Here is a 117,911-nt window from a genome sequence, read left to right as displayed (position 1 = left end):
CACAAAACCAATAATCCCTTCTCCCACATAGCAAATGTTTTACTTTGCACTCAGATTTAAGCATTCCAAAGTGAACAGACATTTCCCATCTGCTTTATCGTAACCCTTGATTCTTCTGTTGCTTATACGACCCAGAATTGCACTGTACTTTTCCACTCTTGTGTTATACAAGTGTCCATGCCTACTTCAGTGCAGGTTGTTTTTGGCACTGCTTTTTCCCCAAGCATTTCATTTCAGCATTTCTTCACTTGGGTGGGTGTGTTTTTAATCAGAATATCAGCAGTTGTAGAGCTCTTGTATTATCATAGATAAGTCTCACTGGATCACACTTCCTTTGAGAAGGTGAAGATGAAATACGTGGAGTCACTGTCCAAGATATATGTGTGATACATATGCCTGATGGGACAGTAGCTAAATGCTGACCAATGTCTGCATGGTTCGGCACAGTTTTAATTCCACATCTCAATTTAAGATTGCCACTCTGTTCACTACACCACATGGGCAGATTTAACATAGAAACCTAGGAAGTACTAAAAAAAAATACATAGTTGAGCGTTAGGTGTGCAGATGTACAAAGCAGCCAAGAACCATGCCTGTAAAAGTAGCCCTATACACCGGCTCACATTTGATGGGTCTTTTTTTTAAAAAAAAATGCTCTATTGCACTTCTGACTTGAATGGCAAATCTGTTCCTCCTGTTGTTTCATAGGAAATGCAGGTAATACATATGCTATTGCTTGACACCAGCAGAAAAATATTTTATGGCAGCCCAATTAATCAGCAAGACTTTCTTGCTGGTTTTATATTTTATGTTTCTCGTATTAGGTTTCAGTTTTTGTTAACTTGCAAACTGCCTAGACAACTTTGGTTCTTGGATGGTAGATAGATATTGAAAATAAATAACATTAAAACCTTAAAATTATTATGGAAGTGTAAAGCTACAAAAGCCAAGCTGCATACATGCACGTACACATCAAGAATCCTGGGCACCATAGTTTATTCCCTACAGAACTACACTTTCCAGCACCTTTAAACTACAGTTCCCAGGCTTCACGTGGGGGTGGAGGAGAATGTGCTTTGAATATATGGTGCGTAATCAGCCTAGGTAGCTATAGACATGGATTCAAAAGTGCATTGTATGGGTTTGTATACTGTGTCCCTCCAGTTTCCACCAATTTGACTCCTTTCAGTTGCCCAAGCCACATCCATGCTGTTTCAAAGGAGTGTTTTTTCAGGAGCAGAGCGAGGGTGAAGAAAGCACCATTGCCTGAGAGGAGTTATGCTCATGCCATAAGTAGGAACATAGTGCTTTGGGAAGACTCCTGCTGGACCCAAATGCACAGACAGTGGCTCTACTTTGACAAAAATATAATCTTTCTTGGATGAACTTTCTAGGAAAAGGTCCAGCTACTTTGAGAAAGGAATGCAACAACTGTTGAAATAGTGGCGTGACAACTGGAAAGATCTGGTGCCGATCAAAATATCAGTTGCTCAGAATTTCATCTTTGATGAGGCTGTTAATTGGTCGTGTGTTACCAAGATTTAGCAAGACAGGCATCTTGGCTGCAACCTCTGAGATGGTTCTAGCAAAGTAACCAGTTTAGCAACAGGTGTCAGGAAAGAGTTGGGAATTGTGTCTAACAATGCCTTGCCCTGAATGAAGTGTCCAGTGACTGGTTTGTATGTTACTAGATCATGCAAATAGACCGCACAATTGCTTCTAGTAAATTCAATCTCCTGCCTCGTTTTTAAAGTGAGTTTCTCAGCTAGGAGCAATCAAAATTAAAACACTAACAGCATCTTAACTCATAATCTTAAAAGCTGTAAAATAGCGTCTGACACCATTCAAAGGGCATTTTGGCTCCAATACATCCGTCTGGACATCCTTGGATTTCAACCAAAATGCTTCTGCAAAACCAGCCAGCTTTTCGTTTTATTAATTCAGCTGGATTTGGAGATGCCAGATCTGTGACCTTTTGCATCCATGTACTGTCTTATGGATATGATCCTGGATCACTGGGATGACAGCACTGCTGCTCAGCCAAAAAATATAAAGCTACTTGGAAGTACAAACAAACACTATAAACACATTTTATCTTGACACTTACCTGAAACAGCTGTTTGTTTTGTATAAGTTATTAAGGCACAATTAAATGCAACGGGTTCTATGTATATGAATTTTTGTGTGCATTACAGTAGCCTTTTTTAACTAACAAAAATAATTCCTATATGGCCATTGAAGGCAGAAGTTTAAGCCAATGGCCCTGATATTTACCGTATTTTTTGCTCTATAAGACTCACTTTTTCCCTCCTAAAAAGTAAGCAGAAATGTGTGTGTGTCTTATGGAGCGAATGCAGGCTGCGCAGCTATCCCAGAAGCCAGAACAGCAAGAGGGATTGCTGCTTTCACTGCGCAGCGATCACTCTTGCTGTTCTGGCTTTTGAGATTCAGAATATTTTTTTTATTGTTTTCCTCCTCCAAAAACTAGGTGCATCTTGTGGTCTGGTGCATCTTATAGAGCAAAAAATACAGTACATGAGGGAGTAAATGTAGCTACTGAAAAAGGTGTTATTTAGCCTGCTCCAGCAAGTTTGTCTTATATTCTTAAGGTTGAGCATTTGCCAGGACCTCAGGTTCAGCAGAGGGCCAGCCATCTTCCATTCTATCATTCCTACTTTGCAGAGTATCCAAAAGGATCACATGCAGATTAATAACATTTTTGTTCTGAATCTTTCAGGTTCAAGGAACTCACTAAGAGTGCCATGGCTAAGGGCCTCCAAAATCCTGGAGCCAGTATTTGAAGGCCAAACAGGGCTTTCTTTACATGCCACTGACAAGGAGTGGGGGAATTTGAGACTTTCTGAGAGCCATATCCCAATGGTCACTCATCTGCTTTGCATGTCTTGAGGTCAGTCCCCAGCATCTATGAAGTGTAGGTGGGTTCCCACGAGGCAAGACACAGTGATAACAGCAAGAACCTTTATTGAACTACATAACTGGGAAACAGAGGCAAAGCAACTCCTTATATACATTTCTGAAAGCCTGAGCCACTCCCACTCCCAACATGATTGGCTGTCTACACCAGTGTTTCCCAAACGTTTTTGGGCAACGGCACACCTGTTTACCGGGAAAAAATATCTCGCGGCACACCACCATTAAAGCCCCGCCCCGTGACGTCAGCGCGCAGCGTCACGCCGGGAGGGACGCACAAAAGTGAAAGTTTTTTCCCTTCCCCTTGCCGGGGTGGGAGGAGGCAGCAGAGCGAGGGATTGAGGGACGGCGGCAGCTGAGGCGGCGGCGGCTGTTGTGGTGGTGGCGGCGATAGCGGGCGGAGGAGGAGCCGTCGCCGGGAGTTGCTGCTGCTGCTGCTGTTGCTGCTGCTGCCCGGACATGCCGGCCTCCTCCTCCTCCGCTGTCTCACGCTCCTCCCTTTTGCGCGCGCTGCCCCGCCGCTCGGCACCAGCACCGCGGAGCCGCCCCCGGCTCGACGCGGATCCTCGCCGCCGCCGCCTCTCGCCGCCCGACTCGCCCGCCTCCCTCCCACGGCACACCAGCCGGTGTCTCACGGCACACTAGTGTGCCGCGGAACACCGGTTGGGAAACACTGGTCTACACTTCTAAACTGCGAATCACGACTCAAGAGTTCAAGGGCCAATGGCAGAGGCCCAAATCCTGAAATGTTCTGTGATTGGACAACATGTATCAAATCAGAACACAGGAGCTCAGAATCCTTAGTCCAGACTCAAGCTCATGCAAACACAGACCACTGAATACATAACAATCTACAGCTGGAAAAACTGTCTGAAATCATGGAAAGGCACAGCCAGTCAGTGTAGACTGAGCTAGATAAACAAAGTTAAACTCAGAAGCCAGCTTCTTAGGTTCCAGTTTGGTTGGTGCTCCCACTTTTCTGCTTACCTCGCAACCTGAACTCAGACAACTAGTCCCTTGTCTTTCGCCTTTTATCAATGCTGGGCAATCTGGTTCATGAGAGATAGCTCAGTTGGTAGAGCATGAGACTCTTAATCTTAGGGTTGTGGGTTTGATCCCCATGCTGGGCAAAAGCTTCCTGCATAAATGACCCTTGTGGTCCTTTCCAAGTCTACAATTCTATGATTCTATGGTGTATTTCCTGGCTTTTTCTTCCCCACCCTCCTTTTTTCCTTAACTGTTTCTGAGCATCAGAAATATAGGCTCTCAAAGGTTATTGCAAAGGGAACTTTCCTACTGTCTGCAACTGCAGCAAAAACGTTTTCTTTGTTCACTTCCCAATGTGTGCACCATCCTGCCATAAAAAGCAGTGCCCTTACAAACAGCTGGAGTTCTCAAGAAATAAGAGACCTACAAATATGTTTTCTTCAGTATTTGTGCTACTGACATTCTGATCCTGCCCCCTTGAAGTGAGATTTATTGCAGCCAGTTCGGAAAAAAACTAAACAATTAATATTGGTAAGGTGTTCTCCATCTGCCTCTTTATTTGTCCTAAGAGACAGCAAGCGGTTTATGATTGGAATCAGATTGGCAGAGGGAGTGACATATTTATGATATTTACTGGAGAAACAAGCTGAAGAGATTACATCAATTGGGGTAGGATTCCAAGAGAGTTAATTATTTCAATAACTTGAATGTCTAGAATCCTGGAGATTCGACATTGTTTTTCTTTGAAGAGTTTCATTTGTTTTGGTGAAATGGAACCATGTCAAATTCAGATTGCCCACGCTATGCTTTAAATGTCTGAGCAATGTTTGGATGGCCCAGTGATTATTCTTCTGTTTAATTTAAGATTGCTATTTTCAATTTTTTTTAAAAATCATTCAATAAGAAAAAGACCAAAGATTCAGGTGTTTGCTTAGAACTATGAGAATCAATTTATTCTTGGTGCTGAGATATGATTGATATAAACATTTTTATATATTTTACTTTACTTTTATGTTTACAGAATCAATGTTATACCAACTTATTCCTACTACAATATTATTCACATTTTCTAATTTCTAGACTACATTTGTAGTGGTTGTAAGCTAGCAACAGTAATGATAATAATTTAAATATTTATATGTCAGCCATCTGACTGCTTCCAACAAAAGTATTCCAACAAAAGTCCACCTTACTCAAAATAAGTTTACACATCTCCATCCACTGCAATAAGCTTTGATTACAATTGCAGCTGGCCACACAATGTAAGAGAAAAAGTGATACCATTTATTGTATCGACCTTTATTGGAATGGAACATGTTGTATTTTGGCAGAATTTAGTTTCAGATAAAATGAAAAGCAGATATATATTGGCTTTTCTGATATATAGTTGGCTTTTTCTGTCACTTAAGATAAAAACTAGGCAGCTGGTTTCTCCCCCACAAGCGACCCTCAGGATGATTCATCACTCTTCTTTCCCGATGCTCTTCTGCAACATATATCCGAAGATATATGCACACAATACAATAGCAGAGTCCAAGGAGAAGCTAGGCATTTGAGGTGTGGAATCTAAGCTACTTTACTATATACAAGTGTTACAGAACAAAGGAACAGACCACACCTGGAGTACTGTGTCCAGTTCTGGGCACCACAATTCAAGAAGGACACTGACAAACTGGAACGTGTCCAGAGGAGGGCAACCAAAATGGTCAAAGGCCTGGAAACGATGCCTTATGAGGAACGGCTAAGAGAGCTGGGCATGTTTAGCCTGGAGAAGAGGAGGTTAAGGGGTGATATGATAGCCATGTTCAAATATATAAAAGGATGTCACATAGAGGAGGGAGAAAGGTTGTTTTCTGCTGCTCCAGAGAAGCGGACACGGAGCAATGGATCCAAACTACAAGAAAGAAGATTCCACCTAAACATTAGGAAGAACTTCCTGACAGTAAGAGCTGTTCGACAGTGGAATTTGCTGCCAAGGAGTGTGGTGGAGTCTCCTTCTTTGGAGGTCTTTAAGCAGAGGCTTGACAACCATATGTCAGGAGTGCTCTGATGGTGTTTCCTGCTTGGCAGGGGGTTGGACTCGATGGCCCTTGTGGTCTCTTCCAACTCTATGATTCTATGATTCTATGATTCTATGATTCTATGAACATGGCTCCTCTCTCCTTCTCCTTCTCCTTTTTCGAGAGAGACCAGACTAAAATCAATAGGACAACATAACGGAACAGTGTAACTGAACTTCCATTCTCATGACTCCAACAGTATGGAATGTCAACACAGACATGTGATGAAAACAATCACACATCCTGCAACGAAGGAATGGAATCCCAACAATATCTAGGAGCAGCCTGGTGTTAAATCTCCAACCTCATCTCAGCCCAAGATACCCCAGTGTAACTTGTTCTTTCATCTAGGGCTCAGTTGAAGCTGGCTGAGCTGAGATTGGTGTAAAGTCTCCAAAAAAGGATGGGGCAGTGGCGGGACCACACTGGATCATAAACCCATTCAGTTTGGTTACTTGACCTAGAAGTAAGCATAGAACATCATTTTAAACACTTATTATCCCTTTGCCAAGCTTAGACAGAGCAGCAGTGCTGCAGAACAGGATTTGGATCTGGTGTAATTTACTCTGTCTTAACTTCAGCTTTATGCCGGTTTCATGTGCATATGAGTGCTCCCTAAACCATTTAGTGAGAGATCTTTCACACATGCAGATTGTCTGAATATCCCCAAACCCAATGATCCATTATTTGTGGAAACCAACTTTTCACTCCCTGATGGTATGCTCCTGAGGGTTGAGGACCCTTGGAAATGATGTGGGGTTTGGTGAAGGGGACTACTAGGGGGTGTTTATGGAAATGGTCCCCTCCTTAGGTAAACAGAGCAGCAACTTATCATCCAAGCCGTTTTAGATTTGTCATCTGAATTAACGACGCACGAAAAGCAAACACTGATTTGTGGAAACAACGTTCAGTGTCTCTTGGGAAAAGGTCCTAAGACTTAGGGCTGATGAAGATATCAGGTGAACTGAAAAGCTTGCATGCTATTTGGCAATATTTTGATTTGCCTAATAAAGGTACCAAGCCCAATTCAAGGTGTTGGTACTGGTGTACAAAGCCCTACATGCCTTCCAATGTGTATTCCAAGGTGAGAAGGGGATGCCCAGCTCTTCATCCCATCAACAGGCAACTCAAGATGGGGCCTTCTCGGTGGTGGCCCAATTGTGGCACACACACACACCCCCCACCGGGAAGTGCAGTTGTCACTTCAGTACATTTCTGTTTCCCCAGGCATTTCAGATATATATTTACTCTGGGATCTAGGACTGCCCTGGTTGAGCCCGTTATCCTATGCCATTGTGTTGAGTTTTGTAACATTGCTTCAATTACTGTATATAAACGGTTGCATGTTCAAGATGTTGTGCGCCACATTGGGCTTCTTTGGCCAGAAAGATGCTATACAAATATAAAAATAACAATATTGCCTTATAATATGTGGATTTTGGCTTTTTTAATGGGCCAGCACAGCAATGTTTACTTCTTTCTGTTCACAACCAAAACTACTGTTTTCAAAGGTCCTGCTCCTTTTCAGTTGCATAATCGAGAAAATTAGAATTATGAGTCTCTGAGGAGGAGTCCAAAGGGGTAATCCGGCGCCACAGAAAGAGAGGGGAGACTACGACCTCCGCTTTCCGGACCACCAGTCGCCAGAGCGGGAGCATCCAGCGCTCGCCCACCGCCTTCCCTTCCCCACCGCCCGGCAGCGCGGCCGGGCTGGACTCTCCCGCCGTCTCCTCCCCTTCCCCGCTCAGCGCCCTCTCCGGGATGGGACGGGGAGGCGACTGCACCGCCGGCTTCCCCCTTCCGTCCTCCTTGGCTGCCGAGCCGGAGCCGCGCTGCCAGGAGGCCCCCTCTCCTCCTCCTCCTCCGGACGCGCGCCGCCTGCTGCCTCCTTGCCCGCTTGTCTGCTGCTCTCCGGGCTTTCGGGGCTGGAGCCGCCGCCGCGCCTGGGAAGGGAGTCAGGTAAGAGGCGTCGCTCGCCTTTACTTTTGGCGCCGAACCTCAGGCGTCAATGGCGGGGTGTGTGGGGTGTGGAACTGCTTTAGGAGAATGCAATAGAATAAGCATTAGTAGGGGAGCAAGGCTTTCACAGAATCCTAATACTTATCTGTGTCTGAAAGCAACGGGACCATGGGGAGGGGAGCGGGAAGTATTTTAAGGGAGCGCCCACTTATTTATGTATTTATTTTATTTATAGATCACTTTTCTCTCAAGGTGGTGCGCATGGTTCTCTTCCTGCCTTTTTCATCCTCACAACAGCCTTGTGAGGAAGGTTGGGCTTAAGAGATGGTAAGGGCTGAGTGGGGATTCGAACCCTCCTCTCCCAGGTCCTTGTCCAACACTCTAACCACATGGTAGACCTTTGAAGGAAGTTTTTTAATATTTAATGCTGTATTCTTTTTAACACTTGATTGGGAGCCACCCAGAGTGGCTGGGGAAGGGATGGGTGGGGTATAAATAATAAATTATGGGTGGGGTATAAATTTATTATTATTATTATTATTATTATTATTATTATTTCAGCAAATTGCATTTTTCCTTTTCTAACCCCCCACCCCACCCCACCTGCTCTCTTTTAAATGCAACTATATACATCGTGCCCCCCCTTTTCTCAACAACAGGCAGTCAACCTTTTCCCACAATATCTAGTGGCTAAATAATGGCTTAATTAGTGCAAGGGCTCCATTGGCATGAATGGAGGAAGGACAAATGAAAGTGACCCAGAGCAAAGAAAGCTAAATTTCTTGTATGTATTGTATATGATTTGCCATTTCCAAAGTCACTGCTGGACCTCTTAATGTGGAAATGTTGCATTGGGAACTAGGTATCCACGCAGCTATTTCAAATCTTTAAACACGAGCAGTACAAAACAAAAATCAAAGAAGATGTGCATACATATGTCTTCTGGTAGAATACATGCTCTGTGTACATTTTCACATGGAAGCACTTTGAAAAATTTATCTATATGAGTTTCAGTGCTGATGACTTGTGGTCAATACAACACTGGAATCTCAGTCCCATAAGTTCTGAATCTTAAGAAATCAAATCTGTTCCACCACATAAAACACATAACCTAACTCTGCCAACTCCATGGTACTATTAATCTTAAGTATTTTGTGGAAAATATGACAGATTCAATTCAAAGAGATCAAATGAGCTGTCCCCAAAGAATCAATTTGATGAAAAGATACTTTGTCTGTAGAGCAGTTGAACATAACTTGCCAACTAGGAGACCAATGTCATTACAAAAATCTTCCTCAGTAAATCTTGCTTCCCCACATCCAGTGGAAATTATGCAAAGCTGACCAAACCATGGGATTACTATTTCAAATATCAATATATGCTTCTTCATAGTTGCCTTTATTAAACTAGAAAATGTTAGCTGGAGAGATCCCAGTGGCTCCGTATGCAATTTAAAATAATAGAGCATAACTTTTAGCTTTCTCAGTATGGATTGACTACTGACAAGAAATGTTGCAGCAGTGAATGAGAACTTTTCCAGGTATTTTAAGGAAGAAAAAGAGATCCCATCACTTGATTGCTGTAGGGGAGCCAAACATCTTTCTTCAAATAAATGTTGCTATTATTCTTAATGTTACTACAGTAAAAATAAATAAATAAGTTCCACAAAGCATCATCCTAAGACGGCGGCATTACATTACTGCTTGCTTATTTACATACATTACAAATATCAAACCACTGTGATCCAAAACCATTCCTCTTTTTTTGATGACTGAGCCAATTTTATGTTATTTGTCAATGTTTCAATCACAATTGTATCCCAACCCTTTTTGCACCAATATTCCAAATGTTTCTCTAAGGAATTGAAATTCCCGTTACAGCAGCATAACTGTACAGTGGTACCTCGCAAGACGAATGCCTCGCAAGACAAAAAACTCGCTAGACGAAAGGTTTTTCCGTTTTCGATTTGCCTCGCAAGACGAATTTCCCTATGGGCTTGTTTCGCAAGACAAAAACGTCTCGCGACTTTGTTTTCTTTGTCTAAAAACAAAGACATGTTTTGTTTATAAAGTTAATTTATTTTCCCTTCAATTTTTGAACTGCTCTTTACAGTATGTGTGACTTTAAAGAGCAGTTAATAAACTGTTGTTGTACCAAATTTGGCTTTGTTTGGACTTTTTTTGACCATAGGAACGCATTAATTGATTTTCAATGCATTCCTATGGGATTTCGTGATTCGCAAGACGAAAAATTCGCTAGACGACAAAACTTGCGGAACGAATTAATTTCGTCTTGCGGGGCACCACTGTAAGTGCTTTGTGGGCTACGTCTGCATGTGTTCTCATGAGCACCTATTGGACAGTATCCAAAAGATCCCAAGTAAACAGTAACACAACTCCCTTTTTTCTTATTTTGTTCCTTGACACTGGAGCATAGTATGAAGACATGTGATGCAGCAAAATTACTGCAGCTAAGCAGGTCTGGGCCTAGTTATTGCCTAGACTGGAGTCTTCTCAGAAACCCTAGGTATGCCACCTTGAGTTCCATATTAAATAAAGCTAGGATATAAATATAATAAGCAAATAAGGAAGAGATCCAAACCCCCAACTGTTGCACTGAAGGTGGGTGGGTCTTGGATGGGTTGGAGATCTTCCTTGGCCCAGTCCAAAACAGCTTCATTGGCCTCCCTCTTACATGGAGATCCCCATTTCGCCTGGCAAAAGTGCAGGTGGTCGGAAACACAGCCAGTGGGATTCCCACTGGCAGCAGCCCACAGAAAGACTCAAAACAGTAACAGGGAGGGGTGAGCCAGTCCGGGATCCACTGGCTCCAGAGCTGGCCCACTGCCATCACTTGATGGCTTTCGACCTGATTCACTGCCAGCTCCAGGCTGCTGTATCAGAGAACAGGGCTTTGCCTGCCCCTTCATCTTCCACCCAAGCTGGAATTAGGATTGTTCTATGTCCTTAGAGACTGACACTGTGTATACACCATACAACTGAAGCACATTTGAAGCATGTTACTTCCGTTAAAGGGTATTGGGAACTGCAGTTTACCCCTACATCTCCCAGTGCCCTCGACAAACTACAGTTCCCAGGATTCTTTGGGAGGAGTTGAGTATGCTTTAAATCCACAGCAGTGATCAGAGGAGAAATGAGTGCTGATAGAAGAAACGCCATGGTGCATCCTTAACAGTGAAACGGATGCCTTCATCTGGCCCAACTGCAATAGAAGATGTTTCTCCTGTTTGATCTCTTCAGCCACAGCTGGCGCTGAAATTCTCCAATGGTTTGACTTTAGCCCCAATAGCGCGCTCTTCCATTGCCACACGCTTCCATTGTTGAGAAAGGCAGATGCCAATAATGACAATGACAGAGTTTTCTTGCATCCATTTGTCTTTTAATGGAACACAGTAATGAAGTAATAATTTTTTTCCTCAGTAGAATGTGCCCAAGGTTTTTAAGTACTGTTGAGCTTTAGCTGATTTAATGCTATTTTAATTTGGATACTTTATGTGTATTTTTAAATGGGTGTTGCCTGGTTTAATTGGGTGTCGTCTATTTGGACTGTACCCTCTGTGGAGCAAATGATACTGTGTCCACGTGTAAGAGAGCCCAGATGGCATCTTCTTTGAAAAAGAAAGGGGTGCTTTGAAGGAGGGAAGGAGCAGAGGGGAAGGGAGTGCTTAACCCAAACTAAATCTGAGTAAATAAATAAGCGCTACGGGTGGCGCTGTGGGTTAAACCACAGAGCCTAGGACTTGCCGATCATAAGGTCGGCAGTTCAAATCTGGCTCCCTCAGCCAATAAAGTGAGATGAGCGCCGCAACCCCAGAGTCGATCACGACTGGACCTAATGGTCAGGGGTCCCTTTACCTTTACTGTATCCTAACCCACTGGGCTGCATAATATTGTGAGTGTTTGTAAATATGTGGCCTTTTCTTTGTTTTACATTTGCATTTATATGTTGAAAAACTTAACATCTTGCCTTTCTCCAATGCTAAAGCCCTAGGAATGTTTACTCAGAACTAAACCCCATTGAATTCGATGGATTACTCATTTATTTATTATTAAATTGTTAACCCACCTTTCCTCTATGAGCTCAAGATGGCAGACACAGTTTCCCCCCCTTTCCCATTTTATCCCCGCTGCAAGTAAGTGTTGCGCAGAATTGCAGCCTTCAACTGCCCATATCACAGTGCAAAAAGAAGTGAAAATATATGCACGAAATTCATAATCTCAAATCACAGCAAGTAAGCGAGTTAGTGTGGCACAGAAACACCTGTTGTGGTGTGAAGTGTTAGGCTTCACCATAGGAGATCCAGGTGCAAAATCTTTGCTCTATGTATGCTTCCTGTTGCAGTATGCGAATCAACCTGTTCTGTGTAACCTGCCACACACATGATTGTTTTGAGGAGTGGACATCCTTGGAAGAAGGGCAGAATACAAATGAATTAAATCACTGGAAGATGTTTTACAGCACCTTCTAAAGTCTTTTATAAATGTTGTTAGTCTTTTTATATAAGATTGTTAATGATGGTGTTGTCTATGTTTTTAGCTTTTTCTATTTTATCTATATAGGGGGACGTGGGTGGCGCTGTGGTCTAAACCACTGAGCCTAGGACTTGCCGATCAGAAGGACGGCAGTTCGAATCCCCGCAACGGGGTGAGCTCCCGTTACTTGGTCCCAGCTCCTGCCAACCTAGCAGTTTGAAAGCACATCAAGTGCAAGTAGATAAATAGGTACCGCTCCGGCGGGAAGGTAAACGGCATTTCCGTGCGCTGCTCTGGTTTGCCAGAAGCGGCTTAGTCATGCTGGCCACATGACCCGGAAGCTGTCTGTGGACAAACACCGGCTCCCTTGGCCCATAGATCAAGATGAGCATGCAACCCCCGAGTCATCCGCAACTGGACCTAGCGGTCAGGGGTACCTTTACCTTTACCTTTTTATTTTATCTGCATAAGCTGCCTTGAGTCCTGGATTGGGGAAAGGGTGGGATATAAGTAAATATAATAATAATAATAGTAGTAATAACAATAATAATAATAGTAATAAATTGTTGCGTGTACATTCAGAAAGAAGCAGCATTAAAAGAAAGGTGCATGACATATTTCTGGCAGTGATTGCCTGACAATAAAACTTAATCTCATTTCCTCTTGTCACAGTGAAGTGCCCTGATTATCCATCTTGCTCCATTCTTTGTTCTTTCTGAAAAATGAAGAAAATGATCGCATGCTTCCTTTTGCTGGTTGGACTTTTCCCTGCCTTGGCCAGAGAGAAACGCTTTCCAGGGACACTTTTAAGTCAAAGAAATGATGTTTCTTTACTTGGTGAGTTGTAAGTTGGCAATATCAAACAATACCTGCATACAGTTTAGGACTTCCTAACGCTTGTAGATTGTAAGCCATGGGGACTGCGCTGCTCTGCTCTTTCGGAGGGGATGATTATTGTGGAAGCCACAACACTAGAAATAGGATAGGGAAGCGGAGAAGTAGAACAGTTTGGGAAGATGCATATACCATTATGATGAGTGGTCTTTTTAAACAGGCAACACTACTTCTGGATGGACCAAAGAACCTGGTGAAGTGGCAGAGAGAGGCTTGCATAACCTTTTCCTTGCCTGCTGTTTCCTTTATCAGATTACAAAACAGCCATGATTTTATGGGGGGGGGGGAGAGAGATAGTTGCTTTGGAGTGATTTGGAGCAAGAAACAGTAAGCAAGAAAATAGTCAAGCACTCCCTTCTCTTCACTGCCTCTCTAGTGCCTGTTCCTTACTGGAAGTAGCTTTTACTGCTTAAAAAGGCATGGTGGGTTGATGATTACATTCATAAATGTCTAGTTTGACACTTAAAATGGCACGTACATGTTGAGGAAATTGTTGGTATTAATAGCATCAATTATATGAATTATACCCTATTGCTTGAAGTGCCTGGAATAAACTAGTACAGTAAAACTATTTTGCTAGAAGCTCAACTAGATGACCTAATGCACATTTTATATTTCCATTACTTATGAATGTGTCATAAACACTGGATTCCAAATAAGAGGTTAGGGATCAAAATCACAAAAATTAAAGTTCTATGTTCACAGTTGTTGTTTTAATCCTTGCTGCTTAGTATTGTTATCTTTGTTAGAATTGCGTCAGAAAGTTCCATGAGGGGGCATACTCTATCCTGTCCTTTCCTTTTTGGACTACATTAATTGTAAATCAGAGCCAGAATTGTGGGCATGGTTGAACAAAGCCAGAACTTTTCATTTCCATGTGATGTTTGCAAAGACTCCAAAATTTGCCTTGGCTAGAGTACTGCATTTGACCCAATTTCTTCTTATTTCTGATTAGTTAATTATGGAACATATACACAGCTTTAGTTACTAACACTTGCCCTCTGACTATTAGTACAGTGGTGCCCCGCAAGACGAATGCCTCGCAAGACGGAAAACCCGCAAGACGAAAGGGTTTTCTGTTTTGGAGGTATTTCGCAAAACGAATTTCCTATGGGCTTGCTTCGCAAGACGAAAATGTCTTGCGAGTTCCTGCGGGTTTTTTTCCTCCCCCCCCCCTTTTCCCCAAGCCACTAAGCCGCTTATAAGCTGATCCTAAGCCGCTAAGCTGCTTAACAGCTGATCCGCTAAGCCGCTTATCAGCTGATCCACTAAGCCGCTAAACCGCTTATCAGCTGATCCGCTAAGCCCGCTAATAGCGCTAATCCGCTAAGTCACTAATGGGCTTGCTTCGCAAGACGAAAAAACCGCAAGATGAAGAGACTCGCGGAATGGATTCTTTTCGTCTTGCGAGGCACCACTGTATTCCAAAGCTGCAACACTACTTCTAAAACTGGTGCCAAAACAATGTCCTGGGAAGGAGGAACCTACACCTGGCATTCAAGTAAGAGCCCTGTGACAACTGACAGGGCCCATGGAGAAGACTGTGTTGGCTTTTGGGCTCCATTCCTTCATGTACTTGAGTCTGAAAAGTTACACTGAAAATAGAACACTTAATTTTTTTACTTGAAATGATAAGCATCTTTCGAGTGTGATTCCCCCCCCCCCCCGACTTTTTTCAACTACATTTGAATCAACATAGAGCATTCCAGCTTACGGCATAATTGGAAGAGAAGCAATGAACTGGATCCAACTCCTCAGATTGAGGTCCAGACTTCCTAGTTTGGTCTCCAGTGGTGACCAAACTTAAGTTCAGCCCTTCCAACTCTATTTTAATTTCTTTCTTTCTGACTTCATTCCTGCAAATATCCCTCGCGTGTTATCCATGTACAATTATTATACCATAATTATTGGTGTTTTATTCTACGCTAGAAAAAAGAGAAATAACTGCATACAGGAGTGAGGTAATAATGTGGAAAACTAATAAATACGCCAGCATTTCTGCATCTCATTAGAATTGGAATGCCATGTTTGCTCATTTTGGAGGATGTTGAGCAACCTCTGGTTCTGAAAGCGTTAGCAACCTTTCTATGACTCTCTGAAGGAACCTTGACTGTAGCCCCCAAATGAATAAAACATAGTTACCGTACTTCATAGACCACAAATAACATTGTTGTTCTGTGCCCACAAATGTTTCTGGTTGCTGACAAAAGACCAAATGAACCAGAGGGAAATATGACCATTTCCCTCAATAAATTGCAGAAACATGTTTTCAGTATTTATCCTTGAACCATTTGCTTAAGTACGCAACAATGGACAACAGTACAAAAAACCCAAAAAAAACTTATCTTGACTTTGTATTTCCCCAAGATGGAATGTTGCTTCAGTTGACTATAGAATATGCAGACTCAGGATAGGAGCCCATAATGTTAGTTGCTTACCACTAGCTAAATTTGGTTGTTGCCTACATCTTTTATGCTAATTCTCAATTCTTCTTTTGGTATTATTAGTACAGTCAAACCTCGCATCATGAACGCCTCTGTTTTGGAACGTTTCGGCTCCCGAACGCTGAAAACCCGGAAGTTAATGCTCCGGTTTTTGAATGTTTTTTGGAAGCTGAACGTCCGATGCAGCTTCCGCTTGGGTGCAGGAAGCTCCTGCAACCAATCAGAAGCCACGCTTCGGTTGTTGAACATTTCGGAAGCCAATTGGGCTTCTGGAATGGATTACATTCGACTACCGAGGTTTGACTGTAGCATGTTTATACTCCACCTTTCCTCCAAAGAGGTGAGACTGGTATATATGTTACTTGCCCCTCCCATTTCAGCCTTACAACAGCCCTGTGAGGTAGGCAAGACTGAAAGATGGTGACTGTAGCAAGGTCATTCACTAAGCTTCATGGCCAAGTGGGGATTTGCACCTTGCTCTCCCAGGTCTTAGTCCAGCACTCTAACCAGAACACTAAAAATATTGGTAGACTGAGTATCTTTGGGTTGTAAATTAAATTTCATTTGCTTCCTAGTTCTCAATTCAAATTATAAGCACTCTGCCTGACCCATCATACTCACTTTGGGGAATTGTTTGTTTTATATATCTGCTTTCCCCTCTCCTTTTTCAGAAAATTTTTGCAATAACAAACGGCTGGACCTTGTGTTCATCATCGACAGTTCTCGCAGTGTTCGCCCTTATGACTTTGAGAAAGTGAAAGAATTCATCTTAACCATCTTGCAGTTTTTGGACATTGGCCCGGATGCCACTAGAGTGGGACTCATTCAATATGCCAGCACGGTCAAACAGGAATTTTCCCTGAAGACCTTTAGGAGGAAACAGGATGTGGAGAGAGCAGTGAAAAGAATGTTGTACCTGGCTACAGGTACCATGACGGGATTAGCCATTCAGTATGCGGTGAACATCGCATTTTCAGAATCTGAAGGGGCTCGGCCACTCCGACAGAATGTGCCTAGAGTGATCATGATAGTGACAGATGGGAGGCCTCAGGATCCTGTCGCAGATGTTGCCGCAAAAGCCAGGAATTCGGGAATTCTGATTTTTGCTATTGGCGTGGGAAAAGTAGATATGAATACCCTCAAGTCCATTGGGAGTGAACCTTATGAAGACCATGTGTTTTTGGTTGCAAATTTTAGCCAGATTGAAACGCTGACTTCTGTGTTCCAGACTAAACTTTGTGGTAAGGCTCTTAAACATAGATTTTGAAGGTTTTGTTGAAAATTCTTTTAAAGGTGCCTCTCTCCCTCCCTCTTGTTTTTAAAAGAAACAGGTGCATGCAAGAACCATGGGCTCCTTATCATGAAAGACAAATTGCAGTGTGTTTGATGAATAGACAGGTTTTTGAGAAGCACCACAAATAATTATTTAAGGCTGTGTTGAGATGCAACAAAAAACAAAAACAAAACAGTTTTCCATTATGTGCATGAGCCACAGTGAACCTTGGACTCACACACTTTCCCTTTCTTTCTTTCTTTGCATGCGAAGGGAGGAAATGTAAAACTTCTGATTGCAGTCGGTAATGAACTGCATCTTCCTGTTTTCTCTGAATAGGGTAAGCTGCCATAGGTCATTCACCTGTACATGCCAGAATCAAACAATAGTTTAATATCCTGGTTTGTTAATTAACTATGGTTTGTACAAAGAGTTTCCCATGTTCAGACAGAATGGAAAACTGTGGATGGTTACAAACCATTTTGAGCAGGAAAGACTATTTTGGTGCTCATTTCATTCCTTTAATATGGATGTTCTCTTTGTCCGTTGAAAGAAAAACCTCTTATCTAGGTTTTTACACCTCTTACCTAGTCATTTTTTATATTAAGTCTTTAGCAGAAGTAGTTTTGTTTAATTACCTTTCTATTTTTCAGTCCAACACATGTGCAGTGTGACTGAACATGGCTGTGATCATTTCTGCATCAACACTCCTGGATCTTATGTATGTAAATGCAAACAAGGGTATATTCTGAACTCAGACCAGAGGACTTGCAATAGTGAGTTTTCTATTGTATCTCTCTTATATCTTACCAACTCATAAATACAGTCTTTGGTGTAAAATTGCAAAGCTGTTGTGGTCTCAAGTGCCTGAAAACATTTGACATTACTTCCTTGGAAAATCAATGTATCCACTCCTGATAACTTTTTTTTATAAGGTAAAATGGTGGAATGGTTTTTTTGGTGTGTGTATAAACATATTCTAAGAAAGCTACATGTTAAGTTTTTCTAGTACAACATAGTGCAGTTTCTGATGTAAATGTAAGGCTGTACTTTCCTTTGCTGCATATCATTGGCTGCTTCTGGTGGGAACTGGACAATTCTCAGCATAACAGCACCCAGGATATTATGCACTATGCATAATGGGGAAACATCTTTGAGGGGGGAATTGCTAACATTTTCAGCAACAGATCCATGTTTTTTTGTGGTTCTGCCCACAGGAACACCAACATTGCTATATAGTTGGTAGTATCTGTACCTTTTGCCTATGTCTTTCCCCTTTCAATTCTCCCATCATTTTAATAGTAGGAAAACTTTTTAAAAACACTTTGTATTTCCATTTTGTCTCACATTTTCTTTTTCCTCTGTGCCAAGTTTTCTTCACTTTCCTTGCCAAGATCTAGTCTCAGATCTTGTCATGGTTATTGCTTGCTATAGTGTAGAATACATTTAAAATATATAATATTTTATCTAAGATCAGGAGTCTTAGACTAGGACTTCTCTCCTGCTTATGTCACCCTGTAACATGTTGAAAAAATAATTAGCTGCAGTAATCTTGTCCAGAAGATCAACGTGACATTGTGGCACCAGATGCTTTATAGACTTCTTCACAGTGTTTATGGTGAAGATTTCCCTCAGAGGCAAATCATTATGTTTTTCCTCCACTTGTGTCTCAAAATAAACATTATATAGCAGCACATGTCTTTTTTGAATTCTAAGTGGCCTGCCTTCCTATGATAACTTAAATTTAAAAAATTCCTTCCAGTAGCGCCTTAAAGACCAACTAAGTTAGTTCTTGGTATGAGCTTTCGTGTGCATGCACACTTCTTCAGATACACATGTGTGTATCTGAAGAAGTGTGCATGCACACGAAAGCTCATACCAAGAACTAACTTAGTTGGTCTTTAAGGTGCTACTGGAAGGAATTTTTTTATTTTGACTATGGCAGACCAACACGGCTACCTATCTGTAACTGGATATATGATAACTTAGTTCACGTTATGTACAGCAAAGTGATAAAAATTACAAATAGCATGGGCGTAATTAAATAGAAGGTGCCCCTACACCACCAGTTTATGAAATACAGCTTATTGCCTTCTCTTATAAAGTACTGATTTAGGACAAACAAAATAAAAAAATTCCTTCCAGTAGCACCTTAGAGACCAACTAAGTTTGTTATTGGTATGAGCTTTTGTGTGCACACACACTTCAGATATCTTCACACTTCTTCAAATATTTTCTTCAGATGTATCTGAAGAAGTGTGCGTGCACACAAAAGCTCATACCAATAACAAACTTAGCTGGTCTCTAAGGTGCTACTGGAAGGAATTATTTTATTTTGTTTTGACTACGGCAGACCAACACGGCTACCTACCTGTAACTGATCTAGGACAGTAGTGCAGAAAATTGGCTGCAAGGAACATTATGCTGAGTGGTGCCCAATGGGTGACCATGAAAATCGCCAGAAATTGGTGCAGTAGGAATGCGCATTAATTCACCAATAGAATCGCTGTTCGTGACACAGCACATAAGTGTCTTGACTGCAATCAAGTGCAGAGAGAAAGAGAGCCATGGAGGGAGCAAGAGTGATGATGGTCCATTTATATACCTTCCTAAAGGTTTTCCTCGCTTTTTAAAAAATGGCATAGTTATATTGTGGCCTAAGCTAAGTATAGATTCCCGAAGATATTTTTTCCCTGGTAACTATGGCCAAGGAAGCATGTGTGGCAGCTGTGGATATATGCGTTGCTGATGGCCCTGTCACACCTACTGTAGAATATTAAGAAAGGAAGATGCTAGAACAGTTTTGTTGGCAAGGGTTAGATTCAAGCTGATGCAGCCCTAGTGTGATTTATATATTGCCTTAATTATTTGTTTTACATATTAATATGCCACCTTTCAGAATGACAGTTTGCATCAAATAAAAGCAATTTTAAAAAACCCACTACTACAGTGTGATCCAAAAATTTGGGTGGATTCATCTAACCAGCCCCATCAGCAGAAGCTTTCTGGCCAGGGTTTTCCTCCTCTTTCTCCCACTGCACCGCATAAAATTGGCTCTGAACCACCCCAGAACAGTGTGCAGGAGGAAGAAAGGAGTATCATTCTGTTTGGCAAGCTGGAATAATTACATAGATTGAATGTTGGGAAGAGTGTGATGTTGATTTCCACTCATTGTATTTTTTTATTTTTTTTTATTTGCATGTGTTGTAGAATGTCCAGAAGCATATAAGGCCAAAAGCACATTCCTCACATGGTCCCTAATCTCTGCAGATATAAATAAGCCTTGTTTACATTTTCAGACAATACATGGTCAACATTAACCAGATGTATTTCACTAAATGCTAGCATCGGCTTTCAGTTAACTCCCACACTAAATTTAACACCCTCAAAATCACTTACCCTTTCTAATCTCTCAAAGTCAAGGGCTATAATTCACATCTCATTAAAGTAAATTGCAAGGCTCTTATCAGTAGTTCAGGTTTGTGAATTTCACTCGCTGGCTGCAGTTCCACAACCAGTTTATACATATATGTGACCCATTAATTTAATCAGCATTGACTTATGTGTACAGGAAATGCGTACAGCCCCTGTGTTAGATGGCTTCCCTACACCCAATATCCAGATGTTGAGTGTGGTTGCCTGTAGCAGGAAAAGCCCGAAGTGTACATGCATTAGAGACTGAATCAAAGGTACTTGATTGATATCACAAGTCTGGAATTCCCCACACAGAGCAGCCTGCAACAACTTATCCCTTCCTATTTTTAAAGAGGATTTGAAAGGGGGGGAGGATTTTGGAAGGCTTCTTAAAATCAATTAAAACCATTCTGCTTGCTAAACAGAATTGGTTCATCAAACAGATGAGAGTTCCTTTTATTTTTAGTGTCAAGATCAGGAGCAGTCAGTGGGGTCACTGCCATGGAAACCAGCCTCTTGGCATTGGTTTTTTTTGCTGCTTTCAAGGACAGCGGCTGAAAAAGGATGGCAGTGAAGTTGGACTGGCTCAGGCACACCAGGGAAGGCATCAGATTGGCTCTGCTGGTGTGTTTGTGTCCTGGTAAGCAGCAGTGATGCAGCCCCAACAGCCCCATTGGGGTTTTTTTCTGCAACAGACTAACATGGCTATCCTTAGTTATACTACCATTCTTTTGTTTGTGTTGTTGGTTTCTAAATAGTTGCAACATTTAAATAATGTTTTGTTTATTCTCACATTTGGGCAATTAAGATTTCCTTTTTGAGAGGAAACAAAATGTGTCAGGCATAGAGGGAACTTTGAAGAGACTAGATATAGCGTATCCAGTTCGTGCAGAAAACAAACCTATAGTAAGTCTTGGCTGGAAAAAAGTAAGCATGCCATTCTCTGGGAAAGCATGTGTGTATTTGTCACAATGAGCACAGATTGTATAAGTAAACAGTTGCTTCTTTTACCAAATATTTACGGTAATCTGTATTTTCAGAATTATGTCTAGGTTTTTAAAGTATCAGTATCACATATCAGTTTTGACACTTTGTTTTAGAATGTTTTATTTTTTTATGAAGTTGTTTATATATCATGGGCTTGTGTTAAACGTGACTTGCTTATTTTAATCTCTTTCTCACATTTATCTTTAAATACGTACAAATCTCCCTGGTCATAAATTCTGGAGGTAGGAAAAACAATCTGAATAAGCAAGGGTGACTTTAAATCACTTAAGTAATACTGATTGTGGATATTTAGTTTCTAGGCAATTAGTGACCTGATACTGGTTTTTAAAAAGCAATACTGCAAAGTATTTTCTTTTTTAATTGCTTGAACCCTATTTCTTGAGGGAGATCTTTCTAGCTTAAAAGATATTTCAGAATTTTAAACTAAAAGCATATTTATACTGCTACCAAATCTGCCGGTTGGCTATATATTGGCTTTGGGATGGGAGCCCTCTGCATTGCAGAAGATACTGAGACATGTTTTAAGGCACCAGTTCAACTCACAGAGAGCATAGTTCATGTAGGAGATTACCAGCCAAACCTAACAAATGCATATTCTTGCTAGTTAGCATGAGAAGGGCCTAAGTCCACAGAGCTATCTGTCCACAGAGTATCTGCTGATAGGCAGATACTCAGACCATACAATTGGTAGAGAGGGCTGTGTGTGACCTCATTTCCCCTCCTTTCCTAGAGAGGAAGGAGAGTATAGTACTTCCTGTTCCTCTCTATGTTCCTTTGACTAGTGTTGGGTGCAGATATGCCTCTGCTTGCTGCAGCTTTTAGGCACATGGCTGAAGCTGGTTATGTTGTAAATATACTAAGTATTTTGCCTGCATAGTTTTTACTGCTGCCACTTCTGTGAACCAGTGCAATATTATAAGTAAATTATATATATATATTTACTTACCTTACAAGCTGTTGCCTGATTCTTTGTTAAGTGGGGTAAGAAGGGGGAAGCCAACTTACAGTACTTTGTTAGCTGGATTTGCTCAAAGGAGGCTTTGCAGCCTAATTCCTATGTTTCTGATTTTGCTGCCGAGGTTGGGCTTTTGAAACTCTGTTCAACCCACACATGTGGGAGCCTAGAGAAATGAATTGCAATTAGTATATCTTCTCTTACCTATTAAAACCCATCCCACAGGTCACACTTTGTTGACCCCCGTTTCACTCTGCACAGAGAGAGGTAGCTGTGTTAGTCTTCTGCAACAAAAGCAACAGCAGAGTCTTGCAACACAGCATTTATTATGGCATAGACTGGTGGTAGCCATTGTGGAGCCCTCCATATGTTGTGGACTAATTATCAGGAAATCTGCATAGGTTTGCAGTTCAGTGCTATTCAATCTCATTTCAAGTAAATCTTCCAGAAGTTCTCCCATTTCTGTCCATGTGGTAATGGAAGGTTCTGATACAATTTTAGCCAAAGTGCTTGGTTTTAAACCAGTTGATGATCTGATTGTAACATTTGCTGTTCCTGCAGATTAGTTCTGCATCCAACAGATAATTTTGGGTAAGGTAACAAAGCATATCTATATGTTCACAAACATCTCCAATATTACTGTCCTCTCTGCATGCAGATACTATATGATATGAAAGATTGCAGGACCTGAGACAGAAAGAAAAGGTAGAACTGATGATGGCACAGGCTGCAATCCCAGTTCTTTCTAAGATTGTGGTGTAATTTTTATATTTTGCAGCCCAGGACCTATGCGAAGTCGAAAAGCATGATTGCGAACAGATATGCGTGAATACACCTGGATCCTATGTTTGCCAGTGTTATGATGGTTATGAACTTGAGGAAGATGGAAAGAAATGCTTCAGTATGTATCTGCTTCCTATTGTTCTTACACTTAAAAAAAGAAAGCAAGGAAAAAGAGGCTGCTTTTATTGCGATAACTGTCTTGGATATCTCTTAGCCCTCCAAGGCCTGGAGAAGCATACCCAGCTGCCCCCTCACCTGCTTGGGCCTGCCACAGGGTCCCATTGGTCACTCTCATTCCCATGAAAAAGGTTACTTATGACAGCAGGCAGATCAACCTCATAGAATCATAGAATCATAGAGTTAGAAGAGACCACAAGGGCCATCGAGTCCAACCCCCTGCCAAGCAGGAAACACCATCAGAGCACTCCTGACATATGGTTGTCAAGCCTCTGCTTAAAGACCTCCAAAGGAGGAGACTCCACCACACTCCTTGGCAGCAAATTCCACTGTCGAACAGCTCTTACTGTCAGGAAGTTCTTCCTAATGTTTAGGTGGAATCTTCTTTCTTGTAGTTTGGATCCATTGCTCCGTGTACGCTTGTCTGGAGCAGGCAGAAAACAACCTTTCTCCCTCCTCTATGTGACATCCTTTTATATATTTGAACATGGCTATCATATCACCCCTTAACCTCCTCTTCTCCAGGCTAAACATGCCCAGCTCCCTTAGCCGTTCCTCATAAGGCATCGTTTCCAGGCCTTTGACCATTTTGGTTGCCCTCCTCTGGACACGTTCCAGTTTGTCAGTGTCCTTCTTGAACTGTGGTACCTCTTTAGTTTCTAATCTCCTATATTCAGTTTGGAGTATCAGGGATGACAGGGTGGCTGAGACCCATAAGCTGTCAGCTCACACGTTCCATTGCTTGTGGGGAATGGAAGGTTCTGCTGGCTGCGAAGCCGTAAGATAAAATCTTACAGAACTAATGTGGGAATAGGATGAAGGGAAGGAAGAATTCATGTGGTGCCACTGTAGAAATTTCTCTAAGCAGGAGAATTGCAGCAATGGGCAGGAAAATTATCAGACACAGCAACAAACTAATAAGTTTAAGGGCACAAACTCTTTGTGATAGCTATGTGAGTTGTTCCTAATGTTATGATTAATCTGCTGTTTCCCACACTGTGGACTTCCCTTTTCTGGAGCTGGAAGGGAACACCTCCACATTTCATTAAAGAGTGTTCCTTGATGCTAAACAACTATCTTTCTCAGGCTCCAGTTTTTAAAAGCTTGCTAAAAAAATATGTGAAAGCATACTGATTCCATCATATGTTCAAGTTTTCTTAGGCCCATAAACACAGTCACACCCCAATACTTTGTAAGCAAAACAGCTTCCCACAGCTGTACATTCTCTCTAGCAAACTTCACTCTGAAACCCATAAAACTTATTGCTTTTCAAATAACAGCTGTTTTATGTTACTACTTTGCATGAGGAATGGGTTGTTCTTTGTTCTAATGAATACTTTACTTTCTGATTGCTGAATACTTAAACTTATTATATATAAATCGGATGCATTTCCATTTACATGCACTATGTTCTCTTTTTGTTTATTTAAGTATTTTCATTTGTTTGAATACCCCCTGTCCTATGTCCTACTGAGATCCCTAAAAATCAAAGCCATCTTCTTTTGTATAGTCTTTGTTAATTTCTCCAGGGGCACATAGACACACTAGCTCAGGGGTCTGCAACCTTTAAGACAAAAAGAGCCACTTGGACCGAAGAAAAAAAAACTGGGAGCCGCAAAACCATTGCGACATTTAAAACAGTGGGGAGTGTCGGGGCACACAATGCGCCTCCTCCCCTCGCTAGTATCCGCCCCGGAGCCGCGGCAAAGGTGTAAAAGAGCCACATGCGGCTCCTGAGCCGCGGGTTGCTGACCCCTGCACTAGCTCTTCTGTAACTGTGCAACTCCTTTCCCCTAGAGAGTTCTCATAGCCCAAATATCTAGCTTAAGTGCCATGATACTTCTCTTTTTCTTTAAGCTAGGGCTGAGCTATAGGCAGCTCTCAGGTCAGCCAGAAGCTGAAACAGACTAAAGAGACTGATAGGAAGACTTTTACAGCCTTTTCTACCCAGAAGTGCCCAATGGCCAACTTGGGGGGAGGGGAGGGACTAATCCAGAGCCTGAGAACATTTCACTAGAAGGAACTTGTTCCAAATGGCAGCTACACAGAGAATGGAACCCAGTTCTAGCCCTGGCAGCTTCTGGCACTTCAGGGACACAAGGGTTTAAAAAACATTTCCATGCAATTTCAACCATAGTATAAGTTTCTCTGCTCAGACTTAATTATATTCCAGGCTCATTGGATAATTTAGCAGGATCTTATTAGTGGCTTATGGAATGATGAGTCCTCTTCTCACTCTCAAAACATGTCTATTCTCATATTCATGTTATGTATTTTCCCTTCCTCTTGACCTAATTCTACAGAGGTGTGGCTTCTCTACATTTAGCTTGGAGGAACTCCATAATACAGTATGTGCAGCTTATAGGCAGCTTAGTCTGAAGTCCTATGTACCTTCCAAATGAGTAAATCTAAATGAGCACAGTGGGACTTACCTCCAGTTGTGTGCTGAAAAATCATAATTATTTTTTTTTTAATGAATGCCCTTACCCTAGCCATATTTACTTAGATTTAATTATCATTGATTTCAGCGGACCTTTATCCATCTAACAGTGCTTAAGGTTGTGGTCCCTTTGTACACTCCATTTTAGTTTCTTCTACACCTTGAACTTTTAAGATACAATTTGCAGTGGCTCACGGGAATACTGTTCCCTTACATTTCCAGTGGTCAGGCATGAGTGTTTTTGCTTAAGTAGCTAAAACTTTACCACCTGAGCACAAGGGAGAGGTGTCAGCAGGTTCAAGTTTTGCAGAAGACAAAAGTGCTTTCTTTCTCAAGAGTGGATTATATGGGCCAAATGAAATACTACTACTTTTCTCAAGAGTAGATGATATGTGCCAGATACTATTAGTTTCAAAAACCTAGAATAGTCATGTTGTCTGAACATCTCAACTTTACCCCAAGAATAAAGAGTAAATTACAGTTGAATCAGAGCCCAGCCATTCTGAATTCTGTGTGATGCTTAATAATTGAATCTATGGGACAGAAAAAAACTAAACAGTTTAAACATCTAGAACCGATGTTTTGACAGAACTGAAGTAATACTGCAACACAGCACACATGTGTATGTGAAAACACACAAAAGATGTTGCATATGTGGTGTTTTGAGTGTGTACATTATCCCTCACCAGATAAAATTGTGTTCCCTTCACTGTTAATATTAGAGATGACTGACCCTCATCAGGATACTACAATTTCTTTCTTGCAACTCTTTGTTGGAATCCATTGCAATGTATATATGATTGGGACCAGACCATAGAAGGCAATATGTTCAGTACCCTCCACACCCTTCTGGCTTTCAAACAATGTGAAATATTTAACAAAAGTAGTAATCAGAAGCAGATAAACATATTTTCAGGGGAAAGGAACAACAACAAAAAACAGATGGGAGAATTGTAGTCAGTTTTTTTCCACGCCAATGGCCAATATCCCTAGCAACAACAACAATCTATGCATATATTCTCTTTCCTTCAATACAGCAGACTAGCTGAAGTGACTTTAAGATATACGTCTGTCAACTACCTTGCTGGGAATTAGCTATAAAGCAAATTCACATGTAAAGTATAAGAAGAACCAAACTACCATTTATTTATTTATTTTAAAAGGTCTAATGGAAAGTTTTGCCTACTTTACACTGGTAGAAGTTGGTCTAATAAAATATCATCTTAAATGCTCTTCTTTGCTAGATATTCCTATAAATGCTATTCAGATAAATGTTATGAATAAATAGTTGGTCTATAGGCTGTCCTATAAGTTCAGTATGTTTACAATTCTTATTGCCCCATTTCAAAGTGGATATTGTAGAGCTGTAAGAGATTTATTATGTTTTTGTATATGCTGGAAGCTGCCCAGAGTGGCTGGGGCAACCTAATCAGATGGGCAGGGTACAAATAATAATAATAATAATAATAATAATAATAATAATAATAATAATATGATGATGATGATGATGATGATGATGTGTGTAGTAATTGGGACTTTTTAGTTTAGAAAAAGGGCAAGCAAGAGGGGACATGATAGAGATTTATAACATCATGCATGGTGTTGAGAAAGTGGATAGAAAGAAACTGTTCTCAGGAAGCTGAGTGCTGGTTGTAGCCAATGCTAGTCCTGCTCAGAGCAGACCCACTGAAATTAATGGACACAACTAATATCCATGAATTTCAATGGGTCTACTCTGAGTAAGGGATCCAACCCTATTACTCATCTATTTGACAAAGGCGCTAGTCGCTGACTACTTTTGTAGTTTCAAAATAACTTTGTAATATATGTTTTCCCATTGATTGGGACTTCATTAGTATAAATAAGTAAATTATATCCTGAAATGTACTGTGGTTAGAGTAGATTGCTGTTACTATAATTTTGTCTCACGAGGCTGCTGAAAAATTGCGCTTGAGATTTTTAAGGGAAAGCTGATTATTGCTTTAATTTTCAAGAAATGTTCCATATGACTGTCTTCAGCCTGGAACAAGGAAGGTGTTTGCCAGGAAAGTGGTTACACATCCTACATGATGGAAAGTCTAAATTGTTTGGACTCTGCCCAATTTCTTTAAGTCAGCAAAGCAGAAACTCCCATAATGTGAAAGAATATTATCAGCTGCTTTTTGTTCTGTTTTCCCAAGGTTGCCTAAATTATGGCAGAGTTACAGTTGTGGGATTTGGGGAGAATGCATTAATCCAAACAAATGGACATTAATTTTTTTTTTTAAGTAATATGATTTTGGAACGTAAAAAAGAAATATAACAGGATCTAGCAGCTAGTTCATAATGGCTTAGTTGGCACTGTTGGGAATGCCGTACTTGGTAAAATTTATATGAAACATGACATTATTTCAAGGGCAAAAGATGGAAACTTTGTTCTTTTTATTAGTCCAAATGATCTAAGAAACCACTTTGTGATTTGATTATGTTTATCCTTTGTTTAGAATAATTCTTTAAAAACTGACACAAGCTCCACAGAGATAAATACAGTTCAGCTTCATCTATCCAAAATCTGCAGAGCATTCCAAACAATTTAGGATGTTCTGAAAGAGGGTTTGATTAACAGGTTTACATTTAGGCAAATGAGAAGGGCACAAATATATTCTAATAAGCAGAAATTTTGGGTAGTGGGAGTTTGCACAATGACAGATATGCAGTGTTTAATATTTTCAGGGTATAGCTTACACCATTTCACAACCACTTTCGCAAATTAGTTTAGTTTTGGCATCTTGCCTAGTGCTTTGTAGATAAATATTACGTCCTGTTTATATTTAGTGAATGTAAATTACCAAAATGACTACAACAATGCTTCTTGCTGTCAAAGAGCAATACAAGCCCAGTATGGTGTAATGGCTAGAGGGCTGGCTGGGAAGGCCCAAGTTCAAATAGCTGTGAAGCTCAATGGGAGGCCCTGAGGCTAAGTTGCCTAATTTATAAGGTTGTTGTAAGGGGGGATACGGGATGGAGAATAGCATGCATGCATCTTTCAGCTTCTTGGAGGAAGAATGGGATAATAATGTAAGTAAACAAGTCATGGTGAACTATGAGGCCAGGGTTTACATCATAAGCTTAGTAACACAGAGGGACAAAACTAGTTTGCAGAACATTAAGTGGCTTCATTGGACAGTTGCCAGATCCACAAATTGCTCATTCCTTTAAATGCTTTTTTAAGGGAGAGAGAAGGAAGCTGCTGTGTTCAACCATGCCCGCTTATGGCCTCCACCATTTGCCATGGTGGTGCTCAAATAAGGTCCTCTTGATGGGGAGAACAGGTGAGGGAGATCAGGGTTGAAACAAGGAGTGAAGCGTAGAGGCTACACCCTTTCTCAGAGGGTTTAAATGTTCAGTTTCTGTTAATTGATTCTCATGGGAACTTACAGATTCTGGCTTCACACAATTAACTCAAGGCAGTGTCAATTTACTCTTGGAAGAAAGCCAAGAAGAAGAAGAAGAAGAAGAAGAAGAGTTTGGATTTGATATCCCGCCTTTCACTCCCTTTAAGGAGTCTCAAAGCGGCTAACATTCTCCTTTCCCTTCCTCCCCCACAACAAACACTCTGTGAGGTGAGTGGGGCTGAGAGACTTCAGAGAAGTGTGACTGGCCCAAGGTCACCCAGCAGCTGCATGTGGAGGAGCGGAGACGCGAACCCGGTTCCCCAGATTACGAGTCTATCGCTCTTAACCACTACACCACACTGGCTCCCTGCTTGACCTAGAAACTACTTGCTCTGATTGGTTAACGACCAGCACTCAACTCTGTTATCTAGGAATGCTAGCACAGTTTGGGGTTGGGTGTGTTAGGAGTAGGAGTAGAAGTGCTGTGTATGGTTATGAGAGAGAGAGAGAAAGAAAGGATTTATTTTGCTTTGTTTTGTATGCAGAAACTCTGCTGGTTTTATTTTTCCTTTTAATAAATCCTGTAAATAGTTATTCTGAGTCTAGCTGACTAGTCATTTCCACCTCAACTAGCTTCTTCGCTGTGCAGGAAAACTCTGCTACGTTTGGGCTAAAGCCATTAGAGCTATGCCTGACACTTCAAAGTTCCATGATTAAAGGGGTGACATCATACTTCTTTACCATTTATCCACATAATTAGCTGCCCCCGGTGGGAATTGGAAAATTCACAATGAATTGATATCACAATACAGGAGAGAAGAAGAGTCAGTATGGTACAGTGTATAGTATAGACTAGAACATGGGAAACCTGGGTTGAAATCCCTGCTCAGCTATGAAACTCAGTGGGGGACCCTGGGCCAGTCACAGTCTCTCACGCCTTTTGCTCCTTGGAGGAAAGGGAGTACAGTGGTACCTCGGGTTACAGACGCTTCTGGTTACAGTTGCTTCAGGTCACAAACTCCGCTGACCCAGAAATAGTACCTCGGGTTAAGAACTTTGCTTCAGGTTGAGAACAGATATCATGCAGCGGCGGTGGCAGCGGGAGGCCCCATTAGCTAAAGTGGTGCTTCAGGTTAAGAACAGTTTCAGGTTAAGAACAGACCTCCAGAATGAATTAAGTTCTTAACCTGAGTTGCCGCTGTATATCAATGAAACAAACAAATTGACCCAAGGATGCCATTTTTGGTAGACACTTCGTGTTGGGTGCAACACGGAGCATCTACCAGAAATGGCATCCCTGGGTCAATTTGTTTGTTTCATTGATAACCTGCCAATGTGGAATTCTTTCTTCAATGTTGTGTGGCAAGAGCAGGGCTTTTTTTCAGCCTGAACTCACTGGAACTCAGTTCTAGCACCTCTCAGGTGGGCTTCATTGTCATTCTAAAAGAACGAGCGAGGTGTTCATGGTGAGTTCCAGCACCTTTTTCTTCTTCTTCTGGAAAAATAGCACTGGAAGAGGGAGACTAGTTCTAACCAAATCACTGCTTCCCAAAGGATCCAGTCCCTGAATATTGTTCCGTACTCGCCACATTTTAAGTAACACCCTAGGTTTCTTCCAAACTGTAAATTTTTCTAGGTGATGACAAAGGAAAACTTTCGTGTTTAACCTCGAGCAGTCAGAGTCAAGTTTATTTTGGCTGCACTGTGATAGTCAAGAAAGAGAACGGATTGTTGTTGAGCGTTGGTGCTCAGATGTCTATTAGAACAGCTAGCACAGAGTTTGGTATGTGTCAGACTGAGTACAGCACCATTTCTACACCCACGTGCTTTGTCTCACCTGAGGGTCCATGAAGGCAACTTTAATTTCAAGGATTGTGAACGTTACTTCCATTCCTCCAGACTCTGCAGTCCAGATGTATGGCGTGCTTAAACCAAATAGGGAATCTCAGATCAGGGGGCCAAATGCAACCTTCCAGGTCTCCCCATCTGGCCCACAGAACTCTCTGCAGGCCATCTACCCTCTCCCTAAACCATACCCCTCACTGGCTCTGCTAATCCGCCTGAATGTCTTTGCCTGGCTGCAATTTGTCCTTGGACTCTGATAATGCCTTTGGCTTGTCTGCTTCTGTTCATCAGACAGTGGCTTTTTCCACCTGCCTTGTCCCAACCTTAGGAGCCTTCCTCAGACCATGTATTTGAGAACTGCAGAAGCAGCTGGGAAGAGAGAAGAGGAGCTTGGGGATATTTTTTTAAAAAACAACAACACAATTTTATAAGTTGTGTGTCCTTGTTTCTCAATTTGATCCTTTTACATGGTTTTGTGGTATTTAATGCATTATGACTTGCTGTTATTTTTACTGATTATAGTTTAGTAAAAAAAATTGTATTGTAATTGATAAGTGTGAACCGTATAATTATATTATAATAATAATAATAATAATAATAATAATAATAATAATAATAATAATAATTTTATTATTTATACCCCACCCATCTGGCTGAGTTCCCCAGCCACCCTGGGCGGCTTCCAATCGAATGTTAAAAACAACACAGCATTAAATATTAAAAACTTCCCTAAACAGGGCTGCCTTCAGATGTCTTTTAAAGATACGATAGCTACTTATTTCTTTCACATCTGAAGGGAGGGCGTTCCACATGGTGGGCGCCACTACCGAGAAGGCCCTCTGCCTGGTTCCCTGTAACTTCGCTTCTCGCTGTGAGGGAACTGCCAGAAGGCCCTCGGCGCTGGACCTCAGTGTCCGGGTAGAACGATGGGGGTGGAGACGCTCCTTCAGGTATACAGGACCGAGGCCATTTAGGGCTTTAAAGGTCAGCACCAACACTTTGAATTGTGCTCGGAAACGTACTGGGAGCCAATGCAGATCTCTCAGGACCAGTATTATGTGGTCCCAGCGGCCACTCCCAGTCACTCCCAGTCCCGGCAGCCACTCCCAGTCACTAGCTGCTGTATTCTGGATTAATTGCAGTTTCCGGGTCACCTTCAAAGGTAGCCCCACGTAGAACGTATTGCAGTAGTCCAAGCGGGAGAAAACTACCGGTAATTTAATTTTACTGTTTACTATTATGTTGAATATTGCTTTATTTGATATAAGTTGCTTATTTTAAAGTTATTGTGACTTTTTCTGGTATTGGATCAGATTGTTATGAGGTGTGTGATCTTTGCTGTCTGTTTTGTTGTTTCTTCAGCTTGTAAACCACCTTGTGTATAGTAATATAGAAAGGCGGTATACAAATTAAAAGTGAAATGAAAAAATGAAAAGGGATGGAGGGTAGGGAGGGTGTGTGTGTGTGTGTGTGTGTGTGTGTGTGTGTGTGTGTAGAAAGTAGCCTACTGTAGAAAGGTGAAATTCACATTTGTTGTTTCCACACACCCACTTTGCCTCTGACCCTGCCCTCCACAGACATGTGGCCCCCTGAAGGTTACCCAGATTGGAATGTGGCCCTCAGGCTAAACATGTTCCTTAAAAAGGTAAAGGACCCCTCATCTCACTTTACTACTGAGGGGGCTGACGTTTGTCCGCAGACAGTTTTTCCGGGTCATGTGGCCAGCATGACTAAGCCACTTATGGCGAATCAGAGCAGTGCACAGAAACGCCATTTACCTTCCCGATGGAGCGGTACCTATTTATCTACTTGCACTTTGACGTGCTTTCGAACTGCTAGGTTGGCAAGAGCTGGGACTGAACAACGGGAGCTCACCCCGGCATGGGGATTCGAACCGCCGACCTTCCAATCGGCAAGCCCTAGGCTCAGTGGTTTAGACTACAGCGCCAACTGTGTCCCTCCAACATGTTCCTTACCCGTGGTTTAAGTTATCACTAGCCCCTTACCAACCCACAGCTGACTTACACAGGAAAAGTGCCCACTGTGTAGTTCACACAGTTGGCTTCCAACATCTTCAGGGGATGATGGAATTCTTCCCTTTCCCCAGGACACCTCACTTCCCTTTCCCATGAACACAAGGTATGGAAGATCATGCAAGAAAGAAGATTCCACCTAAACATTAGGAAGAACTTCCTGACAGTAAGAGCTGTTCGACAGTGGAATTTGCTGCCAAGGAGTGTGGTGGAGTCTCCTTCTTTGGAGGTCTTTAAGCAGAGGCTTGACAACCATATGTCAGGAGTGCTCTGATGGTGTTTCCTGCTTGGCAGGGGGTTGGACTCGATGGCCCTTGTGGTCTCTTCCAACTCTATGATTCTATGATTCTATGCCTCAGAATGACGTTCATGTCAGCTGCTCCAACAGGATTATAGCAACAATGTGATGGGAAGGTCAGTTTAAACATGTGCTGTGCTCTTCGTGTCACTGCAGTCCAAATTGAATCTAGATGGAAAACCACATACACATTGTCCACTTCTCTGACCAGCACCTGACAAAGGGCCTTAGTTGATAAGTTGCTGTCATGTTGGCATCCGTCTGTCTTGAGAAACAGTGGAGTGAGCCCCCAGGGATGAAGTCAAGCTGCTGTGTTAGCAACACCAAAGTGACTTCCTCAGGGAGCAAGCCTGGGCAGAGTGTATGGAGGTCCTGGGCTGCCCAGATGACAACACACACACCCCCTTTGGCCTTGCTGATGTGGTCCAAAGCAAAGCAGAGTTATATCTTTGTTAGCAGCTTAGCTTAGTTGCTGACAGGAAGTGTACAAGGCACCATCCAGTCATATTAGGAACTCCACTCCAGATTTGTGTAGGGTTTTCTTCTCCAGAAGATATCCCGCAAGGCTATGGAGGTTTAGGATCAGTGTTTTCCATCTCCTAGATGGGCTACCTGCCCGCCACCAACGTTGCAAATGTTAATTTGTCAAGTTCTGTGAGCTTGTGGTTCTTGTTTGTTTTTCAGTTGTAAATTACTGTGCTTTGAATAACCAAGGCTGTCAACATGAATGCATTAATACTGAAGACTCCTACTACTGTCAATGCCGCAAAGGGTTCATTCTCAATCCGGATAAAAAAACCTGCAGGCGTAAGTTTTCCACATCTATGCTCAGTTCTTTCAGATAGTAGCACACAGGTGCATACAGTCTGTTGTAAGGGGAAGTGCCACAGTTCCACCATCTGTTTTGCATGCAGGAGGTCCTGGCTACAGTCCATGGCATCTCCAATGAAAAGGATCTCAGGTTGCAGATATTCTAGAAGGGCCATTCCTGGTAGGTGAACTGGCCTAGATGAAGTTCTGCCGTAATGTACAATTAACAACACACTTTAGTACATGTGCCTATATGATACAGGTGGCAGAAAGCATGGTTTCATGTTGGGGGAAATAGGGGGAAGAGAGTGTTGCCCAACTCAGCCTCCTCCTTTGCCACTGCTCCTGGCAGTCAAAAGGAAGCAGGGTGGAAGGAAGGGAGAAGAGTCTTGTGCTGGGTCCAAGGAAGGAAGCCAGGCTGACCAGCTGGACGGCCGGTGGAGTAGCAGCAGCATCAAGAGGGGGGAGGGGGAAGGAGGCAATAGGGCCACTGCCATCCTTGCCATGGGAGGTTGCGACTCTCCAGGTTGGCAGACCCCTAGCCACCCATCCAGCTGGGCATGCCAAATAAAAACAAGAGAAAGTGAGCTAGGTCAGGACTGAAGAGAAGACAGCGGCTGGAGGAGACCCTGGGTAGGAGCAGGCCCTGAAGGTCGTAGGAAAGGGTGTAGCTCAGTGGTTCTCAACCTGTGGGTCCCCAGATGTTGTTGGACTACAACTCCCATCATCCCTGACCACTGCTCATGCTGGCTAGGAATGATGGGAGTTGTAGTCCAACAACATCTGGGGACCAGCTGTTGGGGTGCAGGCCAGCCTCTGGGGGGCTGAAGTTTAAGAGGTAGCAGGGGCAAGGAGATGGAGTCATAGGTGGGCATTGAAGCTAGCTGGGCTTCAGGGAGGGGTTGTCTGGAAAACTTTAATAAAAATATTAACGTGCAAAAAACAAAACAAAAAAGCCCCTCCTGGCAGTGATACTGATGTAGACTAGAAGGTCCCTATTTTCATCTGTGGAATGTTGGGGTTATGGGTCCAACAAGACCAATTAGATGTATTCTGTTCCCTTTAGTGGCTGGCAGGGTTGCATGGGTGGGGCTGTAACCCTAACCCCTCGTGTCGCTGCCAGTTATTGAGAGGGCAGGACAAAGCAAAGCAGCACTGACCTCAACATTGTATAGATGTAGCTTTGGGAGTGTCAGACTGGCCTGCGGTTTGCTTCTGTCCCCAGATTTATAAAGATTTTCTTCAATTTTCTGTGAAAAACTAATGCTCTTCTTATAGTCACATCTCTGGCTGAAGCCTTTATTTTTTATTACAGTCTGCTCACTTTGTGTACTACTCCTGTTACTTAAATAATAATAATTCCCCCCTCCCTCCCAATCTTCAGGACCAGACTACTGTGCAATGCAAAATCATGGCTGCCAGCAGGAGTGTGTCAATACAGATGAATCCTATTACTGCCGATGCCAGCAAGGCTTTACTCTCAATCCAGATAAGAGAACGTGCAAAAGTATGTTGTCCTAAAGTGTATAGTAAGTTCATCTGTTTTTACTTCTCGACATCACCATCACAGCTTTTTTTAGTTCCTTTTTGCCGTTTTGAGGTGTAACTTTTGAACATGCCTATAAAAACCACCTCCTCCTTATGTCTTCATTATAATTCCTAAAATCAACCAACCAATCCTCCACGCACATAGAAATATCTCTGTGCCAACTTAAAGCTGCACATGTGCATTAAGAAGCGGTCCCATGACATTCTTCCAAAAGACCATCCCTAAGCATCTTTAAAAACCAGTATGAAATTTAGAAGTTGCACTGACTTTTGGTGCCTGGTTTGCATGGAGGATTTTGCATGTTACCTTTTTAACTTTATGTTTATATATTACAATAGTGCAAAGTTTATTTTACTATATTCCCAGAAACAACCAGAGCCATGCATTTTGGAGAACAACACTTACACAAAGAAACTGATGAAACCATCCTAAGAGGCAGAATTGCATCTAAGGTTGAATGGTAGGCCATATCAGGAGCTTCTCCTACACTCAAGTAGGACCCTGGTAGAGACACATGCCCGACTGGCATGTTCTCTCCCTCCTGGTCGATTGTTCGGGAGCTTCAAAAGCTTTCTTCAGCCCGAACATCACAGCGACTGATGCCAACAGACACTGGCACACTTAGGGATCCGCAGAGCGTTCACAGCTTGCGTGACAGACCTCAGCAACTCAGCACGTTGGCTAATGTACTTTATTTACATATAAACACACACGGAGCCCTGCAACATGGCTCCCTCTCTCTCTAGCATCAGACAGCAAAGAGAATGAACAAAGGACAATAGTCCCACTTCACGGAATACAGTAACACAAACATCCTTCTCCGTCACTTCCCACTCTGTGGAGTCAAAATATCCCATAGGCAACAATCCCATGACTGCAGTCATGGAGCAGGAATTCTAACAGGCTCTTGGTAGGGGGCAGTTAAATGGAACCCCAAGAGCCAGCAGCATACATCATGGAGAGAATGCAGCACTCACCTGACCTCCAGTCAGCAACATTGCTACTGCTGCTTACTGAGAGGTAGAGGAGGAAGGGAGAGGTTGGTGTGGTGGAGCTTATCTGGCATTCCCATTTGTGTGTTTGTACCATGCCTTCCTAGAGGGACAACGGTGGTGCTGTGGATTAAACCACAGAGCCTAGGACTTGCCGATCAGAAGGTCAGCGGTTCGAATCCCCGCGATGGGGTGAGCTCCCGTTGCTCGGTCCCTGCTCCTGCCAACCTAGCAGTTCAAAAGCATGTCAAAGTGCAAGTAGATAAATAGGAACCGCTCCGGCGGGAAGGTAAATGGCATTTCCGTGCGCTGCTCTGGTTCGCCAGAAGCAGCTTAGTCATGCTGGCCACATGACCTGGAAGCTGTACGCCGGCTCCCTTGGCCAATAAAGCGAGCACAATTCAAAGTGTTGGTGCTGACCTTTAAAGCCCTAAACGGCCTCGGTCCAGTATACCTGAAGGAGCGTCTCCACCCCCATCGTTCTACCCAGACACTGAGGTCCAGCACCGAGGGCCTTCTGGCGGTTCCCTCACTGCGAGAAGCCAAGTTACAGGGAACCAGGCAGAGGGCCTTCTTGGTAGTGGCGCCATCCCTGTGGAACGCCCTCCCATCAGATGTCAAAGAGAACAACAACTACCAGACTTTTAGAAGACATCTGAAGGCAGCCCTGTTTAGGGAAGCTTTTAATGTTTGAGGTATCACAGTATTTTAATATTCTTTTGGAAGCCGCCCAGAGTGGCTGGGGAAACCCAGCCAGATGGGCGGGGTATAAATAATAAATTATTATTATAATATTATTATACAGTGGTGCCTCGCAAGACAAAAATAATCCGTTCCGCGAGTCTCTTCGTCTAGCGGTTTTTTCGTCTTGCGAAGCAACCCTATTAGCAGATTAGCGCTATTAGCGGTTTAGCGGCTATTAAAGGCTTAGTGGCTTAGCGGCTAAAAGGCTATTAGCAGCTTAGTGGCTTAGAAAAAGGGGGGGAGCGAAAAAAAACCTCAAGACTCGCAAGACGTTTTTGTCTTGCGAAGCAAGCCCATAGGGAAATTCGTCTTGCGAAGCGCATCGAAAAACGGAAAACCCTTTCGTCTAGCGGGTTTTTCGTCTTGCGAGGCATTCGTCTTGCGGGGCACCACTGTAAACTGGAAGGTGAGTGTTTTTAATGGTTTTACATGATGGTTCTTAGGTATTATTTTTAAACGATTATGTTCCAGCATTGTTACATTGCATGTTTTCCTTTCCCTCCCACAGGAATAAATGTCTGTGCTTTGGGAAAACATGGCTGTGAACATGAATGTGTTAACACAGAAGACGGGTATACTTGCAGATGTCGAGCCGGATACACTCTGAACCGTGACCGCAAAACATGCAGAAGTGAGTATGTCAGACATTCTGGTGGAGTTAATCTGTATACCGGACAGAGTTCTGAAGCAAACTTATGCTACAGATCTCCTCAGGCTTTTATAAATATGGGCTTTTGTAAAGCTAGCAACTTAAACTATGGAATTCACTCCCACTACAAGTAATGATGGCTACCAGCTTGGATAGCTTTAAAAGGGAATTAGACAAATTCATGGAGAATAAGATTATCAGTTGCTGTTCGCCATGAAGGCTGTATTCTGTCTCTGCTGTAAGTGGCAATATGATTTGGGCTGCTAAGAATCACAAGTGGGGAGTGCTCTGTTGCAACCAGGTTCTGCTTTTGAGCTTCCACTGGGCATCTGATTGGCCAGTGCAAGAACAGGATGTTGAACTAGATGGGCCTTGGCCAATCCAGCAGTGTGATGTCGTACGTCTGTGTCACATGTGTGATGTCACACGCATGCGACGAGCCCCTCCCCCCCATGTCACGCGAAACTCGGTGCCTCTGAAATCAGGATATCTATCATCTGTCCAAAAGTCTCTTTTTTAAAAAATGGTAAATGCAGCTGCAGGAGGGGTAGGATTAGGATCAGGACTATGGCACTAAGGATGAGATTTTTAATCCTTTCTCCCTGTAACATTTTCCTGATGCAAAATCTGCCCCCAGACTGCTATTTGCTCTGCAGGAGAAAACCTATAGGTTCCTCCATGGTACCACGAGTTTCCACCCTGAACCAACTGAAGCTTCAGGGAGGCAATTCATATTGAGAAAATGGTACACAGAAACAGGTTTTGTTTGTTTTTTAAACACCTCTCCTCAACACTACATGTCAAACCACAATCTCCTTCTTGTGGCTTTATTTACCAATAAAAAACGCAGGAAATCTGATCACAGATCCCCTGGTGTCCTTTCCGGTTTGGCCCTGAAAAGTCAGGTCATGCAAGTGAATAGCCTCTACTATAGTCATAGAAATCAAAGAGGGTGTTCCTTTGCATGTAGTGTGAGCTCATATAATGCACTTTTCCATCCCATTCCTGTACAGTCTGGAGGAATTGTGCAGACTGTTTGCCTATTCGAAATGGTTCTAAGAGTGAGCTATAAAAATAGCAAAGAATGTCTGCTAGCAGAAAGTTAATAGAGGAGTTTGTTTGAAAGGGGGGTTTCTTCCCTTCTCTCTCTCCCTCCCTCTCTCTCTTGGATCTATTTTCCCCCCAGGAAAAAAAAAGTGTTTTGCTCTGTACTGCCAGAGCCAGCGTAGAGAGAAATGTACATTCATAAAAGCACGTATCAGCTGCACCTCCCAGTTGTTCCTTCGCATGAGAAACAAACAGTCCAGGGTTTAAACCTTAACAAATACTCTGTTGCATGCATATCTGGCATTCTCTCTCCTCTGTTAGGAAGTGCTCCTGCAACATCTGAGCAGTCACGCTAATTTGCAAAATGGTGATGTTGGGTTTCCTCATTTCATATGATTAAATTATAATTCTGCTACACAGTTAATCCTGAAGATTTCACTGTGAATGTCACATTGTAGTGACTTTACCAAGTATGACTTCTACTCAAAAAATGTAAACAGTAGTCCAGTCCACCATCCACCCAGTGTAAGGGAGGTTTGGATTGCTTTGTTAATATAATAGAGTACACTTGATCAGATGTTCCCTCAGTTTTCAGGTATATAGTTGTACCTCGGATCTCGAACGGCTTAGTTGCCGAACGTTTAGGCTCCTGAACGATCAAAAATGTGAAGTGAGTGTTCCAGTTTTTGAATGTTTTTTTGGAAGTCGAACGTCCGATGCGGCTTCCGATTGGCTGCAGGACCTTCCTGCAGCCAATCAGAAACCCGCGCTTTGGTTTCTGAACATTTTGAAGTCAAATAGACTTCTGGAACGGATTCCATTCGACTTCCAAGGTACGACTGTATATATATATATATATATATATATATATATATATATATATATATGGGTGCAGGTGTAAAACAATGGGATCACGTGACAATGAAATGCAGAAAGTACAGTCTGTCCATTCTGTGCAAAGTTTTAACAAAGTCACAGTTTACAATGGTGGGCTTTGCTGATGGTTGTTACTTGCATATTTTTCACTTCTGGGCTTTAAAAATGCTTTAACATTCCAATGCATTCTTTGCCATTGCTGATACATAACAATCCAGGAAAAGACCACTGTGCTGAGTCCAACCATGGCTGTGAGCATCTGTGCCTGAACACCAAGGACTCTTACATTTGCCAGTGTTCTGAAGGTTTCATCATTAATGAGGATCTAAAGACCTGTTCACGTAAGTCTCTTGATTTGGTCATTGCATATAATTAGAGAAAAACAAGGTGGGTTAAAGTGCTGATTTTTTTATATTTTGTTCTGAAAGGCAATTTTGAGGAAAACTCGAGATTATAGCATGCACTCAGGTTTTTTGGGAATGCATAATTAAAGCAGACAGATTGGAAAAAGATTGAAAAGCTAGCCCTTTAAAATTGGTAGTGACATTCCCTGTTATTTTCATGTGTTCCATATTCGCACCACCCTTTACTTCTGTTAGTTAGGCATTCCTCAGTGGGCTGCTAGTGGGGCCAGGCATAATACACCTTTTTGTTATAACCCACTGTTTTATCCGAGTCCGATGTATTGGAAGACTTGTATCTTTAAAAAAACCAAAAGCATGCATGCAAAGGTAAACAACACCTGCCTGTATGCCCACAATGGATCCCAGGTTTGTGGAACTCAGGGTGGGTGGGTGGGTTAGTACTAATTGAGGGGAAGGGAAAACAGCACACAATGTAAATATACCCCATCAAGCAAACCCTACCTGTATGGATAGGGGAAAATGAGACAGAATTCAGTTGAAAGTGCTCATGTGTGGATGAACTTGCACAAGGAAAAAACAAATATGCACAACTTATATGTGCATTAACACTTTGGTGTGTACACAGCCTAAATTTTAAAAGGGGGGAGGGCCCATTCCTTAACAATTCCCCATATCACTAGTAATGAGTGATAATAACTTCCCTTTCCCCACTCAGTTAATTTTGAGAATCTTTGGGTGGTATTCAGCTATGTTTTACTTAGAGTAGACCATTGAAATTGATGGACCTAACTAAGGGCTTGCCCACACTTCCGCTTGAGCTGTGCCTAGAAAGCACGGGGCTGAGTGGTTTTCCCCTTGGCCCACTCCATTCCCAGGGAAAACCTGCTCTTTAGCTCTAAATCAGAACAAACAGCAAGACATGGAAAACCCGATTGCTATTTGCTCTGATTGAGCACCAAAGAGCAGTTTTCCCCAGGTAGGAAAGCAGCAAGACAACAGGAAGTGTGGCTAAATCCTTAGTTGTGGTTCGAGGACCCGACCCCCGCAATGTGAAATAAATACACAAGGACACGTGATATAAGGTTAATGGGCAAGAAAAGGCCACAACTTTATTGATTACAGCAGTGAAAAGGTATTGGCTTAGGCATTGGATGTCTAAAACAAGCGCTGCCGACCCCCAGCATTTTAAAATCTCCCCGTGTCCCGGGAAGGTTTTAGAATGCTGGGGGTCAGCAGCGCTTCGCTCCCGACCCCCAGCATTTTAAAATCTTCCCGGGACACGGGGAGATTTTAAAATGCTGGGGGTCGGCAGCGCTTCGCTCCCGACCCCCAGCATTTTAAAACACTGTTCCGGGGGGGGGGCGGGAAGACCTGCCCCAGCCGCCCCACTTCGGAACGCTGTTCCGAAGCGGGGAGGGGGGGCGGGAAGACCTGCCCCAGCCGCCCCACTTCGGAACACTGTTCCGAAGCGGGGAGGGGGGCGGGGACACCTGCCCCAGCCGCCCCACTTCGGAACGCTGTTCCGAAGCGGGGAGGGGGGGCGGGAAGACCTGCCCCAGCCGCCCCACTTCAGAACGCTGTTCCGAAGCGGGGTGGGGAGGCGGGGACACCTGCCCCAGCCGCCCCACTTCGGAACGCTGTTCGAAGCGGGGAGGGGGGGCGGGGACACCTGCCCCAGCTGCCCCACTTTGGAACGCTGTTCCGAAGCGGGGAGGGGGGGCGGGGACACCTGCCCCAGCCGCCCCACTTCGGAACGCTGTTCCGAAGCGGGGCGGGGGGCGGGAACACCTTCTGAAGGCGGGCAGGGGGCGAAAGTCTTTGTCCCCCCTGCCTGCCTTCCCAGGGGCTTTTAAATCGCCCCGGACAGCGGAGAAGTCCTCCGCTGTCCGGGGCGATTTTAAAATGCCGCCCGCCAGCATTTTAAGATCGCCCCGGACAGCGGAGAAGTCCTCCGCTGTCCCAGGGTTTTTTAAAATGCTGGGGGTGGGAAGAAAAGCCCTTGTCCCCCCCCCCCCAGCATTCAGAAGAGGTCCGGGGACAGACTGTCCCCGGACCTGGTCTGAAGGCGGTTTCCCTAGGAACGCATTAATTGATTTTCAATGCATTCCTATGGGAAACCGTGCATCGCAAGACGAAAAAACCGCAAGACGAAGAGACTTGCGGAACGAATTAATTTCGTCTTGCGAGGCACCACTGTACTACTGGTACTTGATGAGGGTTAGCAGAAATATGTAGTTTTAAAATAACTACCTGGTATGTATGTAATCATATGACAACACCCTGTGGTTGAGTAGTTAAAACAGAAACTTGGATGCTGTGGCTTGAAAGGAAAAACTGAAAATTAAGGGGAATAACACTTTAGTACTAGCTATTCTAACCCAGCCCTAGGGGTCTGTTTGAATCTAGAGTAGCCAAAAAAGCAACAGGCTTGCTGAAATAGTTTTATCAACCTACCAATGGAAAGAGTTCTTTCCTGGGTAACAGGAGAAATGTTTATCCTTGATGGAGTTTTATTTTCCTCCGGGCAGCACTTGGGATTTCCATCAAAAGCTCTAAAATTTTATATTCGCTACTCAACTCCTGTGTGTAAAGTTCTCATTTTATGGCTTTTCCTTCTGGAGATTCTTACTTCCCAATTTGCCTTGCTTATTGTTTAGAAACAGGCAATACTTCTTTTGTGCTGCTAGGAAATCTCATGGGTTATATTACTCAATTGACCTGAAGTTTAACAATTGCTTAAATCAACAGCAGAGGAAAGAGCCCAGCACACTCATTCTAGTTCTAATTCAAAGCACTTGAGAAATAAGTGGCTATAATCCCTTGTGCAAGCAAATAATTATTCAACATCGGGGGCAAATTAGCCTTTTTGTGACCCACCATTGTCTCCCAAGAGAGACAGATGCCAACAAATTTCTGTTATGTTTTTAGTTATGTATCTTTTTTAAAAAAACAGGTTGTAAGCCACCTTCAGCGTGGCTTTAACTTTGGGAAAGTGCCATACAAATAAAATGATTGATTGGTCTAATTACCAAGGGGTACTTTCAATCACAGGGAGCCAATGTAGTGCCCACCAGATATTGTTGGACTGCAACTTCCTGAACAATGGCCATGCTGGCTGAAGGGAGCTGTGGTCCAGTATCCTCTGGAGGATTCCATATTGTCCTGCTTTAAATGCACAGGAACTCCAGATACACATTGGAGTACACAAACTAGAGTCATAGGGTCCATTGGTCTGCTCTTGGTGGTGTGGCACTAAGTGAAAGTGCATATGTCCTCCCCCCCCCCGCCCCCCGGCACCCACCCCCCCCAAAAAAAGATTGGGCAAGGGGTGTTTACTTTAATTCTGTGCACAGGAGACTAAATCTATCAACTCTTTAGAAACTTCCTCGGTTATCATCCTGTTTGCCCTGACTTCATTTCCCTCCACTTCCTTTGTTGTTTCCTTTGCCTGTTTTCAAGTTCCCTGGGTGTCAGGACTCTTCTTTGCAAATACATAATAATAATTGCAACTTTTTTATTCCCAGGGGTGGACTATTGTTTGCTGAATGACCACAACTGTGAACATTTGTGTGTAAATAGTGAAAGATCTTACGCCTGCCAGTGCTTTGAAGGATATGTGCTGCGTGGGGATGGGAGAACTTGCAAACGTAAGTTTGTTTTCCCCAACCTAGTTCACTTATTTTCTCTCTCTCTCTCTATATATATATATGTGTGTGTGTGTGTGTGTGTGTGTGTGTGTATGGAAGTGAGAGCTGGACCATAAAGAAGGCTGATCGCCAAAGAATTGATGCTTTTGAATTATGGTGCCGGAAGAGACTCTTGAGAGTCCCATGGACTGCAAGAAGATCAAACCTATCCATTCTTAAGGAAATCAGCCCTGAGTGCTCACTGGAAGGACAGATCGTGAAGCTGAGGCTCCAATACTTTGGCCACCTCATGAGAAGAGAAGACCCTCTGGAAAAGACCCTGATGTTGGGAAAGATGGAGGGCACAAGGAGAAGGGGACGATAGAGGACGAGATGGTTGGATGGTGTTCTCAGAGCTACCAGCATAAGTTTGACCAAACTGCAGGAGGCAGTGGAAGGCAGGAGTGCCTGGCGTTCTCTGGTCCATGGGGTCACGAAGAGTCGGACACGACTAAACAACAACAACTATATGTATATAGTTAATATATATGTTAACAGATAAATAAAAATTGCCAGTTGTTATTACTGTGAATAACATAGTTACAGAATTACCCAGGGGGGGGGGGTTGTTTTCAGACACTAGTAGATTTAAGCAGTATTGTGTATTATGATGATTGTTGAGCTCGAACCAAAGTTAAAATGAGTGATTATGAGAGGGAGCTTGGGGAAGCAGAGCCAAGGGTTTTATAGTCTTCATGTTGACTCATGGGGCGATCATGTGGTGTTACAAAAGAAACGAATTGTCTGTTTTCAGGTAGAGATGTCTGTAGATCTGTCGACCATGGATGTGAGCACCTTTGTGTGAGTGATGGCATTTCCTATGCCTGCAAGTGCCACGAGGAATTCATACTGAGCGAAGATGGGAAGACCTGCAGAAGTAAGCAAGCACTCCTTAATGGGCTATTCATTCTGAAGGCCCTGCTTTCAGAGGCTGGGAGTGCTGTTTCAGCGCTTCCCTCCCTGCTGCTCAGGTGTGTGCTATGCTAGAGCTCATCTTTGTCTACTGAACTAACTGGGTGTAGCAGGTGGAGGACCAGTGAGGGCTGTAGAGATAGTTCCTGCTGCTATCTCATGTTGAATCCATGGGCATCCAAGGGCAAATTGCCCTGATCTCTAGGCCTCCTTAGGCATGATGAGAGTGGTCTCATGCTTCTGCTGTCTTGCTGGAGCTTGCACATCTTTCCATGGGGGAAATGCACAGGTTTCCTTTTTGTATTTTATAAGAGGCTGCAGAAAATGGAAATGTGAGTACACTTGCACATATTATTTCCCCAAATTTCTCATAACGTGCAATGAAGTCCTCAGCAAATTGAGATTGTGTCTCATAGAGCGTCTCTGACTAGCACATGGCTAGTTGCATGCTACTTCTGAAGCAGGCTTGCAGCCCCCTAATAGAGCTGGGAAGGTCGTGGAGAGCTCACCTGGAAGCTTGTAGACAGGATTCTGCCAGATGATGGTCTACCAGTTCACTGTTTCTAATCTAAAGTCTCCATTGAGAAATATGTCCTCAAATCAATTGGCTGTGGCTGTGTTTGTGCTAATAAATACAGCATCACTTATATCTGCAGTACTAGGAAGCATGCATACTAAAGGAGGATGTGAAAATCTGAACCAATTACACAGTGAAAAATGGGCTCACAATTGTCATGTGAATTCATTTTGACAATTGTGCGGAAGCAGGGCGTGATCTGAGTTTTATTTCATCTTTGCAATATTGGTCATTCTACCTTTGCATTTATTTCATCTGGAAAACTTATTAATTGTGAAAATTATCATTAGGTAAAGACCTCTGTAAATCGGTTGATCATGGCTGTGAGCACCTGTGTGTCAACAGTGGATACTCCTATGTCTGCAAGTGCCACGATGGATTTGTATTAAGAGATGATGGGAAGACATGCAGAAGTAAGCAGCTCAGTCTTGATCAAATGATAGTTATTGTAAATCTGTTCCATCTGTTTTAATCAGCAAACTCTTAACTATACTCAGATCAAGATGTCTGCAAATCTGTTGACCACGGATGCGAACATGTCTGTGTTAGTAATGGGGATTCATATACCTGCAAGTGCCATGAGGGATTTCTATTAAAGCAAGATGGGAAAATGTGTGGAAGTAAGTAATTTGATTATTCCTCCTATCAAATGAATTGCTGTTTTTTAAAGTTGTTGTTTTACTTGTAGAAACACGGGCCCAGTACACATGCAACCCTTCTTCTACTCCAGCACACACAAGAAGAGATTGGAGGCATTTGCTTCTGGGCTATACTAACCATAGGGATGTGGGTGGTGCTGTGGGTTAAACCACAGAGCCTAGGACTTGCCAATCAGAAGGTCGGCGGTTCGAATCCCCACGACGGGGTGAGCTCCCGTTGTTTGGTCTCTGCTCCTGCCAACCTAGCAGTTCGAAAGCACATCAAAGTGCAAGTAGATAAATAGGTACCACTCCGGTGGGAAGGTAAACGGCGTTTCCATGCGCTGCTCTGGTTCGCCAAAAGTGGCTTTGTCATGCTGGCCACATGACCCGGAAGCTGTACACCGGCTCCCTCGGCCAATAAAATGAGATGAGCGCCGCAACCCCAGAGTCGGTCACGACTGGATCTAACGGTCAGGGGTCCCTTTACCTTTATACTAACCATAGTTTGACATTTTTATTTTTATTTTTTTATTTTTTTCTGTCCTGCCCTTCTTCCCAAATGAGCCCAGAGCGCAAACAATCAAGCAGTTAAAACAATACATTTAAATAAAATAAACATTTAAAAGCATTAAGAACACCTAAAAACATTTAAAAACATGCCTTCACGACCAATAATTTCAAGATTGCCAGGATTTCAGTTTCAAATGGCTAGGTAAACAGAAATGTTTTTAATTCCCCTTGAATGTTAATAACGAGGGAGGGCATTCCACAAAAGGGATTTCCACCACCGAGAAGACCCTGTGATGTCTGACCAGGTCAAACTCTCTTTAGTTTAAGCTGTGGTGTATTAAAGCAAGCCACTATTAAAGTATGGTTTCTGATTCTGGCTTGTTCCAGTAAAGCATAGTTTAATGATGCAATCATGGTTCAGAGATTAACAATGCACTTTAAACAGTGCAGTTTAAACCAGCAAGAATGTTGTCTGCCTCTCTGGTACATGCTGGTTGGGAGGTCAAATAGAGTTAGGAAGATGAGTGAAGCATCAGGTTAGGAAGATGAGTCTAGCCAGCCAGGCTCATTTCCCTGTTTCTTTGAGGCCCTAGGCTGCAAAGATTAAAATATGTGAAGCACCTGACCTGACTATTCTACAATCTTTGTACTTACCAATAAAATTTTGATAAACAACCAAGTATTCTAATTTGTTTTCAGCCAAAGACTTTTGCAAGACCATCGACCATGGCTGTGAACATGTTTGCATGAATAATAACAATTCATACTCCTGCAAATGCCATGAGGGATTCGTACTGGAAGAGAATGGGAAGACATGCAGAAGTAAGTCACCAGATCTTTAGTCTTTGTTTCGTTCTTCAGATGTCCTTTGATTCTTAAAGGAAAGAATCCAGCACTGTAAAAGTGCTATAAAATCTGAGGCCATAAAAGCTGGAAAATGTGTTTAAGAAAATACAGAGTATTCTAGGAACTAACAGTAGGAGCCAACAAGAGGAAACAATAAGTGGCCTTCCTTCGGAATCAATAAACATCTACAATTCTTTTCCAGCGCTGCAATTGGGACTGTTCCAACTCAGATATTTTGCAGTATGAAAAGTGACAGTCCTCTTAATACTGCACAAAGGTGACCCCCAGACCCTTGGTATTCAGGGTTGTGCCTTGTTAGGCTGGTAGGGTTGCAAAGTGGATAGGCTATTGGGTTAGGACTAAAGACACCCTGGTTCAAATTCCAACTCAGCTTGAACCTCACTAGATGATTATGGACCATTCTGCCTAACCCTCTTGTGGGACAAGATACTTTTTCTTCTGCTTTTGGAACAGAAATCTTCTCATACTACAGGAGCTGAGGGAACCAGTCTGGTTTACCTTGCCTGGCGAATCCCTAACTATCCAGCTAATCTCTTAGTCAAGGCCTTTCCAAGTCCTGTCTGACTTTTAAAACTGACAGGTTCTATCTTGACTGGCTGACACTTCTCCCGGCCCTGTTTGGCTGAAGGATCTCCAGAGATATGACTCAAGTCCATCAGTCACATTTACAAATTGAGGGTTCCCTAACATTAAAGACGGCAGGATAGTCTGTGCTTATATGGAACACAATGTGTGTTGTGTGAACTGGAGTATATATGTGCACATTTCAGACACCAGATTTGGATAGTTGCTTTTACCATCCACTCCTTTATTCTGGACAGAATGTATGTATGTCAGATTCTGGAGGAGATAGCAACCAACTTTATTGGTTACAAGAAATAAATCCTAGTAGTGTGCCCACATGAACACTGTGCTGCCTGTATTTTAATTTGTCTGTGTTCAATTGCAAATAACCTGGCTTCTTACAGCATTCTCAGTTATGTCTGAAATATGATGGAAAGCTGGGCTGATTTCTCCTTTTTAATTTATTTGCTGTCAGTATGGGACTTTCAGAATGGAATAAAAGGTCTTTATTCACCCTTAGGTGATAGACTGAGTTTATTTCACTGTGCTGTTGTTCTTACATTGCTGTTTTATGTTCTTTCATTGTGTTTCCAAAAAACCCCCTGGTTTTGATTTTATTTATTAATTCTTCCTTTCCCATTTTATTTCCAAAGGATGCACTGAAGGCCCAGTTGATCTCGTGTTTGTGATAGATGGATCAAAAAGTCTGGGAGAGAATAATTTTGAAATTGTCAAAGAGTTTGTTTTGGGAATCTTGGACACTCTCACCATATCTCCCAAAGCTTCACAAGTTGGTTTGATACAATATTCTACTCAGGTTCGCACCGAATTCACACTGAAACAATTCAGCACTGCCAAAGACATGAAGAAAGCAGTGTCTCAAATTAAATATATGGGGAAAGGCTCCATGACTGGACTTGCCCTGAAGCAGATGGTTGAGAGAAGCTTCACAGAAGCAGAAGGCGCCAGACGCTTGTCAGCAAAAGTGCCCCGAGTGTCTATTGTGTTTACAGATGGACGGGCCCAAGATGAAGTTTCTGAATGGGCTGCTAAAGCAAAGCAAAAGGGTATGATGGAAGTATACTTACAATTATAAGCAGGAAGTCTGCGAAGGTGCTAGTTACCCATGTGTATTTGCACTGTAACTATACAGGCAATGACCACTTTGCCCGGGAGTTGCATTCCTGAGCCCTGTGCACACTGGCAGAGCATTTGTGAGCTCCAAATTCACCTAAAATGGTTGTTGCCTGTGTATACAGTTTATTGTGTGCTTGCACCAAAGAGGGGATCCTGCAGAGTGTCTGAGAGCCAGTGTGGTGTAGTGGTTAAGAGCAGTGGACTCGTAATCTGGTGAACCAGGTTCGCGTCTCCGCTCCTCCACACACAGCTGCTGGGTGACCTTGGGCTAGTCACACTTCTCTGAAGTCTCTCAGCCCCACTCACCTCACAAAGTGTTTGTTGTGGGGGAGGAAGGGAAAGGTGAATGTTTGTCACTTTGAGACTCCTTCGGGTAGTGATAAAGCGGGATATCAAATCCAAACTCTTCTTCTTCTTCTCTTCTTCTGAGGTAGGGGCTGGGGAGAAGTTCGATTCAGTTCACAGTTTAAAGGCCAATCTACCAAATTCACATTTTCCAAAACAATATGAGAACTGAAACACAGGTATCATTCAAAATTTGCACTTATCTGAATTTTGTGATGCAGTGTTTCAACCAAACAAAAGTTTACAAAATTGCATGTGTGCATTAAAGTGTTATCGGTAAAAAATAACATTAAAAATATGGGGAAATTACTTGCAAAAATGTGCACCTGTAAAAAAAATTATTAGGAGAAATGTGCACCAGTATGCAGGAGAACTTTCATAACAATTTATAATTAGGAGAAATGAAAGAGAGAGAACTGAAATGGATGAATCCTTCCTCCCCAAGTCTTAGGGTCATCTCTGACCACTGGTCCTGCTAACTAGGGATGATGGGAGTTGTAGTCCAACAACATCTAGGGACCCAAAGTTGAGAAAAGCTTCTTTAAGCATTGAAAATGTGGAAGCACCCATGGATATTATTATTTTTTGTACACCAAAGTTCTTGAGACTAGAGCAGGCATCCCCAACCTGCGGCCCTCCAGATTTTTTGGCCTACAACTCCCATAATCCCTAGCTAACAGGACCATTGGTCAGGGATGAAGGGAATTGTTGTCCAAAATATCTGGAGGGCCGAAGGTTGGGGATGCCTGGACTAGAGTTTCCAGATTGAAAGCCAGCGTATGCCTTTCAATTTTTCAGTGGCACATAGCACTAAATCACAATTCCTCATTGCCGGCAAACTTGGGGTAATCTGGTTCATTCAAACTATGGTTTGTCCATAGCTTAAATCAGGCATAGTCAAACTCAGCCCTCCAGATGTTTTGGGACTACAACTCCCATCATCCCTGACCACTGGTCCTGTTAGCTAGGGCTCATGGGAGTTGTAGTCCCAAAACATCTGGAGGACAGAGTTTGACCATGCCTGGCTTTAATTAACCAAAGCTCCTAGTTGTCAGTTGTAAAGGGGAACTTGAGTTAATTTAAAGGCAGTTGAAAAAACCTGATCTCCTCTTGGCCATGTGAGAGAAGGGAAGGGGATAGGGGGAGCACATGAGGCCAAAGCTCATCATTGCTTGCTTCTGTAGTACTAAGCTATAGTTTAGCATTACAACATGACAGGAGACAAGCCACAGGTCCTACTCCCCCCCCCTTCCTCAGCCCTGCTATACATCCCATTCCTGGCATGCCTGGAGTTCTGATAACTTAGAACAAGTTGGGGAAGAGAGATGAGCTGAGGAGGCTGGGAAGAAGCCACATCTGGACTTGTCTCCTGCTTCATTAGCAGATTTAAAGGTATATGCCTGTTGTTCTGGCTTTCAGCCCGGTAACCTAACCTGAGATTGATGAGCTGCACAAGTTGTGGGACTAGAAACATTTGATACATTGCTAGGAATTGGCCTGCGGTGAGTTATCTTCTGAGGCAGAGGAGACATTTATGATCCAGGCCTAGATTTACTTCCAAAGACATACAGTGAAGTCATTCATCAAAAATGGCACATGCTGCTGCTTTCCCCATTGACAAACATGCCAAGATTCTGCCAGAAATGAGCCCTATGAGTCAGTGCAGCCCCAGAGCAGCCAATAAGAGTTGTGCTCAGCATGAAGTTTGGTCTGGAATGCTTCATTGTTGATATCCCACCTTTTAAAGAACAGAGTCCAGCATGGATAGTTCATTCATGAAAATAAAGCAAGAATTTGGAACGATATTTTTCCTCCTGGCTGATGAAAGGCTATTTAAGGGGATATTGGTGCAGGAATTCAAAATGGAGAGGACTTACATGGTCCCCCCCCCCCCCCGGAACAGAAGCAATGACAAAATGTAGTAGACATGCAAGTTGTTGCTGGATGTACTCACCGTTCCCAGGGGCTTCCACAGAAATATAAGAACTGACAAGTGCAGCAATCTTTTCTGATATCTGAAGACTTCTTCAGTAACAAGGATATCATTTAAAGTGAGGTAGCTAATGGATGGTCCTCCAGATGCGGACTCCAGCTCCCACTAGCCCCAGCCAGCATGGCCAGTAGGACTGTAGAGCTGCAAGGGACCCCAATGGTAATCTAGTCCAACCCCCTGCCTTGCAGGAAATTCAGGGGTGGGAGTTATAGTCCAGCAAACTCTTAAGAGGGTCACAGGTTAGCCATTGCTGATTTAAAGAATGACCATGGATCTACTTCTGTTCAAGAATATGCTATGCAATCCACAATTAAATTAATTAAATACAAGGAACTACTTGATATCTATTTAATAAAAACAAAAAACACCAACATTATTGATAAGTCAGATGTGCCTAAGAGGATTTTTCAAACGCAGAGCAATCTGGACAAGTAATAATTGTTCCTTTAAAAAAAAATTAACGTATGCTATCCATGATGTTTCTGGGTTACCCAAGCCCCAGATTGATGCCATAGGAATGGACAAAAATTTAGCCTTCCACAAATGGAAGAGCTTCTCTCTGGTTGGTGTTGACTTGCAACAGTGGAATACCCTCACTGGTGGGGTGCGCCTATGTCCCTCATTATTAATATTCACAGGGAATTTTCAAACATGCCTGTTTACCCAGACGTTTGGTGTCTGACAGATAATGTTCGTGGCAACCTTGAAATTATTAGCTGTGAGGTTATAGAATTTTTTTAAGATGTTTAAAATATTTTATTTTTAATTCAGTTATACTGAAATCCTTTGGTTGAGATTCTGGAATCTGAATAAAGTGATACTGGGCAATGAATAAATAGAGATTTTAAACATGACTAGTCAGATATAGCCAACTGAGCCATCACCTGGAATAAGGAACATGGCAGCCACTACATTTGGGCATCAGTCAAAGACAAATCATGTTTCAACTGAATCTGCTTCAATTTGATGGGACTAACTTGCCCCATTGATTTCAATGGCACTTAAGCTAGTGCATGTATTGTTGCTGCTTGGGTTGTTTTTTTAAATAAAAAACAAGTTTCTGAATGTAAGTCCTGTCCCCATGGACACCCTTCCTAAATATCAGCACTGATCTCCATTCCTGCAGAATTATCTTGCATTGGTGTAAGGGGTCATGTGATAACACAGAAGCATTTTCCTTTCCATTGACCATGCTGTGCCTTAACATAGTATCGTTTGACCATAAACAACTTTTTTTTTTAGGAATCACAATGTATGCCATCGGAATAGGGAAAGCAATTGAGGAAGAATTACGAGAAATCGCTTCCGACCCTCCAGACAAGCATCTTTTCTACGCAGAGGATTTCAGTGCCATGGAAGAGATTAGTGAAAAGCTGCAAAACCGAATCTGTGAAGGTAATAATTGTCCCAGATTTAGTTTTCTTGTATGAACAATTAATGCAGACAGAAGTTTGTGGCCTGGCAGAAGCGATCTAACCATTTGTCTTGAATATCTGCAGAAATCACAGGGATACGTGTAAAACACAATGACCAATGAGCCACTGGGAAGAGTAATACTTCAGCTGTTTATCACTCGGGGAATATTTGACTTTATTCTAATGCCAGGGACATATACAATCATTTCTACTACTTCTGCCAGCTTAACAAGTCATGTATGAAATGTACAACTCAAGAAACCCAGGAGAACTGGCAACGCCCTCCCCTTCCTATATACTGCAGAAAGATCATCAGTAGTTCTAAAAAACAACTACACCATGCACGATCCATCCTTTTGGGGATATTTGGTAATTTATAGTTTTCTGTTAAGATGGCCTGTTGGTCAGTATTAGTCACATCTGAGGTAATATGATGGAATACAGGGGAAGGACACAGGCAGCACTGAGTGGCAACAAGGAAGAAGTCACAGTAAAAACATATTCTTTGGCATAGTGATTTTTAGAATAAAAATGAGTAGACAAATTCAGAAATGAATGACTCCAGGCTTTAAGTATTTTATTCCAGTTCTTTGAGCCATGGATCTGGCTTTCTATTGCTTATTTTAATTTCTTCCTGGCGGCCGCTATTCTCTCAGGTCAGCTGCTAACATGAATGTAAACCCTGCACTGGCTAGGAGATGCATTCAATTTATCTTCCATATTCTCTCCCATGTTCATTACTTGCATTCATACATGACACAAATGCTCAAAAGAATCTCAGTTGTGCTTTTTAGTGTCATGTATGAAAATGTCCCAATAAGAGCTGGAGATAACTAGTGCTGGTTCTATTTTGAAAACCCAAGTGCTTATCATGCTGCCTGGCATACACAATTCTACTTCTTGCCAGGATTGTAACTGATTAAACCATTTTTAAAAACTAAAGCTGTCCCCAATTAATTAGGCAGCAGATTGAGGGTTTTTAAAAAATATTTTAATGCAATACTTTAAAAAAACTGTAGACTGCAAGCACAATCTTTAAAAGTGGTGTTGCCCCCTCTCTTCTCTCACCAAGTAAGAATCCTTCTTCTAAGATGACACATTCATGCATAATCTAAAAACAAAGTACAGTGGTACCTTGGCTCTCAATCTGTTCCAGGAGTCCATTCGAGTCCTGAAACCATTCGAAATCCAAGACGCGGCTTCCGATTGGCTGCAGGAGCTTCCTGCACTCAATTGGAAGCCGTGTCGGACGTTCAGTTTCCAAAAAGCGTTCACAAACCAGAGCACTTACTTCCGGGTTTGTGGTGTTCAGGAGCTGATTTGTTCAACAACTAAGCTGTTTGAGAACCAAGGTACCACTGTGTATCCCTCAGTTCAGAAAGTTTGGGTTGGATCCAATGAAAGGAGTCCTTCTGTCAGCTAAAGGAGCACTTCTATTAGAGAAAGCCTCCTTACTTAGGAAGCTCCTTCTTTCAGAGGCAGAGAACTTTTAGGTCCAAATCTCTTTGGGAGGCGGGTGGCACTGTGGTCTAAACCACTGAGCCAATCAGAAGGTTGGCAGTTTGAATCCCTGCGATGGGGTGAGCTCCCGTTGCTCGGTGCCTGCTTCTGCCCACCTAGCAGTTCGAAAGCACGTCAAAGTGCAAGTAGATAAATAGGTACCGCTCTGGCGGGAAGGTAAGCGGCGTTTCCGTGCGCTGCTATGATTTCGCCAGATGCGGCTTAATCATGCTGGCCACATGACCCGGAAGCTGTCTGTGGACAAACACCGGCTCCTTCGGCCTGTAAAGCGAGATGAACTCCACGAGCCCAGCGTCGTCCGCGACTGGACCTAACAGTCAGGGGTCCCTTTACCTTTAATAGAGTATAAGATGCTTCCCTATGCACCTCCAGATAATTGACAAATAACCCACTTTGTATCATACCACCTTCAGGTATCCGATATATTTTGTTTGTGTGTGTTTTATCCCTACCCTCACAATTGTTTCACCTTTTATCTGTGGCAACCTCTGCAATAGGAGGAACATTTTTCATACTCTCTGAAGTAATACATGTTTCTGCAGGCAAGACCATGACCTCCCAAGCACATATGCATATATATTCAATGATGACCTAGCAAAGAACAAGCAGTAACAACTGAAATGATCCTGTTGAATGATTTTCTGTTGTCCAAAAACAATTCTAGCCATCTAAATCTCCTTGAAATATCATTAGTCTTCCCGGTTTATTCTAGATCATTAGTATGTTACAGATTTATGCAATAAATGCTGTTTCATTTCATGCTGACAATATTTCTTCCAGGTCTGAAAGGCCACCAGGATTTGCCAGCAAATGTCCTTTATTCAGAAGATTCCCATTCTCAAGGTTTGAGATTCTAAGTCTGTGTATCTTCCATTTCCAGCTCACCTAGTTCTCCACTAAGCATTTGTCATTCTCAATCATTTCTTGAAAAAGTAATATTAGGCCACTTTCATTGTAATGCTGTTGCTGAGCTCATTTTTAAATATTTGCATCAATATAAAATGAGTGCAAATCCATATGCAACACATGCTCTTGGTACACATTTCATAACCTTATACAGAGGTTCAGGCACACAGGCAAGTATTTTTAAAATTAGAACATTTCAACTAAATCCATTCTTTAATTTTGAAATCTTACTATGCTTGTTATATATTATCTCTGTAGATCTGGGTTAATCTAAAAGCTTCACACAAAAAGCAAACTGAGGAATTATCTTTTTTAGCACAGTATACTCAGTCTTCTTTCACTAAAATAAACACACAAATACACAAAACTAGTAAAGTAAAAAGCTAGATGGCAATAAGGAACAAGAAAATCTGTAAGATACAACGCGTCTTACTATATTAAATTCAGTTCTGTTCTTTATGGCTCCTTACAGAACCTGAAGCAGCTACCCTAGCAATCAAAGACGTTCTTGCCTGTTCCAATTTTGCAGTACATCACAAGTATCTCTTTGAAGAAAAACATCTGCGATCAAAAGTTGCTTCAGGTAAATCTACTTCCATTCTACACTTTAGCATGGACATACCGTATTTTTCGTCCTATAGGACGCACTTTTCCCCCTCCAAAAATGAAGGGGAAATGTGTGTGCGTCCTATGGTGCGAATGCAGGCTTTCGCTGAAGCCTGGAGAGCGAGAGGTGTTGGTGCGCACTGACCCCTCTTGTTCTCCAGGCTTCAGGAAGCTATCCGCAAGCGTTGCGCACCCGGGGGGAGTTCCCGCGGGCGCGCAAGGCTTGCGGGCGACAGCCTGCAGCGCGGGGCGCCCTCCGGAGGACGCCCCGTGTTTCGCGCAGGTGTCCGCAAGCCTTGCATGCCCAGCAGGAGTTGCTGCCGGGCTCGCAAGGCTTGCGGATAGCAGCCTGTTCTGGGGGCTGGGGGGAAATGATTTTTTTTTTTATTTCTTCCTTGGTGGTTTTTAAGCATAGATTACAGATGCTTTAGCTGAGACACAGATGTTTTAGTTGTGATTCCTGCATTGCGAGGGGTTGGACTAGATGGCATACAATTCTGATTCATGTTTAAATCTTGTCATCTCAATTAAAGATCATTAGATAGCAGATACTTGCAACCATGGAGAACTGCCAATAGTCAGTGTACTTGAGTAACACTGAATGTAGTAGAAATTATGTACATAGGTGAATAAATCCATCCTACTATGGGGCAGCTTCTCAAGCTTCCTTGCTGAACAAATTGGTGCTTGTATCCTTGCCAGTGATCACCTCTTGGAAGAGATTAAGGGTTTCTTGGATTCAAGTCCTCAAACTCATTGAAGGTGGAAGTATTTTCTCTGCCCCAACTGGAGCAACTCTTACGTCAAATCTAAGAATTATCTGTCATGGATTGCCCTTTTAGTATCATTGCATTACTTTCAGTCATAGAGCAAACATGAATAAATCTAATAAAAAATTGACAGGTTAAAAGTTTTTCTCAACCAGCTTCATAAGTTTCCTATGTACTTCATAGTTTCTTGTTGGTGACCTTCATTATGTTAAATAGGACAGATGCAAGTGAGTGATCTGTATTTATTTGGATCTGTATTTATTTAGTTAATGTGTTACAGTACGGTTTTCTAAACCTCTCCCATCTGTTTTTCAGGAAATCCTTCAGAAGACAAAGACCCATGTAAATGTGAAAACTTTATGACGTTCCAGAATTTTGCAAATGCTGAAGTTAAAAAACTAACACGACAACATATCCTTTTTTATATACCTATTTCATAAATTCTCAGCTTCTGAGAAAGTAATACAGCAAATCCTCAATTGACACGCAGATTTATAGTTAAATCACATTTAGTCTTTAATAGGATGCAAATCCTGTTGGTTGCAATCCCATCTACTCTAAATAGCTCAACAGCCAGCATCCACAGTATTTTGGGAAGTGGGGTGGGAGGGAAAGGGCATCCATACCTTTTCCTATTCCACTAGAACCTCTGCTTTTCATTAATGATGTAATGACTTTTCCTCTGAACCCCCTTAGCCTGTTGAACTGTCAGGGAGGCTGAGATCAGAGGCACAAGCAGTAGCAGCTGGGCAATTTTAGCTTACCTGGCGGCTTTCTGAAAGAATGTTAGTGGTGATAAATGTGGAACACAGGCTCCCTCTAGCGGCCACACGAAAATTCAGAACTGTGGCTAGTATATAATGCAGTTTCAATTCAGAAAAATAAAGAATATAGTGACCTTTACAACATCACATAGGTTATTAGGCCTGTGCCTCATAGGCTACTTCAATCCACAAAGGTGCATCACCTGCGTAGGGCTTACATGTGCACTTTACAAATGGGTGATGCGGTTATTTCATGTAGTGGATGATCTTTGAGTACAAATGCAGCCCAATCCAGCCAAGAACACGCAGGTAAGAAGTGTGGGAAACAGGCTTAACTCATCTCCTCTCACCGATATACCTAGAAGTGTATTTGCAGCAGGATAGCAGTACACTCTATTACAGCAGGAGCAGGCCTGTTGCTCTTAGCCTTGCCAAAGGCCTACCTAAGCCAATATACTGTTATACACTGTGCTGATCTTCATGCCCCTGGGAAGACCAGAATCAGGGCAAGTTACTTCTACTGAACAGCCTTATGTGGGATCCTCATTATGTACAAGTTGGTTGAAAATTTCTAACCATTAATACAGTGCTGCTGTAGTCTATACTTTATAATATTATAAAATAAGAGTGAAGAGGTGTTTCCTTAATTTAAGATTACTAGAAGAAATGTCAAAAAGAATGGAAGCCCTGGAAAATCGATTAAGATACTGATGGCGTTCTCAAAAGTATGTGCTGAGTTGGATATTTATAGATATGAAGAGAGCAAATCTAAGCTATGTAAAAGAGCCAGTCTCCTGCTGGAAGAAAGAATTTATGTTTCCAGTACTTCAAGACTGCATTTTTGTATTGACTGCAGGAAAAAAATGGCAAGATTTAATTTTTTATACAATTGTAATATTTTATCAATTGAGATAAGCTATGAAATATTAAAATGGTGCTTTTAAAAGAACAGTTTAAATTGTTTAGAGACATACAAGGCCCTATTATGTAGTCTTTGGTGTTTTTTTGAAGGAGGGAAGAAGAAAAAGAGTTTGGATTTGATATCCCGCCTTTCACTCCCCTTCAGGAGTCTTAAAGCGGCTAACAATCTCCTTTTCCCTTCCTTCCCCACAACAAACACTCTGTGAGGTGAGTGGGGCTGAGAGACTTCAAAGAAGTGTGACTGGCCCAAGGTCACCCAGCAGCTGCATGTGGAGGAGCGGAGATGCGAACCCGGTTCCCCAGATTACGAGACTACCGCTCTTAACCACTACACCACACTGGCTCTCATCACACTGTCTAATTGAGACAGTGGAAACATGTACATGTTACCAAGCAGCTTCCCAAGCTTGTCCTAAAATACCAATATGGGGAAAGATGCTTTAACCCTCAAGGGAAAAATAGTCTGAGGCACTGGTAGGAGCACCTTGGCTAGCAAGTTTAAGCACATACATGCACCTCCCCCTGACAAAACCCCCACTTATGTTAACCAGCAAACACAAGTTTGGGATACTTGTGGTATTGTAACATGCAGTACTACCCCAAAGCTGAATCTCAGCTTTGATATCCTACAGAACATGGCACTAGATGCAAGTACACTCTAAAAATATCAGGCAATAGGGCAAAAGAGGGAATGACCGCCTTAGTACATTGAGAAAATGGCTTTTATGCCAGAATGCACATTTGGGTTATTGTTGCAACTGCACAATTCAGCATTAATAGTCTAAGAAATACAGGCAGCTCCAACTCTGAATTACGTGAAAAGTGAAGCCCAAGTCCCAACAGTCTTGTTTCCTTCCCAGTATCTAGTTTTTTAGTGGCTTTATCTCAAGCTACTATCCCAGATGCCTTTCTGCTGCCAAGAAAGAACGTTACTGATTCCAAGACCTTTTGGCTTCTGGAGCTTAAAAAGTCGTAAGACATTTTTATCCCAGCATTGTAAGAAACAGAAGTGCCCCTGAAACCAAAGTTCTGATCATTTGAGAATTTATATAAATATTTTTGGTTGAGCTGCAACAATAAAATAAAGCTTCTTCAAGAGCCCTTGGAAGCCACTTCTGAATATTTCTGAAAACATTTGATTTTCACTTATGATTATCAGACCAAAGGCTGATAATAATTATTATCTCCATTATTTTTTAATTTTAGAGCAGCAACCAGACCACTTACCCATTTGAATACAGAATCCAGAAACTTATTTGAATACAGAAAATTAATTATATTTAATTTTTGAAACTTCACCTTAGGGTGAAGGGAAGGTAGCAAATAGTAACAATCTTATACAGTATTGTATCATTTTCAATTGATAGCACCCTTGTTTGCAAATTCATGCCTTATTTGCCACAGGCTTGCGTGGCAAAGCAATGAAATGGGCAGGGTATTATGGTAGACAACCCAAATTCACAAAACTCCCATTAATATAAATTCTGTTAAGCAATTGCCTCCCTTTCTCACTGAGTGACTATTGACATTTTTGTTGTCTGAACTAGTTTTGAGCCAAGTACGATAAAACATTATGCTTTCACAGCTGCAAGGCACTTCTAGAGGGTGGAGAATAAGGTAGCACAACTTCTACTAAAGATGCAGTCAAAAGCACATCAGTGCTCCAAAGTTTGTGGTAACATACCCTAGACCTGGCTTCCCCAATCTTGTGGTCTTCATGTTTTGCAACTATGAATATATGCAACTCAAGAAAGCTCCTGCCAATGGTAGATTTGTAACCAGTTTTATTACACAAAATGTAAAGTTCAGCAATATCTACTTCTCACTGGTTTGCTCTGGCATGCTTCTAATGATGTCAGAATCACCTGTTGGGAGGGAGAAAAGACATATTTTAACAAACACTATAGCAAATGGTGCTGCACAATTAATTCTTCGTATCAAGATGCCAACAACCCATTCTTCCTTTTAGATGTGTATTCATATGAACATTTTCCAGCATAAATTCAAACTTTTAATTATATTGTAATTTAATTACATTCTAAAGATGTTACTTGCAGTTAAAACCCAGAACTAGGGAGGCAAATCTAGCTCTGGGGACACACTACATAGTTATAATATAGCGAATGTCTAGCCTGCCCTGATCACTGAAATATCAGGACAGCGAGAATATTCGCAGTGCTTTAAAAGTTCAAAATGCAATACCTTAAGGAGTAGTTTGAGAGTAATGGCTTTTATACAGTAAGATATTACTTAAACTATAGATATTTTGAAGATGTTGGAGTGGATTGGATTTATATTCTCAGGGACCTGTAGATCGCTTTCCAATGTATCTCGAGAATTAACTGATTCAGACTACAATATAATGTAAGCACGGTGAAGTTCACTATGATTTAGCTCTAAAGCGACTGTGGACTCTAATATATGAAGAGCTGGGGGTTTAGAATCAGGATGGTTTCCAGAGAATGTAATGAATGGACTTCGTAGAAGTAAATCACCATAAGACTCTTCAGCATATCCAAGGGTATTGTGGTACCAAATAAACAACATACCTGGGTCAATGATGGCAAGTGTACACACTCTGTAGTACTTTCCACAAGCTGTACCCAATTCAATATTGTTACCGCTGTAGTGGTGCACACCAGTTTTGGCCAACATAGCATAGTATTCAGTTTCTGATTTCCTGAGAATTAAACACACGTGGAAGCAAAACCAATGTTTAAATTTATGGATTTTAATCTACAATACAGGCTGAAAATTTCACATGAGCACTAAACATTATTCCTCATGAAAGGCTGACACCTTCTACTATCTAGATAGGGAGTCTAGCAGCTATAAAGATATCTTTGTTTTATAAGATATTATGGAACATTACTATGTCATAGCAAAAATAGTCATGTTTAAGTCCTAAATCAGTATTTCCAGTAGATTTTGGGTCATGGTGTCAAGGTTTATTTATCTCCCATTTACCAAGAGCAAAAATATGCTGGTGAAAATGTGGCCAAGTCTACATATCTACCTTCATCATTACTTGGAGCAACTTATTTTATAAAATTATTTTAGTGAGAGATTACACCTAAGATTTAACAGCACAATACTATGCATGCTTGTTGAAAAGTAATTCTTAGTTCAATGGGGCTTGCCCCCAGGCAAGTGTGCACAGGAGTCCCACTTAAAACAATTTTTGGTTATTATTATTATTAAACCCTGGCCATCTAAACAACATGCTCAATTTGTTTACAAAATCTCAAATTTTCAGTACTATAGATCACTGTTACCCAACCAGGGGCCATCACTGTTTCCCAACCAGGGATCAGGATATTCCAAGGAGGCCACAGGTGAAAATCACATAAATGGGGGGCCACAGCACGAGACTAGGGGGCTACAGAGGGAATTGAGAAGTGAAGAAAACAGAAGTCAGAAAAAGGTTGAGAAACTGCTGTAGATACAAACTTACCTTAGAGCTGGGCAGTTGTTGGCTAGGATGACCAACTTGGCTTTGCCCTGTCGGATCATTTTCAGAGTCTGCTTGTATCCCAGTACATATTTACCACTTTTCATAACCAGCTGAAGTCTAGAGTTTATGGACTCGAGGGACTTTTTCTGAAAGAAAATGTTGAGGTATGGCAACTTCAAAATGATTCCTGCATTTATGAATAATGAAGTTCTATATTCCACATGTCTGGGCTTAATGCACTCATCTAGGAATATGTATCACACAAAACACATCAAATAATGCATAATGATGATGAACTTAAATGTTAAAACTTATTAGATTTTTTTTGTTTTTTAATTTTTCCTCTTTAAAAAAATCAAGACAGGAGTTATTTGTACACAGCTACGTGTTTTAGCTCTTAAACCAGGGTCTTAGGAAGAAAATGGAAAAACATCCCCAATGAAAAATAGTATTTAATAGTTACAGTTTGTTTCTTATAGTATACAACTTACATAGCCATGCTGATGGGATATATCTCTTAAAGTGTAAGAGTTACTGACACTTTTGAACACATTCCTGCCCTCACACTATTGTCTCTGCTTTCTAAACCTAAAACCCCTGAATTCTCTCTCTTTTATACCCAAGTCTTTAAAAATTACTTTAAAAACCTGGTAATCTCAGTGGGCCTGGGTTCTTCCAAAGTACGGGAAATCTGCAGCCTTATGCTGACAGAAAATGCATGCCTCACCCAAAATTTATATACCTGTCATTCTCAAAAACAATCCAACTTCACTGCCATTTGATTAAGCAGAAAAGCCACATGCAACACCACTCTCCTACAACCTTATATTCAACTCATCACACGGAGAGATAAATTCATATAAAGCCACCATTGTGCAAATAGGCCACAGGCAGCTCCTTATGTATAGAAGAAGAAAAATACAGTAGTACTCCTTGCACACACGTCTACTAGCAAAAGTCCAGGAAACTAACAGTGCAGTACTGGATTGGCAAAGGCCTATGAGCTGCAAGGAACCAAGAACATACAATTTATGAAATGCATACCGCTCCACCAAATAAACCACATTAGGCTGTGCTTTCATGCAAGACAGTATTTTTAAAAAACGCGATCTATAAATTAAAATCCGACAAAGATTAAATAAAAATTAATGACTCTACAACCAGGTTTGGCCCCAAGTTTCACAAGCTCCTCGCCCCGAAGATCACCCCCCTCTCCTCCCGTTTCTGCCTTTCCCCACATGAGGCCCCTTCCGCCCTCCTACTGCCCCCCATGCCCGGCTCTTCCTCTCACCGTCTTCTTGGCGGCCACCATCCTGTCGGCTCACGTCGGCTCTGCCGTCACCTGCGCCGAAGAAAACGGGGAGGGGGGGAGAGAGAGAATTAACGTCCCACCGTATCCAGTCCCACCTGTTGCGCCCCCCGCCCCGCGTGAACTCGGCTTTCCCCCCCTCACCCGGCTCCCCTTACCCAACCCCGGGGAGACCCGCTTACCAGAGATGCACCTCCAAGATGGCCGGGCCGCGAGGAAAGGAAGGAGCTCCCGCAATGCAACGCGCAAAACCACGCGGCGCCCGGCCGCCGCGAACGGCTACGCTCGCGAGAGGGGGAAATTTCCGCCCACTCCCCGTGGCCAATTTCCCAAACGGGAAGTGCGTTGCGTGGAGCATGCGCACAAGCCTCAAGATGGTACCATAGAGATAGAAAAAAGTCTATAACAGGCTTTCTCAACCTTGGTGCCTCAAACGGCGTTGGGACTATGCTCCCCATCATACTTGAACCTCTGTTGTAGTCCAGAAGCGTCTGGAGAACCAAGGTTGGTCTGGAGAAAGCTGACCGAGAAGAACTTTAACGGCCATTCTGAAAGGAGTTTGAGGCGGGTTCCTCCAGGCTCTGGAAGACGAACGGCGACGTCTTTCCGTTTTCCTATCTCTATGCCGCACTTGGCCTGAGCAGCCCCCTCTCTTTGCTTCTCTCCGCATAGAGCAAGCTCTGTAAATGAGAGCGAATCGAGGCATCCTCGGGGCATGGCCTGTTAATTTAGGCTGCAGTTGTGCTTGAAAGGATATGCTCAAATAAAAAGGCATATAATTCAGGGTGTGGGAGAGTCCTCCGTCTTAATATGATCTATGGTCAAAATGTATTGTGAAGAAAGACATGGCTGCTTAATTTTTTTTAAAAAAATGTAAAGCATTTTGCTCTGGAGTAAACAAATGACTTACCGGTACAGTAATTCAAAGCAAAGCAGGGCTCACTAGCACTTAATATTAAAATTCTATTTTCAGTGTCGATGGGGCAACAAGTACACCAGGCCGCGGAACTTTGGCGCTTTGTACTTACCTAGAATGGTTTCAGCTTTGGTGAGAACATTTACATTGGAACCTTGGTTCTCGAACAGCTTAGTTGACGAACAAATCGGAACCTGAATGCTGCAAACCCGGAAGTAAGTATTCCGGTTTGTGAACTTTTTTTGGAAGCTGAATGCTTCCATTCTGAGTGCTTCCGCTGAGGACCCGTGCAACACGCTGGTGATATTTGGAGCTTATATTTGGCAATTTTGTTTCTGCAACATATTTGGCGATTTTGTTTCTGCTAGTATTTTGGTTAATTTGTTTTTGTGACTCTGGAACCCAGTTCAGCTACTGTATTTTCAGGAGCACTCTTGCAATTTGATTGTGTGACTGTGCGAAAATGGATAAAAGTTGCAAAGGCAAGAGAACCATTAACAGAGCAACAATAGAGGTGAAGAAGAAAATTATTTCCAAGCATGAAAGTGGTGTCCGTGTAAGTGACCTGGCCACGCAGTTTGGTATGGCCAAATCTACAATTTGTACCATCTTAAAAAATAAGGAAGCCATTAAAGGTGCCAATGTTGCAAAAGGTGTTAAAACACTCACAAGGCAACGAACACAGACAATTGAAGAAGTGGAAAAGCTGCTTTTAATATGGATAAAAGAAAAACAGTTGGCTGGTGACAGCATTTCTGAGAGCATGATTTGTGAAAAAGCTTTACATTTGCATGCTGAACTCATCAGGAACACTCCTGGAGCAAGTGCTGAGGGTGAGGTTTTCAAGGCAAGTAGAGGTTGGTTTGATAATTTTAAGAGGAGAAGTGGCATACACAGCGTGGTGAGACATGGTGAAGCTGCCACTGCCAACAAATTGGATGCTGACCGATTTGTTTTGGATTTTAAAGATTATGTTGAGTCACAGGGTTTCATTCCCCAACAAGCTTTCAACTGTGATGACACAGGCCTCTTTCGGAAGAAAATGCCAAAGAGGACCTACATAACAAAGGAGGAGAAATCATTGCAAGTGAACAGTGATGATGTGGAGGAGTTAGTGGAGGACCACAAGACTGAGCTCGCCACAGAAGAAGAACAAAACATTCTGACGGAGCAGCAACAGGCGGCAACTGAGGAACTACCTTCAGAGGTGGAGAGCAGAGAAATTGTACCTACTGCACTGATCAAAGAAATGTGTGCAAAATGGGCTGAAGTGCAAAGTTTTGTTGAAAAATATCACCCTGATAAAGCTGCTGTTAGTCATGCCGCCAACACTTTCAATCATAATGCTATGTCTCACTTTAGACAAATTTTAAAACATCAGCAAAAGCAAATCTCAACTGAAAAAAATTTAGTGAGGAAAAGAATCAGCGGGTCTGAACCAGGTGTCAGTGGTGTAAGAAAAGCAAGGGAAGGAATTGCAGGAGAGGAGTCACCGATTGCGATTCTAGAAGAGGACCCTGACCCCCCATCCAAACAATGACTATCATCCATGAAGGTAAGAAAAAAAATTACATTTTCATTTTTGTCTACAATACTGTATTATTTTACAGTACAGCACATTGTTTATTGCTTTCGTTTTATGGATCAATGGTCTCGTTAGATAATAAAATTCATGTTAAATTTCTGTTTTAGGGTTTTTTTAAAAAGTCTGGAACAGATTAATCCTTTTTGCATTATTTTCTATGGGAAAGTGCACCTTGGTTTTCGAATGTTTTGGAAGTCGAATTAAGTTTGAGAACCAAGGTAACACTGTATATTCAAATCAATGGCCCTGTCATGGGCTCCCACATGACTCCACAGTATGCCAACATTTTCATGACTGGTTAGAACAACACTTAGCTGCTGTCTCCAAAAAGTCTCACTTCTACCCAAGATACATGGGCTCCATCTTTGTCACCTGAGCAGGAGGTACTTAATGCAGTTTCTATAAGGCTTCAACAAATTCCACTGTGCCAACAACCTAAGACTAAGCCAGTCTTTGCAAGCAGTTCAGTTTCTGGACACTGCAAAATAGTGCAACTTTCTGCATTTCCCTTTCCTTCTGACCTCACTGTTTACAATTCCCTACTTCCTTCACTATGTGTATATATAGCTGCCGCTCAGAAAAACACTTCATACGTTTGATGGCGTGGACTGTAGCCCATAAAATCTTAAAGCATTTGTTAGTCTTTAAGGTGCCACAAGACTCACTCTTGTTTTCTTTATAATCTATTGCTATCAAAGATGGCAAACCTGGGGATAATTTGTGCTTAAATTTATGCCACACAGAATGCATATTTCTCACACATGGATTTGATTTGGCTTCTTTTAGACTTATAGTCCAGCTGTGTTTTATCAGTGTGGACATCCTAATCTTTGCATTACTCTAAAAGCTGCCAGAGCTGTTTTGACATGCCCTATAAACAGGCAGATATTAAACTTATTGCTTTTGTACATTTGCACCCTCAGACAAATGAGAAAGCTTTATTAGAATTCCATTCTGGCACCCACACTAATTACTTTTCTTTCTATGGGTATTAAAAGTGGCAGACTGAGCTTTATGATAATGATCATATTTAAAGCAAGTGTAAACATGTTCATTCAATTTTCCCTGGTTCATGCACTGTCCTCTTCATTTATTGTCAGGAAAACAACTATGCCTCATTGTTCCAAAGTGAGCAAATTTGGAATTTGGGATACTAACAAGGTTGGCATTTGCTGAATCAGCATCAACATTTCTTGTCACTCAGCCATCCAATCAAAAAACAGTTCCAGAACAAAAATGGATAAAGGAATGAAGTCCGCTGGAGGGCAGAGAAAATCCTGATGCTTATTGTCAATCTGAGCATATCCAAAAACATTCAATGCCCAGTTTAAACATGAGTAATACTGTTAGAAGAGTCACTCGAATAACACAAATGGAGTCCAGAGAGAAAAGAAATTGGTAATACTTTACTAGGGGAAACTGAACTATATAGAAATATACAGAGAAGTTTCTTAGTTCAATTCTAGTACAGTGGTGCCTCGCAAGATGAAAAGAATCCGTTCTGTGATTCTCTTCGTCTAGCAGTTTTTTCGTCTTGTGAAGCAAGCCCATTGACGGATTAGCGCTTTTAGCGGCTTATCTGCTGATCGGATCAGCTGATAAGCGGCTTAGCGGCTTAGAAAAAAAACCCAGCAGGAACTCGCAAGACATTGTCGTCTTGCGAAGCAAGCCCATAGGAAATTCGTTTTGCGAAGCACCTCCAAAACGGAAAACTCTTTCGTCTAGCGAGTTTTCCGTCTTGCGAGGCATTCGTCTTGCGGGGCACCACTGTACATAGGGAGGCATACAATTACACACAGGAGGAAACACCTTTGAACCTAACCAGCCAATCAGAGCTTGAGTTATCACAGCAAGGATTGTGCCAATCTCACTGGTTGCTAGGCAACAACAACACCCGCTCTAGGTTGGCTAACTAAACAATTAACCCTTCTGTTGCTAGCTGAATGATCCCTGCTGTTGCATTTCTAAGAAATGCAGTCTTGTAAAAAGCCATGAAATTCTGGGCATTGTAGTTTGTTAAGGTTGCTGGTGATGTTAGCTGTGTGAGAGGTAAACTACAGTGCCCAGAATTTTTTGAGAGAAAGAATGCATTTCAAATGTGCTTTAAAGTTATAGTGCGTGCACAGCTTAGATTATTATGAACATATCCTCTTATTCCATCATACAATTCAAGGCCAGTCGTAGGAGATTCCTTTATAATGGGGATGGCCCTTCAACTCCCATCAGTCTAAGCCAGCATGGCCAATGTTTAGGAATGATAAGAGCTTGTTCACAGAGCAGACCAGGGGAGGTCTTCAGAGGTCAGCAAGTTCTCCATTCCTGCCTTGTAGGCGGTATTTTGCCCCAGGCCTGAGATTCCCCACCCAGCTTTTAGATTGTACACCTGCCCTGGTCTGCTCTGTGAACAAGCTGCAATCAGTAGAGGAATCAGATGTGTTTCACATGTGCTTGACATTTAAAAAAAAACCATTCTAGAAGTCTCTTTCTTGCAAATATTGCAATAATTAGAACAATTAGATACACAGCCTCTCATTTGCAGAAGTTAATGGGTGTCTACGGCACAGATTCATGAAGTCTGTTTGACAACAGAAATGTGATCATGATTAGGTTTCAATACGATTACTCTGACATAATGCGTTTTGATAACCTTTGATGGTGGTTGGATTTTAAGACATTTGAGGGCTTTCACTGTTTTCGTTAATGTAAGGAAGGTTTTAAATTTCTACAGTAAACGTGAAAGAGTTGTGCACTTTGTGTTCACTTATGTTTGCGTTGCATGTAAAAGGTTTCTGGCAGAACATAAATGGCTGTTGTGTCTTACAGCTTTACACAAACTGGTGCCATGTCTAGCCCTGAACTGCCACTAAGTACTTGAAGGGGGGGAAACTGACACCCCAAAGGTGGAGGACTTTGAGGTCCATGCTGGATCACCTGGAATGAATACTGAGGATCCCCTTGACAGGCTGCCTGGTGGGAAACTGTCTGAAGAACCCTTTGAGCTGTCAGAGGAAGAGACTGAGCCAGCCCTCAGTCCTGAATAACTCTGGCACCAATTGGCCTGGGCACAGACTGAAGAGCAATGACCTAGCATGGGTCTACAGACCAAGACATTGAACATGGTAAGCAATTGTTGGAACTCCTTTACTACCAGCAGCTGGGGTTAGGGTGTTATGTATGAGTCTCACACATTAGCCTTCTAGTTGTAGGAAACAACACAGATATCTCTTCTTGCTTGTGGGATCCTTAGTCCTGCTTCCAGTTCCCTCACCTTGCTGAATTCACTGTGATGTTGAACTTGGGTGTAGTTTTGATCACATTTTATACCTAGCCTGATTCTCTGTGCTAGACTTTGGCTCAAGACCATACCCCCCCCCCCTGCAGCGTGACAGTTGTTTCATTTAACCAGTGTGCTTAGTAATTCATATCTATCCACTGGTATGTTGCAAATGCCACCACTATTGCATCATTTGGTGTTAAAGAGTGACCAGCATCACGTGCTCTTTGACCTGATATAACAATTCCTTGAGATAGTCACAGAAGGAAACGTTTGCAGTGCAATCCTGTACAATTCAACTCAGAAATATGCCTCACTGTGTTCAGTGGGGCTTACAGGTAAAGGTCTAAAAGAGAGCAACCTCATTTAACTAAACTTTAATTCGTAAAGTAACACCCCTCCCCAAAAAGCCCCCCATGTTTCAAAACTTATTTGTTCATTGTCAGTTCTTTTTCGCATTGTTTTGTGTGGCAACTTCTTATTTAATTCTACAGAAGTGCAATCAAGGTTATGGTTTGAAGGCATGTAGGGCCATCATCTTGCTGAAACTAAACTGGTGGGGGTCCAGCCAGCACCTACATGAGAGATTTCATGAAGCTTATGACTCTATTGTGGGCAGCTTAAGACTCTGATTCAAAGAACATCATCCTCAGAAAATACATTTATCTATTGTAAATGTATTTTACCAAACTAGTAAGACAATTGATAACATTCCCCCCTCAAAACACTTCGCTTTTACACTGAAAACACCCCCATTTGATTTATTTGTTGAGCCACAGTTTATGTGGTTTGTCATATGAAAACATCCACCATAGTTTCATAATTACAGTTGCTATGAAGAGGCTGCCAAGAAATGCTTTCTTGGTTGCAGGGGCTCATGAGAGCAGCATACCTTGTGGACTGGCATGGAAAATATGCCAATCTCAAGGAAGCCAACAGGAATGCACAGGAAGCAGCAGCAACCTCACAGCAACCAAGTATGAGTACTGGTTATATAATGCATAAAAAGGCCATAATTACTTGTTTTTAAAGTCTGCTATTTTATTGGTATTCTCCTATGGATGTTTTACATAACTATGTAAACTGCTTAGAGTTGTTTTGGTTAGGTGGCATACAATCTTGTTAAATAAATACATGAATTTAAGCAAGGCCTATTAGGATTTGTATACTGAAGCCATTTAAAACAATGGAAACATGCAATGTATTTTGCTGTGTGGCTGTTCGTATTTGTTCCTTTGTCAAATTTTAGTGTATTTCATGTTTCTCATATTAGTCACATTGGATTGTACAAGGAAAAGTAGGGTATTAATATTTGAAATACTGTACATACATGCAGTGACTATGGCCACCAAGTCGAATCCTGGCTAAGAAACAGGTCTTTCCCCACTGTCTGGTGTTTAGGTGGGGACAGAATTTGGATGACATATAGCTATTTCTCTGCCAGTACTGTTGTGGAGGCCCTATCTTCATTCACACAGAAAGCGTCCAAAAGGGACAGGGCACCAGCGAATTTGAATCTGCTGGATCTGAAGCCCCACAGATCTCCTGAGGAGCCTGATCTGGTGTAGCACAATTAGACAAAACCACTGACCCGTTCCCATCTTGGGATGTCCCAATGGGTCTGCCACCCCCTTCTCCTTGACCCCACTTAGGATTCTCACTGGGTGACTTTGGGGTAGTCAATTATCACAGGGTTAAAATGTAAGGGTTGTGGTACGGACGAAATTGGGTGGGGGGGGGGGATTGAGGCTGAAGGGACCACCTACCATTAAGAGTTGCCAACCTCTTTGGGCCAGATGGCACATTTGGAATTTTTAGAAAGATCCCTTGGCAACAATCATAAAATGGTAGCATAACACCTAATGCCTACCCCATAAAAAACAGGCAGGACCACTAAATGGTGCAACATACACTACCTCTGCATTGACTGCTCCATAAGTGGGAAAAGGTACCATACAGAAAGCAGCTCTTTGAACCTCTTCTCTGTTCAGAAGGAATGGGAGAATGCGTGTTGAATTCTGGCATCCAATGAAATATGGAAATATTTAAAGTGGGGAGGTTCAATCATGGGCATAGCCAGGATTTATGTCGGGGGGCAGGATTTATGTTGGGGGGCATAACCAAACTATCTGTGATTTGTCAGTTACTTAACTATTTTTATTTATTTATTTGATTTAGGGGAGCAGGTGCCCCCTGCCCCCCCTTCACTATGCCCATGGGTTCATTGCAAAAGAGGATGAGTCATGCAAACAGGAACTGAGTACAAACCATCTCTGGTGCACTGGGCATTTTCAATAGACTATTTGTGGACCTTATAGGAGGTACTGGCAGGTACATTCCCACCTGAGGACACCACCCTTGATGTACCTCAACCAGATTTCCTTGGCAAAAGGGTGGGATAAACATGTCACTCACATGTCACGGCTATTTTCCAGCACTGCAGAATATAATCCACAACAAAACCCACCATGGGGGCCTTATAGCTGCTTCACACACATTTTGAGAGGCAGGGGTGCAACTGGTAATTTGAAACTCAGGATTTACAGGGCATGGGGGAATCTCTTTGTATAGCTCAGCTGTGGGGAGCCTTTGGCTCTACTGCTGTCCTTGAACTACAACTCCTACCAGCCCCAGCAAACAAGGCTTGCCTGGGAGTCTTAGTTCAGCAACACCCAGGGCCTTGCAGAGCCAGGTAGATAATGTGCCCCCCCTTTTTTTTACCCTGGGGATAAGGGAAGTCTTACAAACAAGTAAGTATATAAATAATTTTCACAAAAGTTATGCTGACAAATAATTTTATTTCAAGGCTTGAACCATATCTGCATATAAAGACAAAATGGAAAATATAGATAAATATGCTGACTGAGGCCCCCTTTGGAATGGGAGGCCCGGGCCAAGTGGCCCATATGCCCCCCCCCCCTGTCTGGGCCTGGCAACACCCGGAGGGTCAAAGGCTGCCCACCACGTCTTCTCTAGGGGATCATATTCATTGGATCGCTTATTTCAAATTTGTGGGGAGGCAGCCCTGCTGGAAGGGGCCCCGGACATCAGCCGCCAGCACCGATTTATCTCCCTGCTCTTGTTTAATATCTATATTGGTCGCAGGGGAGGCAAGCCCAAAGCAAACAGAGGGGGCAGCCGCCCACTAGGCCCTATTGCCGCGTTAAATTGCGATTTTAAAAAGCGACACCAGCGGCGTGCCCCGTCCCCGTTGTGTCACCATCACCTCACTGGACCTCCCGAGCTCTGCCCCGCCGAGCCTCCACGAGGCTCCCGTCCCGCCGCGCCTGCGCCGTGCGAAGAAGAATGCCCAAAGTTTGGAGCGCCCCGTGTTCGGCTACCCCTGGCCGCGCGCCGTTCTCATGGCAACCGAGCTCGAGCGATAAACACTCCGGCGGGAGCCTATGAGAGGGAAGTTCCTCGGCACGCGCAGCTCAGCAGGGGGGCGGCGGCCGCCGCTTCCCCCCCTTTTTAGCGCCTGGGAGAGGAGACACCTGCGCGCATTCCCTTCGGCGGCAGCGGAGCGGCAGGTTCGCTTCCCGCGGAGGAGCCGCCCCGGGAGACCCGTTTCTTTGCCTCGGCCCGGTGTGGGGAGTGGGGTCCCGCCGCGCAAATGGGGTGCTCCAGCAGCGCTCAGACCCAGGTCAAGGACTGCAGCCGGCCGGCTCCCAAGTCTCCGGACGCCAACGGGCTGCAGAAATGCGGTGAGCGCCCCTTAGGCTCCCTGCTGCTGCTGCTACCAATTTATTATTTCTCCTTTAAAAAAAGTTTCTATCCTGCCCTTACAAAATTGCTGCTGCTGCTGCTGCTGCTCTGGCAAGCGGAGCAGGCAGGGGACGCGGGCTCAGCACACCTGGGGGGGGGGGAGCGTTTAAAACACCTGTAGTAATTAATGGTAAAAGCAGCACCTAATTTAATTCCCGCTTGATATTCGCTCCCTTTGTACTATTGGGAGTTATGTGGCAGTGAAACTTTTATTATATGTTCCGCTCAGTCGGGGGTTTGCGCGTCGTGCATCAATGGAAGCCTCTCGAGCCGTAATACGTTTGTAAGGAAGGGGCAGAAATGTGGTTTTCCCCTCACGGAGCTACATTTCCCAGCACCCGTAGCAAACCGCAGTTCCCGGGATCCTGTGTGTTTGAAATATACGGCGTGTTAAGGTTTTTTGTGTTTTTTTAAGGTGTCGCAATATTCTTTTCGTAGCAAGAGGCGCTCAGTTTATAATAGAGCTGCGGGGAGGGAAGAAGCATTCAAAACCGTTTGGAGCGGTATTATTGTTAGGGTCGCCACACCTGTTCTTTTCCTGTTGTTTTGGGGTGGGAATTCAGCTTTTCTCGAGCCTATATAACAAGGTGCATTGCTCAAGTTCTGTTTCCTTCTGTACATCCATTAAAGAGGCAGTCTTCCTTTGATTATCCTTTCTGCATTCCTTGCTATCTTCAGATGGGAAGATACTTTTAACCTCTGGTCCATAATCTGAAAGGTAGTATTCTCTACTTAGAGAAGACTCCTGGAAAATAATGAACATGGCTAATTAATTTCAGGTCCATTAATTTCAGTGGGTTTATTCTGAGGAAACAATTAGTTGAATAGAACCCTAAGTTTGCTCCCTCTTTTCTTGCCTACCCCCATTACTCCATTTTACTTTCTCTGTGGCTAATGGAGGTAAGCAAAAGAATAAAAAGTTGCGGTGGGGGGAGCCCACTTCCCACCTTAGTTTATCTTGGCATGTTCTAGTACTAAAATTGCCAATCTGGCAATAGTCATCCTGATCCACAGGAGCTAGTCCATTTAATTGTACTTCTAAATAAGCTATTATAGGGCTGTGGGCCTATTTTGTAACTACCGATAAACTGCATATGGCTGTGTCATTGTTATGTAAGTTTGGCAGATATTTCGTTTTAATAACCTAGTCTACAGACCTGTGTTAAACTGGACTTCTAAGAGTTAAGAGGTTAACTCTCCAGTATAAATTATAACCAGGCTTAAAAAAAAAGCTGTGCTGAAACTCCGCATAACTTGCCTGAGAATAAGTTGTGTATAAATTTGCATATAAACAAACAGTGTTTACACCCAAGACACACTGAGGATGTATATTGTTTGGGTTATTATTCTTTGTATACCTCCCTGTGAGCAAACCTCAGTTAACATGGTAGGACCTACTTTTAAGTAAACATACTTGGTTACACTTGCAAAAAGGTTCTCAGGCTTTCATAGTTCGTAGATAGTGCACTACAGTCATTTTTCTTCTCTATATTTTAACAACTGTGCAAATGCTGGTACATGCCAGTCTTCTCAATAAAGCTTTTTAAAATATATATTTCTTAATCAGACCTTTTACTTATCTGGTACTCCTTGATAAAATGCCACATGGAAAAGTTATGTCTAAATTTTTGTTTTTATGTCCAGTAACACAATACAGCCTTGACATTGTTAAAACAGACCTAGGAATAAACAGCTTTTCATATTTCTGTTTGAGTCCAGATTTTGTGTGTAGTATAAACGTTTATGATAAAAGTATTTGCTTCGTTTCTAAATTGGATGCTCTGATCTATCCTGGATGAAGTGGCTTGTCTGATTCCATTGCGTTATAAAATGATGCCACAGGAGACTGAAATGTGACACAAACTCTACTAAACAATGCAATTCCTTACAACTGGTCTAAAAATTAACTGTGGTTAACTTCTGAGCTTGACAGCCATTATATGCTGGCCTTGAAGGCAGTGTAGAAACTGTGACTGGTCCAGAATGGGGTGACTTTGTTTGTGGTTTGGGGGCTGCAAGTCAGGGACATATTATGCTGATTTTGTGAGAAATCCACTACAGTATTCTCCAGTTTGTGGACTACATTCAATGTGTGAATAAACGACAAATGGACAAAGGCAAAGCTATAGTATAAAATTAAAAATCTAGCACTTCAAAAAGAGCAAAAATAATCCTGGGGGAAATATCAACCCCATGGTTAAAGTTGAAATTATTTCCCTTGGGCATTTTGGACAAATGTGTAAATTAGTTACACATATGGCAAAATCTTAATGAGGCCTTCCTCTTCTTTTTAAAGGATTTACACATCTACTTAGTGGAAGGTAAGGAGGCCACTGAATATATAAAGGCATGTAACTAATTCTGCTGTACTCTTGGTGAGATCATTTTACCAGGAAACAAACATGTCATTCTGCAGTTATAAGCTTTTTCCTGAGTTCCCTTAAGGCTTCTTCACTCAAAACAGTTTTTGTAGGATGGTTTAATAAGTTAACTTGTCAAAATTAATTTGGCTGGGACACTGTGCTCGTCATTACCATTCAGACTTGTTGGGGTGGGTAAGGGACAGAAACATCTACACATACCTCTGCTTTCAGGCTACAACATGAACACTCTGCCTTTTTGCTTCTAAGCATCAGAACTAAATGACATGACATGTTCATTCAATAATTTGTGAAATAGCTGCTATCATGAGATGCAAGATACCTGTGGAGGAAGGGTTATGCATTGCCTTATGTCTATATTGTTGAAGGCCTGGTCCACTTGTATTGGCTGCAGTAAAAGAACAGTAGTTTTTGTGCAATAAACGACAATTGTTCACATATGGAAGGAGACCAGTAAAAGTACTTGGTTTGGAGTGGGCTTACTCCTACTGACTTTAGTACTGGGGGAGGTTTTATGCACCCCTCTGTTTTGTCCGGATTTAGAACTGGATGGGACAATTGAGCCACTCTCTGTTTTGAATTTCTTATAGTGCATTCTACATGTTTCATTAGAAGTTATAGCTAACATGCGTACTGATAATCACACTATCAAAAAAGAAAAAGTAGCCCTAGAGTTGCTTCTGGTGGTGTAGTTGCCACTCCTAGAAATTACTCTTTCAGATATGCTTTGATATGGGTGGCATCAAGTTTACAGAAGAACAGTTGATTGTATGGATAAATGGGATATATATAACCTATAGATTTGCTCTCAGTAATAATTTGTGTTCTTCTTTTCTATTTGCTTCATCGACATTCCCAAATTAGAGGACAACTTGCCCATTGCAGTCGAAAATGAAACTGTTTCTGATCAGACCAAACTTGGGGTAATGGAAGTGGAGCTGGGCTCAGATGGAGCAAAACTAAGCAAGGGTGTTGCTGAAGAGGAAGCAGATGTTTTGATCCCTGGAATGACCAACTGTGCCCTTTCTACCTGTCAAAGAGTCGACCCCGAAGGCACAGAGCCTCAACCCGTGGCGCCGGAAGAGAAGTTCAGCAAAAGTTTGCCTGTCGCCCTTTTAGAAGCCGGTGAGCCTCGACCTGCGATACCAGCCGAAGTGGTTGGTGAGCCTCAAGCTGCCACAGAAACTGCCAACACTTTGCCTCCGGAAACTGTACAGGACAGTCAGCCTGATCCTGTTGAATCAGCAGAGACAGGCACAGCTGAGCCTGCAACTGAGGAAATTGTTAGGAGTCTTGTAACGGAAATTGTGAAGGAGCTGCAAATGGATGAAGAACAACAGACTGAGGGTAATAAATTGTGCTATTTCAGACTGAGAAGGCCAAGTTCTGACCTGTATGCAGATTCCACCTATTGTAATGAATTTTTTTGCATGCAGGTACATGAGGGCAAAAATCTTGCCCTGTGGGTTTGAGTTGTGTGTAGCTTTGACAAATTATTAGACTAAAAGGGGCTCCTCTAAATAACTGAGGTCAGCGCCACCAATTGTTGCCTTGTTTTGTTTCCTTGTGCTCCCATTTCATATACTTTGTTTCCTCCTCCGCCCCCAGCAATTTTTTATGCTAGGTGAGATGCTAACAGGAGAGTGGGTGGGAAAGCCCTGCTTTGGTGCATATTGCCAGAAGACAAATGGCACAAAGGCGACTGTACTTTGATTTGGTAATGGATCTGAACATTCTGACATCAAAGTAACTTGTTTCTCTTTTATTTTATTTATTTATTAGATTTGTATACCGCCCTTCATCCAGAGATCACAGGGCAGTTCACAAGTTTTTGCTAAATTCCAAATCAGTCCAGTCAAAATTATTGCGATGTGTATAATAGTTAACCAAAAATACAATGCTATTATTGGTTTGTCTGCTTGTGAAGTAATAGTATTTATTTAGAATTGGTTTGCTGCATTACATCGAGTGTTTATCTTGGCCATTATCAGTCTCCCATCACACCAGGAAAATTCCCCTTTGAGATGCTGTTTGGCCCTGGCCTTTGGTAACTGTAGGTATTCTGCATCTGAACATATCAAGAGTTATACCTAGTGCTGAGGGGCTATTAGCTACGATAGCCATTTCCCATGACGAATCTTTTCTGTACCACTTTTATGGTACGTGCAGCAGGATTTCTGCAAAATGCAGGCTGTAGGAAACAAGGTTGTGTTCATTTACTGAATGGTTTGAAAAACATCAAAATCGCTTAATGCATGGGTGAATGGAAATTCTGTTTACATGGACGTACATGTCTTGACACGTAGAATGCTTAAGTTACTTATTTCACCAACAACTTTTCAAAAATTACACAGAGGACAATGGTAGGTACACTTTGATGTGGCAGATACATTTATATCAGCTGGCAAGTGCTGCATGTCCCCTGTGCTTTCAACTATTTCTTCTTTGATGTTATAAAGAACACCCATAGCATCAGTGGGGGCTGTTCCATTAGCACAAATGGAGCATTGCCCCACCAGCTTCAGGCAGGTGCCACCTGCCTGCCTCCTTACCATCAGCCCCAGGGGTATCTTCTCAGTCTTAAGTGTTGCCCTTTATAGATCTCTGCAAGAAGGAAGAGGATGGGGACAAAGCTGGAATTAATTGGTTTTGCCTGTCATTGGCTCCACCTCCTTTTGGCCTCTCTTGTCTTCCATTCTACCAGTTCCAAAGGGTGCCAGCCACCAGTGCAGAACCTGCTAGGGCACTCAATACTCTTTCAATGTTCCCTGGCTTGATCTCTATGGTTACTGTTCCAGGTGAGACAGGAGAAAAGAAGGAAACTGAGATGTACCGTGATGCAGTAAGTGAGGGCTCTGAAACAAAAGAAGAAATGGGAGAAGCTACGGCAGCAACAGAGATAGGTATGTTGATGGAGGAGCAAAGGGCTAATATATTAGAAGTTTAAAATGCTGTATTCCTATTCATAACCTTTCATTGGCACGTCCTGGGTGCTGCCTGCATTATTTAAATAGAGGTATTTAAACAGTGTCCTGCAGGTAATTGCTTGTTTTTAAATCTGCCTAGGTTGTGTAGGATTAACTCTGAGATGGGGGAATCTGTGGTCCTCCAAATGTTGAACTTTGACTTACTTCTGCCGCTAGCCAATCTGAGCAGTGGCCAAAGATTATGGGAACTGTAGCCTTGCAATACAGTGGTACCTTGGGTTAAGAACTTAATTTGCTCTGGAGGTCCATTCTTAACCACTTTAGCTAATGGGGCCTCCCACTGCCGCTGCGTGATTTCTGTTCTCACCCTGAAGCAAAGTTCTTAACCCAAGGTACTATTTCTGGATTAGCAGAGTCTGTAACCTGAAGCATCTGTAACCCGAGGTGCCACTGTATATGGAGAAAACTAGGTTCCTCATCCCTGGTCTGTGTGTTTAGGTCTGCTCTAACCTCATCTAGAGGTTGTCAGCTTTTGTTTAAAAATGGCAGTAGGGACATGGGATGATGCCTTCTCCCAATGAGTTCCCGCCACGTCTTGGAAGGAAACTCCCATTAACCCAGCCAGCATGACCAGTGGTCATCAATGATGGGAGCTGCAGTCCAGAGCATCTGGAGGGCAGCAGGTTGGGGAAGGTAGAGCCTGTCTGTCTGCCACTTACCTCCTACAAACCCCTTGGAAAGCCCTCACTTCAGCTGGGTTCACTTCTGGCATAATTGCACAGCTGTAGAGAAAAGTCCTTTGAGCAGGGGTCAGAGTGGAGGGAAGCAAGCAACAGGGCACTTGTGTGAACCCTTTTGCTGTCAAAATTGGACTACCACTACCTGCTTTCGTCTACTTTGGCCCCAAGCCATTTGAAGCAGATAAGCTAGTTAAAAATAGACTTGGAAAAGATGCACATGTTGGAAATGAGAAGCTTAATTATACACATTTAATTCCATAGTTACTATTTGCCAAACACATTCTAATGATGATCAGATTGCTACCATGGCTCTGGGATTTCCCATTCTCGGATTTCTGTTATAATAGGTGAGGAATGGGTAGGGTTCAGACGCTCACTCACTGGACAAAACAAAGCAAAGTACAGGTTTTGACTAGAGACAAAAGAACAAATGAAAAGGCAGGCAAAAGGGTTCATCGCTCAGGCCAGATCTAACATTACAGCACATCAATTTTCCTCAATCTTAATTGATGGTGGAGATTTCCTTTCTGTGAAACTGAAGGCCCCCTAGTGCTTTGGAAACCAGGGTCTGCAATTAAAAGCTCATCATAGCACCCAGGAGAAATGCTTGATATAACTACTGGAATTTCTTACAGTGGGAAGAGGAAGTGCCTGTGCATAAATATGTCCATGAAGAGATAGCTGTGTTTTGTCTTCCTAGCTCTCTCACACACGTATATATATTTAGTAACTTGCTGTTTTGAGTCGTGCAGAATTACAAATAAGAAATAGTTGGAACCCTCCCCTCTCCCGCATTGCTCACTCTTTGCAAACTCAAATTACCAGTGTCAAGATTTCTTTTCTTTAATTGAATCTGCTTTCTCAAATCAATTTGAAGCAAAAGATGACTCAACAAATGTGAACTTTAAATGTTTTATCATATGGCGACACTTTGCATCAGGTAGCCCTAGTACTGGTCAACAGAGGCTCAGACGGCTTTGTCTTGTTTTACGGACCTTTCTGCACATGCTCCTTTCAATCCTCCAGTGTGATAAGCACTCCCATTTGGCTTTTGTTTAGCTGCTGTGTGATGCTGGGAGTCAATAGAGTATGTATTTATGGACCAGGGTGGGGAACCTCAGGCCTGGGAGGTGTTCCCAGGCCACACCTCTCTCCAGCCATGTTTTGTACCACCCTCAAGTATTTTTTGCCTTGCTGGAATGTGTCCTTCAACTGTAATAAAAACTACTTGCTAGCCAGGATTGAGGATAGAAAGGAGTATACAAGCATGAGCAGAAAGTAGTCTACTGTACAAAGGTAAAATTTATATTGCTTGCTCTGACTACTTCTGCTTCTGGCCTGGCCTGGTATGTGCCCCCTGCCCCTAGTTGCCCAGAAGGGAATGCAGCCATCAAGCTGAAAAAGGTTCTCTAACGGTTATAAATTCAATATCCAATTATTTCCAGTTAAGAAAGGATCACCATTTTCATCTGATCTGATTCCTCCCAATAATCCACTTTAAGCTTTACTGCCTTACTTGCATTCTTCTGACATGCTAAATATTAGCAGCAGAAGCTTCTTCATATGATTCATACAGATGACTTCCTTTCAAAGAACTGTTCCTAGAATATATTTGTCTAAAAGTCATTGCCACTTTTAAAATTTTAGGTTTTGTTTTTGTTTTATATTGCAGAAGCTACAAATAATGAAGAGTGACTCGTGACTTCTGCCTGGACTTCATCGTTGGCTGCTCAATTAATATTAGCACTGTGATTTTTGGTATAATCTGGTTTTTTATAGAAGCTTGTATGGACTTGTCACTTCTGAGCACTAGGGGAGAAACACATTTTAATGATTTTATTTTGGGAAGTCAAGTTGCCAAGACACTGAGGAATTGCAATGTGTTAACCTTTCATGTTTGCCATAGAGTGCCTTCTGTAAACTTCCATTTAAGTGAAATCATGTGTTGCAAATCAAGAACTTCATCTACTGTATTTCAGTTAAAAAAAATAAATTGCTAGGGCAAACTGTATTGACACCCATAAATTGTAGAACTGGGTGCATGGAGATTCTCCAAGTGCTAGATATGAAAAGGTCTGAGTATTGTTAGGTTCTAGTAATAATGTTGCAGCCATGAGGTTTTTAACTCTACCAGTACAACTCTTAAGTGAATTTTGTTACATAAAACAAGTATGGATATTGGAGCTTAATATTGCTGCTTTGGTTCAATCTGGAAAGATGCATCAATTCATGTCTTGTTTTTTTTAAACTAATGAAGGTAGTCACTGCAATCCAGCACTCAGGGGATGAGAGCTAGCATGTAATTATGGCACTTTGAAAGCACAGGATAACTGTTGTCACCCTATTGACAAAACAAGCAATTCTGTACACTCTAATAAGAAATTACTGATAAGCACAACAGCAGCATACACTGTTACTGTATTGTGGTGGTAGCACGTCTGTTAAAATGAAAACGTTAAATTTTAAATCTGCAAAATTCTAATCAATTCCTGAAAACACACGCTAAAGTAAAAGTATAAACCAAATGAATTGCTGCCTCTGGTGTGCAATTATGTGTACTTCTAGAACACTTTATAGATTTCCCCCCAAAGTGTATATGAATTCTATTTGCCTTTATAAACCTGTTATTTGATAGTAATTATGAAAAGTGAACCCTTCAGTCTTTTCAAAGAGAAACCTTGAAGTGCAAATCTTATAGCTGAGAGAAAATAATTTCACATAAAAAGCAAGAACTTTGCAGACGTTTAGTGTGAATCTATTGGTTGCATATTTTTGAGAAGTTGGGTAAACTTGAGCAAAGCTGATCTTCACCCACCTTATGTCTGAACCAGGAAACCTTTGTTTTATGCTGGGGTATACTTGATAATGGTTGGGATTTGTGCCTCATGTAGTCTAAAAAATGGTAATCTTAAACACTGAAATAAAGCATTTATGGAATGTCTGCATGAAAACTAATTCTCTGTTCTAATATCTATAGGCTTATGTATTGTGTGTTTCACATCTTTACCTTTGGAAACTAAAACCACTTGCAATACATTTTCTTTTGTAAGGACCATGTAACTTGCATGCTATCAGTGTCCATGACTTGATGGATAACTTATTTTTGAGGTATTAGCATGGTAAGTACTGCTGGCCCTATACTAGGATGCTCCTGAAACTCCAGCAGAGTTTGCAATCAGTATAACTTTTATTGGTTTGGAAAGTAGTCTGCTCTGTGTACTTGTTCTGCACCACGGAATAGCAATTGACAAGCTTTACTCCTTTAATCTAGGCGGGTTTTTTGACATATATCCTGGAAGGAAGGAATAGGTGCATGTAAGAGTTTGAATGTGTCCATTAATTGGGCTGCCTATTTGCCGCAGGTGAGGGAGAAGGCAAGGATTCCTACAGAGTCACTTATACCCCACACCTCAGAGGCAAAGTAAGCTCACGCAGTCCTGGGAGGCCTGTTAAGGGGCTTTTTAAGATGGTAGATTTTTGTAACATACCATTAGCTTTTGAAAATGCTGAACAGTGTAGTGCTGTGACAGATACTTCTATCCTTCTACTCAGGCAATACTTCTATGTAAAAGCTTTAGTGTGGGGTATTCAGACCAATCACACTTCTAGGCACATACATAGTAAAATCTTTTGCCTACAACTTTGATAATGGCAGCACCAAGACACTCTTCTGTTGCCACCAGTACAATACATTATTTTCCTGCCTCCAAATGGGTTCAGTCTGGTGAAGTCTTCAAAGCTGGATTGCATGGAAGGGACTATCTTCCCATTTAGTCTTCAGAGTTAAATAATTACAGGAAGAAAATAGTTTATTGCCATTTTTAATGCATTTGCCTCAGTACATGTACAAATTAAGAGCACATTTCCCATACTAAGTGCAGATAATATGGAGTGCTCAAAAAAGCTCCTTAAATTCTTCTCACACCTGTATTCCATGCTTGGTTTCTGTGACTGGTTCCTACAGAGGTAATTCTTAAGGCTATAAATATATAATTTGGCTTGGAAGTGTCACTGTGAATGACCGAATTGCGATGCAGCGGTACCTACTTGGCCTTCACTGCTGCCTATTTCTATGTGGTATTTTTAGGAATAGAAGGTCCAATTTAAACACCCAAACACTATTATTTGTGAATGAAGAAACAAGTCTAAATCTGATACTTTATGCAACTGGTTTATTATGTAACACCTCCCACAACCACAATGTTAATTGAAATCAGCTATTTTTGAAGGTAATGTTATTTAAAAACACAAAATACAAAACACCTCAAAAGATCCTCTCAGTATAAAATTGGCATCAACATTAGGTTGTTTAGTAAGTCAGATGTGGTCAGGACAGAAGTCCAAGACTATGTTTTTCAAAGTGGCTAAATCTAAAGTTAACATCCACCTCCAATACCGTATTCCGAAAGAATCCATCATAGTCTTTCCTTCAAACATTTTTACGGGTAGGGTTGCTTAATGTAGTGCATAGCAAGAATGCTAGCTTGGCTTCTAAGCACTACAGAATGAATCTACGTTAATTTTTTCTATAAACTATTTCACAGTCTCCCTCAAAATACTACTTCAAGGGCCAAGATGTACCCAAGTATTCAGATCTTTAATGAGCTTCATATGCACCATATTCTGCAAGGGCTCAGAGCGTTTATGGCACAGTTGAAAGGGGATGTGGGAGGAGGATCTTTGCCAGAAGAATTCATGTAGGATCCCAGTCCTGAATTTGACTACATTATATGAAGCCAGTGTCAGAACTGAATCCCTACACAAATCATTCCTGATCCTGTGGAAAGGAAAAACCAAGAACAACTAAGTTTATAGTCGTGGTGGGGCATCTTGCAGAGGTCCAGTGATGGCAATAGCTTCAATCTCCACACGGGCACCCTGTAGGGAAGATAATAATAAATTTTATTTATACCCCGCCCTCCCCGGCCAGAGCCAGGCTCAGGACGGCTAACACCAGTAAAATTACAATAAAAACATAATAGATTAAAAACCCACCAATTTAAAATGCAATTTAAAATGCAGCCTCATTTTAAAAGTAGCCCATAGATCAAAACCGTTAGGGGAGGGAAATAAGGGTCAGACTGAGTCCAAACCAAAGGCCAGGCGGAACAGCTCTGTCTTGCAGGCCCTGCAGAAAGATGTCAAGTCCCGCAGGGCCCTAGTCTCTTGTTACAGAGTGTTCCACCAAGTCGGGGCCAGTACTGAAAAGGCCCTGGCCCTAGTTGAGACCAATCTAACCACCTTGCTACTTGGGACCTCCAAAGTGTTGTCATTTGTGGACCTTAAGGTCCTCCGCAGGGCATACCAGGAGAGACGGTCCCGTAGGTATGTGGGTCCTGGGCCGATGTCAAACAACTGCATTATAAAATCAGTGCAGGCGTCTTCTGCACCCCACAGCTTTGTGTCCATTCCAATTTAATCCTCCTTAGACTCCAAGGGTCTATGTGCCAATGGTGGCTTCTGTGTAATAGAAAGCACTTCCACTTGCTGGAGGGGGCATGTATAAAATTTGCAGCCCTTCATGCCACATAAAAGCTGTAAAAATGTGAGAGGTGCTGTTGTCTATGAGAATTCTATGCAAAGCTTAAATGTATACAAGCACTGCAGCCATTCACAACGACACCTGATAGTGCTATTATAAATGGTCACAAAGCATATCTTGAATACGTTAAGCTTTACATGGAATTGTCACACACAGTCTCTTAAGTTTCATGCTTGTTTGGCTCTAAACAATCCATTTAGGATTACACTTCATGTCTTCTAAACATGTGCTCTAGTCTATGAAAGCTAATGTCGCAATAAGTCTATTGGTCTTTAAGGTGCCAAAAGACTCTTAAACTGAAATCCTATATGCCCTTACTTGGGAGTAAACCCACTCAGTCTTCTGACTGCTTCTCAGTCATATCCTGCTCCTTTCTGTAAATTCTCAAAATTACTGGTAAGTTAAGGTTTTAAAGTCCTTGTGTCTAAATAATTTTAGCAGTTCTATCTGCAAGAAATCGTATAGAAGCTGTTTTGTAGAAATAGAACAGCACTTACTTTTGGCAGAGCAGCAACTTGGTAAGCGGCTCGGGCTGGAAAGTTGCGCTTGAAGACTGAGTAGAATAGAAAAGACATTGCCATGATTATATTGACAACATGAAATACGGAGTTTTGCTTACATTTGCAGCAGCTTGCTGAGTTAGGTAAATAGATTCACCAATGATACAGCAGGCTATCTGTATTCTTGTACTATGCAACCACAGGAAGTAGAATCAGTATTAAGTTTTAAAGCCTTAAGGCAAGAAAAAGCTTACAGATATGTGGGAAATGCCAAGTGACGCCTTACAAGAAAGAGGAATTTTCAGTAATCATGGAGCAGAGCACTGAAATCCCATAAAGCTCTTCATTTGACTTAACTAAAGCAAAATAAAAATATTTTGCATAATTTATACAGGTTGTATAATCCAGCTGTCCTTGAGAGAGGCTTTGTTTGAATGTCATGGTATGTCAAGGCCAGGGGTCAAATTCAGCCCTCCAGGCCCATAAACATTTTCACTAGGCCATAAATCCTCGCCAGGCCCGCTCTTTGCTGTCCTCTAGTGATAGTGCCTGGCTGGAATCCAACTAAGTCCTACTCAAAGTAGACACATAGAAACTAATGGAACTAAGTTATGTCCATGGGCCTAGCACTGGGTATAACCAATTACAAAAAAAGGAGCTCACAGACTGTTTTAACAAAAGGGCTCACAAGAGCATGAGCATTAAAAACAGAACAATTCTCTTTCCACCCCCCACCCCCCAATCTGGATTTTCTCATTCCATTCTGTGTCGCTCTTGTCAGCTGAAGCCATCTTGGTGGAGACCACATTGCTTCATGTTTTGTACAGGGCAAAACATTGTTGCTTGTACAGCTGGCGGTACACAAGCGTTAGAGCTGTAGCGATATTTACATTGCTTGTAGATTTCATTCACATCATCAAAGTCCTTCATGTCAGCCATCAGCACAGTAGTCTTCACCACTATACATGAGAAAATGGTATTTTAAACTCCATTCCCAATTATCAAGCTTTAAAAAACTATAACAACAATTTTTCAGCATGTGTTATGGTTTGAGCTCCAGCTCAACCACATGGCTCGTATCGGCCATTCTTGAGTTCCTATATCAATAATTTAGGAACATTCACCACTTTGTACCTAAGCCAAGTTTTACTGCCTGTGCAACTTTTTCTGAAAAGCTCATGAATCTGACCTTTGGAGAGTTTGGAAGTGGGGAAGAAGGAAACTTTGGAAGGGCAGATTTTAAAGGTCTATGTTTCCAGCCTATATTTCTATGCTTTACTTTGTTGCTGCATATTTTGTGATTTTAAAATTCTGCTGGGATTTTTTCACCAAAGAGTACTTGCCCCAAACTTGGATATTGGAACCCGGGAATTTTCCTTTTATACTTTGTTAAATAGTAACCAGGAGGTAGTTCAGATTGCTGGTACCTGTTAATTCAGAATTTCACATGAAGAATAAAGGTGACATAGTAAGAACTTTCAAAATCCTAAAACCTACCAAAATGGGGGCTCAGTAAGATATTTGTATCAACCAGAATTTTTTTTTGTAAAGGGACATGGGATGTCATGTAAATATGAGAAGAGGGAATGTTCTTGATTCCCACCCTGCAGATATTCACAGCAGCCCCACCTCTGTCATTGTCTCTCACAAGGTAGAGACACTTCCCTTTTCCTGTCTGATTCAAGGTAAGATAATTCAGAAGTAACTCATTTAGCATAGCTTCTACTCACCATTGTCATAGTCACAGCCAGCATCTTTCAGAATTTCTCCAATATTGTGAAGGGCCTAAACACACAAAAGGGTTTGAGTCATTTATTTGGATTTGCACACCTCACCCCTAGGAGTCACAGCCGGTTACAACTTATGCACCATTTTAAAACGTCATGAAACACAGGGTGGGAACCAGCAATTTATAATGACAAAATTCAGCAAAACGTTAAATCACCAAGGCCCTCATCTAGAAAGAGTTGTGCTTGCAAGTCAAGTCACAACCAGCCTACATTCCATGAATTTCAATGAAACGTAAGGAAAACTAGCTTTCTCTGCAGTGGCAACTATGTGCACAAGAACCTTGGGATTTTAGTCAGATATATATATATGCAGGTTTTGGTGTCTTCGGGTGTCTTCCTGTGTAAGAGTTGGGGTGTCTAGGCGACGTTTCGACGAGGTCTCACTCGTCATCTTCAGGCTGGTGCTTTCGGCTTCTTGTTACTGGAACAGAGCAGGATCTCAGTGTTTGAGTTCCTATAAATACTGTTGAGGGGGTGTGGTGTATAGCCTCCAACGTTCTGGGCATACACCACACCCCCTCAACAGTATTTATAGGAACTCAAACACTGAGATCCTGCTCTGTTCCAGTAACAAGAAGCCGAAAGCACCAGCCTGAAGATGACGAGTGAGACCTCGTCGAAACGTCGCCTAGACACCCCAACTCTTACACGGGAAGACACCCGAAGACACCAAAACCTGCATTCCTGTACCCGTGAAAATCTACGAAAGCATATATATATATATATATATATATACACTACCTGTTGCAATCAGCCTCCAGGCAGCATGCAAGTTAAATAGATAGAATAATAAAATAGTAAAAACACCAATATAAATAAAATGCAACTTTTTAAAAAAAAATTAATACAAATCACATAGAAATGTTTTTGGCAGCTGGTTGTCACACAGGGCCGATGTCAGACCATCTGTCTACACTGACTGGCAGTGGTTCTCTGGGATTTCAGACAGGGGCCTCTCCCAGCCCTGCGGAGAGATGCTGGGGATTGTTCCTAGCATGTTTTGCAGATGCTCTACCACTGAGCTATGGCCTTCCCCATTCTCAAAATAGGGGCCCAGAATGTGTGCTCCTACTCAGCACTGTAACCCAAAAGGGTCCTGAAAAGCGTGGGCACTCTCATCCAGTATCCCTCGGTGCAGGGCACAAAAATCTTCAATGGTCCCTGGCAGCTATGTGGTTAAGTGGGACCCAGCCCTCCCAGGACTGGACATGTTGAAACAGTACATCTGATCTTCTATTTTGAGCCTTGCAGACATGCCCTTAAGATTTAATTTATGCTACATGAATAATGACATCAAACTCATTGTCAGAATAATAAAGGTGTTTCACCTGTTTGGCTTGTTCCTTTGTTCCTCCAGGTACAAATTGTCCATTTGAGGGATCCAGGCCTAGTTGCCCTGCGATATACATGGTCCTGTCTACCAACACTGCTTGGCTAAGGTTCAGCAGTAGAGAAGAGAGAAAACAAGAAAAAGAAAGAGATTTACTTTTTTGCTATCTTAAAGTATTTTATTTTGGTTTCCCAAAGATTTCCCATTCATAACTTAAACATGAGCTTGCTTGCTTGCTTGCTTGATTTATTTATTTAGGAAGTTTGCATGCAGCTCCACAGCATAAATTTCTCTGGGTGGATTATAATGAACAAGAAAAAAAAAACCAATACAAAATAAAACAGAGCCATTAAACCCAAAGCAACATGAATTCAAAAAGAAAAGAAAACATGACCTCAAAGTTATAACATTTTGATTTAATTAAAAACCGTGAAGGACCAGTCTACATGAGTTATTGAAAATGTCTAAATGAACAGAAAGGTCTTCAACAAGTCTAGCTTGACTTCATCCTCAACATATAAGCATCAGTACATCTCAGTCTTCTGGGTGGTAGAAAGATCTTGCTCTTCGTTCTGTCCTGATGTTAGCTACAGTATTCTAAATTCTCATGTAATATAACTTTGATCAGCTGCTAAGAAATCCTGATCCAAAGGGAGAAAAAGCAAGGGGAGGGGGATTTTGAGTGGGGAAATGGTTTGAGGAAAGATGGATCTTCCCCCAATGCTCTGCTCAGGATTATAGCGTCTTGTGAACGCTTCCCATTAAATAATAATTAAAAATCAGGCTACAGTTACACACAACTGCACATAACGTGTAGTTTTGACCCAAATGAAGTACTAGAAACTTGCAGGTTACACCTAAGCAGCCATAAAGCTCTCTTTCCAAATCAACTCATGATGCAATCTTAGGCACACCTTACTCAGCAGTAAGTCCCACTGAATTCAGTGTTGGACAGAAGCCAAAGAAACTAATGGTAAGTAACAAAGATATTTAACTAATAATCATAAAGATTCAGCAGGCACTTACACTGCAGACATTCAGCCACCAGATTAAAACACAAAGGCTGTTCACTCAGGCCTTTGGACATTAGCATTGTTGCAGTTTACTCAAGGTTGCACTGCATACTGTCTTAATTGAATCTGGTGTATTGTAGTACAGTGGTACCTCAGGTTAAGTACTTAATTCGTTCCGGAGGTCCGTACTTAACCTGAAACTGTTCTTAACCTGAAGCACTACTTTAGCTAATGGGGCCTCCTGCTGCCGCCGCACCACCGGAGCACGATTTCTGTTCTCATCCTGAAGCAAAGTTCTTAACCTGAAGCACTATTTCTGGGTTAGTGGAGTCTGTAACCTGAAGCGTATGTAACCTGAGGTACCACTGTATTTTACAAGAACAATTGTGTTTTATGAAATGCTGTTGTTACTGGTACAGATATCATTGTATGCTGGACAGGATACAAACAGATTCATCAAGGTAGGTTTTGCTATAGGATGCTGGATCACACAGCTTTATGGCAGTCTGGGCATTTGTTACATGCCTGTTCAGTTGGTGCCAATAACCACTGCCACCTGGCAAACATCCAAGCAGAAAGCAGCAATCTGCCACTGATTATAAATGTGATTTCAAGTTCTCTTTTCCCCTTCTAAGGCTTAAAAGTTTCTTCTTTGGTGGAACCAGTGCAGTTGCAAATATTCTAATCTAATGCACTGCTGGTCATTCCAATTCCTACACCAATTCTAAGAACACTCAGGCTGAGTTCAGGGAACCATATCACCACACTTTTTCAGTCAGAGTGACAGAAATCCATGAACCACCACATCATTATCTGCGAGTTTCAGTATACGATGGACACCCAAGAAATTCTGCAAAAATCCTGTTAGCAGAAACTGAACTAGCAGTGGAGCTAGAAACAGTGAGCCAGACCTTTGCTTTCACCCACCTCAACAGTTCTTGTCACAGCAGAGCAAATGCTAAGTTACTGAAAGCTACCTTTAAACCTCAAAATACACCAATTAAAATGGCTACTCTGGAAATTTAGGCAGTGTTGTTAAGCATTCCCTTGTAGTTTTTTAAAAAGTGCTTAACTACTTTGTTTCAGCACAAATTTAATGCTCAAGGACACCGCCCTCCATGTTCCCTTAACATGCAACTCAGTGAACCCTGGCCTCTCCTAAATACATGGTGCGCTAGCCAACTAATTTGGAACAGCAGATTGCAACACTCAATTATAAATGGGAACACCTTCAAACAAGCTAAAATGATGCAAGCCTAGCCTGGGACCAACCTTTCTGCTGTTCGGGGCAGAACATTAAAAATTAGACTAATGGTTACAAGTTGGTAAACAAAGCCAAGTGCATGCCACAAAAGGATAAAAATCCCTTCCGTTGATGAGCACATGGGGTTGAGCTTTTTCCCCCTAAGAACTTTAGAAGTCCCCCCCCCTTGTGCCTTAAATATTCTTCTACTTTCTATCCATTACCGCTGCTCAGCATTGTTCAGCATATGTAGATGAAACCAGCCATTAAATGTAGAGCGCTCCTATTCAGGGTTCTGCAGCATTTTCCAAGGAGCGTTCAATTTCTCTCCACACCCTTCCCAACAAACAGCTTTTCCCCAGTAGGTCAGCATTCCATGCTCACTGACCATATCCAGGCCACAACCAGACCATGACACTTGCAACCTCCTTCTTTGGCGATCACTCGTAGCCGAGTAAGATTGTCTTCCATGAACACGGTTTTGATGGTGAGTCCGTAAGTGACTGTGGAGGCCAGTTCTGGATCCACACGTCCTTCCACAGTGGGGACATAGGTTTCCAGGTGGGAGTTGATCATGGTGAGGGTTTGCCAAAAGCGCCACCTTCTTAGCATGTTTCTCCCTTGCGTCCTGAGTTCTAGCATCTTCAAAGCCCATGACCCCTTTGGTAAAGGCTGTTCTCCAATTGGAGCGCTCACAAGCCAGTGTTTCCCAGCTGTCAGTGTTTATACTACATTTTTTAAGATTTGCCTTGAGAGTCTTTAAACCTCTTTTGTTGACCACCAGCATTACACTTTCCATTTTTAAGATCAGATGCAACCTTGTTGCCACTGTGTGTTACAGGGGAAGGAGGCCTTCATCTGGGTCTGGATTCAGATATGGACCCAAACCTATTATTAATGGCAGACTACAACCTAGGAACAGGACCACCTCAGAGTATGTACATTATGAACATGACATGTCTACAACTGGTGCCTTGCTTGATGCAAGAGAATAGCTTTACTTGCAGATGCTGAGGTATGTGAAGAACAGAAACTACAAACCAAGAAACCAAAGCTGACCTCAGCTCTTATTATTGGGGACGAAAATATCTTTTGCAATATTGAGGTCTCATTAAAGATTATTAACATGCCTTCTTCAGGTATATCAGCTTACTCCAGACTTGGCCTTGAAGAGAGACTCCTTGGCCTTTTTCATTTTACACTAATTAAACTTTTAGTCTAGCTAGCTTCTTCGTTAATGATTAAAAAGTGCAGTAATGGCAAACCAGCTCTTACTCAATGGACAGATTACTACGACAGCTTAGCATAGGACAGCATTTTCCATTTGAGGAGTTCAATAAACTTTACATATATTCAGGTTTTGATGACAACCTGCCTCTGGTTGCCTTATGAATAAATTTGAAATGTATTAAAGTTCTTCACATCCTTATTAAAAATTGAAAGGATTAGTAGCTCCCTCATCCCTCAACAGGGAGGTGGTTAAAAAAAAGAAAAGAATGCCAGACTGAGGCGTCACCCTGAGGGAAATTTTCCAGAGCATAAAAAAAGCTATCATCATGCATTTTTACAGGTTGGTAAAAGGAAGTAATATTTTTAGTTAAAGATGGCGCTCTACCCAGGACTACAACTGAAGTATTGAACTCAGTGAATAATAATAATAATAATAATTTATTATTTATACCCCGCCCATCTGGGGTATTCACATACGTGAATATAATACTTTCAACCAATTACTTTTTTGGCTGAACTCAGGTTTTTTTGAAGTATTACTCCTTTACGCAAGCAATTGATTGATCTGGCTGTAAACATGCAGATATTATGTTATTATTATCATTAAGTATATCTCCTCTCACATTTTGGGGCACAGCAAGTTAACACAATGCACTTAAGAACACTGGAAATTGCCTAATACCAAGACAGACTATTTGTCTGGCTACTCCAAGTGACAGTGGCTCTCAGTGGCGTAGCGTGGGGGGTGCAGGGGGTGCCGGCCGCACCGGGCGCAACATCTGGGGGTTAGGGTTAGGGGGCACAAATTACTTGCCTTGCCCCGGGTGTTGACAACCCATGCTACGCCACTGGTGGCTCTCTGGGTTTCAGGCTACAGGCCATTCCCATCACCTGATATCTGCAGCAGAGATTGAGCCTGGGTCCTTCTGCATACAATGCACGTGCTCCACCACCAAAGGCCCCTCTGATTCACCATCCAAGCAGGACCCTTCTAGCAACTGGTACCCTGCCTTTGGCCATTAAGGCAGAGCATAGCCATCATGGCTAGTAGCCACTAGCAAGCCTTATCCATTAATCCATCTCATCCAAGTTGGTGGGCATCACCGCCTCTCTGTGGAAAGGATTTCCATAGTTTTACCACGAGCTGAGTGAAGAAGTGCTTTCTTCCAAACATACAGCAGCCCTTTCCAGATTTGGGGCGATTTGAAGCTCTTTGCCTTACTTCCTGAATTTTTCACACGCTTGCTGAGTCTAGCACCCCCAGCAACTAACCACTGTATTCAGAAACACATGATGCCTCTCTCTGCTCCTGGAATATTTAGCCATAGTGACTAGTGGCCATTCTTGATTCCTCCAGCGATTTCCTTGGAAACCTCCCCCCCCCCACCCGCTTCCTCTTCTACAGCCGCTGGCATCTGCCCATCTTGTGGCAGCGAGTCCCGCAGGTGAACTGCAGTCCACGTACAGAGCAGGAACGCTGCCCTTACCTGTAAGGGCCCATGGCAGCCGGAGCCTTCGCGGTGCTGATGATCTTCTTCACTAAGGCGGCCATGGCAGCAACAAGCAGCAGCTCCTCGCTCAACGGACCGCTGGATGAACGAAGCCGGCGGCTCTTTGCGCTTGAACTTTAACCGACTCCCACTCCGCCCCGCCCCCTCCCCCAAAAAGCCAACGGCGGCCCCGCCTCCCACTTAGCAACTTAAGGCCCCGCCCCCAGCTCTAAAACCACGCGGGGTTTTTTAAATACGGTATTTTAAGTCCCTCGCCGCCCACCGTACAGCCTCCTGCCGCGAAGGTTTATGGGACATGTAGTCTTGAGGGTTAAGGGGCAAGATAGGAGAATAAAGAAAGTGCCGCTTGGCGGAAGTGGACGCAACGTGGTCGCCTGGGCGAAGTGCAGCGCGCCGGATCCTCGGGAGAAGAGCCTGGCTGACTCCTTTTTCCTTAAAGGCCTGCTTCATCAGCCCAGCCCAGACCAGTTTCAGGTAGCGGGTTGTGGGGAAAGGGCGTGGGACGGGGAAGGAGGCTCGCTCCCCCGGCTGAAATGGTGCTCGTGGTGCAGAAGTGACTTGTAAGAAGGCAGTTTCTAACATATCCTGCTCTCTACTCTGCAACTGGACGTCCCACACTAACGCATTTGTGGCTGCATGGGGAGGCTGTCTCCTTGTCTTTTCATTGGCTTGTCTCCCCCCGGGGACAGGGCATGCTTTGGGAATGGGGAGAAACCAGGGGCTTAATTTTCAGCGCATGTTCTTAAAAATGCATTTAAAATACTGGTGCACAAGAGCCCCGCTAGATCAGACTTAGGGCTGTCTAGTCTAGCCACTATGAGGCCCTGGGAAGCCTGCGGGAGGAAAAACGCATGAAAGCAATTCCCTTGCCCGTGCATTTTTGTTCTAGGCTGCTCAAGATGATATAGCAGGCTGTATTTTTTAAAAAATAAAATAAGTGCAAATGTTTGCTGTGGCATCGCACAAATTAAAATGGTAGTGGAAATGATGCCATGACTCATTCCCCAGCCTCTTTTGCCCTGATTGGCAATGGTTAACCAGAACGATTCTAACCGTCCAAATTGCTGCTGCTTTCCCTCGATTTACTGCTCCTAAAGTAATTCTGCACTGGAGTAAACAGTATTGTTATACGCTGCTGGTGTCGATGTAAGTGCAGCCGTGATAAGGGAAAGATGCTGACTCAGTATTGGGCACTGTCTGTGAAAGTGACGGGATGACTCTGCAAAAATGCAGGCAAGGGGTAGGGGAAAGCTTAATGCAACATTGTCCACTACTTGCTGGTACAATGCCTTTGATATTGTTCATTTCATAGTAATTTTATTCATATTTTTTCATAAATTACAGAAGTAAACCTGATTATATATGTGTTGGTGTACTAAAACAGGTGGAAATCAGTTTCTGGTGGGATGTTGCTGTTGTGATAGGAATTTTGAGGTCTTGGATATATGTTAAATGTTCATAAGTGTACCAACCAAGCACATATATAGATCAACACAGGAAAACCGACCTGAAACCATTTTGATTCCCAAACTGAGCAAATGTTTTCTCTGCAAGGTCAAAGGAAAATGGAAAAGCCTCCCCATTGTCTTGAGCTCCAGGGCAGGGAATTTAAAATGTCTATATAAGGCCTTGCGCTCCATTGTTCTGGGTTCCTCCTCCTTTCCTAGTTCTTTGCTTCCCAATATTCTCTGGTTGGCCTCTGTTATTTTCTCCTACCAACAGGGAACCTACGTAAGGACTCTATATGGGTTCTTGGATACCCCATAAGGGAAAGGGGCAGATTTTGTTTACAACACTGTTAATCATAGTTCTGCAACCATTTTTTTTTATATATAAAAAAAGATGTTTACTTTGTAATGAATCTTTTGAAGAGCTGCAGGTCTTGGTCAGCTCTGAAGCGCTACATATATCCATTATGCTATTAACCCCACAACTTAAAAGGTAAAGGGACCCCTGACCATTAGGTCCAGTCGCGGATGACTCTGGGATTGCGGCTCTCATCTCGCTTTACTGGCCGAGGGAGCCAGTGTACAGCTTCCGGGTCATGTGGCTAGCATGACTAAGCCGCTTCTGGCGAACCAGAGCAGCGTACGGAAACGCCGTTTACCTTCCCGTCATAGCACTACCTATTTATCTGCTTGCACTTTGACGTGCTTTCAAACTGCTAGGTTGGCAGGAGCAGGGACCAAGCAACAGGAGCCACAACTTAGGCACATGTAATTTCTGCACATTCAGCTTTATACAAGTGGCCAAAAAGAACAAAACACAAAAAGCTTGAAAGGGAGGCCTCCAGGAAAAATAATTTTGTCACTTCCACTTGTCCTTGAACCCAAAGCGCATTGATTGTACGTGATTTTAGCTTTAGGCATGATCCCTGAAACATTATTCCCACATGTTTTGCAGGCTTACTGTATTACAATGCTAGATGGTAATGGTGGAGTTGCATCTTTGGTTGCTTCCGTTTTGCTCCCACAGGAATGTCAAATGCAAAAGAGAAGAAAAGAGCCAAGAAGATGAAAAACCAGCCTACCAATGTGACCTTTACCTTTGATGGTGGGCCAAGCCACAGTGAAATACACTTTCAAAATGGTGGTGATGGAGCCTCTGAATGCAAGAAACAAGGTAGCTGTTGTGCCTTAGTGCAAGTCTAGGGAATCTATGGTCCTGCTGTTGTTGAACTTCCAGCTCCCATCTGTCTCAGCCAGTATGGCCAATGGGCAAAGAGGATGGGAATTAATTCAATCCCAAAACGTCTGGAGGTTCCTCATCCCCATTTTACTGGTACAGACATCTTATTTGGTACGAATTATCCATGAAACTTTGACTCTAAAAAAAATTAAGGTAATCTGGAGATAAGAATGAAACCTTAGAGAAGGGGCCTTTTAAAAAGAAGGCCAAATTTGACACAGCCCTTGTCCTGTTCCACTCGTCCAAAGGAGGGCTATGTGTGGTCACATAAGTTTGACCAATATGTTCAGGTGGTTCAGTGTAAAAAATTCTTGTTTAAAATGCTGTTTAGATAAAGGAAGGATTTAACTTTTATACATGTTGAATTAAGTGATAGGAGAGTTGTTGCCAAATTCTAGAATCAATTTTCTTTCAGGGCTATTGCTATAGGCTGTAGTATGCTCTTAGTCTGTGACTTCAGTCAATTTACATGGTAATTCTTCTTTGACTTGCCAACAGATCTGGGTTCTGAAACCTCACAACAGGGCTTTTCACAACAAAAAGCATCCTGTGAAATGCCCAAATATGTCACAGGTAAGCATAAATGAACAATGACTATCACCCAACATGTCTGTGTTAAGATGTCAAACAAACCTATTTCTTAATGCAATAAGAACAAGCCAAGAGAGTCAGAGACTCATCTGCACAGTCAAGGAGGAGGAGTTCAGAGAGTTTCATTTATAATTACAATTAACCCCAGACTTTTAATAATCACACTTCTTCTTCCAGTAATGTTTCAGCATTCTCCATGTTGAACCTTAAGTTACACACCCATAGGTTTAAGAGATTTAATAAAATTTATGAACCTCATTGCTGCCAAGTGGGAAACTGTTCTCATTTAGTTCTTTCAGGTGCTAAACAAATTCTCTTTTTATTTCAGTGTCTCCTTTTGTTCAGGCTCGTGCTGCAGAAATAAAAGCTATGCTGAAAGCTGTTACGCAGAAGTCTTCCAACACCTTAGTGTTTCAGTCTCTACCGAGACACATGAGGAGACGAGCTATGAGCCACAATATCAAACGCCTGCCCAGGCGACTTCGTGAGCTTGCCAGAATAGAGGTGTGTCTTTAGCTTGTTTTCCCAGTTAGCTTGCTGGTGCTTCCCTGTAATAGTTCATCCTTCTATATAACCTTTCCTTTTGTGTGTGTTGGGGGGTGGGGTGGGGGAATGTAATTGCTGTTGCACGTAGGATGGTGTTAATGCAGCAAGGCATGGCAGGCCTCTGTGGGACTTCCCTCACTCCAGACGGTTTCTCCATATTCTTTGGCAGGAGGGCTTGGAGGGTAGTGATAGGTCACTGTGCTGTCTCCAATATATATTATTTTTCAATGAATTTTATTGATTTTCCACATTTATCACAAAAATAACATAACATAACACACAACAAGGAAAAACACATCACACTACAATAAACTAAACCCAAAAAATGGTTTATTCAAATAACTAATTCTCATTACATTGATAACTAACTTCCACAAATCCCCTCTAACTGAATTTCATTATGTCACCTATATAACAGTTCTCCAAATTCATATTTCTAATAATATTGATTCCTTTCATTTACTAACCTCTTCTCCTTTATTAGTATTTTAATCCTTAGTATTTACTCGTAACATATTCTTATTCTATCCCTAAGCCCATTTAATATTTCCAAGAATTTTCTATTTGTGCTATCTCCAATATAAACCCCACAAGTCCCTGTGCCCTCCACCATAGATAATAATAATAATTTAATTATCTGACTGGGTTGCCCCAATCACTCTGGGCAGCTCCCAACAAAATATTAAAAACACAATAAAACATCAAAAAACATTTAAAAAAACTTCCCTGTACAGCGCTGCCTTCAGATGTCTTCTAAAAGTCATATGGGTGAATTGAATTGGGTTGCCTTCCCTTTGGGAAACAAATTCAAGGGGGGGAAACCATTGTTCCCTTGTTCTACCTATGCAGACAGAGAAATTTGAACATCAGAAGAAAGAACTGTCCAAGAGCAAGTGCCGTAAGGCCAGGCGGCGCCATACAAACTTGGTGGTGGAGTTCAACCGCAGGCAAAAGAAGAACGTGTGGCTGGAAACGCACATCTGGCATGCAAAGCGGTTTCATATGGTGAAGAAGTGGGGGTACTGCCTAGGAGACAGGCCCACAACCAAGAGCTATAGGGCCTGCTACCGGGCCATGACTAGCCACTGCCTCCTTCAGGTACTGTGACATTTTATGCAGGAGAAACACTTCAGCTTTTTTAAAAAACCAGACAAGCACAAGAGCATGTCCTCTTGGGAAAGTCGATCCCATAGACTGTCTTTCTCCTTCCTGTTCTAAAGCACCTGTTGAGTGGAGAAAGAAAATGAAGTTTGCTTATCAGTATCTGGCTGTTTCTATGTACCATCCTGTCCTCGTGTCTTAAGTATACTGGCTCTTGAGTCCTTGTTAACATGTTATAATCTGCTTATCTAGAAATAGCTTTTGGTCTTCATGCATCTCGTAAGATAGTCGGAGAATGTTGCTTATTAACACATGAGATAGATTTTGAGTAGTGCTTCTATCCACATTGTCTAAATGCTTGCCACGCTTCTGCAAACTCAGTCTCCTGATACGTGAATTAGGCTAGAAGAATGGCTCAGGTTTTTATAAACAAAATCCATCGTTTTCTTCTGACCTCTCAAGCATGCCAGGTTTCTTTTTCCCAGCTTAAAATTCAATAGCTTTTCTTTTACATCAGGATTTATCTTATTATTGTTGCTTGGAGTTGACTGGGAAAGAGGAAGAGCTGCTTACAGCACTTGCTCGAATGTGTAGCATAGATGCAGGTAATATTTCCTTATTTTAAAATGCATACATTGTGAATGCTAACTCTTGGGTTGGGCATGGGCGCCTGCTGTCTAGGGCTGGGTGGTACTAAGTATGCTCATTTAGTATTTTTGCAAAATACAACCGCATATTATGCAAGGGGAAAGAGCATAATGAAGGGCTAGGTGTATATTTAATAGTTCTTTGCACTCCATTATTTGTTCCTACTCCTCCCACCTAATTTGCTGATGCCAAGAAAGTCAATTATCTATTTTGCTGTTGAATATAGTTTAGGTCCACTATGGTATAGATGCCTGTGATTAGTGTGGCACGTTATAAGTTTGTAAAATAAATCATACTGTGACTTTTGCAGCAGCGGTCACTTGTGATGGCCATGTTGTGTTTAGAGCAGCCTTCCAGATAAGTCTTCCAAAGCTGTTCTCCCATACTGAAGTAATCCTCCAAACCATGGCTCCCATACATGTTTGGAAGAATGGTTCAAACCATAGTTTGCTAGTTTGTGTGTTGCAGTAAACTCTGCTTAGAACAAAAGGCAAAATAAGGAATTATTTTGCATACATGGCTTGTTCAGGATTCTCCAAACTGTTGTTTGGACTATTGTCCCAGTTTAACCATAGCCTGTTAATCATTTTATGTTACGTTGGTCTGTGAGGGGAAAACAAAACAAGTCTATAGTCGATCAGCTAGAAGAAATTCTTCTCATAGCTAATCAGGGCTAGTCATAAAGTTTGTTTAGAAAAAACACTAAGCTTTCCATTCCCAATACAACTTCAGCAGGATAAAATGATCTTAAGAAGTTTCATTGTGGACCTGGTGTGTGACCAGCTTTGAATTCTTTAAAGCAAGAACTACTGTAGGAGCTATTCTCCCCCACCATCCCCATGTTCCATCTCTTAACTCTGCCAGTCTAGACTTTGGAATGCTACTTCTATTATTATTTTTTAAAAAAGAATAATACTTTATTTAGAATTCAATAATAACAAAGGGAAAAACCGCAGTAGTTGCTACATCCATTCATTACAGTTGACCAATTTTTAAATCGGAATGCTATTTCTAGATGTGGTCTCCCAGTTACAAAGGTTATAATATCTTGCTAAGTGGGCACTATTTTCTTGAGCATTTTTAGCCTGTCTCTTCTCAGGGCCAACATTTGCAGCTATTCCTTGTCTATCTGGGAAGCGCCAGGGTGCTCTCACCATGTACCAGGCAGACCGATACCCTGCAGGTGCACTTGGACCAGTTACTTTCCTTTGGAAACCCAGAGATGGGATTGGTAGTACTTCCGAAAACAGACAACTGTGGATATGGACCCACCCTGTCTTTAAGCAGGTACAAGCTGTTTCTTTTCTTTTTAAAAAACATTTATAATTAGTGTAGTAAAAAAATTAAAAGGTAAGGGTAAAGGGACCCCTGACCATTAGGTCCAGTCGTGGCCAACTCTGGGGTTGTGGCGCTCATCTCTCTTTATTGGCTGAGGGAGCCGACGTACAGCTTCCGGGTCATGTGGCCAGCATGACTAAGCCGCTTTTGGCAAACCAGAGCAGCACATGGAAACGCCGTTTACCTTCCCGCCGGAACGGTACCTACTTATCTGCTTGCACTTTGACGTGCTTTCAAACTGCTAGGTTGGCAAGAGCAGGGACCGAGCAACAGGAGCTCACCCCGTCGCGGGGATTCGAACCACCGACCTTCTGATCGGCAAGTCCTAGGCTCTGTGGTTTAACCCACAGCACCATCTGCGTCCCAACATTAAAAAAATACCTGTATTAAAAAGCTAACCTCTTGTGAAGGGCAAGTAGGCCTGAAGTGGAAGCCTTTCATATGGTTGATTCCCACCAAAAAAGAGGTTGGAAAGGTCATGTGGGTGAAGGGAGTGCCTGAACCCTTCCTTTAACACAGGTAGAAGATCAGGGGAAGCTGTCTTTATACCAGGTCAGCCTGTTTGTTCAACTAGCCCAAGGCCGGGAGCTCTCTCCATGAACTTGAGCAAAGGCCTTCCACCCAGCCTACCTGAAGCTTTTAGCCACAGATGCCAGGGCTTGAGCCTGGGGCCTTCTGCACAAGCTGCACAAGCTGAGCTAAGAAGCCAAACATTTGGCCTGAGCAGCTGCTTCATCTTAGGCAGTACTGGCGAAACTAGATTTGTAGAAAGTGCTTTCTAAAAAGAGTCTTACATAAATTGTTTGTAGGGTCATTGAGATCTTTTAAAATATAAAAAGCCCTTTTATTCTTTTGACAGCAGGATATTCTACTGAGTGGACTTAAGCTCCATCTAGAGGGCTGGCAACCTGAGAATGTGGAGCTAAAAAGTCCATCTGCCGGCCCTCTCTTTCAGCTGCTTATTTCCAAGGACGCCGCTGTTAATCTCTTGCCTGAAAGCTGCATAAAAGATGGTGGCCTTCACATTTGATGAGCCCTTTTCCCTGCTTCCCATTAGGAGATCATGGCTGAGTTAAAAGCAGCCTTCCGGTGTTCTGAGCCCATGGAAGTCTGTAACCCTGAACCAGCTGCAATATTGCCTCAGGAAGAAAGCCAGTCGTTTGTTGCTGAGGAAGTTGGCCAGAAAAGGAAGAGGAAAGACAATGGAGGCGAAATGGCTGTCCCAGTGAAAAAAATTATTGGCGATGGGACCAGAGATCTCCACCAGTCCTATTGCTGGACATCACAAACTACTGGAGTTGTGATAAGGTACTTGTTTGGGTACTAGTCAAGTCTAGTCAAGTTGCCTCATTATACGAAGGGATGAAGAAGAACTTTGGTAAACAAATTGAACTAGGCCCCCGTTTTCACTATACATTCAAAACAGTGTCATACCACTTTAAACAGCCTTTTTAAACAGAAAGAATCTTGGGAACTGTAGTTTGTTAAAGGCACTGTGAATTGTTATAAAACCCCTATTCCCCTCAAAGAGCTACAATTTAGTGTAGCTTAACAGCCAATCCCTCTTCCAAAGAACTCTAGGAATTGTAGCTCTGTGAGGAAAATGGGAGTCTCCTAACAGTTCTCAGCACCCTTGACAAACTACAGTTCCCAGGATTCTTTGTGGGAAAGCCATGAGATTATACAGTTTTAATTAGGTACTGAAATAAGAATGTTTGAGATTATTAAAAAAACAACAACAGATGAATGCAAAATGTGATAGAACGGATTTATGAATCAACACAAGCTGGAACTGGACTAATTCATCACTCCTGACTTCATGTTTTGACGTGTAGCTTTTGTCTCTTCCAGCGACCTAACAATGGAGATTCTCAGATATCGGTTGATTGGTCCCCTCTCAAACTGCGTCCTTACAGAGGCACTCAAAGCTGCTTGCGTCCATACTGTAAGCTAATCAGCAATTTTCATGCTTGCTTTTGTCATGTGCTCAAGATCGCATTGCTGTTATTGCATTGCTGTGTAGTCAACTGCTAGAATCTAGTATTGTGGTACTACACATGTTTGTACTACATTAGCATATGATTCCCAACTCATCTAGAAAAGTTTGGGACATCTTGTGTTAGTCATACCACTGTCTTAGTGTCCTGAACCTCCGTATTATAAAGTAATACAGGATAATGCCTAGAGCTGTATAATGAATAGAGCTGTATAGTAAGCCCTTCTTTTAAAACTGTATTAGATCACAGGCTTTGCTTGCAAAAGATCCCAAGTTCCATTCCTGGCATCTCCAGGAAAGGCTGGGAAAAAATTTTGGGTAGTCCCTGCCACTTAGAATAGACTGGTTGGAGATGAAGTCCACCATGTTGGTTACCATCAGCCCGGCCAACATGGCCAGTGGTCAGGGATGATGGGAGTTGTGGTAAACAGCATCTGGAGGGCACCATGTTGGATACTCTGGTGCAGACAGTACTGAGCTAGGTGAACCAGGGGTCTGGCTGAGTGTCAGGCTGCTTCCTGTGTTCCAACTGCAAAAGAAATTCTGTGGCAATCTTGTGTGCATGGTGGTAGAAGAAGCAGAAGTTTGTGGCTCTCTTTGGTATGAGCAGGAAGACCAGTTGACTTGGTTACTCCAGGATGCTGGATCATTGCTTCTGCCTATTCTCATATCATGCAACTCCCTTGCTCAGTATTCAAAACCACTCTAAAACCCTGGAGTGTTTTGGATATATTTGAGTTGTACATTACCATACTTTGGTCACCAAGCCTTTAACCACTTCTTGGAGGTCTTGGCAGTTGTACCATAACCAGCTTTCATGTAGAAGTTGGTTCTCTGGAAGACAGCTGCACATATGTCCATTGGCAGCCCTTGAGGTAAAAGGGGAGGAACTGAGCTTTGTGGCAGCAAACTACATATTTCCCCCTCTTACCTTACATGTTGTGATTGGTTATCTAGGAAGTGGAGCCTACAGATTCTGAAATCAACAGCTGGTGGATAGATAATTGCAGAGATCCTGATCTGGTGTCTCTTCATCGCCGTCAAGAAGCCATCTTTGAATTGTTGCAAGGTAGCATTCTAGTAGTGCCTTCTGTTTACATGCTTTATATACTTGCTGGTGTACATTTGATCTTGAAATATCAAAATGTAATACTTGTCGGTATGTTTAAAGGTGCATCCATTTTATGTGTTTAAAGGGTTAAGTTCATCAGACATTCCATCAGGTACTGTACTGGGTTTGACTGTGGGGGATCCTCGAGTGAATTTGCCTAAAAAGAGAGTGAAAGCCAAACCAAATCCTGAAAGATATCAAGGTAAAGTATCTCATCTAATACTGTAAAGAGTTCATCAATCTACTTTTATGTCAGGTTAAGTTAATGTGTCTTTATTAAGCATTAGCAGAGAGTGCCCAGGGCTGCCTGGGAATTTTTAGAAACCAAAACTTATTGTGATTTTTAAATGGATAGTGTAGTGAGTTTGGACCCATCATGCTAACAATTGGGCGGAGTCATGCCAAAGTCATGTTTTAGTCCACCATCTTGATTCAAAATGGCTGACACCCAAACATTGAAAAGACCACTTCCCCCACCTTAGGAACCGTTGTAGTGAGTTTGTCAGTGGAATTTCAAGAGGTAGCCAAACCTATAGAGAACACACAGGCAAACCATTTCCTAAAACATATAGTATATTCCAGGGAGCGTTGCTCTTATCTCATGGCTTTTTAGGGTTCCATTAAACATACCAAATAGATGCACACATCCTATATTATTAATTCTATGTAGAGAATAATGGCAGTTGTGAGGAAGGGACTTGGCACCAAACTGGTCTTGTGCTCAATGGAAGCCTCTGTTAAATGGTACAGATGATCCAGGTTCGAATCCTGGCGAGGCCAACAGGTGCTTTACCTCAAGATGCAACACTTCATTTCTACGTGCTCGTATTGCCTACAAACATACACTTCAGAAAAAGTGTGAAAGAGTTCTCCACATATAATACCGGAATGTTTGGCTTGCTGTGCTAATTTAGCCTTAGAAATATTTTTCTGTAATGAGAGTAAGAATCAGAAGTTCCATAATTCAGTCCCACTGTACTTATTTGCCAATTAATTCCACGGCACTGGATTCATTATTTCACTTTTCACCATTTCTTTGCTCACAAACAATTATTTTTCAGTAATGGGGCAGGTTTGGGGCAAAAAGAATTCCTCTAAACACACATTTCTTTTACTTGTCTACATTTCGCATCTGCTTCACTTAGGCTTATCTACATCTCTCCCTTTTGATATGGATTTAACCGCTACAGACAACTCACCCATCAAACCAAACAGTATATTCTGGCTTGAAGCCACACTCCATTTTTTTATGCAGGGTGTATCTCTTAGTTCTGGGATCCTTCAACTGAAGATGCCAGGGATTAATGCTTGGATTTTTTTCTTATTTGCAAAGGATGTGCCATGATGTTGAGTTGTGGCTTCTGCTCCTGGGCCAGACCATAAGAAAATCTTAAAACTTTGGTTCTTTTCTTCTACATTATAAGGTCCTTCTCCACTTGCCAGGGCAACATTGTTTGGTGTTTCCTAATAAAGAGCTTTTCAGACATAAATATGCACTCAGGTAGCCATGGTTTGATACTTCTGATTGCTTTGGTGTAGATTCACAAATGCGTCTAGATCTTCTGCACATATATATACACAATATTTTTTGCTCTATAAGACTCCCCTTTTCCCTCCTAAAAAGTAAGGGGAAATGTGTGTTTGTCTTATGCAGCGAATGCAGGCTACGCAGCTATCACAGAAGCCAGAACAGCGAAAGGGATTGCTGCTTTCACTGCGCAGCGATCCCTCTTGCTGTTCTGGCTTCTGAGATTCAGAATATTTTTTTTCTTGTTTTCCTCCTCCAAAAATTAGGTGTGTCTTGTGGTCTGGTGCGTCTTATAGAGCGAAAAATACGGTGTGTGTGTGTGTGTGTATATATATATATATATATATATATATATATATATATATATATAGCCCTGTGAGAAACTTTGGGTTGTGCAAGGCAGCGAGGGACACGCCAGCCCTTCCAAGCCTGTGCGACTCTGCTGTCTACCATAGCCTTTCACTATATATGTTTGTGAATTTAATAACCCTTTCTGTTTTGAGGCATTCTGCAGGCAGTGCATGCCCATTAAGCAGTGCATGCAAGCTAAGGCTGATGGCTGAAGAAGAAAGGGTAGCCAGAGAAGATCTTAAATGGATGTATGTGGGGAACCAGCAATGGGAGCCTGGATGGCTGAAGACTCGTGTTTGCAAACAGGCAGAGGGGAAGATGCCACCTAAGAAAGAAATCTTAAGGAAAGCTGGTGCTTCTTTTGGATAGTGCTCCACAGCTCTTCCCCTGCATTAGCTTAGGGTTGTGTCCTGCTGAAAATGAGAGCCCACAAAAAGTAATGTTGGCCAACAACTTGGATGACTTAAAAAGAGGATTAGAGGATTCTTGGAAGAAAAGGCTATCAGTGGCTATTGACCACTCAGATTATGTTCTCTTTCTGTTGCTGGGAAGAATGCTGTTCTGCTCAGGTCCTGTTTTCAGGTTTCCATAGGCATGTGGTTGTCCACTGGCAACAGGATGCTGGTCCTGATCCAGCAGGGCTCTTATATTGCTACTCAGAGGAGGACCATTGAAATTAGAGGGATGAGTTAGCCATGTCCCTTAATTTCAGTTGGTCTCCTCTTGAGTACAGCTGGCATTAGATACAACCCATAGTCATGGAGGAAACATTGATTTTGTTTTCTGTATCTTCCTTATTCACTATAGTTATTTAGTAGTTCATTCTCTTGTTTGGCATGCTTGCTTTTCACATTCTTAGGGAGGCATTCTATTCATCTGCAATCTCCCTTAAAATACATGGTGGAGTAGGATTTCTTCAGGTATAGTTATTTGAAGATTCATTGCACCGGGTGTTTTGGGTAAAGTGTTCCAAATATCACACATGAAGTTGGGTACTTTAGGCAGGGTATACTGATTTGCTAAGCATGTCGCCACAATCTAAAGTTTTCTTTTGCTGGAATAGCTAATACAGTGGAACCTCGGTTGCCGAACGCTTCGGAAGTTGAACACTTTGGCTTTCGAACGCCAACAACCCGGAAGTGAATGTTTCCATTTACAAATGCTCCTTGAAAGTCGAATGGCTTCCAAGGCACATTTCTCCATTTTCCCCACGGATTTTGCCAACCGGCAATTGCGCCTCGATTGTCGAACATTTCAGAAGTCCAACAGTCTTCCGGAACGGACTGCATTCAACAGCCGAGGTTCCACTGTACTAAAAATAAGAAGGGTGACAATGGGCCACAGGCATATCAACCTTTCAATAGAAAGGTTTAATTCTCTTAAACACATGCATCTTTTGGCACCACAATTTCCCCACCCTTCACCGAAAACCTAATGCCAACTATGAGTGCACACTGATCCTGTCACACTGTAGCACCCTGCTTGTGGTTAACGCTTAGCTGGAATGAAATATTCAACGCAACAATAGAGAAATTAAAATAATAATTTATTTGTCAGACAAATAAATGAGAGACACAGTGGTATATGGATACCAAAGCTTTGCCCACTCCAGCCCTGATGGCCAGCGCTTATATTTCCTCAGCCCAGCCCCCTTTGGCTGCCTCTGTCCAATCAGCCTGGTTGAAATTCCTATTGGCTGTTTGCTAGAACCAATAATAAAAGATACACCCATTTCCTATTACCTTTTATGGGAGACAAAGAGCTATATTTCTTTCTATCCATAAATGGCAGACAAGTAGCCATATATCTTACATTTGCCTCGACCAGGCACCTTAATTATCAGATCATCTTTGCCCTATTGCCCTATTCACTCCAGAACAGATGGCTAATGGTTTTAATTTTTATCTTAAACAGAGATCTTGGGTTCACCTTCTCACACACCATCAATGAAATAAGAATCTAACATTTCTTACTTTCTAAATCCTTTGCATAATTACATTTAAGCCAATATATTTCATACATAACATAGATAGATTTTTTAGAAGGAAAGGCCTTTTCAAAGTAAAAAGGAACTTTAATAAAGAACAGTTTCGAAAGCAGCCACTTTAGTTTACAACTCCTTTTCCTAGCCAGCTGCTGTTCCTATTAGCTCTTGCCCTTTAACCTTAGGAAGATGTGGCTCAAGTCTAATGGGAGGCACATGGTATATTATCTGCTAAACAATAAATTTCACTATTTACCAACTCTTAATTAGTGTTTTTGCAGCTTGATTGTATTCTGTAATTTGTATGGTCAGTGTGACCTTTTGCTCCCAGCCTGTAATTTCCTTTTACAACCCTGAAGCACTGCTATAGATCAGAGGGGCCCTGTTTAGGAAGATAAACATCTGCCAAAGCACCCAGCCAGCTGCTTTCTGCCTGGCATGAGAGATACAAACATTTACAAATATATTTTTTAAGCTCATTTTAAAATGCAGGCCTTGATCTGATGCCTCAACACAGTTCCTGAACATCTGTAGATACGAGTGAAGGGATGTTTAAATATTCTCTTAGAGAGTGGTGCTTGACTCTGCAGTGAGAAAATAATGCATCAGGCTTGGATCTCAATATGCTCAGGCAGCAAAAGGAGAGCAGTTCCAGAATGTAAAGTTCAAGGGGAACTCCGAAATCACCACCTTCACATCAGCCTTTAAAGCAGGGATGGGGAGCCTGTGGCCCTCCAGATGTTGTGGCTGCTCCCATCAGTCCAAGCTAACTTGGCCAGGGGTTAGGGATGATGGTAGGCTGGAATCCATCAATATCTGGAGGACCACAAGTTCCCCACCCATGCTTTTAAAGCAGTGGTTCTCAACCTGTGGGTCCCCAGATGTTGTTGGACTACAACTCCCATCATCCCTGAGCTCTGGCCTTGCTAGCTAGGGGTGATGGGAGTTGTAGTTCAATAACATCTGGGGACCCACAGGCTGAGAAAGGCTGTTTTAAAGTGAGACCGTGTCTTCTAAAATGTTGCTCCCTCACTTTAGACCTCAGTAAAATTAGGACTACTGCCTACAGCTCCACAAACTCCTAGAAGGCTTTGACATTTGTTAGAGCAGAACTCAAAGTTCATTTCTCTCTGTGCTGTTAAATGTGTGTTTGCTCTTTGTACAAAATACCCCTTTAAATGAAGTAGCAAGGGTTGCTATGCTCCTAAGACAAAACATTCAGCTAGTTTCTCGTGGAATATGAACTGAAATTATTAAGGTTAGAAGCTTTAATGATCTTTCCACTACTTGCTGTTCTGCATTCCCCTTTGTATGCTCTTTTAGTGACAACAGGTCCCTCTTTTTTCCTTTTCTGTAGAGGATGAAAAAGTCAAGCAGCTGATCTTGGAAGGGGTGCCAGCAGAGTGTGCACAGAGCTTTCTCTGGGACCAGAACGTCCGCAAGAACGTCACAGAAAATAAAATGCCAGAACAGGTAACCTCAACATCAGAAATAACAATGAAGCAGTTGGATATAAATGTCAGCCGCTCAGTGCATTTCTATTAAGCCCAGTTACTTTGAGACTTGAAATGTTTGTCTCAAAATCCTGCCCATTTCTTTCCAGCTGGCGAAGTGTACCAGAGTAGGCTTGGTTTTCTAATCTGAAAATGTTGCCTCCTCATTTACTTTGCGTCTCTAGTTACATAATTTGCACTTACACAGGGCAATATCCAGCTAAACCATTCTGCTAATGCAAGGACTTACAGCTGACGAAATGGACCTTTCCCTCTCCCTCTCTGTCTGCTCTGGAGTGTTGGAGGGGGGAACCCCCACCACAGACTTAGGGGGCACATGGGGAGAGGAGAGGGAAGAGAAGTTTCATTGCACAGCCAGAAGTCTTTGTTCTTGCAGAAGTGTTTAGTTGGATACCGCCCACAGACAATCTACTGAGTACATTTTATATCCTGCCTTTCTTCCATCAGGCTCTCAAAGAAGTATATGTGAGGTTCCTAGGTGATCTCCCATCAGGATGCAGACCAGACCTAGACCTCCTTGGTTTCAGCAAGGTGGCTGGATCCTGTGTCCCGAGATCTGTAAACATGGAAATGGCATCATAGCAGACACAGTTTTGTTTGATATAGATGGGCGACATGTCAGTCTCTCTCTCTCTCCTTACAACAGTGATTTATAAAGAGTTACTAAACTACAGAGCCATTGACAGAAAGAAATTCAGATCAGGCCTGTAAGCTGCCATATTCCTCTACTAACGCACAGGAAACGTACTGCATTAAAGAAAAATTGTTGTGTTCCAGGAATAGCTTTCAGTGAAGCTTTTACTTATGGCTTATTAAATTGTTTTAAGGTAAAGATAAGTTTAAATGCTTACAATGCAGAATAAGAATATTTTCTTCTTCTTCTGGTACCTCTTTTTTCTTTTTTAAGCAAACCTTTGTGTGCTTTGTCCCCTCTCATCCCAGGACTTGAATCATCTGAGAAGTAAACTCTTGGTGCCTGGATCACATCTTGACTTAGGCCCCCGAGAATCCAAGGTTCCTATTCTCCTGGTTCAGCAGCCTGGAAAAATGGCTGGAGAAGATCGACTAGGATGGGGAAGTGGCTGGGATATTTGCTTGCCCAAAGGTTGGGGCATGGCTTTTTGGCTACCTTTTGTAAGTTATGTTTCAGATTGAAAAACCGTGGGTAATGAACTATAATTGCTGACTAACATACCTTTGCTCTTCAGGATGATTAAAACATTTTTAAAAATGCAGGCACCCTGACAGCTCATGATGAAATTAACTCCATGTTTTCTACGAAGTATCCCATGGTGGTTTTATGGTTTTATATTCATACTACTTCTCTTCCTCCCATTCTATTGGAGAAACAGAGCCCCAGTGGCGTAGCGTGGGGGGTGCAGGGGGGGCCGTCCACACCGGGCGCAACATCTGGGGGTTAGGGTTAGGGGGCGCAAATCCACGGGTTAGGGGGCGCAAATCCACGCGTTAGGGGGTGCAAATTACTTGCCTTGCCCCGGGTGCTGACAACCCACGCTACGCCACTGCAGAGCCCCAAAGGCAATGCAAGCTGAGCATCCACACGAGATTCACTTTCCTAAACACCAGCCTTATGTGTTCAAAAGGAGGATTCATTGCAGGCAAATCTGTTGCCATGTTTTCATGCAATCCAGAAAAGCAGCGGTAACTTTAGTTTACGGACCTTTCCTCTTGTTCTTGCATTCTCTTAACTGTCAGTGGTATAAATGGCTGCAGAAGAAGTTTTTATATCACACTGCCGTCCCTATGCCTAGATCCTAAGGCTACAAAATGCAAACCAAACGTTGCAACTGCTGTGGATTATTAAAAAAAGATCCTCTTCATAATGAAACCGAAAGTAGATTATTTGGACTGAGCTGGGCAGTTTCTAAGAACCTTGTCAGTATTAGCTTTTCTTGCAATTTGAAGCTTCCAAGCCTGCGGAAGGGCATCTGCACTGAGATACAATAGGCGCCTGATATCTGTATCTTCTGAAAAACAATGAAGAAGTTTTTGTTCCAGCAAACCTTCCCACCTCGATGAAAAGGTCCTTCCTTAGTTGTTCATTTTGTTTTGTTTCTAAGTCTACCTTCAGTTGTTCTTTGTACTTTTTAACTGCTTTTATGGCCTGTCTCTAAATCTCCTTGAGGCTTACCTAAAAGGCAATTCATAACTGATAAATAAATGAAAGTCAACCTTACACATTTGTTTTGTAGCTATATCGAGGTGCACGTGTTGGGGGATTGCAGGAGGCTCTGAAACATTCTCTGTATAAGAGGACACCACATATCCCACACGATTACCCAGACTCTCCTGCTGCCATGCAATTTGCCAAAACACTGGAGAGAAATCTTCTTGAAAAGTTTAAGAGGTAGGTATCTGAGATGCACCTGGGAGCTTCCCCCCTTACCTCAGCCAGTACATGTGGTATATATTCAGATTAAATCTTCAGAAAAATTACCTTTCCGAAGGCAATGGGAACGTGACATTTTAGGTCACAACTCAATATGGCAAAAGACGTGAAAGCACTTTCCTCCAGCCAATAATTTAGGGATAGGATTTCTTTTAATCTAGCCAAGGTTAAAAAAAAAAGAAAAGAATTTCCCCTTTTTACCAATGTAATTCTTGGCAATTAGGTAGTATATAAATATATTATTAATTATAATTTTGTATTTCCCTCTATGTTTTGCTGCTTCTAAATGAGAAGTTTTTTTCTTTATCATAGGCGTCCTCCTGCGAAAAGAACCAATTATATTAAGCATGGGACCTTGGCACCATTCCTCTGTCCCTGGGATAAGCTGAACAGAGACTGGGAGGCCAGAAACAGAGCTTTTGCAAAACATGTACCCACATCAGACCAGGAGTCTTGTGCAACTGAGGAACAGGCTTCTTGTGGCCCCAGCTCTGGAGCACATGTGGCTGAATCACCTGTGGCTGTCAATCCAGAACAGCAAATGGAGATGAGCTCCCCAGACATGCAGGTGGAAGAAGAGAGAAAAATGATGGGTCTATGCAAGAGAGATGAAGCCGAATCAGGTTGGACCTTCTGTGTTCTCAGGTATGCACACCAAATCAATTCCCCCATTGACCATAGTGGGAAATCAACTTGCAACTCATGTGAATCCATACATAGGGATTTTGAGTGTGCAAGCTGTTGCCATGGAACAAGACTTAGATCCTTGAGTACTTCATCTTCTGAGGCTTACCCTGGTCAGATGTGACAAGCTTTAGAAGCTGTTCTGCTTATGAGCTGTCTTACAAACTTGTGAATTGCTTATTACCTGCGTACACAAATGTCCTCTGCACTTTGGAGCTTTTAAAGGCTTGTTTCAAGTGAGTGTGGTCAGTTGGCACCTGATTATTTCAACAGGCTGAAGCCAGAACTGTAGCAATTAACTCTTAAATAGGAGTCTCTTGCCCGGCAGATGCCCATGCTTATATTTTCTGAGTGACGTAAGAGTGCAAGAGTCCTATATTCAAAATCCAACTCTGCTCCAAAACATATCCTACTTTGCAGGGTGACAGTTAAGCTAAAAGGTGGACTGGAGCACATTGTATGCCACTCCTCTGCTCCTTGAAGGAAGGACATGATAAACATGTAATAAATGGAGTATTTAAACTCTGAACAAAGTTGTGCAGTCTCAGTAAGCTCTTCATCATCCACAGAGAGAGAGACAGACAAATCGCATCTTTACAGATACTGTACAGTGGTGCCTCGCAAGACGAAAAGAATTCGTTCCGCGAGTCTTTTCGTCTTGCGATGTTTTTCGTCTTGTGAAGCACGGTCCGTCGCAACTGCGCCTCTTCAAGCGGCTTTAAAAAAAAAGCGCAAGACGTTTTCGTCTTGCGAAGCAAGCCCACAGGGAAATTCGTCTAGCGAAGCAACGCAAAAACGGAAAACCCTTTCGTCTAGCGAGTTTTTTGCCTTGTGAGGCATTCGTCTTGCGGGGCACCACTGTACTTTTTCATAGCAAAACATCCTATATACTTACAGTGAGTTCATTCTGCAGGTATGGATCCTTATGTGGTATGGATCCATATGCCAAAGGGAAGGCAGAAGTATAATAATAATAAAAACAAACAAACAAACAAACAATCTTTATTACGGTTTTTTTTTTTTATTAATAATAATAAAAAAACAACTATATAAACAGCCCATTGAGACTTGAGCAACCTCTGACAGCATACAGTTGACTAACTACAGGAAAACAAGGAAGGGGAAGGGGAACATTGTTCCCTGGCAAAGGGTGGGAAATTTTGTGCGGGAGCATTCCATACTGCAACATTATGTTGCAGGGCCCACTTGTTCTGTACTGAACTGCATGAAAACATAACTTGTTGTATCTTTTTCAATAGGAGCAGAAAATTATTAAGGCAGGTATCGGTCTGGTGCCAGCCAACACCTGGGAGAAATCGGAGGCTACAGCGCCTTGTCGCCAGGCCAGATCAGAAGGATCTGACTGAAGATGCCCTCCTGCCTATGCTTCAACGTTATCCCAGGTCACTGGTGTGGGTCAGCTTGTCCCTTCTCAAAAAAGGTAGCCCCGAGTTACACGCAATGATTTGCATTCCAACAAAAGGAGATTTATTGCAGCTCAGCAAAGACCAAGACTACTGTGGTCCTCGGGAACCTAAGCACAGCGACAGATTTAAGAGCAAGATGTCGAAACGAAAGGGAAGGAAGAAGAGGCAAGACGTCGGGAAGGCCACAGAAAGCAGTGCCTTGAATACAACGAAGGCCGCACCAACAGAACATGAAGATCTGGTTCTGGGCTTATGGCCGAACCCTTTGCCAGATCTTGCAGCACACTGTTCTAGAGTGCTCTTGGGATTTGTCACTCAAGGGGACTTCTCCTTGGCCTCTGGCTGTGGTGAGGCATTAGGGTTTGTTAGTCTGACAGGGTTGCTGCAAATGTTGTTGGGTCAGCCAGTGGACAAGAAAGGGCTTGTGGTGTTAAGAAACCCAGCATCCCTACAATACAGATTTGCTAGGCTTACGGTTGAAGTCTAACTGGTTGGAACTCATTGGCATTCAAAAGTACCAAAGACGCTTTTCTCTTGAACATGTACAGGCATCTTAATTTTGAGTCGGAGCTTCCAAAAATATACCTTACCTTTGTGCATATGTGATATGAAATAGACTTTGAAACTATTCTGTATTGTGTTCAATATCAAATATCTCTTCTATTACTTAGAGGCACACACACTGAACATCTGTACTTAACAACAAATGCTAATTGCTTTTTTATGTTTAAACCAGGCATGGGGAACCTTTGGCTCTCTGAATGTTGCTGCTCTATAACTCCCATAATTGGCCATGCTTGATGGGGTTGATGGGAGTTGTAGTTCAGCAATACTGGGGGGGGGGGGATTCACATTGTTGTATACTATCCCCCCCCCCTTTACATACAGATTTGCCTCAAGTAAGAAATTCTGCCCCCATCCCCCCTTGTAACATAGTGGTTTTGGCTGCACATTTCAGGCTTACAGTGGTTTTTGGGGCCCATACATTAAGCAAGTAAGATTTTAGGGTATTTAAGATGGTACTTTTTCTGGAACCACGGTATTCCCTCATGTTCAGTTAATACTGGAAGAATTCCCCCCTAATCTGCCCCCCTACCCCCGGATGTTGAATTGAAATAATGTTAATAAAGCCATGGAAATTACATGAAGGGTTGGCTCCCTCACCTTAGCCTCAGCTTTTCTGAACAAATATTGTGCAAGTGTTCCACTTTGGACAAAAGTCCTTCACTATTCCTGAGAGAAGATGGCTTGACAGGCCCTGTAAGCCACACTACCTTTTATGATCAAGTAGAAGAATCATGTCAGAAGAATCATGTTACCTTTATCTTAAATATGAATTTATTGCGAGAGGTGATAATTCTGTAATCAGTAAGTAAACTGAAACACATAGAAGGCAATAAACTTGCTCACAATATAAAAATATTTGTCGTGTTTTGACCTCCTGTAAAGATAGATAATGTTGGGAGCCCCCTGTTGGAAATCATGGAGAACTGCTTCCAGTTAGTGTGGACAGATCTGACTGTGTATAGCAGCTTCCTATAGTTTTGGTATTGATCATGCTGGTTGGGGCTGATGGAAGTTGTGGCCCCCACCTAGATCTGAAGGCTTAGCCACCCCTGCCTTAAATAGTAACCTAATAGTGTGTCTTGTTTTGGATACATACTTAATATTCCCCAAACCAGTAATTGTTGCACCTGCTGCCATATTTTTAGTTTGCTTTTACCATGAATTATGGTGCTGGAGGAGACTCTTGAGAGTCCCATGGACTGCAAGAAGATCAAACCTCTCTATTCTGAAGGAAATCAGCCCTGAGTGCTCACTGGAAGGACAGATCCTGAAGCTGAGACTCCAATGCTTTGGCCACCTCATGAGAAGAGAAGACTCCATGGAAAAGACCCTGATGCTGGGAAAGATGGAGGGCACAAGGAGAAGGGGATGACAGAGGACGAGATGGTTGGATGGTGTTCTCGAAGCTACCAGCATGAGTTTGACCAAACTGCGGGAGGCAGTGGAAGACAGGAGTGCCTGGCGTTCTCTGGTCCATGGGGTCACAAAGAGTCGGACACGACTAAACAACAACAACCATCTGGTGAATGCAAACTTTAAAATACTACTTTCATTTTTTGAAAAAAACAACTCATCTATGCCAAAGGGATGTCATTTCAACAAAGAATTCCTGCTTGAGACAACTAAGCAAAATTCAAATCAGAAAGATTTTGTTAAAAAATAAGAAGAAAGCACAGTTTCATCTGTTGTGTAGCCTGTCTGCTAACCTTTCTTTGTTATATAATTGTGGTGGGGTCATAATTCATTGACAAAAAATGCAACAGCAGGGCCAGATAAGTTCAGTTCATCAAAATGAATGCAGTGGTACCTTGGTTCTCGAACTTAGTCCATTCCGGGAATCCATTCGACTCCCGAAACCATTCAGAAACCAAGGCGCGGCTTCTGATTGGCTGCAGGAGCTTCCTGCACTCAAGCGGAAACTGCATCGGATGTTCAGCTTCCGAAAAACATTTGCAAACCAGAACACTTCCAGGTTTGCGGCATTCAGGACCCAATTTGATCGACAACTAAGCTGTTCGAGAACCAAGGTATCACTATATGAATACAGTGGTACCTCGGGTTACAGACGCTTCAGGTTACAGACTCCGCTAACCCAGAAATAGTACCTCGGGTTAAGACTTTGCTTCAGTATGAGAACAGAAATTGTGCGGCAGCGGGAGGCCCCATTAGCTAAAGTGGTGCTTCAGGTTAAGAACAGTTTCAGGTTAAGAACGGACCTCCAGAACAAATTTTAAGTTCTTAACCCGAGGTACCACTGTATTGAAAGTCAACTGTTCTTCCAAGTGTGGAACTATCCTAAACACTATTGTATATTTTCCAGCCTGGGTTGATTTCAGTCTTCACGTATCCCTTCATTTGCTGATGGCACTGCTGGAGCAACAGTGTCAAAGAGGACCAGTGTTGAGTAACGGCATCTTCCATATTGGAGTATAAGATAATGTGACTAGTTTAAACTATATGAGCTGCATGCTTTTAACTGACATTATTATTATTATTATCATCATCATCATCATCATTTTCCTCCTCCAAGGAGCTCAGGTTAGCTTAAGATACATGATTCTCTCCCCACCCCGCCGCAAGCCTTTGAGATAGGTTGTGCTTGAGAAACGGTGATTGGCTCAAGGTCAACCAATGAGTTTCATGACTGAGTTGGGCTTTGCCTGGGCAAAATAAGGAAGAATAGCTTCTGGCAACTCAGCAGAGACACAGTTTGCACACCACATTAAGCCAAACCACAGTGAAAATGTGTTTGTTTAATTGTTTAATTCGCATATTGCCATTCATCTGACGATCACAGGACAGTTCATAACACAAAAATACAAAATGAGAACACAGTAATACAAGCTTAACTGCAAGCCGTGGTTGAGAGGATGCTCAAGTCTAAACCAAGTCTTGGCTTATCTTAGCATTGTACAGTAACAAACAGGATTGGGGTGAGACAACGCAGCTGCGAGCATCTGTGAACTCGCACTAAGCTAAGGTTTGGCTTAGGTTGACACAATAAACACCATTCAAAAATCCAGTATATAAAATACACAACCTTTCAGCATAATAATAAAAGGAAGGGCTTGATCTAACTGACTTCCTCCAAAAGAAGTCCAGGGCAGCTTGTATTTCAGGCTTGCTTAACATCAAAAAGCTTTTAACTGTAGAAACTGAAGGTTTTGCTCTGGCATGTTTTCAACGGCTTCAAGGTACTTAAGTTCTCTAAGTGGCTGCTGTGGACAGAGGAGAAACATGGGTTAATGCTATTTGTCTTGGAGTTAAATAATTCAGATACTGATGTGCTCTGGATGGATTAGTTGCTCGTGGGGTTTCTCAAAGGCTGCATTTGCCATGCTTTGTAGACTCCTTAGTTCCAGCTAGATGTCCTCCTAATTAGCTGCTTTGCAGAAAAGAGACTTTGTTGTGCGCTGGGTCACTGGCGCTTCCATGTAGCTCATTAAGGGACATTTGTCATTCCTGTGCTAAGCCTGACGCAGTGCACCTGCTTTCTAGACAGGAAGCAGGTTGCGGCAGCTTAAGGAGCTTACAACTGGTTATTTTGTGGTGGTGTCTGGTTCTTGGGTTTTTCTTATTTCCAGAAGCCACAGCAATAGTCTTGTTTCAAGTAAGAGCGCTGTCAGCATTGAAAATGGCCACAAGATGTCCCCATAGGAAAAACAATGGCTGGTTTTGAATCTAACGCATCGTATAACCATGTGCAAATAATAAAAACCTTTAAATAGGCTGAGCGTGTTTTTCTCAGGTCAGCAATGATGGATTTCAGTCAACCTTTTGAATTGTTTCCCATTCAAAGACAGTTCCAAGGCTCTTTATCATGTTTGTTTTGAACTACCTCTTTTTCATTCTTCCTTTTTAAAGCCAACAATTTTTATTGGCTTACTACCATGGGCTTTGGTCTCCAGAACACAGTGAGATAAGTCATTAACAATTGCCAGTGGGGAGGCTAATTACACCTTGCTTCTTGATTCCCTAAAGAAGAACGGAAGGATCTCCTGTTGCCCTGTCTAACCCTTAAGCCAGGGATGGGAACCTGTGGCCCCCTGAATGCTGTTGGACTCCATCTCCCATCAGCCCTAGTGGTCAAGGGTGATAGGGAATGATGTCTGGAGGCCCACAGGTTCCCCAGCCTTCCTTAGCACATAGTCTCCTATATTTGGCTCACAATGGGCAGCACTGCACAATTTAGTGTCTGCCAGATATTGTTGAACTCCAGCTCCCATCAGCCACAGCCAGCATGGCCACTGGTCAGGGATTATGGGAGTTGCAGAGCTGGGACCACGCTTCCTTGACTTCTGCCTGTCCTGTCTCTCCATATGTAGCATTTGTTCCTTTAGCTGCACTTTTGACTAATTGCAATAAGTAAAGGCTGGAGTGAA

At 42.4% G+C, this 117,911-nt stretch overlaps 6 protein-coding genes across 7 annotated transcripts; 4 read left to right on the top strand and 2 right to left on the bottom strand.

Annotated features, from left to right (window-relative positions):
• The first annotated feature begins 7,797 nt into the window (after window positions 1-7,797).
• Window positions 7,798-58,563, top strand: MATN2 (matrilin 2). Its single transcript, XM_083517233.1, has 20 exons — window positions 7,798-7,937; window positions 13,103-13,267; window positions 16,440-17,009; window positions 17,695-17,817; window positions 23,197-23,319; window positions 34,053-34,175; window positions 35,563-35,685; window positions 37,972-38,094; window positions 40,254-40,376; window positions 43,925-44,047; window positions 44,841-44,963; window positions 45,866-45,988; window positions 46,073-46,195; window positions 47,426-47,548; window positions 48,811-49,224; window positions 52,875-53,027; window positions 55,349-55,411; window positions 55,947-56,057; window positions 57,166-57,261; window positions 58,273-58,563. The coding sequence occupies exons 2-20, from the start codon at window positions 13,153-13,155 to the stop codon at window positions 58,323-58,325; spliced, it is 2,928 nt and encodes a 975-aa protein (XP_083373359.1). The 5' UTR covers window positions 7,798-7,937; window positions 13,103-13,152; the 3' UTR covers window positions 58,326-58,563.
• A 1,739-nt stretch (window positions 58,564-60,302) lies between these two features.
• Window positions 60,303-63,588, bottom strand: RPL30 (ribosomal protein L30). Its single transcript, XM_083517504.1, has 5 exons — window positions 63,481-63,588; window positions 63,281-63,331; window positions 61,990-62,135; window positions 61,085-61,215; window positions 60,303-60,400 (listed from the first exon to the last, which is right to left on the bottom strand). Exons 2-5 carry the CDS (start codon window positions 63,299-63,301, stop codon window positions 60,351-60,353), a joined length of 348 nt encoding a protein of 115 aa, XP_083373630.1. The 5' UTR covers window positions 63,302-63,331; window positions 63,481-63,588; the 3' UTR covers window positions 60,303-60,350.
• Window positions 63,589-63,659: 71 nt separating this feature from the next.
• On the top strand, window positions 63,660-70,217 carry LOC310713349 (tigger transposable element-derived protein 1-like). 2 transcript variants are annotated; one of them, XM_083517385.1, is made up of 3 exons: window positions 63,689-63,802; window positions 64,272-65,769; window positions 68,623-70,217. In XM_083517385.1, exon 2 carries the CDS (start codon window positions 64,678-64,680, stop codon window positions 65,752-65,754), a length of 1,077 nt encoding a protein of 358 aa, XP_083373511.1. In that variant the 5' UTR covers window positions 63,689-63,802; window positions 64,272-64,677; the 3' UTR covers window positions 65,755-65,769; window positions 68,623-70,217. The 2 variants fall into 2 exon arrangements, with proteins under 2 accessions (XP_083373510.1, XP_083373511.1); XM_083517384.1 differs by having other exon boundaries at window positions 63,660-65,769.
• A 2,182-nt stretch (window positions 70,218-72,399) lies between these two features.
• Window positions 72,400-81,827, top strand: ERICH5 (glutamate rich 5). Its single transcript, XM_083517451.1, has 4 exons — window positions 72,400-72,777; window positions 76,084-76,566; window positions 78,018-78,122; window positions 80,559-81,827. The coding sequence occupies exons 1-4, from the start codon at window positions 72,687-72,689 to the stop codon at window positions 80,579-80,581; spliced, it is 702 nt and encodes a 233-aa protein (XP_083373577.1). The 5' UTR covers window positions 72,400-72,686; the 3' UTR covers window positions 80,582-81,827.
• Window positions 81,828-83,041: 1,214 nt separating this feature from the next.
• RIDA (reactive intermediate imine deaminase A) lies at window positions 83,042-93,258 on the bottom strand. The gene is made up of 6 exons (XM_083517492.1): window positions 93,022-93,258; window positions 88,047-88,152; window positions 86,659-86,713; window positions 85,819-85,887; window positions 84,926-84,981; window positions 83,042-83,764 (listed from the first exon to the last, which is right to left on the bottom strand). The coding sequence occupies exons 1-6, from the start codon at window positions 93,084-93,086 to the stop codon at window positions 83,696-83,698; spliced, it is 420 nt and encodes a 139-aa protein (XP_083373618.1). The 5' UTR covers window positions 93,087-93,258; the 3' UTR covers window positions 83,042-83,695.
• A 47-nt stretch (window positions 93,259-93,305) lies between these two features.
• On the top strand, window positions 93,306-114,104 carry POP1 (POP1 homolog, ribonuclease P/MRP subunit). Its single transcript, XM_083517232.1, has 16 exons — window positions 93,306-93,519; window positions 95,521-95,667; window positions 96,232-96,306; window positions 96,653-96,828; window positions 97,720-97,968; window positions 98,489-98,576; window positions 99,719-99,906; window positions 101,015-101,265; window positions 101,809-101,902; window positions 102,911-103,022; window positions 103,150-103,266; window positions 108,285-108,400; window positions 109,384-109,575; window positions 110,655-110,809; window positions 111,164-111,496; window positions 112,795-114,104. The coding sequence occupies exons 2-16, from the start codon at window positions 95,523-95,525 to the stop codon at window positions 113,447-113,449; spliced, it is 2,946 nt and encodes a 981-aa protein (XP_083373358.1). The 5' UTR covers window positions 93,306-93,519; window positions 95,521-95,522; the 3' UTR covers window positions 113,450-114,104.
• Window positions 114,105-117,911: the final 3,807 nt, after the last annotated feature.

This window comes from Podarcis liolepis (genome assembly GCF_965112155.1).
Source record: "Podarcis liolepis genome assembly, chromosome: 8".
Lineage (NCBI taxonomy): Eukaryota > Metazoa > Chordata > Lepidosauria > Squamata > Lacertidae > Podarcis > Podarcis liolepis.
This window is presented reverse-complemented; position numbering and strand designations above follow the sequence as displayed.

Coding starts and splice junctions, on each gene's coding strand:
- MATN2 (XM_083517233.1), top strand. CDS start 13,153: ATGAAGAAAATGATCGCATGCTTCCTTTTGCTGGTTGGACTTTTCCCT. Junction 13,268..16,439: donor AAATGATGTTTCTTTACTTG/GTGAGTTGTAAG, acceptor CTCCTTTTTCAG/AAAATTTTTGCAATAACAAA. Junction 55,412..55,946: donor AGAAGATTCCCATTCTCAAG/GTTTGAGATTCT, acceptor GGCTCCTTACAG/AACCTGAAGCAGCTACCCTA.
- RPL30 (XM_083517504.1), bottom strand. CDS start 63,301: ATGGTGGCCGCCAAGAAGACG. Junction 61,216..61,989: donor AACAACTGCCCAGCTCTAAG/GTAAGTTTGTAT, acceptor TTTAATTCTCAG/GAAATCAGAAACTGAATACT. Junction 60,401..61,084: donor ACTTGCCATCATTGACCCAG/GTATGTTGTTTA, acceptor CCCTCCCAACAG/GTGATTCTGACATCATTAGA.
- LOC310713349 (XM_083517384.1), top strand. CDS start 64,678: ATGGATAAAAGTTGCAAAGGCAAGAGAACCATTAACAGAGCAACAATA.
- ERICH5 (XM_083517451.1), top strand. CDS start 72,687: ATGGGGTGCTCCAGCAGCGCTCAGACCCAGGTCAAGGACTGCAGCCGG. Junction 72,778..76,083: donor CAACGGGCTGCAGAAATGCG/GTGAGCGCCCCT, acceptor TTCCCAAATTAG/AGGACAACTTGCCCATTGCA. Junction 76,567..78,017: donor TGAAGAACAACAGACTGAGG/GTAATAAATTGT, acceptor TTACTGTTCCAG/GTGAGACAGGAGAAAAGAAG.
- RIDA (XM_083517492.1), bottom strand. CDS start 93,086: ATGGCCGCCTTAGTGAAGAAGATCATCAGCACCGCGAAGGCTCCGGCT. Junction 88,153..93,021: donor GCTGCCATGGGCCCTTACAG/GTAAGGGCAGCG, acceptor GCTGAACCTTAG/CCAAGCAGTGTTGGTAGACA. Junction 84,982..85,818: donor GAATGAAATCTACAAGCAAT/GTAAATATCGCT, acceptor TATTCTACTCAG/TCTTCAAGCGCAACTTTCCA.
- POP1 (XM_083517232.1), top strand. CDS start 95,523: ATGTCAAATGCAAAAGAGAAGAAAAGAGCCAAGAAGATGAAAAACCAG. Junction 99,907..101,014: donor CCCACCCTGTCTTTAAGCAG/GTACAAGCTGTT, acceptor GCTTCCCATTAG/GAGATCATGGCTGAGTTAAA. Junction 111,497..112,794: donor TGGACCTTCTGTGTTCTCAG/GTATGCACACCA, acceptor CTTTTTCAATAG/GAGCAGAAAATTATTAAGGC.